The 125,651-nt window shown below is 37.7% G+C and overlaps 1 protein-coding gene across 7 annotated transcripts; it reads left to right on the top strand.

The window, feature by feature from the left end:
• The first annotated feature begins 1,860 nt into the window (after window positions 1-1,860).
• TSNAX (translin associated factor X) lies at window positions 1,861-67,706 on the top strand. Of its 7 annotated transcripts, none has more exons than XM_072647482.1 (12): window positions 1,861-1,944; window positions 23,875-23,919; window positions 27,129-27,275; window positions 30,726-30,794; window positions 32,244-32,330; window positions 32,505-32,573; window positions 33,056-33,927; window positions 34,315-34,419; window positions 41,338-41,452; window positions 43,096-43,226; window positions 56,912-57,039; window positions 65,697-67,706. In XM_072647482.1, exons 7-12 carry the CDS (start codon window positions 33,894-33,896, stop codon window positions 66,072-66,074), a joined length of 891 nt encoding a protein of 296 aa, XP_072503583.1. In that variant the 5' UTR covers window positions 1,861-1,944; window positions 23,875-23,919; window positions 27,129-27,275; window positions 30,726-30,794; window positions 32,244-32,330; window positions 32,505-32,573; window positions 33,056-33,893; the 3' UTR covers window positions 66,075-67,706. The 7 variants fall into 7 exon arrangements, with proteins under 7 accessions (XP_072503583.1, XP_072503582.1, XP_072503588.1 ...); XM_072647481.1 differs by having other exon boundaries at window positions 33,128-33,927; XM_072647487.1 differs by having other exon boundaries at window positions 33,128-33,909.
• Window positions 67,707-125,651: the final 57,945 nt, after the last annotated feature.

Genomic DNA, 125,651 nt, shown 5'->3' on the forward strand with positions numbered 1-125,651 from the left:
CATATGCTTCACCAGACTGCCTAAGGGACCCATGGCACAAAATAGGTTAAGAAGCCCAGGGCTAAAGGATCATGACGATCCAAAAGGTTGTATGCTTTCCCTAAAGGAGCAAGATGGGAGGATTGGATTAGGCCAGGGATTCTTAAATTTGTATTCTAGATCCCTTCAACATCTGATGAAGTCTGACAGAATTATATTTTTAAATGAATGAAATAAAATACGTAAGTTTACAAACCAATTATATTGAAATATATTTATAAAAATAATTTTGAAAATCAAAGCCACAGACTCTAGGTTAAGAACCCCTGGCACTAAACAAAATCTAAGGTCCTTCTTGGTTCTAAAAATATAAAAATATCTGACAGAAGATATAGATTTAGATCTCTTGAAGAAGTTTTTCATGTTCCATGAAGAATAAAGTGGACCTAGGATGCCACCAAGAACTAAGGAGAAGGAATGAGGAAAACTAAAAGTGTCTCTACTGAGCCATCTGAAGGTGTCCGTGTTTTGACCTGATGGGAGCAATCAACACACACATTGTCTTTCCTCAACTTGTTCATTCAGAAGGTGGCATAGGAGGTGATAGAAAGTCTTCTAAGGCTTGTCAGAGCTGAGCATCAGTATCTACTTCTGGTGATTCACATGTAAATAAATGATATTTCTAGAAACAACCTGGAAATAATTGCTAAAGATTATGAGCCACTGGGATGTAAACTGAATAATTTAGGCATGCACTGAAATGATGTATTCATTTTTGCTGCCAACTGAAGAAAAGGGCAATGAAGTGAACAGCTGTCTGAGGCTGTCTAAAGCAATGAGGTCAGAGTATAGGATTTAGAATTCTGGATCTTGGCACAAACTCCAGTAATGATGGGCTGTTGCCAGGGATGGAGTATACCTAAAGAGAACTACGAAAAATGTATTTGCTTGGAGACTAGCCAATATGATTAAGAAGGCATTGAATTTTAAAGAGAAAAGGAAGGAGAAAAGTACTCAAATACAACTACTAACTCAGATGCTACAGAGAACAGCTGGAATGACAGAGAGATAATACCAACAGTGGATTTCAGTAATTCACAGGGGCTGATAATGCAGAAGAGGGGCAGATATGGGTTCACGTGGGTTCAGGTATCAATTTATTGTTGCCTAGAATATAGGTAAAACAAAAATGAGCTGGGGAATTAATATATGGAGGTAACTATGATTTCATAGGAGTGATTAAGACTTGGTGGGATCCAACTCACAACTACTCTGCAAGTCAGCCAATAGGTATTTATTATGCCTTTACTATGTGACTTTGTACAACTCCGCCTCACTTCAATCTAATTCACACAAACATCAAGATATCACTCCAAGATGTTATTGATCCTCTTTGAAAATAAAGGACAAACAACAACAATGTGACATGAACTGTGCTATTCACTGGGGATATAAAGAAAAACAAAAAAATCGTTCCTATCCTCAAGAGGCTCACATTCTAATGAGGAAGATAACATATCAATAACTAGGGATATACAGGATATATACAGAGTAGATGAAGATAGTCTGAAAAGGAAAGGAATTAGCAGGTGTAGGCTTCCTAAAGAAGGTACATCTTAAAAAGAATCCTTAAGTCTTAAAGGAAGTCAGAGAAGATAAGAGGCAGAGATAAGAGGCAAAGCCTTTGAGACTTGGGAGACAGCCAATGTAAAGGCACAGAGACTGAAGACAGAGTGTTCTGTTCAAGGCATAACAAGTAAGCTAGTAGAACTGGATCATTCAGTGCTTGCTGGGCTGAAAATGAAAGAAGAGGCTGGGCCATAAAAAGCTTTCAATACCAAAAAGAGGGCATTATATTTGACCCTGGAGGTAGCAGGGAGTCATTGGAGCTCTTTGAGCAGAGGGATATGTGTAGGGGGAAGGTGAAATGATCTGATCTATACTTTTGGAAAATCACCTTGGAAGGTGAGTAGATGATGGATTGAAGTAGAGGGAGACTCGAGGCAGGGAGATGAATTAGAAGGCTATCATAGTAGTCCAGGTAAGAGGTGACGAGAGCCTTTACCAATGTGACTGTATGAGTGGAGAGAAGGAAACATATGAAAAAGGTTAAGGTAGAAATGATAAGATTTAGCTATGGATTCCATAGGTCAGGTGAGGGAGAGTGAGGAGTCCAATATGATACTGAGGTTTTGAACCTGGGGCACTGGAAGGATGGTGGTGCTCTTGATAATAATAGGGAAATTGGGAAGAAGGGAAAGCTTTAGGGGAAAATTAATGAGTTTTGTTTTAGACATGTGGCATTTGACATGCCTGTGGGATACCAGTTCCAGAAGTCAAGAGGCAGTTGGAAATATATGAATATAACTCAACAGAGAGACTAGGACGGGAAGTCATATAACCTGGGAGTCATTTACTTAGAGATGATAACTGAACCCATGGGAGCTGATGAGATCACAAAGTGAGAGAATATTGAGGAAAAAAAAAGAAGGGGGCTCAGGACAGAGCCTTCAGAGTTACCTTCAGAGTTTGTAAGCATAACATAAATGAAGAAAAAGATTCTAAGAAGTGGTTGAATAGGTAGGAATAGAACCAGGAGACAGCAATGCCCTGAAAACCCAGAAAGAAGAGAGCCCCTACTTTCTAAAGTTGAACTGTTTACATTCCTACATGGAAAGATAATATTTGTAACTCTTGAAACTTTTCTCAGTATTTGGGTAGTTGGAGGGATTACACACACACACAGAGCACAGGGTGAGTTGAATAAGAAGGGATGATACCTAAAAAAATAAAATTAAGAGATGAGAGAGGACTATATTGGGAGGAGAAAGGGATAAATGGAATGGGGCAAATTATCTCTCATAAAAGAGACTAGAAAAAGCTTTTTCAATGGAGGAGGAAAGGGAGGAGGTGAGAAGAAAAAAGTGAAGCTTACTCTCATCGCATTTGGTTTAAGGAAGGAATAACATGCTCACTCAATTTGGTATGAAAATCTGTCTTACAGTACAGGAAAGTAGGGGGAAAGGGGATAAGCAGTGTGGCGGGATGATAGAAGGGAGGGCAAATGGGAGGAGGGAGCAATTAGAAGTAAACACTTTTGGGGAGGGACAAGGTCAAAAGAGAGAACAGATTAAATGGGGGGCAGGATAGGCTGGAGGGAAATAAAGTTAGTTTTACACAACATGACTACTATGGAAGTCTTTTGCAAAACTACACATCTATAGCCTATATTGAATTACTTGCCTTCTCAATAGGGATGGGTGGGGAGGGAGGAAGGAAGAGAAGTTGGAACTCAAAGTTTTAGGAATGAATATTGAGAATTGTTTTTGCATGCAACTGGGAAATAAGAAATACAGGTAATGGGGTATAAAAATCTATCTTGCCCTACAAAAAAAGAGAGAAGATGAAGATAAGGGAAGGGTGGGGTGTGATAGAAGGGAGGGCAAATTGGGGGAAGGGGTAATCAGAATGGACAGAGTTTTGGGGTGGGGGAAGGGAGACATAGGGAGAAAATTTGGAACTCAAAATTTTGTGGAAATGAATGTTGAAAACTAGAAATAAATAAATAAACATTAAGAAAAAGCAGAGAGCCCCTAGAAGAGCAAGGTGGTCAACAGCATCAAATGTTTCAGAAATTTCAAAAAGGGTTGGGATAGAGAAAAGGGGATTAGATTTCATAGTCACAAAATCATTGGTAACTTTGGAGAAAGCAGTTTCAGTTGTAAGATAAGTTTGGAAGTCAGATTGCACAAGGTTTAGAAGAGAGTGAGAGAGGAGTAAGTAGAGGCTCCAAATGTTAGCCAAAAAAAGAAAGATATAAGATTATAACTAGGAAGGCTAATCTGATGAAGTAAGGTTTAAAGGATTGGGGAGACATAAGCATATTTGTAGGCAGCAGGGAAAGAGCCAGTAAGTAGATAGGGTAAGATTGAAGATAGGAGAGAGAATGGTGATAATAATGAGAGAAATTTGTTGGAGAAGCTATTAGGAGATTGTATCAAGAGGACATGTAGAGGGCCTTGCCTTGGCAAGGAGAAAGGCCACCTCTTTATCTGAGATTGGAGTAAAGAAAAAGATAACAGAGAAAGATATTCAAGTAATATGAGATGAGGAAGAGGAAAGAAGTGAGGAGGAACCTGAGAATTGTCTCCAATTTTTCTGTAAAATATGAGGGGCTTTGCTGGGAGGTGAAAGGTGTGAAGTAGGAGGTTGAGAAGAGACAAAAAGATTTAGATCAGCTATTATGGAGAGTGGGAAACATATATGTTTCCCTCTCTCCACTCATACATGTGGAGGAATAGAATGCTTGCTTTGTTGCAACAGGGTCCAGTTAAGTTCAGAAAACAAATTTTTAGTGAGTTCAGTCAGCAGGGTTTCATGTCCTCTAGCTCTGTGCAGCAGCGTATGAACAGGAAGGAAGGTGGCAAGATGGAGGACTATATGCTTATGCTTGGATAAACATGATCAGTGTTAGGACAAGTGGGGGAGGAATGTAGGGTGAAGAGTAATATAGAGTTGAGTTAATTCATGAGGGTTTAAGATAAGGAAGGGAGAAGAGTATATAGACAGTATGAGGTGATGGCCTGGGAAAATAAGAAACAGCTCTCATGGTGAGGATGAAGGTTAGGGGTTGTGAGGAAGAGGGAAATATCAGATAAAAGAATTTCAGATTTCATGAACATGGGTGTGGAACACTTGTGTGTGAGGGCAAGATCAAGGATGTGACCATCTTTGTGTGCAGCTTAGCTATAGCAGAGGAATATGTTATAACAACTGAACAAATTGAACGGCATCAATATATATGAAAGCAAGAAGAGAAGAGAAAAACTATGAATCCAACACTGAATTCATTGAGGGTAAAAGAAGAATGTCCTAGAAATCAACAGAAAATAGCCTCTAGGAGCTGGATTTGATTATACATTTTAATGTCATGATCCTGAAAGGAGAAGAGATTGCTTAGCAAAGGTTACTGAAAGAAGTCTGAAATTGGAGAAGGAAATGGCAAACCACTCCAATATCTCTTCCACGAAAGCCCCAAATAGGGTCATAAAGAGTCTAACATGACAGAAAACCACTGAACTTTGAGTGGCAATGGGAAGTAAGGAGTATTCCGACTGCTATGACCAATGGAATGGCATACAGTCTTCCAAAAGAACAAATGAGATAGAAAGGGTGGCAGGGTAACATACAGCAACAAGATATTCATCTATAGGAAATAAAGGAAAGTGTGGAGCAATAGCGCAGTGGAGAGTATTAGGATGAAATCAAAATGAAACATTAGGTGACCAGTTTCTGCAGCAAAACACAAAACTGGTTTACTAATAGGCTCTGGTTGTCATGTAAGATCTTAGTTATCTGAGGGATACTAGAAGTCTGTCTCTAATAACAGCAGAGTGGCTCATGGAATTCTTGGTTTGTTTGGCTGTTTGCTTCTTCTATTTTCCAAAAGAAGACATTATAAAAGTAACAGCTATTCTAACCTTAATTCTGACCAATATGAATTGACTTAGTGAAGCGGAGAGAAAGGGAAGCAATGACGAATCTGTATTAGAGCTCGTAATAGATAACCATAGGCAGTCTGCAGTTTACCTATAGATTTCAAGGAAAAAGATTTCAGAAAATTCAGGAATAGGCTAGGTGGGGTCCCAAGTCCTAAGACAAAAATCAAAATTGGCTCAAGAAAGGTGTTGAGCTATCAAGAACAATTGATTCTGCTGAGGAAGGAAAGAGGAGGTTATCTAGAGAAAACAATGTAACTATGTGAGAAGAATTTTAGAAACCAAGATTTCAAAAGGATATGCATATACAAGAGATGGAAGTGAGGGTAGGCAATAAAGAATGGATACAAAAGCTGATGTCAAGCAGCTATAGGAGAAAGAGCACTGGACTTGGTTTAAATTCTGTCTCTGATACTTACGTGATCAGGGAAAAGTCACTTAATGCCTTCCCAGCCTCTGCCTTAATGCCTTAATGGCTCAGTTTTCTCAACTAAAATAGAATAGGAAAATGTGTAGAGCTTATGTCTCATAGTAATTGTGAAGTTCAAAATGGGATAATGTGCTCTTAAGGCTTTGCAAACCTTAAATCTCTACATAAATGTCAGCTAACTCCACGGTAAGCATAGCAGCTCTGCTTGTCTTGGAGTGACCAGAAGGTTCTCGAAGGCAAGAGTGCAGGCTCAGACAGATTTCTTCTAGAGAATTTGGAGGAGTGGTTTAATGCGGAGAAGACGAATTCTGTTTTTGATATAACTACCTATGGAGAGAAGGCAGAGGAGCTCAATTTGTATTTTGCTTTTATTTTCTCCAACAAAAAGAATGATCTTTGGACTGGAAAAGACAAAGCAAAAAAGAGATAAAAAAGAATTGACACTCCAAATAAGTAAGAAGATATGTTAAGAGATCCCTCAACTGCCCTTGATGAATTCATGTTTCTAGCCAAAGGTCAACTACAGTCTTAGGTACTGAAAGAACTAGCAAATGTGATTGCTGATTTATTATTAGTGATCTTTGAAAGAATTTGAGAAAAGAAGAATTTCAAAATTGGAGAAGGGTAAATGTCCTGATTTTTTGTTTAAAAAAAGGTGGGGAGGAGATGGCAGGGAGAGAGTCTTATTCAAGGCTAGAAAATAAACTCAGAAACTCTGACTCCAGATCCAGGGTTATTTCCACTGTACCATGATTAAAGGGATGGTTAGTGGATCATGGAAAAGGAAGTAATGATAACAGTCAGCCAGCATGGCTTCACTGAGAACAGGTCAGATTGGTGCAATTTCATCGCTTTTAACAGTGTGACTATACTGATAGATCACAGAAATGCTGTAGATAAAGTTTGCCTGCATTTCAGCAAAGTGTTGACAAAGCCTCTCATACATATCTTGAGGAAAAGATAGAGTTAAATGGGTTAGATGATGCAACAGTTTGGTAGATTCAGAATCGGTAGAATGGCCAGAACCATTAACGATTCTTTGTCAGTCTGGAAAGTCTCCAGTTGGGAGTTATGTTTTGACCCTGTGCTGGTTTAACATTTTTATCAGTGTCTTAGCTAAAAGCATAACTAGCATACTTAGCAAAATTGCAGTTGGCACAGAACTAGGAAGTAACACTGGATGATGTAACCAAGATCCACAAAGCTCTAGACATCACTGCACAGTGGAAAGACAGAAGTATTTGGTGTCAAAAGGCTAGGATTTGAATGTCAGGTCTACAACTTACTGCCTATATGATCTGGGGCAAGTCTCTTAGCTTTTCTAGTCCTCAGGTTCCCTATCTGAAAAAAGGAGGGAACAGATTAGAGACTCTTGAAAGTCCCCTCTAGCTCTAACTTTATGATCACATAGTCAAATGGATGGATGTCTTAATGGTGCTAAGGGCTGGCCAACTGTTAAAAGTTGTCCAGTTGTAAGACAGTCAAACTATACACGTTTACACTTGCTCCTTTGATCCACATCACTGTACTTATGGCCCATTTCCATATCAGCTTTTCTCTATGTTCCAAAGACTGTCTGGTAGTTATGAATATACACATATATGTGCATATATGAAATGAAGAAACTAGGTGGCACAGTGGATAGAGCACTGGACATGGAGTCAGGAAGACTTGAGTCTTCTGCTTCAGACAGCTAGCTATTGGATCCAGGGAAAGTCACTTAATTTAAAGTCATTTAATCTCAGTTTCTTCATTCATGAAAAAAGGATAATGATAGCACTTACTTTCCAGGATTATTGTGAGGACAAAAATGACATAATATTTGTTAAGTGCTTTGTAAACCTTAAAATGCTATATAAATGCTAGCTACCATTATCAGTATCATTACATATTCTGGTATATTACTAAACTAACAGCAAAATCCTTTCTTCTCTCTCATAGCTCTGCTCCCAACTCAGCCAGAGCTGAAGAAAATCTTCTCTCCCTTTTGGGGTTAATTTCTTTTCTCTCAATCTTTTGTACCCACTAACCAACAAAACTGCGGTAAACAGCCAATAGTTTAATAGCAGCCTCAAATACATTGTAATGCTAATGAATAGCAAAGAATAAGGCTTCCCCATGCTGTCAGTGGCTGCAGCTGAGGGAAGAATGATTATCTTTCCTTTCCCCAGCAGTTGGAGGGGAAATGGGAAGTGAGGGGATTGGGCAGGAAAAGCAGTATCAATGGTACTAGCTTCCGTGGGCAATGTTCCAGGTATGGAAGATGGAAAAAGCAAATGCTGGGGAATGGTTCCAGGTGTCTCTGCAAACCATCTGTGCTGTTTTGGCTTGATTTGCTCTCAGTTCTAATCATCAGTCTTAGTCACCTTTGAATGTCTCCTCTGATTAGTATCTGGATTCTGATCCCATTTTATTCCTGTCCATTGTCCCCTACTAATGGCTGGCAGGTGAGCAATGATCACTGGTCATTTCTGTAGTCCTTGCTCAGTTGTCCAACATGGTGCCTGGAACAAGACTCTGGCTCTTCTCTGTCTCTCCTGTGTGGTCACCATGGCTTTTCTTTGTCTTTCTATGTGGTCGTCTTGGCTTTTCTATGTCTCTTTGTGCATTCACCTTGGCTTCTCTGTGAAAGTTTCTCTCAAAGCCAACAGAATCTTGAACTTGAACTACTTGCAGCTTTTGGGGAGACTTGTCCCCATGTAGTCTTTTGGATCCTCCCTTGCCTCGGTGGCTACATCTCTGCATATGGAGTAGAGGGAATGGAGTTTACAATCCTATGCTCTTATGAACTTTGGCCCAAATCTAATCAGATGAAATTTAATAGAGATAAATGAGTTTTTAAAAAGCAGCTTTAAATATAAAATGGAAGAGACATGGCTAGACAATAGTTAAAATGGAAAACTTTGGAGATACCAGTGGATTGCAAACTTAATATGAGTCAGTACTGCAATTTAGCAACCAAGAAAGCTAATGTGATCTTAGGCCACATTATGAAAAGCATGGCTTCCAGGACAAGTTTGGTGATACTTCCACTGTCCTCTATCCTGTTCAGGTCACACTGGAATTATTGTGTTCAAGTCACATTTTTAAAAAGACAATATAAAGCAAAAGAGGATTTAAAGAAGGGCAATCAGAATGGCAAAATGCCTCAAGGCCAAAGGAGGATTGGTTAAAGATGTTTAATCCAAAGAAGAGAGAGCTTAGGAAGGGATGTGATAGCTATCTTCCCATTGGAAAGGCTATCCACATGGGAAAAAATTAGATTTGTTCCCCTCTGCAACAGAAGTCAGAACTAGCAGCAATGGGTGGAAGCTGTGATGAAGCAAATTTAGACTTGACAAAAGGAAAAACTTTAATTTAGAATAATTGAAAAATAGAATGGGCTGACCTCACTAGATGTCTCCAAGTAAAGGCCCCTGGTACAATGTTGCCTACTTGGTAATAAGTTCATCTGAAATTGCTTTTGAATGAATGAACAACTTTACATATTATTTTAATGCAAGCCCTACGAGAGAAGATAGATACACTCAGTCAGAATAGTTATTTCAACTTAGTTTCTGTAGCTAAAAAACGCCTAACTGCATACTGAAATTGACATAGATCTTTTATGTTCTTAATGCTTAGTGGGGACCAAAGTGTTTACAAGCAGGACAAAAATGTTTTTCCTTAGACTTGTGAATGGTCTGGAATAGTCATTTATGCATGATAGATTGTTCCTGCTTTTATGTTTCCCTGGATTCTTTCACCAGGAATTCAATGTCAAAATTGAAGGTTTTCATTTCCCATTCCAATACAAGGAACATTTCTGATATTCTAGACTTAAAACAGCTTCACAGTCCCTTCCATGTCTAAAATTGTTCTATGACTCTCCCTACTCTCACAAAATAAGAGAGCAGGACGACTATCCTATAGGATTTAATTCCCCTGGTTCAAATCTTTCTACTATTCAGGTAATGTCATCCTGGCTGCCACTGAGTGCCAAATCAAAGCAGCAATCTGAACCTCATTCCGAAACGTGTATAAACTTCATCGTGTATGGCTGCACGTACAACTCTGCTCCCTGCAAAAGGTTGGGTGGAGCTCACAAATAGCTGGGCATGTATCATTTTCCCAGGCAAGTTTCATAGGCAATTTCTCTTTGGCTCACGCCAAATATGATTGATTTGTTTCGCTTGCTGAAATTGATTTATTTACAGGTCTCTTCCTTGACCCCAGCCAAACAAATTAAACTTGGCAGCAAGCAAACAGAAGTAGCTTCTACATTCTGTCAGTAATAAGGACAAAACTGTAAATATCAAGTCAGGAAGTTAACTGCTACAGGAATTCACTTATACAATTTCAGTTACTCCCTGCAGATAGAAACTAACTCTTAAAAATTATTGTGAATTTAATCATCAACAAATATAAATATTTAAACAATGCAAGAAACAAGGAAGAGGATTATAAAAATTATGAATATCTGTTACATAATCATTTAAAAACTATCCATTTATAATTTAACAAGGCAGTAACACTACTTTATTTGTGTCTCCCGCACTTCACTTTTGTTTCTATTATGTTATAGCAGAATTTCTCCAATGTGTAATGGCCTAATGGGTTTTTTGTAGACATCACACAAGGGTTAATAAAGATCCAAACCAAATTAAATAGATCTTCAAATATGTAATGGTACCCACCATATGCAAGGAAGGCTTTGACCTAGGTCTCAGGAAGTCTATAAACACAAATAAAGTGATGGCCCTCTTGAATGCTAGTGTTCATAGCAAGCTATTTCACAAAGCTATATTTCAATGAGAAACCAAGAGTGCTGTTCTAAAGTATTTTAAAGTTCACTCTTGTGGGTTAGACTAAGCTTCACAGTTATTATTTTATCTTCAAAGTATCGCTGAATGCAGTCAACAGAGGGGCTATCTGACCCTGACCCTGACCCCATGGTTGAAGCAGGTCTTGTGATGTCTCTGGAAACTCCTGGTTGCTTAACCTGGAGCCTGCTGTTATGACCTGATGTCACCACTCCCCAACTTCCCCCTCCTCCTCTGTGGGCTTTTGGTTTTCATGTAAACCAACTTATGTAACTGCTTTAGGCTGTGCCTTGCATGAGACTCCCTCCCTGTTGCTATTTAAACCCTTCTCCTTCTACCCATCTTAGACACTCCAGGATTTCTGTGCTAAGTGTGATTCCCTTTCTTTGATTAAAGATCCTAGTTTTTGCTACTTTGGTAATCTTTATTTCAGGTAGATAGTATCCAGGTCAAGACGACCGGGGTTTTGATCCAAAACACTAAAATTTAGCAGGCACAAAAATGTGATATATCCCTTCACCATTTAGTACTGCAGTAACTACTTTTCCCCTTCCACCACAACTGACTTTGTCTCAATTACTGATTGCCCTGTTCTCATATCATTAATTGCAAATTTAAGTTAAGAAGAAGTTGTTTTATGCTGTTTGCCCTAGGAACAAAAATGGCTAATTTACATCCCTGACTCAAAGTAATTTTAATCCCAAATAACTCAGTCATAGGCAAATAAGTCTTATCATTCACATGGTGAAATAAAAAAGCTTTAAGGACTTACCCAGAATGAAACTGTTAAGTAATTGCTAAAATCAACACTAGAGCTCAAGACTTCAATGTTAAAATCTCCTTCATTAATTTTATTGCTACACAAAACAACATTTGATGTAAGGTTAATAAGTAGCTGGAAAAAACCCATTGAAAATAATTTTGTGGTTTTATATCAACCTGAATCCTAGCATCAATGACATAGATGAAATATTATGTATTGTAATTTTGTTGAAAATTTACTACCTAACATACTAAAATCACTCTTATTTCCAGAAAATGAAACAAACTTTCAGATGCAGGATTGGATGCATACTTTAAACTTAACTATTTCCTTTGTTTTTAAGACTCTACTTTTGAAGATTATAGCAGAAAGCAAAGTAATCCCATGTCATGACGTTAATGTAAAACTATTGGAAGCTTCCAAAAAAAAATCGTAAGCATGAGAAATAAAAATAAAATCTCTAAGATGAAAAAGGATAAAAAGATAAAGAATGGGGAGTGAGGAGTAGAAGAGAATAGATTTTTTTTCTTCTCTTTTTGAGAACTCTAACAATTGTAGTCAATAAATAACAAGATGATACTCCATTGATGGAATAGACAGGAGAAGTGTTACTCTGAGAAGGAAACTAGTAAGAACCTACAAACCATATATGAGATTAGTGGTCTATTTAAAAAAAAAAATCCAGAAATAACTTGTCCCTAATGCCCATTTAGTGAATAGCTTAAATTACTAATACTTTTGGAATTCATGAGGAAGCAAGCAACCTAAAATGCAATCAATAAAAATAACCTGCAAATTTGTGTATTGGAACACACTATTAAAAATATGTTGACCTTAAGAAGGATTATATAATAATGACAAATGCTCATTAAGCAGAATTTTAATCTGTAATTTTATTTTTGGAGTGCATCTATCATCTATCAACACAGGGTGTGTCCTGTGTAGACAAGTAGATTAATTCTTGAGTCAGTTGTATCTCACATAATAAATATATACATTGTTTTTCTGGTTTATAAATCATGTTCTAATCATTTTGATTGGTAGAAATTGACTGCCTTTCTTATTTTCCCACCAAAGGCTGATCAGTTGATAAATTAAAATAACATTGTAAATGAAAAAGGTAAAGACTAGAAATACCGCAGACCATGGTGCAGTTACCATGTATTGCTGCTAAAGTAGTTAGCTATTGAAACTCAAAACTTAAAAAAAAAAAAAGCCAAATGTTAAAAAATTGTTTTAACATGTAATTGGGGAGGGGGGGCAGGAATAAAATATTATTAAAAAAAATAAATAGCTGACCTTGTCCATTTCCTTGTAATTCTTTACTATTAAGTAAGACCTTATTTTTACTTATCACTTTAACTGGAGGTTTTCAAAATCTTTTGCAAAAATTAGCACGATATTAGCAACTCCGTTTCTTTTATAGATAAAGAAATTGAGATATAGGAAACTTATATGGTCTCAAGGTAGAAAGATTACTTGTGGTAGATTTACTACTACTCTATTACTTTATTATCTATTATTCAGTTAACAAAATTGTAATCTTTCCAAGTGATATCTCTTATCTTCTTTTTTTCCCCTATGTATTTATGTTGATAGGATCTTAGATAGCAGAAAAGGACCTCGGAAGACATCTAGTCAAATGCCACTATTTTATAGCCAAGGAAACGGAATCCCAGGGAGATTGTAAATTATCAAAGATCACTTAGGTAGTAAGAATCAGGGATGGAATTTGAACCCAAATCCTCTGGTTCCAGCACCAGTACTCTGTCCTCTCCTCCAATGAATGAGCAGAAACATGGTGCCCTACTCACCAGCAGGACACTAAAGAGTGAATTGGGACCTACCGAAACAATTTGTAGCCACTCTGGGCAGAAGTAGGTTTTCTGGGACAACCCCACTACAGATTCACTTATTCTAAGATAACCTAAAATGACCAATTCACTCTTCCAGAGAGAAGGATTGAATTCTTCCAAGCAATGGACGTTTTGTATTCTATTCCTGTTGTTTTCACTGAATAAGCCTATGCTGAAATCCAAACAAGGGAAAGACATTCTGGCTTTTGCTGAGCCTGGCTTTCTGCTTGTAGCTCTGATTTTTACAAACCTGACCATTCACCATTACATCTTTCTTTTTCAGTCAGGGATTTCTTCACTCCCCTCCTCCCCACCCTCAAATGTTACAAATTAGGTTAGAGTGGTAAAGCTGAAAGCTGGAATATAAAATAGGAATAAACAAAGAAATATTAAAGTAAAGGTTATCATCGACTTAAACTTGCTTGAAGGTAGTATTCTAATCAGGAAATGGATATTTAAATGTTCATAGCAATGCTAATACACTGTTGGTGGAGCTGCGAACTGATCCAAACATTTTGGAGAGCAATTTGGAACTACACCCAAAGGACTATAAAACTGTGCATACTCTTTGATCCAGTAATACCACTGCTAGCTCCATATCCCAAAGACATGTTTTTTAAAGGAAAAAGGATCTACATAAGCAAAAATATTTATAGCAGCTCTTTTTGTGATGGCTAAAAATTAGAAACCAAAGGGATGCCCATCATTTGGGGAAAGACTAAACAAGCTGTGGGGTATGATTGTAACATATAACATATTATAACGTATTATTATGTTATAAGAAATAACAAGCAGGATGATTTCAGAAAAGCTTGGGAAAACTTAGATAAACTGATGCAAAGTGAAGCGAACAGAACCAGGAAAACGTACACAGTCACAGCAATATTGTTTGATGAAGAATGGTGAATGACTTAGCTATTCTCAGCAATACAACGTTTCAAGACAACTGGAGAGGACTAATGATAAAATATACTATCTGCCTCCAGAGAAAGAATTGATATTATTTGTCTACAGGTTGAAACATGCTATTTTTCACTTTCTTCCTTTCATTCTTTTTCTTTTATTTGAGTCTTCTTATACAAAATGACTAATATGGAAATATTTTACATGATTGCACTTGTATAACCTATATCTGATTGCTTACTGTTTGGGGTTAGGGGAGGGAGTGATGGAGGAAGGGATAGAATTTGGAACTCAAAACTTTAAAAAAAAATGTTAAATATTGTTTTACCAAGTAATTGGGGGAAAATAAAATATATTAAATCTTTTTTAAAAAAAGAAGAAAATGCCCATAGAAAAGTTATTCCTATCCCTTACATCCCTCAAGAAAACAAGCAAACAGAAAAAGTAAGAAAAAGTTTCAGCCCAGAGAGGGTGAAGGAACCACATTGAAATGTTTGAATTTTTCAGGCTGGTGCAGGCTGCAAAATACCATTACTTTTAGCATATTAAATGCATCTCTTCATCTATTAGGATGGGTAGGATTTTATTTAGTTATTTATTGGAAGGTTAGGGGTCTTAGAACAGCTGCTGATAGGAAGAAAAAGAAGAAACTCCTCAAATTAGGGAGTAGTCTGATTAAGAGTGAAGTGTCTCTTTCCAAAGAAAACCCATTTGGAATTAGAGTTCTGTGCTCTCCTAGCTAGAGAATATCCTGAAAAAAAAAGTTGTTATGTAAGAGCATTTAGGGTTTGACTGCTTTTATAGTAAAGCAAATGTTTTACGTTGATAAATTATACGATACTTGTTCTGAAGCATCTTAGGAAGGCTGTACTACTTAGGACATTTTGTAAGTGTTTTTTGCAGGTCAGCAAGGAGCATATATCACAGCATGTTTTATATGGTGTTGATTATGTTGGTATTTAGGGTTTGATCACTCCATAAATAAGCCTGAATTATTACTACTTAAACATGCAAGCTATTATTACTATGTTATAATTAAGAAAAAAACCCATGCAGATTAGAAGTGCATGCTGCTATTTTTGCTAAATGACAGGAAATATTCAATTATGAACTATATAAAGTTTGGAATTTAGCAAATACTATCAATAAGTGAATTTTAAATTTTTCTAGTAATACAACTTCTACAAATCCCTGTAACAGGCAGTATTCCTCCAATATTCTGGAAAATGTAGGAAGTAAACATGTATTAAGTGCTACTAGATGCCTGGCACTATGCTAAGTCCTTTGCAAATAATATCTATTTTAGTCCTCATGATAATCCTGGGAGATAGGTGCTACTATTATTCATATTTTACATTTGAGGAAGCTGATGTTAAATGATTTGCCTAAGGTCACATAGCTAGTATTTCAGGTGGGATGTGGACTCCAGTCTTCTGGGTCCTCTGCTTACCATGTTATCCACAGAGCAATCTACATACCTATTTTACTAGGGTCATCTTGTAGGGTAGGGTATCTTTATTTTTAGAACTAAGGTAATAGCTTGTAGCTAATCACAGAGGTAACTATGATCACAATATAGTTAGTAGCAGGAGAAGGACAGAAGTCATATCTATGTAATAGCTTATTACTAAATGTCTGGCTTTCTGTATTCCTCATTTAATAGGGTTGTTTTTTTTAATATGCTCTGACCAAAACCATATTTAAGCAGGTGTAGCAATAAGACAAGCAGACAAAATCAGTACAGTATTTATACACTGACTCACTACAAAGACTATAATTAATTTCCCAGGAAGGAAGTTGGCATAGCTGAGAAAAGAATGATTGTATGATATGTAAATTAGTACTGAGAAAGGATACTTAAAATTCACCTTGTAGTTCTCTGAAAACATTATTAGAAGTCATTACCTGTTACAAAACTTAGCATTCTCAATGTTACATATATAGGAAGTAGTGAAAACATTTTGGGTCACAACACTGATAAATGTGCTAGAGTAGTGGTGAGAGGAGAAAAAAATGCAATTAAGCAATTGTTCCAGTTATTAGGAAGATGAAACCTTGGGAGCTGCCACATCAACAGATCTCAGGAGAAGTTTTTTTTTTTTCAGGAGCTGGTAAAACAAATTTTATCTTGTCAACTGTTTTAGTTAATTAAATTAGGTTCTATATCTAGGAATTTACTCAGCTTAAATAGATTTACAGCACTGCTGATGCCTATATATTAGAGAGACTTTGTTGCAGTTTCTAATGGTTAAATTTGAGAAGGAAGAACAGAAATTATGTTTCAAAATATATAACTACTCAGGACTAACAATTGATCCTCCTATAATTTCTGAAAACAGCTAAGCAAAACAGTATAATTGACTGACTATTCAACTTTACATTGTAGAAATTTTCTGGTTGTTAAAAGGGATAGGCATACACTGTGAAAGTCAGCAATAATAAAAAACTCTCTGGTTTCTGGGTGTGGAGCCTAGATGGGAGAGTAGAGGAAGCAGTCAGCCAAGTTTTTCCAATATTCCTCTCTAAACAACTTTAAAATTATGCCTCAAATCAAATTCTGTGTCAAAGCTAACAAAAAGTCAGAGTGAGACGTTATTTTAGCTCAAGATAAGTAAGGAAGTTAGAAAGAGAAGTATGTCGTGATGTGGGGGTGGAGGATGGCCTAGAACCCATGTGAATGAAACACTAGCGGTGGGACTAGGTGGTGGCAACAGAAGCAGCAGGAGCTTTAGGAGCTCTCAAACAAGAGATTGTAAGGGGACCTAGCAAACAGTGACAAAGAGATTACAGAGGACTTCTGTGCAGCACTGGATGCAGAACCAGATGCTGTTTGGCAGCTCCTTTACCTATACCCTCTTCTGGGTCAAAGTTCAAGGGCAGAGAAGAGCAGTTTCAGTCAAGAGGGAGCAGAGCTCCCAAGGAGCAGTATTAATTATAATCTCAAGGGATCAGGGACACTTCCTGGGTAAGGACCTGAGTGCAGAACAGGAAAGCAGTGATCACATCTCTCCCCAGATCACAACACCTTGGAGGCACCAAAAAACTTCCAAACCCATAGAACTAGCTCTAAAAAGAACAGTGAGAAAAAAGCTTGAAGCTTGGAACAGTGCTTCCCCCCAACTCTGTGCCAGGAATGGAGATCAACTTAAACATAAAGTTCAAAATCAAGAAAAAGGTATGGAAAGTGAGCAAACAACAAAAAAAGAACCTGACCATAAAAATCTACTATGGTGACAGGGAAGATCAAGACATAAAGTAATAAGAAAACAATGAAATCAAAACAGCTACATACAAAGCCTCAAAGAAAAGATGTAAATTTGATACATTACCAACAAGAATTCCTGGGAGAGCTAAAAAATTATTTCCAAAATCAAAGAAGAGTAGGAGATGAAAAATTAGGCAAAGAAATGAGAGTGAAGGAAGAAAATTATGAAAAGACAATTAACAGTTTGATAAAAGAAGTACAAAAAGTACTAAAGAAAATAACACCTTAAAAAACTGAATTGGCCAAGTGAAAAAAGAGGTACAAAGGCTCACTGAAGAAAATAATTTCTTAAAAATTAGTATTTGGCAAGTGGAAGCTAATGACTCCATGAGACATCAAGAAACAATAAAATAAAGTCCAAGGAATGAAACAATATAAGAAACTGTGAGAGACCTCATTAGAAAAACAATTCACCTGGAAAATAGATTGAGAGATCATTTAAAAATTATTGAAAGTCATGATCAAAGAAAGAGCCTAAACATCATATTTTAAGAAACTATTCCAATATCCTGGAGCCAGAGAATAAAATAAAAATGGAAAGAATCCACCATTTGCTACCTGAAAGAGATCTCAAAATGAAAACTCCCAGGAATATTACAGCCAAATTCCAGAGCTCCAAGATAAAAAAGAAAATACTTCAAGCATCCAGAAAGAAACCATTCAAATATCATGGAGCCACAGTCAGGACCACATAATATTTAGCAGCTACTATGTTAAAGGTGAAGAAGGCTTGGAGTGTGATATTTTGGAAAGCAAAAAAGCTGAGATTACAAAAAAGAATAACCTACCCCCCAAAATTGATTATAATCCTTTAGAGGAAAAATGGATATTTAATGAAATAGAGGATGTTCAAGAATTGCTAATGAAAAGACCAGAGCTGAATAGAAAATTTGACTTTTTTCTTTTTTGAAAAATTAGCTTATACTAAAACAATAAGAAAAGAAAAAGAAACATATAAACTTAAATACAAAATAAGAAAAGAAAAAAAAGCCTTCCTATGTATATAGCAGAATGTAATAGAGGATTGAAAATATACAGCAATAAATTTCCCTTTCAAGAAAGCTCATAAAATAAATACTACACATTGTGGTGTGAGCTGTACAGCTTTTCTTTGTTTCCTTGTAAGTTTTCTTTTGTTCTCTGATGTGCACTTTTTACTTTGTTCTTTTTTACCCCCTTTTTCCCCCTCCCCTTCCTAGAAGGCTACAATTAAACACAGATATATTTTTATTTGTGTGTGTATGTATATGTATATATACACACAAACATATTTACATATATATACATACATACACATATTCTTAGATATCTATAATCATACTCATATATAGACACATACATTTATATTTATATACGTATTCTTAGATATCTATAATCATACTCATATATAGACATATACATTTATATGCATCTATGTAAGACTGTATGATACTTGTTCATCCTCTGTTTCTCTGAGGATGGGTAATGTCTTCTTTCATAGGTTTAAGCCTTTCCACGTTCTTCTAAGTTCCCTAACTCATCATTTCCTATACCATAGCAATATTCCAACCTTATACTGTCTAGTTATTTTAATAGTCTAAAACAATATTGATTAATATGGCTGCCATATGGTGTAGTTTCCATATTTTCTCTTTTGATTAAATCTCTTTTAGCTTTGACTTTGTCTGAGAACATGATTATTACTCCTACTTTTTTCCCTAATAAATTCTACTCCTGATCTTTATTTAATGTTTGTGTTTTTGTTTGTGTTTATGTCTGTGTGTTTCTCTTATTTCCTATCCCTCCTGACTCCTCTACTTTACTTCTACCCACTACCTTGCCTTCCTGTTACTTAAACTATTCCCTACCAAAGATCCCTCCCTTGCCTTCTCCCCCAGACCCTGAAATGCCTTCCATATCCTCTTGTCCTTCCCTATGCTCTCAGTCTTTTCTTTCTTTCTGAATTTGGAAGACTTTTATGCCCTGTCTGTATTGTTCCCTCTTCAACCCATTTCTGATGAGTGTGGGGTTCCAGAACTGCCAGCCCTCCTGCTCCATCTAATGTGTCATTCTTCCTTTAGCATCTCATTTGTATAAGATAATTACTCTTTACTTTTTACATTTTAGTATTGCATCATACTCAGCTCTACCCCAGTCTTTCTTTTGAACTACTCGATTACTAAAAACAATCTTAGACATATGATTTACATTTTCTCACATAAAAAGTAAACAGTCTATCCTTATTGAGTTCCTTCTAATTAGTAAATAGTAATTAGGTGGAATGGGCAGATGAGAATAATTTGTTTCAGAGGCCATGAAGGCAACTGATGCAGGCAATGTGGTGCAATTAGAGCTTGGTTAGACATTGAAGATGCCAAGATCATCCACTGCATCCTGAGCTGTTGCCAGTCGTCTTGACTCTGTCCTGCCACTGGACTATGATGACTCTGGATGAGAGAGTGAGGCTGATGACTTCATGCAACTCTGCCTCACTTAAATCCCATTTAAGCATGAATCAAAAGACCTCACCCATACCATTTTACTATTATACCTATCTCAAAGTCCTGTGGCAACAGACAAGTGATGAAGCAGTAGGTATGGATACACTGGGAGCTGTACTCTTCACAACCCTGCACACAGACGGCCCAGGCCATAGGGTCATTTCTCACTGGAAGCAAAAGCGGGACTTGGCAGACCCCTAGGTGTCTAAGCAGCCCTTTAAGGATCATACTGCTCACCTTCTAGTATGAGGAAGGGGGCTAGAAAACGGGCCCTAAAAATTGTCTGTTTACCCAACCTTGGCCTCATTACCAGGGCAGGAGGGGAATTCTACTCTTTGGTTGAAACACAAAAAACATATATACAAAAACATCTGCAAAGATGACTCCATTCACCATTGGCACACGGAACATGCACAGATTTATAGACAACATAAAATCCAGTAGACCTGAAAGACAAACTGCTCTCCTTGCAAGAGAACTCAACAGGTATCACATCTAAATAGCAGCCCTGAGTGAAACAAGGCTGGCAAATGAAGGCCAGCTTACTGAAGTTGGACCTGGATACACATTTTTTCTGGAGTGGCTGCAGTGAAGGGGAGCACTGTTAAGCTGGTGTAGATTTTGCAATCAGAACTAATATAATCAACAAACTGGTATGCCTGCCAAAAGGAGTGAATGGCAGGCTCCTGTCAAGGTGATTGCCACCTGCAGGAAAACATCATGCCACCATCATCAGTGCCTATGCTCCCACCATGATGAACTCTAATGAGATCAAAGAAAAATTTTATGAAGACTTGGAGACACTTATCATCAATGTGCCAAAAGAAGACTGGTTTATAATTCTGAGTGACTTTAATGCTAGAGCAGGCTCAGACTACCAGACGTGGCAGGAAGTCCTAGGGAGGAAAGGAATTGGAAACAACAACAGCAATGGTCATTTACTGCTAAAGACTTGTGCATTGCATCACCTCATCACCAACACTGCCTTCCATTTACCTAAAAGCAATAAAACTTCATGGATGCACCCTCGCAGCAAACACTGGCATCTAACAGACTATGTGATTATAAAGAGAAGGGACAGACAAGATGTGAGAGTGATGAAGGCAATGTGTGGTGCAGAGTGCTGGACTGATCATAGACTTATCCTTTCCAAGCTAAATATTCTTATTCATTAAAAGTGGCACCTTCCAAGGCACAATGACTACCAGAAGAAGTAATGTTAACAAATTAGAGTTCTTCTCTGAGTATGAACAGTTTGTTGCTAACTTGGAGGGAAAGTTGAGCCAGCACACAGTTGGTAACAGTGGAGAGAAAAGGAGTGGTCAGCTTTCAGAGATTTGGTGCATAGCAGTGCATTTGCTCATCTGGGTCAAAACACCAAGACTGATTAGATGAAAATGATGGGGAAATTCAGAAGCTGCCAAATGAAAAATGAGCATTCCACAGGATTTATCAGCAAGATAGTTCATCCATCTCTAAGAAGGTAGCATTTAATTCCATCAAAAGTAAAGTACAAACAAAGTTTAGAGAGATGCAGGATTTCTGGCTCAGTAAGAAGGCAGATGAAACTCAGTTTTGTGCTGATAGTAACAATCCAAAGCCTTTATGATTCCTTGAAGGCTATTTATGAACCAAAAACCTATAGTGTATCACAACTACTTAGTGCTGATGGAGCCATATTGATTATTAAAAAGGACGTGATTCTAGAGTGATGGGCTGAACTTTCATAGTGTTCTCAACAGACCATCATCAATCAATGACTGTTTACCTCAGGTTGAAGTCAATCCTTTATTAGCTGAACTTTCAACTGAAGAAGAGGTTTTGAGGGCCATTAGGCTCCTTTTATGTGGCAAAGCACCTGGTGCTGATTCTATTCCAGCTGACATTTACAAGGTAGGGTCCACTGCTCATACAAAAGCTGACTGAAAATTTCCAAGTTATATGGCAAGAGGAGGTTATCCCCCAGGAGTTCAAGGATGCCTCCATTGTTCATCTGTAAAAGGTAAAAGAAATAGATTGTCCTACGACAATCACAGCGGGGGGTCTCTCTCCTAGTCATCTCTGTCAAGATTCTTTCCAGAGTTCTTAATAGGTTGATCCTTCACTTGGAAGTTGGTCATCTACCTGAGAGCCAGTGTGACTTCAGAAAGGGCTGAGGAACAGTCAATATGGTGTTTGCTGTCCATCAACTCCAGGAGAAATACCAGGAGCAGAACAGAGGTCTCTACACAACGTTTGTAGATCTGACCAAGGTCTTTGATATTGTCAATTGTAAGGCCTTATGGAAAATTATGTCAAAATTTGGCTACCCAGAGAAGTTTGTCAGTATTGTACGTCAGTTTCATGATAGCATGTTTACCTGGCTTCTGAATAATGGACAATGCTCTTGTGCCTTCCCAGTCACCAATGGAATGAAACAGGGCTGTGTGCTTGCTCCCATACTTTTTAGCATGATGTTTTCAGTCATGTTGTCAAATGCTTTCAATAAGAATGAACACGGCATGAAGGTCAGCTACTATAATGATGGTAAGTTCTCTTATTTGAAAAGGCTATAAGCCAAGACCAAAGTGGAAGGAGTATTGGTGTATGATTTTCTGTTTGCGGATGATTGTGACCTCAATGCAGCCTCTGAAACTGAGGTGCCACGAAGCATGGATCAATTCTCTACTACCTGTGCTAATTTTGGCCTAACAATTAACACTAAGAAAACACAGGTGCTCAATCAGCCACTACCACATCATCCATTCATGGAACCATCAGTTACAACAAATGGAGAAGTTCTGAATGCTGTGGATAAGTTCACTTACCTTGGTAGTGTATTTTCCAGGGATGTACACATTGATGATGAGGTTGATGCACACATGGCCATAGCTAGCTCAGTGTTTGGGAGGCTCAGAAGAAAAGTTTGGGAGAGAAGAGGTATTAGACTGACTACCAAACTGAAGGTCTACAGAGCTGTTGTGCTAACTTCATTGTTGTATGCCTTTGAAACATGGACAGTCTACCAGAGCCATGCCAAGAAACTGAATCACTTCAGTTTGAATTCTTAGAAAGATTCTGAAGATCACCTAGCAGGATAAGTTACCAGACACTGAGGTCCTTGCTCAGATTAAACTGCCAAGCATTCAAACTATGCTTCAGAGAGCTCAACTCTGAGCTGTCCATGTTGTTCAAATGCAGACTGTATGCTTGACAAAAAGACTATTTTATGGAGAACTTGCATGGGACAGATGATCATATGGTGGTCAAAAGAGGCAATATAAGGACACTCTCAACATCTCTCTCAAGAACTTTGGAATTTGATTGTGTGACATGGGAGACACTGGCACAGGACTGCTCAGCATAATGTGCCCACGTCAGAAAAGGTGCTGTGCTCTTTGGGCAAAGCAGAATTGAAACAGCTCAAAGGAAACGTAGGATGTGCAAATTTAGAGTATCCACCCCAAATATTCACATGGACTATCTGTGCCCAACCTGTGGTAGAGCATTCTAAGCTAGTATTGGTCTGATCAGCCACAGTTAGACACATCAAAACTTGACTTTATCCTAGTGATGTCATTTTGGTCCTCTTTGAGAATGAAAGAAAACACCAACTAACCAACTGTAAAAGATAATTATTCTTTACTTTTACTTTTTAGTATTGCATCATACTTAGTTCTACCCCAGTTTTTCTTTTGAACTACCCAATTACTAATAACAATCTTAGACATATAATTTACATTTCCTCATATAAAAAGTAAATGTTCTGTCTTTAATGAGTCCCTTGTAATCAGTCTCTGATGTTTACCTTATATTTCTCTTGCATCTTGTACGTCAAATTTTCTATTGATTTCAGTTCTTTTTGCAACAAATCCTTAAAGTCTGGCAATTCATCGAATGTCTTTTTTTTTTAATTTAGGAAAATTTGACCTTCAAATACAAGACTCAAGAGAAGCATTAAAAGGTAAATGTGAAAGAACAAATGATAGAAATGACCAATCATTTCATTAAAGAGTCACAACAATTAGATAACACATCCAAATTTGTGGGATGCAGCCAAAATAGTATTTAGGGGAAAATTTATATCTCTATACACATATATCAATAAAAGAGAGAAAGAGCAGGTTGACAAATTGAGTATGCAACTAAATAAACTGGAAAAGGAACATGTTAAAAATCCCCACTTAAATATCAAAATAGAAATCCTGAAAATCATAGGAGAGATTAATAAAATTGAAAGTTAAAAAATGAACTAATAAATAAAAATAGGAGCTGGTTTTATGAAAATAATCAATAAAAGAAACCATTGGTTAATTTTATTTTTTTTTAAAACATAAAAAACCAAATTACCAGTATCAAAAAAGGAAAGAGTAAATGAATCACCAATGAAGATGAAATCAGATAGTTATTAGGAATTATCTGCCCAATTATATGCCAGTAAAACTGACAATCTAAGTGAAATACATGAATATTTACAAAAGTATAAATTATCTAGATCAACATAAGAGAAAATAGAATACTTAAATAACCCTATCTTAGAACAAGGCATTGAACAAACCATCAATGAGCTCCCTAAGAAAAAATTCCCAGGATCAGATGGATTTACAAGTGAATTCTGCCAAACATTTAAGAAACAATCTCAGTACTATATAAACTATTTGAAAAAATAGGTGGAGTCCTACAAAATTCTTTTTATGATACAAATATGATTCTGAGACTTAAACCAGGGAGAGCAAAAACAGGCCAATTTATTTAATGAATTTCAGTACAAAAATTTTAAATAAAATACTATCAAGGTGATTACAGCAATATATCACAAAGATCATACACTATGACCAGGTGGGATTTATACCAGGAATGCAGGACTGGTTCAATATTAGGACAATTATCAACTCAATTGGCCACATCAATAACAAAACCAACAGAGATCACAGGACCCTGGTTTCCTTTCTGTTCCTCAATTAAGGTACTCCACATCCTGACTGGGCATTTCATCCACCTGTCCCCCACGTATGGAATGCTCTCCCCTCTCACTTGTGTCTCCTGGCTTCCTTCAAGTCCCACCTAAAATCCCACCTTTTACAGGAAACCTATCCAAATCCTTCCCGCAGTTGATTATTTCTTATTTATCCTGTTCATAGCTCATTCTTTATTTGTTGTTTTCCCCCACCAGTTTGTGAACTCCTCATGGGGAGGGACTTTTACTTTATCTCTCTGTCTATCTATCTATCTATCTATCTGTCTGTCTGTCTGTCTACTAATTTTTGCATCCCTAGCAAGATGCCTGTTTCAGTAGGCTCTTAATATATTTTTATTGGCTGACTGACAAATAAAGAGGCAATATGGGATAGTAGATAGAGGGCCAGCCTTAGAATCAGAAAGGTGTGGGTTTAGCTTTTGCTTATGTTATATACTAGTCCTGTGTCTGTAATGCTAATGAGAGTTAAAGATCTTCCCCACCCATTAATGGGGCTGCCCATTAAGGGAAGTTTGATTAGGAGAGATTTATTTTGTAGGAAGGCCCACACCTTCCGTTAATTTCTAATGAGGTACTGGTTCTCAAGGGTTGTGATGACCTCTGGCCCTGAAAAGTGCATATATGTTCTGAGGTGAGGCTTTGTTTTGGGACTTACACATTGGAAGTGTTTGTTTGGCCAGATGAGACTCTGGGCGGGTGCTAAGGAGCCCCTCTCCCTTTGAAAATCCAGATAGTGGTGTTTCTCTCTCTGGTAACTATGTATACGTTGCTTATGGTCAGAAGTTGGAAGCCCTGTCTGTTGCTTTTATTTCTCTGTTTCTATTTTCTCTGAAGTTCAGGGTCCTGACTTTTCCCCCTGAACTAAGTGAATCATATATATGCTTGATTAAAGTAGATTGTTGACCCCTCAAAAGTTGCTTTCCTTTTAGAGAAGGAGATCTAAGAACCTGTACAGCAAGCTATATCAGCAAGAACCCCATCATACACAGAAGGGGCTGGTGTACAGGTTCTTAGATCTGTTTACAAGCCCTCTTGTGTATGCTGGGGTTACAGAGACCATGGGCAATTGATCAACAAACATTTGTTAAGATCATTCTATGTGCCAGAAAGCATGCTGCACTGGACATACAAAAAAACCAGTGCCACAGTCCTGGCCCTCAGAGAGTCAACATTCTTTTGAGTGAGACATGTATGTACAGAAATATTCACAAAATAAATACAATGTACCATTTTTGGGAAAGGCGATATAGCAGTAGGGATATTGGGAAAGGTTTTGTGGAGAAGGCAGTACTTTAGCTGAGCTTCGAGGGAAACTAAGGATTTTAGAAGACAGAGGTAAAAAGAGTGATTCCATGCATAGAGTAAAGCAAAGGTATGGAGATAAATGAAGTGTCCTATGTAAAGAACACAAAAGTTAGTTTGGGTGGAATATAGTGCATGAAAGAGAGAATTGTGGAATGAGGCTTGAAAAGTAGACTGGAACCAGATTATAAAGTACTTGAAATGCCAAACTGAAGAGTTTGTATATTATCCTAGAGAAAATAGGGGGCCACTAGGGTTATGTGTACTGGGGTGACATCGCTAGACCCATGTTTTGGAAAAATCACTTTGGCAGAGGTATGGAAGATGAATTGGAGAGGGGGGACCCATTAGGAGGCTATTACAGTAGAAGAGATAAGAAGTGATGAGGGCCTGCATCATCAGGCCAGTGGCTAGGAGTAGACTGATTTCAGATATGTTGGCAACTGAATGGATATGTGGAAGTAAGAGAGGGTGAGGAGTCAAGGATGACTCCAAGGTTGTAGACCTGGGTGACTAGAAGGATGATGGTGGACTAAAGGGAAAAAGGGAAATTCAGAGTAGGAGTGGAGTGAGGGAGACATATGACCATGAGCAAGCCATAGCCTCTTAAGGCCCCAGACAACTCTCTTAAGATTATAGCAGGGCTCTTTGAAGTAGGAGAAAGTCCAGAATGTAATCACAAGGGGGTGTTAAAATAGGGAACTGAGCAGACCCTTTCTGAAGTGTGACTATCTTCTTCTGAGTGAAAGGGAATAACACTATTGATTGAGCAAACAGATTACTTACACCCCTGTGGGCTTTAAGTAAGTAAACTCTGGAGAGAGGGAAAAAATCAAGACTTAGGAACAGAAATGGAGAAGGAAAGGATTTCTCTCTCTCCTTCTACTTATCAGCTATGGTGCCTGGCATCAGATTTACTTGTAGAGGATATACTTCATCCAGCAGCTGGAAAATCAGGCAAAACTGCTACTCCTAGGAAGAAGCTGAATGAAGATTCTACAAAGAGAGAAAGGAGTTCCAGGTCTAGCAAGACCAGAATAGTAAGTAACTTTATATTCCCTAGATGTGTGCCATACTCCTATCATACCCTGTCTGTGCCTACTCTTCCCAGGGATGTTGTGTGTGGTGTGAATATGTGGGGGAAAGTTCACCCGAGCAACATAGGTAAAATATTTTGTAGCTACAGTTCTTTATTTTCCCCCTTAAATAGTATTTTACTTTTTCCAATTACATGTAAAGACAATTTTTAGCATTTATTTAAAAAACCAGAGTTCTAAATTTTCTCTTTCATTCCTTCCTCTTCCCCCTCCCTTGAAGGCAAGAATTTTAAATGGATTATACATGTACAATCATGTAAAACATATTTCCATATAAGTCATGTTGTAAAAGAAGAAACAGACCAAAAGGAAAAAAAATGAAAAAGATAAAGTGAAAATAACATGCTTAGATCTGCATTCAGACTCCATCAGTTCTTTCTCTGGATGTGGATAGTATTTTCCACCATGAGTCTTTTCAAATTGTCTTTCATAGTTTCCCAAAGTGGGCAATACCATCCCCTGGTGGGCTCTAGAATGATCCAGGGGAATGGTAGTAGCCTTGGGTGCAATTGGGGGGTGTTGAATAAACATAAAGGGGGCAGTGGAAGCATAAGGAAAGAAAAGGGGATTAGGGGCACTATGCTCCTGGGATCTGGAAAATCTGCATAAAATTTTTTGGCCCTCTCTTCTTAACAGAGAAGTCTAAATTATTATGGTATCAAAAGATAAAATAGGTTTCTAAACTTTTTCTGTGTCATCTGCTGGTCTTTGCATTTCTTCTGTGGCTTCCACAAAACTCCCCTCAAATTCCTCTCAATATATAGAAACCTCAAAAGGGAAAATCAATATGTGGAAGAGATAACTGTATTATCACCACTTTACAGATGAGGAAACTGAAATGCAGAGGGGTTATGATTTGCCTATTGTCACACCGTAATAATGTGATGGGGGTGGGGGGCAACTTGGTGCTAAGAACAGAGAAACCTGGAAACAGAGGACCTAGGCTTAAATCCTACCTCTGACATTATGTGGGTAACTTTGTGTAAGTCACTTAACTTACCTTTCCTTATCTATAAAATGAAGTGACTGGACCAAATGGCCTCTAAGGTCTATTTCAGTTTTAGATCTGTGATCCAAATGTAGTGAAGTGGAATTGGCCTATTGGGAGTGTTTCATAGTTGCTGTTCATCATTCTGGTCAATGTCCCAGAATCTTTGGAGCTTGCTTCCATCCATGTGATCTAGTGCTGAAGGGCAGAATGTGGCAAACCCTAAGAGGTCCCTTGGATTTCCCTCATCCTAGGTATAGAACAGGGCATGTTGTAGCACACTGCCCATCTGGCAGTGGTCCATTAAAGTTAAAGGACAGAATTTTTTTAATCTGTTCTTTTGGAAAGATTTACATCTTGTAAAATTGCTTTTTAAAAGGTAAGTAGGCAATCTCTTTCAGCCTGAAAATTCTCTAGTTTTTAGAATGTATAAATATCAGAAATTTCATGGAAGAAATCGGATTGAGCCAATAATTGATGCCTAGCACTCGGCTAGATTTTTCAAGACACAGTTTAATTATCTACTTAAAGGGATAAATTATATATACATATATATACACACACACATATATATGTATACATACATACATATACATATATATGCATATAAAAATATATACTACATGACTTAACATATAAAAAATAAATATTAAAAAAAAGTCCACACTCTAGTGTAATGGAGGATTGACCCATAGGGACCATGTATGTAGAGCAAGTGCAGTATTCTCTGCTTGTTGGCATCTAACACATGAAACTCCCAAGCATCCATTTCTCCAGGCATGAGTGATGATGTGAAGCGGGACCCCAGTAGCTTGTTTGGCTGATGTAACCTCTCTAGGTGAAGGATGAACTTGTTTCTAGGAGGATCTGGATTGTGGAACACAAGGGGACAATCTATAATTGGCTCACAAAATTATTGGGAAGATCACTTTTCCAACTGGTTGTATAGTTAGAACTGTCATATCCTCAAAAAGACCTGAATCAGCTGTGGCCATCTTTTTAAGTTTCATTTGGTGATTCCTTTGCCCCTGATTTTTGATGAAAGACCATCCAATGGGGAAAAGGCATTATGAATTTCTCTCCTCTGAGGTGATATGGCCCCAAGGAAAAAGCCTCAGTCCTTTTCATTTGTTATTTTTAGTTTTAGGTGAGGAAGGTGGAGGCTCAAGTTGAGTATTGAAAGATTGTCAGAATCACTTCTATGCCAGGATAGGGCATTAGAGGATTTTCATGGGAATCCTGGATAGAAAGTTTTATCTACATAATAAACTATTTTATATTAGGGTTTTTTTGGGGGGGAGGGGGGTGGTTTGGAAGGGAAGCTTATTCCTATGAGTTCATTGATATAGAAAACTCCCAATAAGGAAACTTTCTACCAATAAAGATATGCAATATAGTATGTCTGTAACTTAATGGCAGAGAAAGTTAGATGCCTGGGGTACTGAGAGATTAAGTGATTTGCTCAAGGTGATGTGTTTATGTGTGAGACTGGACTTGAACCCAGTCTCCTTGACTCTGACACCTAATTTCTATCCACTATGACACACTGATTCTGAACTACATTTTATTACCTTGTACAAACAAAATAAAACAATGAAGTCGGTATAAAGTTTCTCTGTAATCAATTAATAATATATCTACATGATTGTGTTTGTCCTTCGTTGCCAGAAGAAGACCATGCCATCAGAGAAATGATGACATGACTTGCACTTGACTGTTTTGAGTGAGGGAGGGCTGTGCAGGTCACCAGTCTCACTTCTTCTCCAGAGCCATCTGGATCCAGTGACCAGATATTCATCAGAATGACTGGAGATGGCCCAGGATGCAATGGGAGACCTTGGGCCCTTTAGGCCAAAGTCTTTGCAGGTATTCACTTAGGGTGAGGCAACGCCCATTCACCAAATAGGCCTGTTTAAGAAGTAGCCTGGGCATGGTCTCTTTAATGGAGTCAAGAAAAAGAAAGACTTCAGGCTGGGTGAGAAACCGCAACAGTTACTATTGATAATCACTGTAAAGCTAGGAGGGTCCAGAGGAGCCCTTAGGCAGGGGCCCATTGGAGTCCCAGTTTCAGAGTGTAGTAGGTTTAAGGTTTTGGGACAAGATGGGACAGGACAGATAGAATTTGACTCAGAGTAATATTCTTAAAATTTTTAAAAACAGGCTCTTCTTTACAAGGCTAGGTGTGATGCCATTTTGTCTGGAGGTAGTAGGATACAATAAATGAAATAACATGTAGAAGTTTTATAAAAGTAAGAAACTATATAAATATCAAGTAGTATGACTGATTCTTCTTAGCTTTAAAAACTGAAGTAAAAGGAAGAAAAGTTGTATTCCTTTGTCCACAGTTTATTTTGTAAATAATTCAATAATTAAAAACTTACAAGTTTTGAATCCAATCTTCCCAGAAGCCAAGCAGATATGCAGAAGATAGAGGACAACTCCCAGGAATTTTTGAGGAGGGGGGCAGAAAGGAGGTAAGATGTTGTATTTGGTCCTTTTTATAACTTATCAGTAAATATCCCTCTGTAAAAATGAATTAATATGAATTGATCATTTTCTATGGGTGAGATGAAACATTGGCTCATGAGTCAGAATTCCTTCGGATTACTCTTAGAATCCTGAGGGCTGTGCTAGCAGTCACCCTCTGGGACTCAACCGGCTAATTTAGTGCAGGTTGAGAGAACGCGCTCAGGAACACTACAGCAGTCATCGCAAGAAAAATGTCCCGCTATCTTCTCGAGTGGTCCAAATCTGATTCTAACACAGGTTACTTTCTGTGCTTTTGCTATAGTTTTCTTAAGTAATTTAAAAGACTATCTTGACATTCCACCTTCTTTACACCTTTGCACTGGCTGCCCTCATACCTAGAATGATGTCTCTTGTGCTTCTTAATTTCCTTGACTTCCTTCAGAACAGTTCAAATCCCATCTTCTTTGGGGCTTTCCTAGTGCTCCAGGTGCAAATTAATGTCATCTACTCTCTATTGTTAGGTTGAAAATTTAGGTAAAATTTAGGTAAAATAGTCCCAGCATGATCAGTTTATTAGTAGTAATCAATAAATTGGGTCAATGACCTCTCTCAATGACCAAATATGGGAGTGAAAGCTGATAGGATCTTTTAAGCCTAAAATGTGTCTTCCTTCTGATTGACCTGACAGTACATCATTTGGACTGGCAAAGGTAAGACAATCCTGATTGGTAAATATTTTAGTGAGGAGATGGGCTAGGAGTCATTGCAGCTCCTCCCCATTTTTGGGAATAATTTTCAGGAGATAGGATTAGTCTGCAGATTTGGGTATAGTCTGCAACAGGGGTGTATGGGGTGTTCAGGGAGGACTAGCACCTCTGGTGTGAGGAAGCCCTTTTCAGAGTTACTTATCCACTTTGGGTATCCACTTGTCTCCCAACTCTCACCTGCAGCTCCACGAAGCTGTATTATGTATAGTGGCCACACCCCTCCTGGTTTGTCCTTCGGTTCTCAAAGAGGATCATAACATCAGGGAGATGATGCCATGACTTGCCAGGGAATTGGATTTAAGTGAGGCAGGACTGTGCTAAGTCAGCAGCCTCATTCTGTCCTCCGGAGCTATTTGGATCCGGTGGACAGATATTCATCAGGATGACTGGACATGGTCCAGGATGCAGTGGGGTATCTTGTCCCTTTTAAGCTAAGATCTTTTTAGGCTCTCCCTTTGAGTGAGGCAACAGGAGAGGAGAGGAGAGGAGAGAAGAGGAGAGGAGAGGAGAGGAGAGGAGAGGAGAGGAGAGGAGAGGAGAGGAGAGGAGAGGAGAGGAGAGGAGAGGAGAGGAAGGGACGGGAGGGGAGGGGAGGGGAGGGGAGAGGAGAGGAGAGGGAGCTGAGTTGCCCAATTGGAACTGGCCAGCTGGGACTACTCACAGGTTGGGGTTTGTCCTTCCTTCTAGAAAAGGACCATGACATCAGGGAGTAAAACCTTCTCAGCAGACAGGCTAAACCAAGCTGTGGGTCACTGACAGACCTCAAACCCATTGGTAAGTCAGGGGATTGTCAATCCCAAGTATGATGACTTCCATCAGATGGAATGGACAGATAAGAACATTTTGTTCCAATATCCATAAAGGTGGCTGAAGCAGGCGTTTAAAGCATGGTGAGACATGAAAGATGATTGAGCCATCACTAGTCATCTTGACTTGTTCTGTCACTAGGTTTTGATGACTCAGGAAGAGAGAGACTAATGACTGTGCAACTCTGCCTCACTTAAATCCAATTCACAGGTAAGTCACAATATCAGTTGATCTTCTTTGAAAAAACAAGTCAGAACAGTAACAGTCTTTGAATGAATTGTCTTTAAGGCAAGTCTGACCATTCATGACCTCCTACGGTTTTCTTGACCAAGGTACTAGAAGAGTTGGCCACTTCTTTTGGATAAGAGACTTGTCCAGGGTCACGCTGCAAGTTAAGTGTCTGTGGTCGAATTTGCCCTTGGGTCTTGTTGACTTTGGCCCAGGGCTTTATCCATTGAGCCATATAGCCAGGAAAGGGTGGAGGTATTTACAAAAGCTTGACCTTTAGGTAAGTTTCTGAATGTAGGAAAAGGGTGAAATTATAAAGGTAAGAACTTCGGACTTAACACTGTGTGGGAGAATGAAAACCTATGCCAGCTTGACTAAGTCTTAAAAATAGAATTAAAATCATTTTTCAATTTTACACTAGATAGTTTGTAAGCATCTATTTATTTATGTTTTTTTCCTTTTAGAATGCGAAATTCTTGAGAACAGCAGCCTTTTTTTAAAAAAAAGTTCTTTTCTTTGCAATCTCATCATTTTAGACCGTGCTGAGCACATTTAAAAGATACTCGTGGAGTGACAGATTATAAAGTCCCAGGACCAAGCACCGAGGGAAGGGAAGGAGCATATTAATCACCTAGGACCATTCCGAACCAGTTTCCACTTCTGGGTCTCGTTCACTGCAGTGACTTGAGCTATAAGCACTATCAGAAGACGGGAGAGGATTTCCCTAGTCGAACTACAACCCCCACAATGCAACGCACGCAGGGGGTGATCCCTGTGAGAGAGCCGTACTAAGGCTTCAAGAGTGCCTGAGGGAAAACCGCCTTCATTGCCGCCCCTCCCTTCTCATTGTAGTTCTTCCCCTTCTTCCCAGTGCATTCGTTTATTTAATGGACTGAAAAGTCGGAAAGGGCAGAAAATAGCCCTACTCTTGCGGACAGAACCGAAAACGGACCGCGACTGCGCAAGAACTCTACAAATCAGGTGTCAGGTCCATGCAGAAGCAAAGGGTAGGGGTGTAAAACCGGAAGTGGGAGGAGAGGAGGGCGCCAGAACCGGAATGGTCCCCCTTGGCGCCTGCGCGCTGTAGGCCGTCCGGGGAAGGAGGCCTGACTTCGGGCCCCTCCTCCACCACGCCTCGTCGGCTCACGTCCCACTCCACCCGGGAACGCGCTGAACTCGCGACCTACGGTGTGGCGCGAGCCAGTAGTGTGCACGTGTAATTCCGCGCGCTCCCCCACTCCGCCTCCCTCGCGGAAGCAGGGCCCCTCCCCCACTCCGTGCAGACCCGCGGCGGGAGGCGACATGAGCAACAAAGAAGGTGGAGGCCACGGCCGAGGCGTGTTGTTTGTATTTGTGTCTGGGTCTGAGGGAGGGCGAGGGCCTCGGCCCACCCCTGGTTTGATGCCCCCCACCCCTCGGCCCCCGCCGGAGCGTGACGCCCCTCCCCTCCATCCCCCTCTCCCTTGGATGCCCCGTCCCTCCATCCCGGGGCTGGGGCGTGGAGGCCGGGAACGAGGTCCAGGGGGCGCCAAGCCTCCCCGCCTCCCGCGGCCCCCCTCGGGGCCCTTCCTGGGTGAGGGGCCGCGGGGGCAGAGGCCCGGCCACCTGCCCAGGTGTTGGGGGCGGCGTGGAATGACGGCGAGAAAGGCTTCCTCCGGTCTCCTGCCCATGCTTGGGGGCGGCAGGGCGGCAGCGTCTCCTAATTTTTACCTTCTCCGCGTAGGGTCAGGAGGGTTCAGGAAACGCAAGCATGACAATTTCCCACATGGGCAGAGGAGGGAAGGGAAAGACGTCAACTCGTCCTCCGCTGTGATGGTGGCCTTCAAACGTAAGTACTCCTCCGTCCGTCCGTGCACGTGGTCCGCCCAGCCGCCCCTCGTGCCGCCCCCCCCCCCAGTGGCCGCCCCCCGTGGCCGCCCCTCGCACCTCACCTCGGTAAAGTAACCAGGCGGAGAAGCGAGGGCCGGGGGCAGGGTGACGTCTAGGGTTTCGAGTTGTGTAACTCACCTTGGAGAGAAGTGGCTGTGTCTCTCTGGTACTTCTAGCTAAGATAACCAGTTGGGGTTTTTGTGTGGGAGATCCACGGTGTTATGTAAAATAAATGCTTGTTGAAGTTGCCTTTCGTTGTTTCCATGTGTTCTTCTCCTTGAGCACCTGAACTGATTGATTTTTGTCTTACAACTCCAAGCCTCATGAGTTGGGGAAAGATAGATTGCCAGGAATTACCTTAAAACATATTAAGTGCTTCGTGATTATGGACCGACTCCTGCTAGAATGTTCTTGCCCTCTGGGAACTGCAATAGTTTCAGCTACTATTAATGTCTGGCTTGCAGTAGAGGGTCAGTAAACGTGTATGGGTTGCCATATCAGTATAAAGAAATAAAGGAGAATTTTTCTCAATAAAGATAACTTGCTCTTACCTTGGAATTAATTCTGGTGAGAACTTAATCACACTGCTCTACCTTTTGTGTGAAAATACTGTTGAAATAAAATATCCATCACCAGGGTTAGATGGTCTGTGGATTTCAGAAAGTAGTACTAAAAAGTTGGAAGGTCATTAACTCTGCTTAAATTACTCCTAGTTTCTTCTTTGAAATCTGTAGCAGTTGCAACAATGATTGAATTTCAGAAACTCACTTTCGAGAGAAAGTAATATTTTTTATAGGATAGATTTTGGCTATCTGTACATCATGGGAGCTCTGCCTTGCTATGAGTACCAGTGCTGGTAAAAATAATAGCTGACATTTCTAACAATTAGAAATGACACATTCCCCTCTTTTAGATGATACATTTTGCTTATCTAATTCTTTAATTTTTACAGAATGCTTTCTGTTTAGAGGAGGAAATTGAGGCATGTATTAATTGACTTTTTTTGGTCATATAGCTAAAGAGATTCAAAAGGAAGATTTAAACACAGGTCTTACTAGCTCCTAGATAAGTACTCTATTCACTATGCCATGCCACATTGCTTAAAGAGGATGAGACAGGCTGGGAATACAAGGCCATTCAGCAGGTAGACAGTAAAGAGCCAGGTCTTACTCCCAAGTGCTGGGTTTTTGTGCCATGCTGCCACTGGTGAACCAATGTGAAGGGACTTGTACTGGATCAGTCGTTTTCAAGTCTCCTTTAATATGAAAATTTCACTATAATTTATAATTCTAATGATTTAAAGTCTTTTACCTCATGAAAACATGCCATTAAAAGAAGTAGTAGGTATTTACATTTGTGTTGCTACTTTTCTCCATCTGACCTCATTGAAAGTTTTCCATATTGCAGTGCTGAGGTCTGTCATTAGGGACTTATGGGAGGGATGAGAGTCAGTTTGAGTGAGACCTCTCTCAGGAGCTCTGGGTAAAGAGGCAAGTAGGATTTCAGATTGTGCAAGTAGAAGACTCTCCCTGCTTCAGTTTACAGCACTGGCTGAAGAGCATCTAGGCCAGATTCCTCTGAAGTATTTGCATTCTACTGAGAAAACTTGGTGCTGCTTTTCCTCCTGTTCTACAGAGTTGCAAGGCTTAAGCCATTCATCTAGAAATATGCTATTATAGGTCACACTTCAGTATTAGAGAAACCAGATCTTGAAGGAAAGAATATAATCTATATTTAGATCAATGCATTTTGCTAAGTTATGAGAATATTGCATAACAAAGACAGACAATCTCTGCCCTCTCCTCAACTAACCTCCATGTCAAGAGCTAGCTCTGGAGGGGATAGCAAGAATTAGAGGGGAGTTCTGAGAAATAGGGTCTCACTTTATGGCTATATAATGGCTGCTCTTTGAGAGTCCCTTGTCTCTCTTTAATAAACATCTCCTTAATCCTAGGTTCCTCAGTGATTGCATGGATGAATGTTGTCAGTTCTGCCTCTACAGCAGAGGTGTTAACATGTAGCCCATGACACTTGAGTGCTGCCCAAACCAGATTACAATGTAATTTGCAAATATTTAACAAAATAAAGATGCGATAAAACCTAGATAAAATTACATTTTAAAACTAATTTAGTATGTAGAACAAAGGCATCTTTATGTACAGATTTGTGGTTGTTCAGTCATTGGACTTTTCTTGGCAAAGAGGCTAGAGTGGTTTACTATTTCCTTCTCCAGTGGATTAAGGCAAACAGAAGTTAAGTGACTTGTCCAGGGTCACACAGCTAGCAAGTGTCTGAGGCTGCATTTGAACACAGGTCTTGACTCCAGGCTCAGTGGATATAGCACTGAGCTATTTAGTTGCCTCTTATGTATGGATTAGCGACCCGCATTTCTGTTTGAGTTTGATACCACTGCTCTGTGAGATAGCATATAGCATCATCACTGTTGAGATGTTAGAGAGCTACTTCAAGAAGCAGTTTTTATGGAACTTGTTCAGAATAGTATTAGTAAGCGAGCTCAAACACTGCGTAGTGTCATTCCCATTCCACGGTATCTTTGCTTCCTTCTGAGGTTCAGGGGACTGGTCTGCTGACTTTCCTTGGTTTAGACGTACTCTTCATAATCCTTAGAGAGTGTTTCAGCATAAAGTTCATCACTTATCTTGCCAATTTCCAAACAGATTTATTGGCAGCAGTCCCAGTTTCTCGAATGTAGATGTGTTTAATCTTCAATTTTCTCTCCTCCCCTGCCCCCAAACCTTCTTTCTCATAAGACAAAGAGAAAAATTCAGGTCCTAGGAATATTCTTAGGTATTAGATAGTTCTGTAAAATAGACATGTAACCCAGAGTCATTATTAAAATTTAGGTTGTGTTGGGAGGGTAGTAGTGGGTCTCCTCCAGCTATCTTCTCTTGAAGGAGTATAATCTAGATTGCCTTGTCTTAATGCTTTTAAAAAGTATACTTATTTTGAAGTCTTCTAATTTCTGGAGGGTGTGATTTTGTTGTATGACAGATTTAGATGGATGACACTTCCTGTTTGACTGATGTAAAAGTTTCACTTTTCATTTAAAATGCATTTTTAATGCATTTTGTTGGGAATCGAAGGTGCAGTCCTGTAGTAAAGGTGTATATTTAAACTTTCATTTATTCTAATTTCTGCTACTTAATACCTATATGTCCATAGATGAGTCATTTAACCTCTGTTGGTCTCAGTTTTCTCTGTGAAATGGAAAGAGATTGATCTCTTAGGTCTCTTCCAGCTCTCCATCTTTGATTCAGTCTTAGACTACTCAGTTTGTTTATTAAGATTCTACTGTATGCAGGTTACTGTACTATGTGCCAGGGATATAAACATGAAATAAGATATAGACCTTGCCTTCAGGGAGGTTAGATTCTGGTGGGCAGGAAGCAAAAAATAATAATACAAGCAAAGTATGTTAAGTACAAAGAATTGGTTTAGCCAAAGTGCTGTGAGAAATTTGACTAGAGAGAATCACAGAATTTAAGACTTGGTATGGATTGTAGTGACTGTTCAGTTCAACCCAAGGAGAGGGAACCCACTTTTACCCATTGCTTCTGCTTCTGTCCTTGGTGCCCAAATAGAACAAATCTAAGTTCTCTTCTATATCTTAAGTCTTTCATATACTTGAACTAGTCCTTAGTCCCTCTGAGTTATCATCTTGGAAGAATGACATCAGTGAGTACGTAGAAACTGCAGGTTACTTATGTGCCTATGTGTTATATATTAGCAGAGATGGCGAGCAGTTCATTTGAGAGTAGTGGGGAGTGGGACAAACTCAGGAAGATGGGAGAAGGCAGAAAGAGAACAGAGGAAAGCAAGTAATTCAGTCTGGCTGAAACATAAGTCTATATAATAGGCTGAGAAATCAGTATTCAAATCATAAAAAGCTTTGAAAACCAGAACAGGAAGCACTTTATTTGGTAGGCAGTAGGAAGTTACTGAAGGTAATTAAACAAAGAAGATGATGTTGTCAGACTTGTAATTTAGAAAGATGACTGGCAGCTTTTATATGATGCATTGGACAGAGTATAGCTGGGAGGCAGGAATGCTGGTTATATTTGCCTGTATGTTAAGGAATAGAGAAGAGCAGACAGATGGAAGAGATGCTGTGAAGATATATGGCAGTAACTGTTAACTAATTGGATAGAGGGGTGAGGGAAAAATGAGTCATCATAAGATAAATAAGTGTTCTCCACGTGTTCTTCACTTCAGAAGTTCAAAAGAGACAAAATCCAAGAAAGGGGCCAGTGGGAAAAATCTCTGGCTTCAAACATCTATACACAAATGACCCAAATTTAGGTAACAGATGAGAACAATTAGAGGCCTTAACATAAGGAAACAAATTTGACCTTGTAGGTATCACTGAAACTTTGGGGGATGAAACCCAAAGTGTTGAAGAATTTCCTCACTTTTAAAAAATGTTTTATTGACAGTTTTTGATGTTCTTTTCTCTTTCTAATCCAGTTCTGACACGTATTTAAGTGCCTGTTATGTGCAAGGTCCTAGGGATGCAGAGATAAAGTAGAAAATAGGCCATGCCCAGAAAGAACTTACATTCTATGAGGGCAGAAGGGAGGGTACATAATATGTAAAAGAATACATATATGATAATTTGAGGAGGGAAGAGAGAATATAATAGTTTGGGCATAGCTTCCCATAGGAGGTGGCATAAGGCCTGAGCTTTAAGGACTGCATTCCAGGCCTGTGCAAGGACATGGAGGCCGTTGGTGGAATGTGGAGTTCAAGTAATAGCAAGTAATCTAATTTATATAAAGGTACCTAATAAATGTTTGTCAGACTGAATATCCCTTTAAAAAAAACCATAATACGGCTTGGTATGGTGGGAAAGAGTACTAGATCTTGAATTAAAAGTCCTAAGTTCAAATTCCACTTCTGTACTTATGAGCTATGTGATCTTTATCAGGTCATCAGTTAATAAACATTTTTTAAGTTTATTATGTTCCAAATACTACGTTAAGCACTGTGCATTCAAAAAGAGACAAAAGACAATCCCTGCTTTCAAGGAGCTCATAATCTAATGGGGGAGTCAACAAGAAAATATGTACAAACAAATTATATACAGGGTAAATAGGAAATCATTAAGAGATGGATGGTATTGAAATTCAGAGGGATTGGGAAAGGCTTCCTGTAGAAGGTAGGATTTTAATTAGACTTAAAGGAAGCCAGGGAAAGCTAGTAGGTGGACATAAAGAGGGAAAGCAGTCCAGCCAGAAAACAAAATTCCTGGAGTCTAGAGAGAGATGTCTTGCTTATGAAAAAGCAAGGAGGCCGATGTCACTGGATTGAAGTATAAATGGTGGGGAGAAAGATGTAGGAATCCTGGAAAGAGAGGAAGGGGCTAGGGTTTGAAGGTCTTCAATTGCTAAACAAAGGATTTTATAATTGATTTTGAAAGTGATAGGGAATTTATTTGAGGGGGGAGGTAATGTAGACAGACTTGTGCTTTAGGAAAATAACTTTTGGTGGCTGAAGGATGGATTGATTGAGACAACAGACTCACCAGCAGAGTATTGCAATGGTCCAGTTGTGAGATGATGAGGACCTGCACTAGAGTTGTGGCAGGGTCAGAGGAGAGGAAGGAGCTTATGCAAGAGGTGTTGCAAAAGTGAAGTTAGCAGGCCTTGGCAACAAGTTGGATATGGTGGGGAGAAAAACATCAAGGAGTTGACGGTGGCTCCTAAATTTTGAGCCTGAGGAGGTGAGAAAATTGTGTTTCCCTCTGGTAATAGGAAAGGTTGCAAGGAGAAGAATTTAGGGGGAAAGATAATGAGTTCTGTTTTGGACATGTTGAATTTAAGGTGCCTACTGAACATCCAGTTTCCAGATATCTGAAGGGTAGTTGAAGATGTGAGACTGGAGATCAGGAGAGAGATAGGGATAGGATAGGCACATTTGAAAATTATCTTTATAGAAATGGTAATTAAATTCACGGGAGCTGAGATCCAGATGAAGTAGTGATTTAAATTCTCTGATCCTCAGTTTCTTCATCTGTAAAATGCTGTTTATGTTCCCTGCTTATAGCATTTTGAGGACTAAATGTAGTATTCTATATAAAACACTTTGCAAAACAGTAAAATGCTGTTTTATGAACTTACTACTGGAATTCTTTTTATGTGGGGAAAAGAAAGGCAGGGTCAGTCATTTGTACAGTTTTGTGCAACAAATCGATAGGTTCACAAGACATTGTAAACCTTGATTTTCAGTTTAGGGTAACCTTGAACTTGCCCAGGAAATTGAATCCTTATTATAACCTCTTATTGTGATCCATTAGGTCTAGTTAGTATCAGGTCAAGGTTTTGGTGTTATTGGCTTTAGATATTCCTGCAGCCAGATATTTTATACACAGTAGGTACTCAATATATATTAATTGATTTGCGAATAAAGGTGTGCTCACTAATGCCACCCCTCAATAATGATTGCTGCTTTTGTGTAAAAGTAAGTGTAAAGAGCACTAGATTTGTCTTCAGATGGCTTGACTTTCCAAATGAGACAGTACTTTTAATCACTTATCTTATAGGGTTGTTAGAGGATCAAATGAGATAAAGTATAGAAAAACAGATATGTATAAGTTCCTATTATTTTGCCTCTTGCTACTTTGCCCAAATGTTTTATATTACTAGTATCAAGTTTGCCAAATTCTTACAGTATTGAGTGTTTAAATATTTTATAATTTGTAATTACTTAGTTTAATTCCTATTTATTACTAAGACTAGTAACTGTAGTTACCCTTAAAGGCACTGTCTACTAATTTGTATTTCTGAAACATTTTTATAATTTGAAAGCTGATATGTTTAGAATATACCTTCTTGTGGCCCATAATAATATGTATTATCAGTGTTTCAACAGGAACTTGATACTAGACATGACAAGTATGAAAGACTTGTGAAACTCAGTCGTGATATAACTGTTGAAAGTAAAAGGACAATTTTTCTTCTCCATAGGATTACTAGGTGAGTCAATCTTTGATTTCTCTGCTGACATGAATTGTAATTTTTCTTTAGTGTTTTGTATATTGATGAATTAGAACTTGCTTTATGATACATGATGTAGATTTTAAGAAATCCTCATGAAACACATTTTTGTAAGGAATTTTGCTACGTATCACCAGGAAAAATATTTTAAAGATGAACTAAATTTTCATTTTTTGTGCTCTAATAAGCTCTTTCGTAGAGAGAAAATGATCTTATGAAGAAGGACAATATAGTTATAATGAAATGTCTAGGGTCTATTGTATAGGTTCACTGAGTTGAATAAATGTTTATCTTTTAAACATCAAAAATAACAAACACTTTGAGGTTTACAAGGGACTTTCCTAACATTTCTGAGAAGGAATTAGCAGGTATCAACATATTTTACAGATAACTGAAAAAAAAAAAAAGCTAGTAGATTTTGGAACTGGGCTTAAAACCTAAGTTGCCTGACTCCATTGCATTGTATCACACTGAGTATCTTTGTAATCTCAAACTTAGGATTCTTTCACAAAGATTTTTTTGGTATTAATGTGGTTCTCTAATTAACATTTATAAATAAATAAAACATTTAAAATTTTTGTCCTTTAGATGTATTTAAAGCGTATTTTATTGATTTCTCTTTCTGCTCTAAAATATATTGTTGCTTATATTGAGGGATAAGTTTGTCTCTGGAATATTTGCTCTCTAGTTTTGTATAGATAATATTGTGATGATTCTACAGACTTAACTCTATTCAGAGTTTGATATTGACCATATTTGCTGAATGAGTAAGTTCATTCTCCTATGCTTGAATTTCCTGGTCTATCTAAGAATAGAAGTTTCTGCCTGTTTACCTCATGCATTAAGGAAATATTTAAAGTACGGACAATGTAGAATATGTCATCCTTGTTCAAGGACTGTGCCGATCTTTTCCATATTGTCTTGATTGTAGTATAGGTGCTTCTAGAACAAGGAAGGAAAATACTTCAACTTTCTTCATGTTTCCTTTTCTCATTCTTGACTTGACCTGAGAGACAGAAATTAGTGTAGTTATTCATGAATAGATGGGAGTTGATCTGATTTTATTCTCAGCTGCCACTTGAAAATGTTACCCCCAAATGCCCTGTGTGGTACTCTCATTCATTGTGTTTCACAGTAGAACTTGCATTTCCAAAAACATTGCCCCCAAAAGCAGGCTTTGAAACAACAAAAAGTGATGAAAAGAAGGTTCAGGACAGCTAGTTTTTCCTTCAGAGCCAACTCTCCTGCATTCTCTTATAGCTGAATTATTTCAAATGTATCTCTTTTAAACAGATAATTTTATATTACTGAACTTTGGACCTAGGGTTATAAGACCTAGGGTCGTGCCTTGGCTCTGACTATGGTTCAGTCACTTATCTTCTGTCACCGGAATCACAGTTTCCAATAAAATAGCAGTTATCATACCTGAAGTAACTGCCTCACTGCGTTTTGGGGAAAATACTAACTATAAATCTAATATTCATATCTTTGCAAATAACTACATAATGTGTGAATTGTTATCATTATTATTAGACATACTAATGTACATTAGGATAAGGGACACGCAATAAAAACTGGTTGAGCTGTCTAATTGTCTGAAAGCTCCATTTTCACAATTACAGTGCTCCTGATGTGGAAGAAATAATGAATGAATCAGAAAGTAAACTGGAAGCTGTCAGACAGAAGATTAAGCAGGTAGCCCAAGAGCTCTGGGGAGAAGATATGTATCAGTATCACCGAGCTATTACTCCAGGTAAGACTAAATAGGCATTATAGCTCATCAACCAACTACAAACTCTTGATATATAGAAACAAGAACATGTATGGATGTATATATGTATAGGTACATATGCATGCACCCACATATGTGTATATATGTACACATGTGAAGTAAAATGAAAGGAAACTAGAAATGAGTACGTGAGCTAATAGACCAAAAGAAAAAAGAGAGGATAAGAGAAGAAAGGACATTTCATACATGATGTGAAGGGACATGTTTTGAACTAGGGTAAAAGCATTGTTCCATTGAAATGTTTAAAAATCATGTTAGTGAAATTGACACCATCTTTTTATTTTTATTTTAAAGTTGAATTAAAATCTGCCTTTAGCATTTTTCTTGATTTTCATCTTTTTTTCAGATGAAAGGAATTGAGGGTCTCTTCTTCTCTCCTAGAATTTGACTTTAAGAAAATTTTTAGTACTTTTCATTTACTCATAATATGAATGAGTTTATGATAAGCCAATTAAAAATTTCTGTTAATATTTTTGCTGACAAGTTTTTGCATGTTATAATGTTAAATCTAAAATTAGAACAATGCTGACAGTATGATGCTTATGAATAGTTTGCTGCTTGTAATTGTTGAGTGCTTGTTTTGGTGTTACTCCAAATAGTTGTTCTTTTGACTTGAAGATAAAACAATTCTGGCATTGAACTAAAGGACTTCTGTGCTTTTCCTCATTAAGAATAGTGCTAATGGCACGCAGAGCATTTCCCCAAGGGATGCTTGTTTGAGCTCAAACATTGAGTATAGCACTAATAATTGAACAACAACAAAAAGTTAGTCCTGTTTTCTATAATACACATTTCTTATCAGTGCAGATTACAGATTGTCCCAGGGGATTGTTAAATAAACAAACTAATAATTAGATACTTGAAATAAGTCTTTTTTTTCCAACATTTTTTGTGCTTTGTCATGGTTCTTCCTTTTTCTAAAGGCCAAGAATTCAGAGGAAGTAACGTTTGTCTTAGGACTCTCCTAACATCTACCCACCTCAGGAAGAGAAAAATGTATTTTCTTTTCCGTCTTCATAATGATAATAGTCCACATTTGTGTAGTACTTTTAAGGTATACAATAATAATCATAGCAAAAGTTGTTATGTAATCAGCAGTCAGATGTTTCAGCCCATAAATTCAAGCTCAAGTTCTAAGTAAGGTGAAAGTTCTTACTATTGTGTGACTGAGAAGGTTAATCATGGGGATAAGAGGAGATATAACACTAGAAGTTGTAGCACAATTGCTTCTGTGAAGGCTTTGAGGGCCAGGGGGACCATGTGCTACTCTTTGTACCTCGAAGAAATTTAATACTTCTAGACATTTTAAAGCATTGTAATGCATTTAATGAGCTTGAGGACAAAAACATTTTTATGGTATTCTTAACTTCTATATAATTGCATTCTTTAATAGAGTAGTTTACTTATCCTGAAGGTCACATCCACATCCCCCTTTACATATTTTTATTAAAAGAAAACATGCTCCAATTTCAGGAAATGGGCACTGCTCAGAAATACTAATAAAACAAAAAAGAGGAATAAAATTACTGTTAACAGTAAAATAAGTCATACAACTTATAGTTTCATAAGTATACAAAGAAGAATCTGAAGATTAAGCATATTAGTAAAGGCCTAATACAGAAAACAGCCAAGGACAAAGACCCTTAGCACTCTCCATGAGAGATCTCCCTTCAAGTTGAAATCATTAATATACCTTATGATTATATAGTACTTTGTTTTTTTCACAACAGTTCTATGGAATAGGTAATACCAGTATGGTCTCTACAGTTACAAGATTAGTCAGTGTTGGACCTGGTTCTTTAATGTTGATCTTCAGTCCATTAACCAACACTCTTTGGAGCTAGTCAGTCAAATACTTTCAGGTCCATTTAACTGTTATCTTTTAGTTTTTATCTTTCTATGTAAAAAAAGCACAGGAAGAGTACATAAGAGAAAATGAGGAGAAAGAAGAAAACTACTTATTTCTGTTATGGAAGTTAATACAGTGAATAGCAATGTCATTCTAAGAAAAATAGTAGAAGCACTCACATATTCTCCGAAGTCAAAATCCAAGAGCCAACTATAAAACCAATGGCTTTAGAGTTATATGTACAAAGTTTAGATAATAAATATGATGAACTAGTAATTCTAATGCAGGGAGTACCTAGCACATAGTAGTCCCTAAATAAATACATATTGATTGATTGGGATGTTAATTTGACCTTATACTTTTCAATGTGACTTGGTGGGATGGTGTCCATAACAAGAGTATGGCTCTGCAAGGTTATACCTTATTCAAAAGGAAAAGGATTAAAGTACTTCAGGTGGGTGAAGCATGATAAAAGGCATTAGAGTAAGTATAAAAGGGTCAGAAAGAGAAGCAAATAGTCTCCTGGCAGTAGAATAGAAAGTCCAGGGATGGGAAACCTGTGACCTTGAGGCCACATGTGGCCCTCTGGGTCCTCAAGTGCAGCCCTTTGACTGAATCTTAACTTAACAAAACAAATCCCCACCCCTGATAAAGACTCTCCAGTCAGGATATTGGTGAAAATTTTGTCACCAACACACACACACACCCCTATACACATATATGTGCATATATGTATGTGTGTATACACATACATACACACACATATTACAGGGTTCAATCTATACTTCCACATCTATATATCTAGCCCTAATCTCTTCTGAGTTTGTCAGATGTTAACAACTGCCTATTAGCTAATCTAAACAGGTCTAAAACAACTCATTATCTTTCCCTCCAACCAATTCCTTCAAAATTTTTTCTCTTGAAAGTATCACTCTTCTTCCACTTGCCCCAATTCACAACTTTGACATCTTTGATTCTATCCTCTCTCTCACCTCCGTCATTGCCAAGTCTTATTGATAACTTATCCTGAAAATCATTCTTTCTATTCATACTCATTTGGCTACCATCCTACTTCACCTCTCACTTAGACTATTGCACTTAGCAAGTCAGTCAGTATTTATTAAGGTCTTATTATATGCCAAGAACTCTTAAGTGGTGGGGATACTAAGAAAGGCAAAGTGAACTTCCTCTGTGTCAGTTGCATGGAGGATGGATTGGAGTGTGAAGAGATGTAGGTTAGGGAAACCAACTAGAAGGAGATAACAGTAATCCAGGTGTAAGGCTGCTCTGAGTGAGCAGAGTGAAAACTGTGAGTAGAGAGAAGGGGGCATAAAATCCAAAAGATTTTGTGAAGATAGAAATGATAAGACTTGGCAACAGATTGGATCTGTGGAGTCAGTGTGAGTGAGGAGTTGAGGATGAAATTGAGGTTGTGACCAGGAGAATATTGATGCCCTAGGGCAAAACTAATAGGGATGTTTGGAAGAGAAAAGGGCTTGGGGGAAAAGATAAATAAGTTCTGTTTTGGCTTTACTGAATTTGATATGTCCACTTTAAGATGTCAGGTGGGAGATATAGACTATATGATAGATGTTAGGACTGGATAAATAGATCTAAGAATCAGCTCCATAGAGATGATAATTGAACCCTTGAGAGCTGATGAGATGAATGAGAAAGTTCAGAGAGGGAAGACAAGAGAACCCTGGACATAGCTTTTCAGTTCGGTTAGTGGGTATGATCTGAGGCAATATCCAGGAAAGTCAACTAAGGAGCAGTCAGATAGGATCAGGACAGAGCAGTGTTACAACAATCTTTAGAGAAGAGAATGTCAAGAAGAAAAGGGCTCTCAATTGGGCCCTCACTGCTTTAAGATGGTCCTTTCCCATTCTAATTAACTAATTCAACACAATGGCTCTTCCAGACCTTTTCATTCCTTCTCAAGCCTTTGACCTTTGACACTATAAATCACCTTCTACTCCTTGATACTAGCTTCTTTTTTTGCTTTTAATGATACTTGTCTCTATGGGTTCCCTTCTTGTAGTAACACACACTAACTGTAGAAATCCCACAGGGTTCTGTTCTAGGCACTCTTCTCTCTTTATACTATTTCACTTTGTGATCTCATCAGCTCTTACAGATTAAGTTGTCATCTCTGTACTGATGACTCTCAGATATGCTTATTCAGCCCTAGCCTTTTTCCTGACTTAGTCTAGAATCTCCAAGTTAACTTTTACAAATTTTGAACTGGATGTCTTATAGTTATTTTAAACTTAACATGTCCCAAACTGAACTTACTCTCTTTTTCCCCAAATTTTCCCCTCTTCCTAACTTCCCTATTATTGTCAAGGGTATCACTGTTCTTTGTCACCAGACTCAAAACCTAGGTGTCATCCTCAATTTCTCACTTTCTCAGCTCCCACATCCAGTCTTCTGGACATACCTGTTGATTTTACCTTATTAACACCACTCATACCTTCTTTTCTCCTCTGACACTGCCATCATCTTGGTGCAGGTCCTTATCACCTATGCCAGGACTATTGCAGTAGCTGGCTGTTTGGTCTCCCTGCAAGGAATTCCCACAAGTCTCTTTCCTATTCTAATTTATCCTCCACTCAGCTATGAAATTGATGTTCCTAAAGTGCAGGTCTTATCATGTTACCTCCCTACTCAGTCAACTCCAGTGGCCTTCTCTTTCCTCAGGGATCAAGTATAAAGTCCTCTGTTTGGCATTCAAAGCCCTTCATAACCTAACCTCCTACCTTTCTAGTCTTCATACACCTCACTCTTTCAATTCAGTGATACTGACCTCCATGCTGTTCCTTGATCAAGAAACTCCATCTCCTGATTCTTATAATTCACTGTGTCTCCCATCCTAGTACTTTTCACTCTTCATCTTCTAGCTTCCCTTATAGTTATAGCTATATATATAGCTTCCAGCTAGTCCCTGCTAAAATCCCACTTTTTACAGGAAGCTTTTCCTTATCCCTTCTAATTGTAATGCCTTCCCTCTGTTGTTTATGTCCTGTTTATCCTGTATGTAGCTTTTTTGTACATTTATTTATTTGTATGTTATCTCCTCCATTAGACTGAGTTCCTTGAAAGCAAAGACTATTTTTTTTGCTTCATATCCCCAGAGTTTAGCACATTGCTGAGCACATATTAGGTGCTTAATAAATGTTTAGTGACTGACCTCTCTCCTACCTTTAACACCATGGGGACATCAAGATTGAGAGAAGGCCGCTGGATTTGGCACTCAAGGTTTTATTGGTAACTTTGCAGGTAGCACTTTTGGTGGAATGATGAAGTTAGGATTATATGAGGTTAAGAAGAGAAAAAGTGGAAGCATTGGTCATAGACTGTTTCATTAAGAAATTTAGCTATGAAGGAGGAGAAATACAGGATGATAGAATTGAGTAGAAACAACATCCTATTTATTTTCCATACAGCTGCCATAATAATCTTCCTAAAGCACACTTAGAACCATGTCACTCCACTGCTCAAGAATCTTCAGTGGCTGCTTTTACTGTGTCTAGTAGAAAAGACAAAAGCTACTCACCTTGGTATTTAAAGCCCTTCATGATCTGGGTCCAGTCCACCTTTGCAGTCTTACTCAACCTGCATTCTAATCAAATGGCATATTTGCTGTTGTTGGTTCTTGGAACTTTATCTCACATAGTGTGTCTTTTTACAGACCATCTTCTATGTTAACAATGTACCCCTTTAATAAGGATCAGCCATTTCTTCCATGAAGCATCTCTTAATACTTGTAGTTTTTAGTTTGTAAAAACTTTAGATTTTAGTTTTTCCCTTCTTCAGATTATCTTTTATTTATTTATCCATTTTCATGTTGTATTCCCCAGTAGAATGTAAGCCTTTCAAGGATGGATACTCTCACTTTTTTGCCTAGCACAAAGAACACAGGTACTTAATATGTATGTTTGTTGAATTAATTTGAATATGCAGTTTCTGAAAGAACTTAGGGAGGTAAGATAGTTGCCTTTAAGAATTTGAAGGATTGTGATGTAGAAGAGGGATTTGAATTGTTTTGCTTGGCTCCCAGGGACTCCCTGTGTTAAAGTTGTGAAATGGGAGCTTTACGCTCCTTATAAGGAAATACTTCATAACAATTAGAACTATCCAAAAATACTGTGTTGTTTCAGAAGGCAATGTTTTATCCTTAATAGTTGTGTTAAGGCCAAGATGGAACACAGTAGGACTATAAACTTTGTTAGGTTTTTTAATCACGCTGTTGATTAATAGAGTTTATAATCTATAGAGACCCCTGTGCTTATTTTCACCATAACTGTCTAGTTCTGACTCCCTCATCTTACATATGAAAAGTTTACTTTTTTTTAAACCATTATTGAATTAACACTTAATCTTACTTAAATTTCATCTTACTAGATGCAGTTTAATCATTTTAACCTATCAGTTTTTTGAATTCCTTGTCATCTGACATGCTAGTAAACTACTCAATTTTGTTTTTAACCTTTAAATTTGAAAAGCAGATCTCATCAAATTTACTGTTAAAGTTTCCTGAGTCATTGTACTTAGATACCTGCCTCTGTGCTGTGATTGGCACCTTAATGATTAGTTCAGGTCATTAATCTTATTCCAAATGCACCTAATTGCATCTAGCCCATATCTCTTCATCTTTTCCAGAAGGATTATGTGAAAGACATTTTGTCAGATGCTTTGCTCAGTTCTAGGTATGTTGCATGTCTACAGAATTTCCTTAATCTACCAATTTATCTACTCAGTCAAAAATGGAAATGAGGTTAGTCTAATACAATCTATCCTTGTGAAGCCATGCCTGTTTTTAGTGGTTGTTGCTTCCCTTTGTTTTATTTTGTTCTTCAGTCTTTTCCTGTCATGTCTGACTCTTTGTTACCTTGTTTGGGGTTTTCTTGGCAAAGATACTGGAGTGGTTTGCCATTTCCTTTTCTGGCTCATTTTTTTACAGATGAGGAAGCTGAGGCAAATCAGGTTAAGTGATTACTGAGTATCTGAGGCTAGATTTGAAATCTTGAAGATGGGTCTTTTTGATTGCAAACCCAGTGCTCTATCTCTTGAGCCACCTCACTGCCCCCACCTTTAGTTTAATGGAATGTAAGTTGCCTGCTTGCAGATAGTGAGGTAGATGTGTCTGATTCCTTTCCAACTACTAGAAGATTTCAGTTGTGTTTAGAATGACTTGGCACTTTGGAGACTGATCACTAATAAACATTATTATTAGTTGTAATGCAAACATGATCTGACAAAAGTTGTTCTTGAGCTGATTTCTTTATTCCTAGCTTTTCATGTAATTTGTTGTGTTAGTAGGCCACGAAAACAGAAGTGTCTACTTTTTTGCCAGTAAAATCAAAATTTGCCCATAAATTTCTATAGAAATCTGATAAAAAGTTCACATAAAGAAGAAATAGAGCTTGTTAAATTTGTTTTGGCTTTCTCCCCATCTCTTTTAGGCTCCAGAATATGGGTGTGTGCTGACTTATGTGGCTGGGTTTTAATTTTAGTATTTGGTATTAGACAGTATTAATTTTAAAAGTATGGGAAGGAAACATACCCTGTATTAATGTCAGAGAGGTGGGAGTCTACTAGGGCAGATCGTTGTATACGTTTTCAGAAATAATCACTAGAGTGGATATTTTTGCTTAATTGCTTTTTTTTTAAATTTGGGACATTGTTTAGCATTTTATTTTATTTTTTAATATATTTTACTTTTTTTCCCTGTTACATGTCAAGACAATTTTTGGCACTCATTTTTACAAGATTTTGAGTTCCAAACTTTTCTCCTTCCCTCCCTTCTCTTCCTAAAATAGTGGGCAGTTTGATGTGGGTTATACATGTGCTATCATGTAAAACATATGTCCACGTTAGTTACAGTTGTGAAAGAAGAAACAAATCAGAAGGAAAAAAACCACGAGAAAGAATAAAGTAAGTGAAAAAAGTATGCTTCAATCTGCATTCAGAGTCCATTAGTTCTTCATCTGGATATAGATACATTTTCCTTCATGAGAATTTTATACTTGTCTTGGGTCATTATGTTTGTTGATGAGAAGACCTAAGTCATTCCTAGTTGCTGATTCTGGATGGATGATGTTTTCCTGGTTCTGCTCATTTCACTTTGCATCTGTTCTTATAAGTCTTTCCAGGTTTTTCTGAAATTTGCCTGTTTATCATTTTTTATTGTGCAATAGTATTCCATCACATTCCATCACATTCATATACCACAGCCTGTTCAGTCTTCCCCAAATTGATGGGTATCCCCTCAATTTCCAATATTTTGCCACCACAAAAAGGGCTACTATAAATATCTTTGCAAATGTAGGTAGATCCTTTTACCTTTTTGATACCTCTTTGGGCTACAGATCTAGTAGTCATATTGCTGGGTCAAAGGGTGTGCACATTTTGATTGTACTTTGGGCATAGTTCCACATTACTCTTCAGAATGGTCGGGTCAGTTCACAACTCTCCTAACAATTCATTAGTGTCCCAGTTTTCTCACATTCTCTCCAACATTTATAATTTTTCCTTTTTGTCACATTAGCCAATCTGGTAGGTGTGAGGTGGTACCTCAGAATTGTTTTAATTTGCATTTTTCTAGTTAAAAGTCTCTTAGAGCACTTCTTCATATGCCTATAGATAGCTTGGATTTCTTCATTTGAAAACTATTTTTCTTTCTTAAAAAAATATTTACAAGAAGGTATTCACTTACTTGAGGGAGAAATTCTTTTTTTCCAGAAATGATTATGAAGTAAAAAGAAATAGGAAAAGGAGTTAGGGACTGGACCTGTGTTTTTATTGGTATAGCAAACTTCCAGATAAGAAAACTTCTACTTTTGGAAGTTGACACCTTCTTTGCAACCTCTAAGCTTATTTGGATAGAGAAGTGAGGTAAAGCAATCCCTGGAGGTGTCAGAGGCTGGCTAAACTCAGCCTTTGCTGATTCTCTCTCCATTGATTATGCCATGACGCCTCTTATGTCATAACAAAAAGACCTCAATAAAGCATATTTTAAAGTATAGAAAGATATATGTGAAAAGTAGAACTATTATACTATACTTCTAATTGCAGAGTGTATCATTTTGTTTAGTGAATAGTCTGAATCATAATCTGCTTTTTGTAAAGCTCCAGTTAAATTATTTTCAAATATTTACAATAACAGTCTTTTGATTCTATAAGAGCCTGCTTTTATATGGGATATTGTAATTTGTAGCATTTATTTACTTACACTTATGAAATCACAGGTCTAGATCAAGTGAAACAGGGTTTTAATGACCTTAATTTATGAGGAAATCTTTTGTATACCATCCTTTGCCTAAGGAAACCCTTCTCACTACTACAAAGGAAAAATGTCAGTCCAGTCTCGCTCAGACTGACAAAATGTGAATTAGTGCTATATGAATGAATGATGGGAAAAGCTCTTATTAAATACCATGTGCTAAGAAATACAAAGAGAAAAGTGAGATATAGTCTCAGCTCTTCAGAAGGCTCACATTCTAATTGGAGGAGACAATACACATATGAGTGTTCAGCTGTAGGGCAGATGGTAATGCCCAAGACCTGGTTATCTGCCATCTTACTGGGAAGACTATAGTTAGTATGTTCCTCTTCACTGAAGCAATGAGAGCTATTATGTTTGCCTTGAAACTAGCAATTTGGAGGGAATAGATTCATGACTCTTGGAAAGTAGGGAGTGCGTCTAAGACTCAGTGATGGGGAATCTGTGGCTTCAAGGCCATCTGTGGCCTTCTAGGTCCTCACGTGCAGCCCTTTGACTTTTTTACCTAAGTTTGGATTCAGTCAAAGGACCACACTTGAGGACTTATAGGGCTACAATGCAGGCTCCCACCCCTGGTGTTAGATTAGAATAGTTGCTTCAGGTTCTTTCCTTCAGTAGTGATAATGGGGAGTAGTAGTGGGTGTGGACACCAGAAGAGGAAGACTGGGGTAAAAGGGAGATGTCAGTGGGATCTGGATAGGGTTAACATTACATGCAGAAGATTGAAAAATAAAAGCTTATGAATACAAAGATTAGGTAAAATCTCACTCATTTACATTCTAGCAGGTCATTTGGTTCATAGTTATTTTGTTTTAATATTTGAGTAATATAGGAGAGACAGCAACATAGTTGAGATATTTAAGTAGACAAAAGCAGAAATAAAAATACTAAAATGTGGAAAGGATAGAAATTTAGAGAGCTAAGATTTTTATATTTTAGTCCTGATTTATTACTAATTTAAAACTATTAGCAATTCATTTTACATCATGATCTTTGCTAGCCTTAGTCTGTAGTTAAAGTACCCAAGTTCCATAAAGAAAAATAAGGAAAAAAATGAGAAAAACTTAATTGATTCTTCCTGTACACTCATACATATAGGAGAAAGGGAAAACAACAAATTACATAAATTGCCTATAAACTGCTCTCTTACTGGCAGCTTATTCTGTAAATAATCCTATTTGGATTAAATCCAAAGTAAAAGCAGAAGGGGAAAAGTATTGTTTGATGGAATATGGCAGTAGATTGGAACTTTTCACCTTGGGAATTATTCATTGAAAATAACGGATGTCCTTTTCATCAAGTTGTAATATAACTTGTTTAAACATCCTTTTACCTGCATGTGACTGAACATGCTTTTTAGGGTTTTCAGTCACATGCTGTCCTTGAACTCTCTATATTGTAAAAGATTACTCTGAACCAGAAACAAAATGGTGATTCAAAAAAATAAAAACTAACAAAACTAGGCCAAATGGTCAGTTGCTGGACCTGACTTTATGTTTATAAAAGAGTTAGGAGGGAGAACGTAGGCTTAGTTCTCCTGGGGAAAATAATGATATATGCCAATAATGCTTAATTTAGAGAAGATACATGTTGAAAGTTTTAATTTACTTAGTGTCATTTTTATGTCTAAAGAAAATAGAATTGTTTCATAGGTCAAATAACCATAAGACTTTATTCCAATTATATTTGCTTAAATTTTAGGCTTTTACTTTTAGGCTTTTACTGCTTGAGAAGGTAGTAGAGGTATAGTGACTGAAGAACTGGCCTTTGAGTCAGGATGACCTGGATTCAAGATCTTGACACATTACTGCCAACCCATGCCCTAGGTCAACTATCTTAATTATAAGTTGAAGACTAGTTGAAGATCTCTATTGATAGGAGGGAGTTTCTTTTCCTCATTGGGAGCTTCCTATGCAGTGACATCACATATCCTCTGGGCTTAATTGTTTAAAACAGATGACTTAAATGAGAAGATATCATGTAGGTTGAGATTATTAAATAGCTTGCTGTTTTGCAACATCATTCTAAGCATTTTCCTATTAGTATTATTCTGTACTGCTGTGCAGAAGAGGAATGACTATTAAAAGAGAAAGTTAAAACAGGGCAAGGAAGATGAGAAAGAACCACCAGCAATGGAAAATAGCAATTCCAAGGAAAAAATATGATAAATGAAGTAAAGAAAGAGAAACTGTGGCCAAGAAGGGGAAAGTAGAAGAAACCTTGGGAATGAAGGATAAAATAGTACAAGAAGTTTATTCTTGCTATATGGTTTCTCATTTCTCATAGAAAAGGCTAATAAATTGTCACTGAAACTTTTATTAAGGAAAAAATTGAACGAATGAATGAAAAACATTTACTACTGCTTCTCTGTGCCAGGCACTGTCCTCAGTGCTGAGAATACAGATACAAAAATGAGACAGTCTTCATCAGGGAAGCCTGGGCTTCCCCAGCATACCCAACTCTGTCACTATTGTCACAGGAGTTTTGGCCTACTTTGTTTCTGACCTGTGAAGGTCCTCCCTTCTAGGGCAGCCTGGTGGCTCTCTGATCCCAGGGGCTCATTGTGTAGGTGCCAGACTTAATGTGGACTTTAGTCCTTTCTAATGTACTGCAGCTCAGAACTCCTGAGTTCAAACAACCTACCAGACCTAGCCTTCCCAGTAGAAGGGATTATAGGGGTATGCCACTCACCTTAGATATGTAGTGCTTTAGAATTTTGTAAATTGCTTTTACGTGTGCATTCTCATTTGACCCTTTTAGGAACACTAGAAAGTCGTTAATACAAAAAAAAAAAATCATCCCCATTTTATAGAGAAGGAAACAGACTCCAAGGTGTTAATGTGGTTTTCATTTGCTCAAGTTCACTCTGAGCTAGGATTCAAACCAAGACTTGAAGACTTGAAGATCAGTATTTATCTTTATGCCATAATACAGAGTGAATCCATTTCTAGAATATCCATTTGCCCACCACATAATTTCTTCCTCTCTTAATGCAATGTCTGAAGGAAATTTCTTTGGAGCATTGTTCACTAATTGAGTTACCATCATATGGGAGATTAGAGACTATGAGAAGCATATAACATAAGCTTTTACTTTTATAATGCCATGACTGAATCTAGATCTATTTATAGATATGAGGAAATTCATATATTTTTCATGTCTAAATATAGAATGATCTTAATATATTTTGTCAGCAAATTATCTTGCAAATGTTTTGGTTCTCAATAGGTCACTGTAGTTTACTGAACAAAATGTCCAGTTCTGTCATTCTTCCATTATCTATTATTGTCATTTACAGATCAGAATGAATCGGTATTTTAGTCTTGATAAGTATCTTCTTGTCAGTATCACAACTACATCATCCATTTTTTTTGTACCCTGATTCTTGCATAATGTTTGTAAATTTACATTTACATAAGCTGCCAACTTCTCTAACGCTGCTGCTTCCAGTGTTGCTCTTTAGGGACACCTAATGAGAAATAGAATTTGGTCATAAAAAGTGTTTTAGAAAATCAACATGGATGCTAATAATTCTAGGTAACTAGCTAGATACTTACCTAAAAAAAGATTCTTTTGTTTTCTTTCTAGTTTTATAATGATGTCCCAGAAAAAGGTTGAGACATTTTTATAATCTGACACTATGATGGTTCATGTCATGAGACAAGCTAATAATTCTAAAATAAAAGGAATATATGATGGAAATTCTAATATAATTCAAACTCAAAATTGTGAAAATTTATGATTGTAAGAGTTTTTGTAAAAGTCTTCGTACTTTAGTATACATATATACACATTTGAATGATTTTGGTGAATTTGGATGTTTTTTCCCAAATATAATTTTATTTCATTTTATTCTTTCCTCTCAAATTACAGTAGTTGTTAATATTTACTATTACTGATTTAAGAAACTCAATTACTACCATTGTAACTTATAGTAGCAACTGATACTGTAAAAAGGAATTATTGTGAAATAGATAATTTGTTTTGCAAGTTTGATTTTGTTCATGGGATTTTGAGAATATATATATATGTGTGTATGTATAACATACATACACACATATATATGTTATACATATATGAATGAGATTTGATTATGTCTTCATATGCATTATTTGATTATTCTTTTCCCAGTAAATTTTAAGAAAATCCTAAATTATGTTTTGACTACATTAGAATTCTCTTCAATGACTTATCAATCAACATGCTTTAAATGGGTGGAATAAAAACTTTTAAAAAGAATGGTTCCTTTGCATTGTGAAATTACTGCATCTTTGCAATTTTATGAATCAACTTTTCCTCATGGGTTTCTCCAGTGGATATTTCTGTGAATCTAGTGGGGTTTTCAAGAACAATCCTTTACTAGAGTAGAAAGAAAAAAGATACATTTCAATAGTAGCTCTTGATTAGACTGTCTTTTGCTAATGTTAGAGTTTTTTCCTTTAGATCATTGTCAGTCTAAATCTTTTTTAGGACAATTGTTTCATTTATTTATTTTCATTGCTATCTTTTCAGGGCTTCAAGAATATGTGGAAGCTGTGTCTTTTCAACACTTCATTAAAACACGTTCACTAATCAGTGTGGATGAGATCAACAAACAATTGGTATTTATATCAGAGGACACTAGAGAAGAAAATAATGCTGTAAGATTTTTTTTCTTTTAACTTATGCTATTTTGTTTACCTTTCTTGATTATGGTATTTATTGCAAAAAAAAATAAGATTTGTGGAGTCAGAGGATTTAATTAGGATCCATTGTTGTTTATCTGTAATGGTAATAATTACGGACCTCTATGTAGTATTTTACAGTTTTCAAAGTACTTTTCCTGCAGTATCTCATATGAATCATCATAACCCTGTGAGCTACTGCAAGAATTGTTATTTCTGTTTTATAGATTAAGAAAAACGGCTCAGAGAGAGGCACAGTAACTCCTCTAGTTATATAGTTAGCATGTACTGGAGGTAGGATTGATGTATAGAATTTGTGGAAAAAATGATGACTGTGGGGCATATGGAAAAATATTACCTGCTGACTAAAGGTAAAGTAGGCTTAGAAAAAGGAAAACTTTATTATAATTAGAGCTGTCTAGGAATACTTGTTCGGTTCCTACAAAGAACACTTAATGATAAAATTCAGGGATTTTTCCATAGTATCATATGAAATGGAAAATTAGTGAACAACGAGAAAAGAAAGAAAAGTAATATCCACTCAGGGTAATCAGTTAGAAATTTTTACTGTTAAGAAGACAGACTATGGTTGGTTTTGCTATAACTGATAGAACTCAATTTCTAGCTGTTCTTTCTTTTTGCAAAATTTTTTAATTCTGTATAGGAGATTGTTAAAAAAGAAATGATTAAGTCAAGTCCACGATATGAAGGCATTCATTCGATTTTGCTGATGCTTTGCAGTTATTTTTGGCCTCATTATCTAAAGTGGCCTGACTGATGGAACGAAGCAGAGCAAGTGGAGTCTGTTTAAACTTGTTTGTTAAGTACACTTGTTGTCTCCCACAGCAGAATGTAAGCTCTTTCAGGGCAGAGACTGTTTATATCCCTAGTTATATCACAGTATTATTGAATTTAGTCACAAGCAATAATCATACGATTCCTCAATTTGAAATGAGAATATCCTGGGTTAATGGAGAAAAATTTTTTCCTTGGTGAAATCTCCAGCAAGTATCCAGATAATTGAAATTTCCTATCCCTATTATGTTATGCAGGGTTATGATGTTTCCTGAATTCATTTCTTTTCCTCCCTTATAGTATAAGTGAAGTATATGCTTATACTATAAGTATAGTATAAGTATACTTCACTTAATGATTTTGTTTCTGTCTTCTGTAATCTGTACTCAAATGCTCTCCACTATGCTTCCCACCTCTGGTCTTTGTATTTATCATTATTATAATAATAGCAATAGAAGCCTATATATTGTACCTACTGTGTGCCAGACACTGTATTAAATGCTTTACAACTGTTATCTCATTAGATACTCACAAAATCTTGGGAAGAAGGTGCTGTAATTATCCCCATTTTACAGTTAAGCAAACTGAGGAAAACAGGTTAAATGACTTGCCCATAGTCACTCAGCCATTATTATCTAAGGCTGAATTCAAATTTAGGTCTTCCAGACTGCAGGCCCAGCACCCTACACTGTGCTGCTCAGCTGCCTTTCAGTATCATTTTTTTTTTAAATTTTTAACATTCTTTTCTTTTTAAATTTTGAGTTCCAAATACACACACACACACACACACACACACACACACACACACACACACACACGAGAAGGCAAGTAAAATGATATCAATTATACACGTGAAATAATGCAAAACGTTTCCATTTTAGCTATATCATACAAAAAAGCAACAACACAAAACAAAGTGAGAAAGTTATACTTCGGTTTGCACTGAATTCATCAGTTCTCTCTCTGGAAGTGCAGAGTTTTTTTTCCTTCTTGAGTCCTTTGGAATTGTCTTGGATCATTGTATTATCATAGTAGCCAGGTCTGGTCTCTCAGTTGATTTTCATTACAACATTACTTATTACTCTGTACAATGATCTGGTTTATCTCACTTCACATTGCATCAATTCATATAGGTTTTCCGATGTTTTTTCAAAAACTATCTCTTTCACCATTTCTATAGCTCAGTAGTACTCCATTGCAATCATATGCCACAGCTTGTTCAGCCATTCCCCAATGATGAATATCCTCTAAATTTCTAATTCTTTGCTACCAAAAATAAAGAGTTGACTATAAATATTTTTATACATATGAGTCTTCTTCCTTTCTTTAATCTCTTTGGGACATAGACCCTACTAGTGGTGCTACTGGGTCAAAGAGTATACAGTTTTATAGCCTTTTGGGCATAGTTGCAAGTTGTTCTCTAGAGTAATTGAACTGTGGCTAGTGTACCTTTTTTCCCTCAGTCCCTCCAACATTTGTAATTTCTGTTGGGTGTAAGGTGCCACAGAGTTGTTTTAATTTGCATTTCTTCAATCAATAGTAATTCAGAACATTTTTTATATAAGTATAGATTTCTTTTGAAAACTTCCTGTTCATATCTTTTGACCATCTATCAGTTGGGGAATGGCTCTTATTTTTATAAATTTGATTTGGTTCCATATATATTTGAGTTCCATTTATTTATCAGAGAAAATTGCTGTAAAAAATTTTTGATATTACTTCATTGTCCATGGTACCTTTTACAAAATGTAATTTCCTTGATTATTTCTTTTAATTATATCTATTTTTGCTTTTGTTTGGTCTGATAACAAACCTTCTTTACTTCAGCTGAAACAGATTCAGCCCCTTGTTTTAACTCTTTCTTTTCAAGTGTGTCTCTTGTAGATAGCATATTGTTTTCGGTTTTCTAGTCCATTCTTCTATCTCCTTGAGTTTTATGGGTGAGCTCATCCCATTCACATTCACAATTATGATTACTGTGTGTTTCTCTCCATCCCATCTTTTTATATTTTTCTTTCTCTCTTTAACCTGTCCTTCCTCAAAAGTCATGTTTTGCTTCTGACCATTTCCTTCCTTAATCTACCCTCCCTTTTATCATTCTCGCCCCCTCCCCCCCCCATATCTCTTATCCTCTTCTCCTCCTATTTCCCTGTTGAGTCAGCTAGATTCCTATCTTCAAGTAACATATCTTCTTAACATCCTTCCTTGCCCCTTGGCATGCTGCCTTAATTCTCTTTTTACTTTTCCTACTTCTTTGGAATAAGACATATCCTTCTTGAACTGTATTCTAGTCATGGGTCTCATCCACCCAAATCTTAATTATAGCTGTGAGATCAAATGTAGTCTCCTCTTGTTTTTTCTGCTTCTTATCTGTATTTTATGTGTTTGAGTATAAACATTTGAAGTCTAGGATTTTCATTACTTAGTTCTTTCTTGAATTTTGTCTTTTGATCTGTAAAATAAGGGGTTTGGCCTAGTTGAGCATCTAAAATCTATTACAACTCTAAATCCGTAATCCTAGGTGGTTTTATGTGTAGTTTCCTCCTCTTTCCAACAAGCCTATATTTGCTTAACTCCCAAGTTTCCAGTGTTCCTTCTTCCTTTTCTCCTATGTCATTCTTCTAGCTCTAGTCTTACACAGATTATGATTCCTCTCTTACTCTTCAGATCATTTTTCTTCTTTATGTTGGATCCTTGTCTCAATTAAAAAAAGGAATACTTTATTCTTCCTGATAGCCTGGAAAGTGGACAAACATTCCTCAAACCCCTTTTACCTTCTCTTCTAAGGAGAAGACAAATATGCACTTTGAGTATAAATAATGGTTACTTGACTGTGGCAACACACATTGAATTTAGGATATTTTAAATTTCTCCTTACTTAGTCCTTATTGTCTTTTTTGGTAGTAGATTTCTTAGAGAACTGCTTTGGCAGAGTACCTACAGGGGCTTCCCTTAGTAGCTGTCATTCTCCTTACTTTCTTTATTACCCTCTCAACTCCTAAATAACTGATTTCCTGTCCCTTCTCTCACTAATCTCACCTTGCCAGTTTTGCCTTCCTTTCTCATACCAGTTACCTCCTTTTTAAGGCCTTCTATTTCTTTTCCTTTTTTTTTATCTTTTTTTTCTTCCAACACAGTTTATAACAGATAAAGCAATTCCAACTTTTGGTCAGGTGATACTTCTTTTTAAAGCATTTACAATATGGACCACAAGAGAATTTTTTTTTTAAACATTAACCAAATGAGACACAAATAATATTTGTGTTGCTAACTTCTCAAGTTCTTGACTTAATTGTCTCCACAGTATTACTAAGAATTAAAGGACCCTAACTTTTGTTGTTGGTTTAAAGTCCTATGCCTAATAGCTTAATTTTAGACAACCTCGGATGTTCCCCTACCCATAATCTATAATTGAATAGATTTAGGATTAAGCTTACAAACCTTTTGACTGTAGGAAATTGCCACCAGTAGTAAGGACATTGCAGGGATACATTATCTCCCCAACTTCATGTCAGTTCCAGGCAGGATTGGATTATCCACTTGCATTCAGTCAGGTTTAAAGTCTGCCAGGTGTCAGTGGGGAAATTGAGTCAGGAAAATCCCACCTCAGCCCATGCTAAACAGCCGCTCTCCCACCCTTCCCTTGAGATCACCTATGCAGTTCATACCAGCATCTCATCACCTTGCTGGCATCATGTATTGGAGGCTCAGATCACCTTTCTTGCTTCCCATACTTGGAGTTAGACTCAGAAGAACAGTCACTTAATAGTCCCATAGCATCTAAAAATGGCAAGTTCCAATAACCAGGTTTCAAATATGATTGTGGTTTCACTTTGGCTAAGAAACATCTTTTGAGGCAAGTCTTAAGTGGCTTACGTCTTTCTATACATGTTCTACTTCCTGATTAAATGGCAATCATAAAATCAACTTTACCATTAAAATCTTGACTTTTCCATCAATGCCAAATTTTACCCAAGGTTACCTTCCTCTAGGAAATTTAGACTGAAATTCTTTTCTCCAAAGTAAAGATGTCATTGATTTATTCTCAGTAATTAATTCAGTAACTGATTGCTTTTACCTCACTTTGTAACATGTCCAATTTTTCTCCCTATCACTCCCCTCCCCCCGCTTCCTAATACCTTGCATTCTGATTACTCCTTCTCTCAATGTACCCTCCCCTTGATCCCACCCCACCCCTCTCCTGTCCCCATTTTCTCTCTTTTCTTGCAGGGCAAGATAAATTTCCATACCCCTAGCCCTGTAGTTCTTATTTCCCGATTATATGCAATAAAAATTCTCAACATTCGTTTCTAATACTTTGAATTCCAACTTCTCCTCCCCCCCCAACCCCACTGAGAAGGGAAGCAATTCAACAGACTAAATGTGTTGTTTTGCAAAAGACTTCCATAGTAATCATGTTGTACTAATTATATTGCCCTCTGACCCACCCTGTCCCCCTTATTTTTTCTCCCCTTCAGTTGACCTTGTCCCTTCTTGAAAGTGTTTATTTCTAGTGACTCCCTTCTCCCATTTGCCCTTCCTTCTAACATTCCCCTCATTCCACTTGTCACCTCCTCTCCTACTTTCCTGTGGTGTATATAAATTTTCATATCAAATTTAGTGAGCATGTTATTCCCTCCTTCAGCCACATGTGGAGAGAGTAGCTTTATTTTTCCCCTCTCTCCCCTTCTCCCTTATCTCCTCCATTGAATAAGATTTTTCTTATCTCTTTTATGATAGCCTGCCCCATTCCATTACTCCCTTTCTCTTCTTGGAATTTCCCTCCTTCACTCCTTAATATTTTATTTTATTTTTGTGTGTGTGAATATCATCTCTTGTGATATAACACACCCTGTACTCTCTATCTGTGTGTGTGTGTGCATATGTACAATCTCTCCAATTACCCAAATACTGAGAAAAGATTCAAGAGTTAAAAATGTTTTCTTTCCATGTAGTAATGTAAACAGTTTAGCTTTAGAGTCTTTTATGATTTTTCTTTTCTGTTTACCTTTTCATGCTTCTCTTGATTCTAGTCTTGGGAAGTCAAATTTTTAAATATAGATCTGGTCTTTTCCTCAACATGAAGTCTTGAAAGTCGTCTATGTCACTGAATGACTGTTTTTTCCCTTGAAGTATTATATTTAGATTTGCTGGGTAGGTGATTCTTGGCTTCAATCCCAGTTCCTTTGACTTCTGAAATATCCCACTCCAAGCCCTTCAATCCCTTAGTGTTGAAGCTGCCAGATCCTGTGTTATCCTGATTGTATTTCCACAGTACTCAAATTGTTTCTTTCTAGCTGCTTGCAGTATTTTCTTCTTGATCTGGGAACTCTGAAATTTGGCCACAATATTCCTAGGAGTTTCTCTGTTCGGGTTTCTTTCAGGAGGTGATCGATGAATTCTTTCAATATCCATTTTGCCCTCTGATTCTATAACATCAGGGCAGTTTTCCTTGATAATTTCATGGAAGATAATGTCTAGGCTCTTTTTTTGATCATGGCTTTCAGGTAGTCCAGTAATTTTTAAATTATTTCTCCTGGTTCTGTTTTCCAGGTCAGTTGTTTTTCCAATGAGTTGTTTCACCTTATCTTCTATTTTTTCAAATTTTTGGTTTTGTTTACTAACTTCTTGGTTTAACTCATAGTCATTCATTTCTCTGAACTCAATTCTGTCTTTCAATGAATTATTTTGTTTAGTGAGCTTTTGAACCTTCTCCTCCATTTTGGCTAATTCTGCTTTTTAAAACCTCCTTCTCCTCGTTGGCTTTTCGGACCTCTTTTTCCAATTGAGTTAGCCTCTTTTTAAAGCTCTTATTTTCCTCAGCATTTTTTTGGTTCTCCTTTAGTAAGCTGCTAACTTGTTTTTTAAGGTCTTCTATTGCCTGAGCCCATTTTAAGTTCCCTTTGGAGGCTGAGGCCTTGACTTCCTCTGACAGTATACCTTGTTCTTCCTCCTCTGAAAGGACAGGGGGAGACACCTGTTCCCCAAGAAAGTAACCTTCTATGGTCTTATTTTTTTTCTCTTTTTTGGGCATTTTCCCAGCCAGTTACTTGACTTCTTAGTTTCTTCTCCTCACCCTCCTCACCTCCAGTTCTGCCAAGCCAGCACTTAAGGGTTGAGATTCAAAAGAGCTTCTCCTAAGCCTCTGGGGCTTTCAGTGGGGGCGGGGCTGCTATTCAGTGTGAGATTAAGTTCAGCTGCTCAGGTAGGGGGCAGGGCTGCCACACCAGGTTCATTTCCCTCAGGATTTATGATGAGACCTTTAACAATGGATGCGAGCCATTGCCTGCTTTTGGAGCCCCCGTCCACTGCTGCCTCTGCTGCTGTCTCCTGAGGGGGTGTGAGTTATGGGGACCCCCTCCCTCTCGGCCAGCCGAAAAGACCCTCTCACTGACCTTTGGTGCCTGTGGGTTGAGGGATCTGTGCTGCTGCTGGAGATTCCGTCCCTGAAGCCTGCTCGAATCTGCTCCTCTCAGTGCTGCATGGCCAAGGCAGGGCTGGGCTCTGTTCCACATCCAGTGCGTGACAGACCTTTCCCATAGGCTTTTCAGGTCTCTCAGGAACAGAAATCTCCTCCACTCCGTTGTTCTGTGGCTTCTGCTGCTCTAGAATTTGTTGAGAGTTCTTCTTTACAGGTATTTTATGGGCTGTGGGGTAAGAGCTAAGCGTATGTGTATCTTTCTACTCCACTATCTTGGCTCTTTCCCCTCCTTTTTTTTTTTTTTTCCATTTTTAGGGCCTTCTGCTTAAGTCCTTTCCTGTTCTTAGAAGGACATGTATGCCTGGAAAAGGAGCTTGGTTAATTATATAGCAAGAATGAAAGTCAACAGATGAGTAATATGAATACAACACTGGTCCCCCTGAGATATAAAAAATGTCAGAGGAAGGCCTCAGGCATGTTGGAGTGGAATTCTCAGTGCCTGAAACAGTGTCTGGCATATAGTCGGTATTTAATAAATGCTTGTTGATAGATCCTTTATGAAGATTTATAGACATGAACCAAGAATTGGGCAGGATAAGAAGTGGTTTATGTGTACGAGGGGTATTGTGGTCAGTATTAGTGGGGAAGGACCAGTGACTCAAGCCACTGGTCACAGATCTAGATATAAAATGTACTAAGAAAGAACTTGTTAAGTGATTAAGTCTTATTGTTTTAGAGTACTGTTATTGTTTTCTTTTGCGTGGCAAATTTAGTTAATTTATTAGGTTTAATCATTCATAAAAAATGAAAGTGGTATAATGGATAAAGAGTCAGTTTTAGAAGCAGGGCTTCTGACATTCTCTGGGCAAGAACTGTGGCCAAATCATTTAAATTCTAAGTGACTCGGGCAATTATTTTTAAGATTTTTAAATTATAGAACAAGTGCTGATATTCATTGGTAGAGGGATTTTCCCTGTTGGGGGTTCCCAATACCTATGAAATCACAGTTCTGATCTAAAATTGTCAAAAGTAGATTAATTATTTTGAGGGTAAGTAGCATGGTCCATCTGCCCGTCGGTATTGCAATATGTATTTTAGTGCATGTTATATATGCAATTTTGGAGATACCTAAGTAGCATCAAGAATAGAGCACTAGACTTAGAGTTAGGAAGATAGAAGTTCATGTCCTGTCTCATACATTTACTGGCTGTTGGGGAAGCCACTTAAATTCATTCACCTCATTTTCTTCATCTAAAAAATGGGACTTAGGAGAGCACCTGTCTCCCAAGGTTGTTATGAGGATAAAGTGAGATGACATATGTAAAGTGTTTGGAAATAGCATATACATGCTGTATTAATTTATTACTTTTCACTATTTTCACAATTTCCTTTCTCTATGTACTTTTTAAAAAATCAGATCTCCTCAGATTTAGATGATAAACCACTCTGCACTTGGAGCCTGAAGGTGACACCTGTTGATTATCTTCTGGGTGTGGCAGATTTAACTGGAGAATTGATGAGGATGTGCATCAACAGTGTGGGAAATGGGGACATTGACACCCCTTTTGAAGTGAGCCAATTTTTGCGTCAGATTTATGATGGCTTTTCATTTATTGGTAATACAGGACCTTATGAAGTGTCTAAGAAATTATACACACTGAAACAGAGCCTAGCCAAGGTAGAGAATGCATGCTATGCCTTAAAAGTTAGAGGTTCAGAAATTCCAAAGCACATGTTAGCAGATGTGTTTTCAGCCAAAGCAGAAATGATTGATCGTGAGGAGGGTATTTCATAAAAGAGCAATACTCAACTCTTGCAGTTTCCGTAAGGGAGATCAGTTTGAAAAGACTGTTATTTAGTATTTCATTTTACTTTTTGTGGCTTTTACTTAGTAATATTTTCAGTTTTATCTGACAAAATTATTTGCACTGTTTTAAACTCTGTACATAAAATTTATGAAATGATTTACTCCATATATCTCCTGTTTTAAAATTTTTGTCATATTTGGCTGTCTGAGCCTCCCAGTGACCAACTACTATCTGTCACATGTCCCTGTGAGGTACTTATTTCATAGAGCACTCACTGCCACTCCCATTATAGTTAACTGTTGAATTATGGATTGTATAATATTTTGTTCAGTCATTAATGATTTGGTGATTGTCTTACATCTAAAATTCTGTTACATGTGTTACATCACATTTTGTCTTGAACATCTTATTTAAATATATTGCATCAAAACCACTAGAATGGATTTGGTGTCTAAACATGGTACCAAAGGCTTGGAAAAGCCGTGACCTACAAAGAGAGAACAGTTAAATAGAAAGGAAAATTCACTGAATTCATGTGAAATGGTAGCAGAGACAATTGGCATTGTGTTCTGATTCATTAGTCCATATGGATTCCTGTGTTTCAGTAACACATCTTTCAGAACAACACACTTGTGCCAGCTGTCCAGTTTTGAATTGAAATCTATCCACTGCCCTTCATCACAGAGGAGCAGAAATCGAATTGATGCTACAGGGAATGTGTATTGTAAGTTTGGGAAGAAATGGATATTTTCACATGGAAATGAAATATGTTTGTCAACAGTTGATAAAGTAAGAGAGCTGGTTAGATACTATTTATTAAATATTGCAGCTAAGCTGTCATTTTGACCGTCATGCATTTTGCTTTGATTTACCTTGATGCCTGCCTGTTCTGGCATCTCTTAGGAATCAGTTTTAAAAATAGCAATGAAATATTGTTGTAGGTTAAAAGATTTAATTCATCCATAACTTCATAGTTGTCCAACTATGTTAATTGAAATATAGGAGATTACCAAAGAAAAATTATCATGTATAATTCAGCAATAAGACATTGCAGTTCCAAGTGCTTTTAGCAATAGTATTAGTCACAGAGCCAAATCCTGTAACTAATCCCCTGGGAACTAGAATGGTGGTCCCTTTTATGCCAGTACTATTTAGAATTGGAATTTACACACTAAAATTAAGAATAGCTAATTCCCAGTGATGTTGACATAGGCATTATACGATTGATGTTGAAATTTTCATTTGAGCCTGTTTTGAGAACTTTGGTAAAGAATGAATTTTGGGGAGACTGGCCCTGACTTTAAGGGCTGCTTTCTTTATATCAACCTTTGAAAGGAATGTGGAAATATGATTATGTGCCTAATGTCAGGTCTTTTGTGTATGTTTGTTTTTTTTCAAATTTAATCTCTGTTACTATGCTGTAAGGTACTCTGCCTACATATTCCCCTATTACTATGTTGTGTTCTTTTCCCTTAAACCACTTTGCATTACATTTATAACATTGTTTACCCTTTTCTTTCATCATTTCCATGTAAAAGATATTGAATTGATAAAGGATTGTTTTGTGAATGTTTAAAATGAAATATTTTGAATAAAATCATTTTAAAATATAGAAAAAAGCATCTTTCAATCATAAAAATAACCTCTTTCTACAGAATTTATCAGAACTAAAAGCATGTTAGGGGCTGGACCAAGGTGGCAATTGAGGGAAACAGTCACTTACCTCATTGGAATATTCTAAATATCTGAAAGCTCTCTACAGTCTTCATTTAAAAATGTTTTGCTTTGGCAAATGAGTTGATGGGAGAAAGAGGTTGGTGTAACTGTTCATGTTTTACATAAGGGAAACAAATCTAAGGTGAAGAAGAGATGATGGACTTGTTTAAGGTCTTGCAGCTAGTAGGTAGAATAGAAGCTGAATCATCTTGTTCCCTAATTTATTTTTTTGTATTCCTAGATCATAAGATGGCATGGGCCGCAGCAGTAAAGCGTGCAGCACCCCATTGTGCCTGAACCAGATTAGAATGCAATTGGGAAATATTCAACAAAATAAATAAAGATGCAGTAGAACATAGACAGTAGTTAACATGTGGTTTTCTAAGTCATTATATGACCGACAGAGATCCTTGTGTGTGGGTTAGTGGTCCTGCTTCTGTTTGAGTTTGCTGCCGTTGCAGTAGACCAATACTGCCCTACTGCTGGTATATTTTTTTATAAGAAAAGAAAAAGTCAAAGAGATACATTTTGATTAAATGAATAATCATAATAAAGTTGGAATAAACTGCTTAATAATTCCAATTACAGACCCATGAGGCCATTTCTTAGAAAATGCATTATCTTTCTAACTAGAAAGCAACAACATATATAAGTATGCACAAAATAAATACAAAGATGATAAATACAAAGTTGTTAAATATAAAATAATTGGAAAGGGAAGGCACTGGTAGTTGTGATCAGGACAGAATTCTACTAGAATGTAGTGATTGAGCTGAGTCTTGAAGGGACAGACCCAGTAATACCACTATGATGTTCTTGCCACAAAAAGATCAAAGAAAGGAAAAGGACCCATAAATATAAAGGACCCTTAAAAATAAATAAATAAATGAAAATTGCCAGTATCTATTAGAAGCAGGGTGCAAAGTGAAAATATAAATAATCAATAGATCACCTCCTAAGAGAAAGCTAAGAATGGACAAGTCCTAGCAGCACTTCAGACAAAATTCAGAGCATTTCCATGAAAGAAAACTGCAAACAGCTGAGTTTAGGCACCTGGGGCCCACAGTTGAGATCGTACAAGACCTAAAAACGAGATCTTGGAATACGGTATTAAAACCAAAAGATACAACTGAGAATAACTTATCCTGCATGACTGAGTATAATCCTACAGGGGGAAAAAATGGACATTTATTATAATTAACCTCCATTATTCTTGATGAAAAGGTCAGAGTTGAGTCAGAACTTTGAAATAAGAATTCAAGACTTGAGAAAGACTTAGAAAGATAAACTTAATTTGAGCAATTGGAAGAGGCTATATGATGATGCTAACATTATCATAGGAGAAGAAATACCTGCACCCCTTCAGAATTTAATATTTTCAAGTGTATTGAGAGAGTTAAATAAGAAAAACAAGGTCCAGGGATGCAGTGATTCTGTTCTGAGGATTTTAAGAGGGGAAGAAAGGGAAAAGAAAAGGAATATATTAGTGTAGGAAAAAAAGAAGAAATGGGATTTACTATTTCTCATAATACAGGTATTGGGGAAGAAGAGTTTGCAAATATGGAGAGAAGGGGTGAGGGGAGCAGGTATCAACTGATTTAATTCTTATCTAAGCTGGACAAAAGATATATTAACATTCCATATCCATCCCCAATAGAGTTTGGTGTAGGAAATCCATAAAAAAAATCAACAGAAAAATAGGTTGGAATGTGTAGGGACGGAGGAGGTAGAAAAGAATATAGGTGCAAGCAAACAAACATTCTGATTTCAGAGGGGGAAATCTTAAAAAATTGAAAATTAAGGTTGACTTTCAATTAGAAAGGGGCGGAACACATTTTACATGGATGTATTGGAATATTGTTTAGTAAGGAATGATGAAAGACCATTTCAGATAATCCTAGGAAATGGAAACTGATATAGTGAAGTAAGCAAAACCAAGAGAACAATTTTTGTAAGGACAGCATTGGTAAAAAGAAAAAAAAAACCTTTGAAAGACTGAAGTACTCTGATCTGATGGAGCAACAACCAATTGAGGACCTATTTTGATAAAGCACATTATGCAACTTCTGACAAACAGATCACCTCTGTTATCCTGAGACTGACTCAGGATGTGACAGAAGATACACTTTTTTGGACATTGGCAATGTGGGAATTTGTTTTGCTTGTCTATATTTTTTTTGTTATTGAAAAGATTTTTTTTTCTTTCATTTTTAACATGTGGAGTGTTGGGATTAATGAAATAGTAATGGTAGTTTTCCCCTCCCCCATAAAAATGTTATTAAAGCATTTTTTTTTAGTGTACCGAAAGAGGAATGCAGAGGGAATTCAGAAAGAAGCCTGGCCAGTTAGGACAGTTCTCAAAGTTATAAAGTAAATCTGTGCTATATACTTTTTAAAAAAACAAGCAATAAGCAAGTGATAGAGATAAGCAGTTTTACATACAATCCTCTTTTGGTGCTGTGTATATAGAAATGCTGTTTTTTGTTGAAGTTCTGCATTAAAAAAATACAAAAAGGGGGTTGGATTTGGGGGTTTTAGATAATGAATTCTGTTTTGGATATATTGATTTTGAGATGTTCTCTAAGAACATTCAGTTTGACTGTCCAATAGGCACATGGTAAAGGGAAATGCTGCTTTGGAGAGAGACAGGAGATAAACAATGAATATTTGAGTTGTCTGCTTGGTGACAAAACCCAGGGTAGCTGATAAATTTAGAGAATTTAGCAAAAGAAGAAAATTTGGACTTAGATGCTGAAATGAGGAGCCAGCAAAGGAGACTGAGGGGCTCTCAAAGCTTGTTTGTTCTGAGGGTTTTTTGTGTTAATTTTTTTGGGGGGTGCCCTGAGGGGATGGTTAGAACTGTGATTTCATCATTTAGGGAGCTCTTAGTGAGGAGGCCTTCTCAACCATTACCCAAAGATAAGTAACTACTCCAATTTATAGACTGAGAACTATCTGAGGTTCTGAGAGTTTAAGTGACTTGCATTGGAATTTTTTACTAAGTATATGTCACAGGCAGGATTCTCCTGACACTGAGGACTCTTTATCCACTACTTCACAAAGCTGTCTTGGTAATGTTGTTCTCCAGTAGTAGGAATGTTCTAGCTGTAACAATTTGGAAATCCAAATAGGCTGTCTGTATTGGTAATAATTTAGCAGCAAAAATCTCTGAATGTGACTGCTGCACTTGGCAACAAGACGTATCTTTTGCAGTTCAAGAACCTGCTAGCAATTCTTTTTCCTCCAAAACTCTTCAAGATACTGATGCCTTTAATTCTCCAAATAAAGGTGACAACAAATCCCTTCTGAAAGCTGATAGAATAACATGGTCCTCCAGCAAAAGAGATCAATTAGTCAAGATGTTACGAATGATAAATGACACTGAATTGAAAAAAGGTATAAGGAGCACAAATCGAACAGTTTCTAAAGAGTTTGTTAAAATAGACGATAAGAAATAATGTTCCTGAAAAAGTTTTTTTGTTCAGAATATTTTTCTCCCAAGCAGTTACATCACAGTGGGTTCCCGAAATGGCAAATGTCAGCAAAACAAATTTGCTCAACAAGCAACAGCTTTTGTTTTTATTTTTTTCTACTCAGCAAAATTCCACTTTCTTTCCCTCCAACTCAATTGAAAAAGAGAGAAACAAAACTCTTGCTACAAAAATCTAGTTAAGCTATGTTAAAAAAAAAGTCTCATGCTGCACTCTACATCACATCACCTCTCTATCAGGAACTGGGTAGTGCATTTCATCGTTAATCCTCTGGAATCATGATTGATTATTATGTAGTAAAAGTTACTAAGTGTTTACAATATTGTACACACTAACAATGTTGTATTGACCAATAAATTGTTCTGGCTTTGCTTTATCACCCTATAGTTCTTACAAGTCTTCCCAGGTTTCTCTGAAATCATCCCCTTCATCATTTCTTATAGCACAGATAGTAATATTCTATCATATTTATATACCATAGCTTATTCTTAGCCACTCCCCAACTGATGGGCACTCATTTAGATTCCCATTATTTGTCACTAGAAAAGGAGCTGCTTACTTGCCTTTAGTCCACCCTTAGTTTATGACCTTGAACTGAGTAGCTGCCAACAGGCACCAGTTCCCATACCCTACAAAGGCCAGAGCCCTTTGTACTGGATCTGGAACCTCTTTTGGTCTTGGTGCACAGCCTCTCTCCGCATTAATGTTCCATGTAGCCCATTCTTGGCTGGTCCCTGTCCCCAGTGTTTACAGACTTTTCTATTTCGTTTTGCTGACTTGGGCTGGAAAAGTGACTCACTATGATTTTTTTTCTTGTATTTCCTCATTAGGATTCAGCTTGATATGTTTTCTAAATCAGTTTGGAGGACTTTTGGGGTGTGGGAAGGAGCTTGCTGTACTTCTTCCTGCTATTTTGCTATCTTGGCTCTACTCATTAAGCAACATCAGTTTTCCCATTTTTCTGTGGAACTGCTGATGTGCCTGGGACTGATCCAGAATAGATGATATCATCACAGATGTGTTCTATGGATGCTGAAACCATCTGCCTTTTGCATTTTTAAATCTATATTTATTTGCTCATAAAAACGATTTTTTCTTTTTAGGGTTCTTTTCCAATCTAATCTGCGTCATGGGGGGAAATTTCATAATTCTTGGTACAAAGAATATTCGTTTGAAATTGCAGTATTTTAAAAGGGGGAAGCAGAAGAACCAGACATATTCAGGAGACCTAAGTTTTAGTTCTGTCATTGCTACTAACTGCGCAAACTTGAAAAAGATTATTATAACTCCCATGGGCTTCAATTTTCTCATCTACCAAATGATAATTGGATTGAGATCTCATGTTCCTCTTATTCAATACTTTTCACTATACAATGATATTAATATACCACAGTCTGTTTAGCCATTTCCCAATAGATGAGCATTCTCTTTCTCTCTAAATCTTTGCTTCTACATAAGATCCATCTACGAGTATGTCGGTGTATATTAGATCTTTATTTCTGTCTTTTATCTCTTTGGGAAATATGCCCAGTAGTTACATCTCTGACTGGGTCGAACTATATGAGCATTTTTGTAACTTTTCTTGCATAATAATTCCAAATTGTTGTAGGTAATGAACTAGTTCATAGCTTTACCAGTAGTGCATTAGTGGATTCCCACACCCCCTCCAACATTAGCTGTTACTGTTTTTGTCATTTTGCATGGTATGAAGTAATACTTCATTTGTTTTAATTTGCATTTCTCTTATTAGTGATTTGGAACAAGTTTTTATAAAACATTTATGCAATTTTCAATGTCTTTATTAAGGAGATTCTTTATTTTTCTTTGTTAGTGAAAAGGTTTATATTCTGAGATGTACACGATGCTTTCCTCATAATAGCCTTATCAGGTAAATAGTATAAATATTATTCTCATTTTACAGAAGAAGAGACAAACTCAAAGAAGTAACGTGCTGTGGTCACAAAGCTAGTAAATGACAGAGCTTCAATTTGGATTCACTTTCACTGTGTCTTCTGATTGGATGACTCTTTCCAACTTAACAACAACTCTCAGACCATCCATCACTTCATTTCTCCCAAACTGGTTTCCTTCAAGTGCCTTGTCTTTGTCTAATATCTTCTCTCTCTTCCTTTTCAGTTTCCTTTAAATGTTGTCTTTTTCCATTAGAATGTCACCTCGGAAGGCAGGGACTGTCTTCTTTTTTGCATTTGTTTTCTTAGCCTAATTGTGCTGTAGAAATGGTAATCCTCTTTGTGTAGTTTAAATGGGAGTGATGGAGGTTCTCTGAATGTAATGGCTTCTGTCTTTGAAGGGATCCTGTTGACTTGCAACCGTCATGTATTCGTTTTAAAAGAATGTACAGGATTGTCTTCATCCCAAGTCTGTGATTACTTTGTAATGGAATAAATCTAAAAACTTATTTTGCCTAATCATTAATATAATTTACACATTGAATTCAAGAAATGTGCTTGCCGTCTGCAGGGTTTTATTCTTGGCATCAGGAGTCACCCCGTGAAGAGTAGAGTGCTGCCTCAACTATGCAGTGCTATGTGGTCCCTGGTAGGAAAAATCATTTGCATCTAGGGGAATCAGGGAAGGCTACATGGAGTTAGTGGCAAATGAAGTGGAGCTTGAAGTATGGATAGTATTTTCACAGGCAGAATGGTAAAGGCATAAACCAAAGGCCCTGAGGTGGACTAGCAAGGTCTCTGTGAAGGGGGACAGCCAGGACTGCGAGGCTTGAACAGAGAAGTGACATGCTCAGCTCTGCCCTTAAGAAAGATGCGTCATGTTGTAGAGATCCTTCAGTGGACCCATGAGCTCATCCATGGGAGCATCTCCTCACAAGGGTGTGTCACAGCCCAGCCACTCTTGAGAAGTGATTTTTATGCTCTCCTTCCACAAGCCCTCCATGGACAGACCACAGAAGGGATACATTTAAGCAGGGCATGAAGAAGGCCTTGGATTGTTCCTGTTCATGTGCTACTGAATGAAGCCAGAGAAAAATCAGGAAATCCTGCTGATTGGGTCCTCACTATGTCAGGGCTGTCCTTTTATACATCCCATGGCACTCCCTCCCAAAACCCTCTCAGCTGAGAACAAATTCAGACCTTTCACCAAGAATTCCCTCTTCTCCCTGTCATCTCTTTCACCCCATCTTGCATGAAGAGGTAGCCCTTCTGTGTGCATAGATGATTGAACCATCTTTCATCTCTCTTCTCCACTCACTTATCTTTAGTCTCCTCATCCCTTGAGTAACTACTTAAAGAGGTCTATTCATTGAATGGGTGTATCTAACTCAAAGTGAGAATATGATAAGACCTTAGCCTAAAATGGCCAAGGTCCCACATTGCATCCTGGGCCATCCCCAGTCATTCTGATGAATATCAGGCCATTACAAATCAAAGTCAACTGCAAGTCATATTATCATCTTGATGTCATGATCCTCTTCTAGAGCAAAGGACAAGCACAACAACAACAGTGCCTGGTAAAGTAAACATTTAATAAATGTTTGTTTTGTTTTTGTATATCACTACTTCTTCTTTATCAGTTTAAGGGGCTCTGACTATGTAAACTATAAATTTATTTCCTGGTTTTTTCCCAATCTGGCTCAGCTTTTGATATTCTAGATTTCTTCTCTGCTGCCATCTGAGGGGTTTTCTTATACTGGCAACTCCAGTATTACTATAGCCTCCTCCTCTGACTGGTGAATTCATCCCTGAAACCTCCATTTAAGAAAGGACCTACTCAGCTCAGTTGCTGACTCCTCTACCCCAAGCCCATTATGTGTTGCCTTCCTGCATTATAAGATTGAGAACAGGGCTCATTCCTTTTGCTTATATTTGGATTCTGAGAACTTAACACAGTACCTGTCTCAATTCTGCTTTGCTTATAGAGCACAGCACCCTTTCTGATGTGGGCACACCATGCTGAGTGGTCCTGTGCCAGTGTCTCCCGTGTTGCACAGCCAAATCCAAAGTTCTTGGGAGAGACCTTGAGATTGTCCTTGTATCACTTCTTCTGACCACCATGTGATTGCCTGCCCCATGCAAGTTCTCCATAAAATGGTCTTTTTGGCAAGTATACATTTTGCATTCAAACAACTTGGCCAGGCCATCAGAGTTGTGCTTTCTGAAACATAGTTTGAATACTTGGCAGTTCAGCTCAAGCAAGGACTTAAGTGTCTGGTACCTTATCCTGCCAGGTGATCCTCAGAAACTTCCTAAGACAGTTCAAATGGAAGCAGTCAGAAGTGATCACATCAGAAAGGGTACTGTGCTCTTTGAGCAAAGCAGAATTGAGACAGCACAAAGTAAATGTAGGATGCTCAAATTTGGGATATCTACCCCAAATATTCACACAGACTATCTGTGCCCAACCTGTGGTAGAGCATTCCGAGCTTGTATTGGTCTGATCAGCCACAGTCGGACACACTAAAATTTCACTTTATCATGGTGATGTCATTTTGGTCCTCTTCGAAGACAAAGGACAACAACCAGCCAACCAACCAACCAAAAAACAGTGCCTATCATGAATCTCCCATCAGCCGAATGGATGGATCCTTGAGCATTTAACATGTCCAGGTTCAGCCTGTGTATTATTACTTGCTCCTTAATGAAGAGGAAAGAACTTGCATGAATATTTTTCTTTACATACTCACACCTTTTTATGTTGTCATTTTTCAATCGTGATCCCATCTGTGGTTTTCTTGGCATGGATACAGTAGTGGTTTGCCATTTCCTTCTCCAGCTCATTTTACAGATGAGGAACTGAGGCAAACAGGGTTATGTGACTTTCCCAGGGTCACACAGCTAGTAATTATCTGAAGGCTGGATTTAAACTCAGGAAGAGGAGTCTTCCACTGTGCCACTTGGCTGCCCATGACCTTTTTGTACCATTTGCAGTTATGTTAACTGCAGTTTCAAGAGGGTCATTTGAGAACATATTATGGCATTCCTTTCTCCTGTGGCAAAAAAAAAAAAATGACTTGTTCCACATTATACCTACAAATTCACTCTTTGTAGATCTAGTAAGCTTTTTGTATTATTCATAGGCTAATTATGAGGAGATTCAAATGGACTGGTCTATGAGAAGCTCATTATCTTAAGCCACTTACTTACTTAAACCCACTTTGGGGGATGATAAGATTCCAGTAGGCTAGTCAAAAAAATGCTGTAACTAGGGCTGCTCCACTCCTCCCCCAGCCCTGGGCTGAACAATGGAATAATGATTTGCCTAGATAATGCTTCAAACTCTGAATTACCTGCCATTGTGGTTACTTCTTCCCTTCCTCCCCCCTCCGGCAGGTTTTCCTTTATAAGAATCCCTAGCTTCTCCTGGCTAGTGGGCATCTCCCTTTAGTGGGTGTCCCCCTTAAGCAGGTATCTCCCTTGAGGAAGCCCCCTTCTTTGGGGGGGGCTGCCTTTTTTAGGGGGCTGCTACCCCTCTTTAAGCTGGTGTCTCCCTTAAGCTGAATCTCCCTTAAGGGGCAAAGAAACCTGATCGATATGTTGTGTTGTGCCTTTACTTGATTTGGAGACAGGCTGAACAAATTCATTTGAGATGATTCCACCACACATACACCTTGTGTCTCAATATTTCATTTTGGGGTTCCCTTGAACCTCAACAATTATACAATTTGGAGCTAACCCATTCTTCCAGTAAGGTACTGTTCTGGACACTGGGAATACAATGACAATAAAGAAACAATTCCTGATCTCAAATTTTTTTTTTAATATTAGTATTTTATTTTTTTCAGTTATATGTAAAGAAAATTTTCAACATTCATTTTTGTAAACTTTTGAGTTCCAAATTTTTCTCCCTTCCTCCCTTCCCTCCTCCACCCCAAGACAGCAAGCAGTTTGATATGTTATATGTGTACAAGCATGTTAATCATATTTCCACATTAGTCATGTTGTGAAAGAAGAATCAGAGCAAAAGGGAAAAACCAAGAAAAGCAAAAAACAAAAAAGAAAGTGAAAATACTATGCATCAATATGCATTCTGAGTCCATAGTTCTTTCTCTGAATGTGGTTAGTATGAAAGATTACATACTTAACAACTTGTCAGTTATATCTAACATTTTCCTCCTTCTACCACTAACCTCTTACCTTGTCTTATTTTTTTTTAACTTACCTTGTCTGGTAAGTAAAGTGTCAACCTGACCTTTTAATGATTTTTATTTTTTACTTAACTATATTTAGTGAAAGTGAGCAAAACCTGAGAGAAAAGAGAAAATAAATTAATTCATTTTGCTATTTCTTGGAAGATATGGTAGATAGAATGTGTAAAATGCTGAAATAATTGACTATGGGCTATGATGTACATATTTTCTGTGAGACAGGAATGCTGTCTTTACTCTATAGGAATTAGTATTAATTATAAAGTAATGATTGCAGCAAGCTAGATAAATTCAAAAATTTGGTGGATTTTTATTTTAAAGATGTCTGTATATCTTAAACAGATGAACAAAACAAACAAATTATCCAGCATTTTTCTACAGCCACTTATGACACATGGTTTTGTGATTTTTTGTAATATCTTGACTTTGCCAGAGTGCTTTTGGCTCTTTGCATTCTTTATCTGGCTCAGATTTATTTACCATGCAAAGTAGATGTAGGTTGATTAGCTCCTACAGAAGCCTTTGTAGGCTTGGGGAAATCAATCTGTGTAAGCCAATCTGTGTAGCAGAAGGAGGGTGGTGAAAGAAAGACTTGAGCTGAAGATGAGAAAATTGTGAAGGGATTTGGAGAATGATAGAATTGTGAAGAAGGCCAGAAATTGAATGGGGAATAAAAATTTGGGAGAATATTTAAAAAAGAGTTCAATGAAATGTGAAGGAAGAGGAAAAACTGAGGAAGAAAGACTGAGGAAGAGAATTCAGAGAGGGAGAGGTAGTTGGTAAGACAAGGTAAATAAAAAAATAGGTAAGAAGGTAAGAGAATTGTGAGAGAAGGGAAAGGATATAAGGTATGACTGACAATATGATAGTGGTGGTTGTCCTTCATTCTTGAAGAGGACTAGAATGACATCACTAAGATAGAGTCAAGCTTCAGTGTGTCCAATTGTGGCTCATCAGACCAATATGAGCTCTGAATTCTCTACCACAGGTTGGGCACAAATAGTTCATGTGAACATTTGGGCTGGATTCTCTAAATTTGTACATCCTGTGTTTCCTTTGAGCCGTTTCAATTCTGCTTTGCTCATGGAGCACAGTACCTTCTCTGATGTGGGCATGCCATGCTGAGGGGTCCTGTGCCAGTGTCTCCCATGTCACACTATCAATTCCAAAGTTCTTGAGAGACCTTGAGAGTGTCCATGTATGGCTTCTTCTGACCGCCATGTAAACACTTGCCCTGTATGAGTTCTCCATAAAATAATCTTTATGGCAAGCGTACATTTTGCATTCGAACACCGTGGCCAGCCCATTGGAGTTGAGCTTTCTGAAGCATAGTTTTAATGCTTGGCATTTTAGTTCAAACAAGGACTTCAGTGTCTGATACCTTACCCTGCCAGGTGATCCTCGGAATCTTCCTAAGACAGTTCAAATGGAAACGATTCAGTTTCCTGACATGGCTCTGGTAGACTGTCCAGGTTTCAACAGGCATGTAACAATAGCGTCAGCAAAATGGCTCTGTAGACCTTCCTTTTAGCAGTCAGTCTAATACCTCTTATTTCTCATACTTTGCTTCAGAACCTCCCAAACACTGAGCTAGCTCTGGCAATGCGTGCGTCAACCTGACTATCAAGTGGAAAGTACACTACCAAGGCCAAAGACCTATGGTACATCTCAACTTTCAGTACTGATGGAACTGCATTGATTACTGATAAGGATATGATCCTAGAGAGACGGACCAAACACTTCCATAGTGTTCTCAATAGAACATTATCAGTCATTGCTGAGGCCATTGAACATTTACCTCAGGTAGAAGTCAGTCCCTTCCTAGTTGAAGTTCTAACAGAAGGAGAGGTTTTGAATACCATTAGGCTCCTTTCCTAGGACAAAGCACCTGGTGTTGATTTTACTACAGCTGAGATTTACAAGGTAGGGGGACCATTGCTCATACAAAAGCTGACTGAAATTTCCAGGTTTTATGGCAAGAGGAGGTTATCCCCCAGGAGTTCAAGGATGCCTTCATTGTCCATCTCTATAAAGGTAAAGGGAATATAAAGGGAATAGATTGTCCTGTGACAATCACAGGGGATCTCTCTCTTAGTCATTGCTGGCAAAATTTTTGCTAGAGTCCTTGCTTAACAGCCTTCACCTGGAAGATGGTCATCTACCTGAGAGCCAGTGTGGGTTGAGAAAGGGCCGAGGAACAGTCAATATGGTGTTTGCTGTCTGACAATTCCAGGAGAAATGTCAGGAGCAGAACAGAGGGCTCTATACAATGTTTGTAGATCTGACCAAGGACTTTGACACTGTTAGTCATGAGGGTTTATGGAAAATTGTGTCAAAAATTGGTTGCCCAAAGAAGTTCATCAGTATAGTACATTTATTTCATGATGGCATGCTTGTCCAGGTTCTGAATGATGGACAATGTTCTTGTGCTTTCCCAATCACCAGTGGAGTGAAACAAAGCTGTGTGCTTGCTCCCATGCTTTTTAGCATGATGTTTTCAGCCATTTTCTGCTCTCTTTCAGAAAATGGCTGAAAATATCATGCTAAAAAGCATGGTTGCATTTTAATGCAACCTTTCTAATCTTGGTTGCATTAGATTTTATTTGTGCAAGAACTTTTAAATTTAATGTAATCAAAATTATCCATTTTACATCCTGTAATGCTCTCTGTCTTTTCTTTGTCATAAATTCTTCCCTCATCCATATATCTGACACATAATCTGTTCTGTGTTTCCCCAGTTTGCCTATGGCATCATCCTTTATATCTAAATCATATACCCATTTTGACCATATCTTGGTATATGATGTGAAATGTTGGTCTGTACCTGGTTTCTGCCCAGCTGCTTTCCAGTTTTTCTCAGTAATTTTTGTTGTGTTGAGTTCTTACCCCTAAAGCCTGGATCTTTGGGTTTATCAAATACTAGATTTCCATGGTCATTTACTACTTTGTATTGTGTACCTAATCTCTTCCACTGATGACTGATTCTATTTTTTAGCCAGTACCAGATGTTTTGATGATTACTGCTTTGTAATACAATTTGAGATCTGATTTGGCTAAGTCAACTGCCTTCACATATTTTTTTTCATTGATTGCCTTGATAGTCTTGACCTTTTGTTCTTTCAGATGAATTTTGTTATTCTTTCTAGCTCTATAAAATGATTTTTTGGTAGTTTTATTGATGTGGCACTAAATAAGTAAATTAATTTAGATAGGATTGTCATTTTTATTATATTGGCTCAACCTACCCGTGAGCAATTAATATTTTTTCTAATTGTTTAGATCTGACCTCTTTTGTATAAAAATGCTTTGTAATTGTGTTCATATTATTTTCTTGGTAGGTGGACTTCCCAGTATTTTATATTGTCTGCAGTTATTTTAAATGGAATTTCTTTTTCTATCTCTTCCTGCTGGACTTTGTTGGTAATATATATAGAAATGCTAATGACATATGTGGATTTATTTTATATCATGTAACTTTGCTAAAGTTGTTAATTATTTTTACTGGTTTTTTGGTTGATTATCTAGGATTCTCCAAGTATATCATCATGTCATCTACAAAGAGTAATAATTTTGTTTCCTCATTGCCTATTCTAATTCCTTCACTTTCTTTTTCTTCTTTTATTGCTATAGTTAGCATTTCTATTACAATGTTGAATAATAGTGGTGATAATAGATATACTTGCTTCACCCTTGATCTTATTGGGAAGGCTTCTAGTTTATCTCTGTTACATATAATGCTTGCTGATGGTTGTATTATTAATGTATTTTTAATGGAATGAATATATTTTTAATGGAATGGGAAGATTTTTCCCATCCATTAATAGACCTATGTGACGTTCTTAAATCACATGGAAGCCTAAGTCACATGAGTTTGAGTCACATGAAGCCTGTGGTGGGAGAAACTTGCTGACTGGGTGGAACAGAAAGGGGTGGAGCGGGAATAGAGCTGAGAGGAAGCTGGTCAGACTTATAGAGCTGGGAAGGACAGAGAAAGCAGGCAGCTGACTGTGAGTAAGAGAAGGGCATTTTGTTTAGGGGAGCCTGTTTGTGGGATAGCATGTATAGACTTCTTGGTTACTATGATGGATTTCCTTATTGCTGTGATGTATTTGGTTTTCTGGTGTTGGAATTTGACTTTCTGGTGTTTGAATAAATGTTTTGGTTATGTCTTCCACATGGAGAGTCTGTTATGTTTTGCAGTTCAGAACTGTGCTGACATATTCATAGCTGCTGTAGGTGCTGTGAATGTCACATCGGTGCTACAATGGTTTTAGATAGATACTACTTATCATTTTAAGGGAAGCTCCATTTATTCCTATGCTTTCTAGTGCTGCTTTTAATAGGGATAAGTGTTGTATTTTGTCAAAAACCTTTTCTGCATTTGTTGAGATAATCATGCTATTTCTGTTAGTTTTGTTATTGATATGATCAATTATGCTGATAGTTTTCCTAATATTGACCCAACTTTGCATCCCTGGTCATAGTGTATGATCTTTGCTGTAATCTCCTTGATAGTATTTATTTAAATTTTTTGTATCAATATTCATTAGGGAAATTAGTTTATTGTTTTCTTTCTTTGGTTTGACTCTTGTTGGTTTAGATATCAGCACCATATTTGGGTCATGAAAGGAATTTGGTAAGATTCTTTGCCTGTTTTCCCAAATAGTTTATGTAGTATTGGGATTGTTTTTAAACTGTTTAGTGAAATTCACTTGTGAATCATTTTGGTCCTGGGGATTTTTCCTTAGGGAACTCACTGATAGCTTGTTCAATGTCTTTTTCTAAGATAGAGTTAAATATTTTTTCTTCTGTTAATCTGGGAAATTTATGTCTTTGTAAATATTCATCCATTTCACTTCTATTATTAGATCATATAGATAGCATGTAATTGAACAAAATATTCCTAATTATTGCTTACATTTCCTCCTCATTGGTGAATTCACCCTTTTCATTTTTGATACTGATAATTTGGTTTTCTTCTTTTTTTAAAAAAAATCAAATTAACCAAGAATTTATCTATTTGTTTTTTGTTTCATAATCACTTTCAAACAAAAGTTTGAAAAGCCACTGAAGATTTTGAGCTACAAATCAAATGAAAATTTTTTTCTGAAGAATAGGGTGCTGAGGATGAAACAGCTGCTTGTCCAAGGAATGATAAACTTAACCTAAAGGTGCTGTCAGATAAGAATTATTACATAAGAGTCAGAGGAAGAAGAGAAGGGGATTGGTTGCTAGTGGTTGTGGAATGATTCTAAGATAGCTTTTGTTGACCTGACAACAATAACAAGGACTGTTGTCTTCTCAGAACATGGAGACAAAATATGACAGAATCTCTTTAAGACTAGTCAAAACAAACAACCATTACCCATTGCTGGTAATTCACTGGGCCAAATGATACTCCCAGAAGAAACTAGAAAATGTTGCCAAAATCTATGAAATCTTGCGCAAGAAACAGAAGTTTCTAAGAGTAATAGGTGGTATTTTCATCACCTGTCCATCAAAACCAAGGTATGCAAAAAAGAAAAGCATATTCAAGAAGAGAACCACTAGTTTTAAAGGACTATGAATAAGAGTGGAATTTGGCTTTCTCTTAGAGCATGGCTTAGAATATTGAAATAGCAGGCTTCTTGCCATGGATGGAATGCATTGCACAAGGAATTAAAAGATACTTGCCTTTAGTCTTGCAAATCTAATAAAAAGAACTTTAATTGAAATAGAGGGGATTAAGGAAAAGATTACTTAAGCATATCTATATTAGATACCATATAGAGTAACTATAATGAAGGAAGAATACTAGTTGAGATACCTACAAGTTTATAGAAATAAAATCTAAGAAAGAAACTAGTAAAAAAAAAACCCATGTCCTCAAATATCTATATATAAATGCACAAAGTTCAGGAATCAGTCAAATGATCCAGAGGTCCCCTTATAAGGAGATAAGTGTTACTTCATACTATAGGTATCACCGAGGCTTGGTGGAATAAGGCCCATGATTGGAATATGGCTCTGGATATACCTTATACCTTGTTCACTCCCTATTCCTCTCACCACTTTCGGGACTTTATTACCTCATCACTAGCATTTTTTTCCCACTCTGGAGATGTCTCCATATTGTGGCCCTCTCTTCTGATTCACACCATTTCATGTGGTATCCAAGCCCATATTTATTTCACTCTTAGCTCTACTTCTCACTTTCCAGGCTTTCTCCCAGTAAGCTTGTCCCCGCATGTGTACCATTTTCTCTTCTCCCTACCCACTTTTACTTCCTCCATTAGAATGTGAGCTCCTTGAAGCTAGGATCTGTCTTTTTTGCTCATATTTTTATCTTCAGCTCTTAGCACAGTGCCTAATGCATAGTAAGTGTTTAATAAATGCTTTAGCAAAAGAAACAGAGTGAGGGAAAAAAATAGGCAGCATTATTTACTAATATCTACTTATGTAAGAAAACCCAGGAATCAGAGGGGAGGAGCATTGTAGAGAATATTTAGGTGAAAATCAAGGGAAACGAACATGAATGATTTTGCCAGTGCGAACAACCTGGAAGGAGGTGAGATATTTGAGCAATTAAGGAAAGAGATTGCAAGCCTAGTACAAGGGCACTGTAGAGTAGTGATGAGACTAATTTTCTAGACATGGTAGAGCCCTCTCCCTGTCAAAAACAGAGCAACTGATATTTAATTTAATGATTAATTAATTAATTATGGTTAATATAGTAATAAATATTTTATTTTATTATATAATTAATATATAATTTATTATATTTTATAAATATAAAAATAATAAAACAATAATCATTAATAAACCCTTCAAAAGTTGGAGAAAGCAAGAAGGGGAAATTATTTTCTGTATCAGATTCCCACCAACAAGGAGGAACTGGTTGGTAGGGTGGAAATAGTGAATACTCTGGGATAGCATAAGCACACATATTTAGAGTAGGATAGAGGATAAGAAAGCCAGCTAGATTTGGAGAAAGCATATTTTTAAATGGTTCTGAGGAAGGAACTGATAGACTTCTATGGGCTAAAAAATTCTACAAAGGAAATCAGCCTAGGAGGGAAGGGAACTTCTTAAAGAATGAAATTCTGAAGACACAGAGAGAAGCTATTCCAATGAGGAGGATAAAAAGGAATTGAATAAAGAGATCATTGTGGATTTACAGGGAGTTTAGAAACCTTACAGATTAAGAAGAGATGATCAGAAAAGGAAGATGGGCAGGTAACAGATGATGGATGCAAAATGCAGCATAGTGCTATAAGCATGGTGCCAGAATGAGCTGAGGCTGACAAGGAGGACTAAGAACAGTGAAAAGGCTGGGTATTTTTGGGTTTTATTTTAGCTTTATGGAGAAATGAGGAAAATCGAAAAAGGGATAAGAGCGCTGCTTAGGCTAGATGGGATGTACAGATGGCAGAAAAGGCAAAGCTTCTCAATTCTTATCTTCTGGTTTTCGCTGCCAAGGAAAATGATCTTTGCCTTGGAAAGGACAGAACAGAGATGCCTGAAAGTGAGCTGATACCCAAGATAAATAAGAAGATAGTAAGAAAACACCCAACTGTTCTTGTCTGGATCAAGTCATGTGGTCCACATGATCTACGTGACCTCCTTCCACAAGGCCTTTCTTAAATTCCCCCAATTGCTAATGCCTCTCTCTTCCCCCCCATTCAAACCACCTTGTATCCATGTTGTATGTATTCCATTTATACTTACATGCATGTGTGTTCTTTCCTCAGTAAAATATAAGCTCCTTGAGGGCAGGGACTATTTTGTTTTTATTTATGTATCCTCATTGCCTAGAACATAGGTATTTACATGCTTCTTGAATGATTAATTTGATTGAAATAACTGTCAGATGTAATTGCTAAGCTGATTTAACTAATATTAGAAAGAATGTGGAGAACAGGAGAACTGTAACAGGGCTTGAGTAAAGAAAATGTTCCATTTTTTTTTTTTCAAAAAGGGAAGAGAATAGAGCCTGTGAACTATAGGTCAGTAAGCTCAACTTTGATTCCTGGTAAAATTCCAGAAGGTATTAATAAAGTGATGGTTAGTGAACAATGAGAAAAGGAAATTGTGATTACAAGGAGCCAGCATTGCTTCATCCAGAATAAATCATGCCAGATTAATCTTATTTCCCTTTTTGACAGAGTAACTGACCTGATAAATCAGGGAAATAGTTTGCTTAGAGTTTAGCAAAGAATTTGATTAAATGGCTTAGGCTAATCTTATGGAAAATATGGAAAGACTTAGGCAACATATTTGTAGAGTTAGAGGGATATAGAGTTGGTTGAAAGGCTGTACTAAAAAAGGAGTCGTAATAATTCAATGTCAACTCGAAAGGAGATCTCCAGTAGCATGTCCCAAGGACCTGTGTTTGGCCCTGTACTATTTAACATTTTTATCAATTACTTGGATAAAGGCATTTATGGAATTCTTTTTAAACCTTCCTAGATGGGAGTAATAACTTAAGCAATAACTTAACTGGATCTTTTCACTTGGAAAGTCATCATCCTTTCAGGTTATATCAGCATTGATAGTCAGACCCCATCAATTCCCTTGGTCCCCCCTGCCCTGCTAATTGGAGGCCTGGTAGGCAGAACAAAGACTTCTCCCAAAGCCCCTGTTTTCGGCTGTACTGCTTTGAAGTGAACCATATCATGCCCCAAGCTAGGTAATTTCTATCTCATCTTCCTTTTATATGCTGTCTTCCCCCAGTAGATTGCAAACTCTTTAAGAGCAAAGACTGCCTTTCTTTTTTGTATTTATATCCTTAAACACTCAGGACAGTGCCTGGCACATGATAGACACTTAAAAAATGTGCACTAACTAATAGAATCAGTATCCAAAAAAATACATGATAGCCTAGCCGTAGAACATCAGGCTAAATTAAATTTAGTATGGATAGAAATTTTAAAAGGGATAAATGTAAACCCTTACACTACTGAAATTAGTTTACTGAACCAAGATACAATATGTCAGAAGCATAGTTAGCACTTTGTCCAAAAGAGCTATAGAGGTTTTGTTGGACTCCAAACTCAATATGAATCAATAGTTTTTGGCAGCCTTAGCATAACTTCCAGGGTTAAGGAGATGGTACTACCATTTTATACTGCCCTAGTCAGACTATATTTAGATGATTGTGTTCAATTCTACCTAGCATGTTTTAAAGGATAATAATAAGCTAGAGAATATTTAGAAAACAACCATGATAGTTAAGGGCCTTAAGTCTATGCCCTCTGAAAATCCATTGGAGAAATTGAAGAAATATCACCAGCAGAATAGAAGACTTGAGGAGTAATGAAAGTTGTTTTTAAGTATTTGTAGGCCTGGTGCAGTGTATTGAGCAATGGCCCTGGAGTTAGGAGGACCCAAGTTCAAATATGAGGCTCCCTTATATATATTTTGTTTACCCCTGAATCTGGGGCCATCTCCCATCATCCTGATCTATCTCTTGCCACTGGACCCAAATGGCTCTGAAGGAGAACTTTGTGACTTTGCACAGGTCTCCCTCACTCTAATCCAATTCGCTTGTAAGTCATGGGCTCACCTCCTGAAGTCATAGTCCTCTTTGACAGTGAAGGACAAACAATTGTCTGAACAAACAGTTGTCTTAGATGCTTACTAGCTGTGTAATCCTGGGCAAGTCACTTAACCCTGATTACCTACAGAATTTTTTTTGCAGGACTGTCATGTGGAAGAGAAATTAAACTCTTCTGCTTAGCCCCAGAGGGCAATACCAGGAACAATGCGTGATAGTTACAGTGACTCAAATGTCTAACAATTACAACTATTGAAACTGGAAATATTGAAAACAGGTAGGGGTCTCCCTGTCTCATGTTTCTTTCCACCTCAAACCATCTTCCAAACAGCTACTATAGTGGTTTTACTAAAGCACAGATCTATTTCTCTATTCAGTTAACTCCAGTGATTCTGTTGCCCTTGGGATCACATATAAACTCCTCTTTTTGGCTTTTAAAGACATTCACAACAGCCCCAACACATCTTTCCAGCTCATTTCCTGAACTATGGAGTTAGACCATGTTCCTTGTTATTCTTCATACTACACCCTTTCCTCTCTCCTTGGCTTTGCGTTAGGTGTCCCATGTGTCTCGAGTGCATTTCTTCCTCAGCTATACCTCTTAGATCCCCTTGTTTCCTTCAGAATTGAGCTCAGTTACTTTCTAAGTAAACTCCATAACAAAACTAAATTAGGTGTTTATTTCAAAGGTAGAAAATTTTGAAAGTAACTGTAATTACATTCCTTAATCATTATTATTTTACAAAATTTCACAAATCTTTTGTGAAAAAGATTTTCACAAATTTCACAATTTTCACAAATTTTTTTTAAATTTTAAAACTTAGGAAGACTTTTCCTGATCTCGCCCACTTCAGCTCCCCCTCCTCCTCCCTAATTACTTTGTGCTTATGTTATATATACTTCTATATATACATATTGTTTTCCTCCTGCATCTGGGGCCATCTCCCATGGTCCTGATCTATATCTGGCCACTGGAACCAGATAGCCCTGGAGGAGAAAATGAGAATGGTGACTTTGCACAGCCCTCCCTCACTCAAATCCAGTTCACTTGCAAGTCACGGCCTCACCTACTGAGGTCATGGTCCCTCTTTAAGAGTGAAGGATAAACCACAATTGTTTTCCCCCCATAGAATGTAAGATCCTCAAGGTCAGGACTGTTTCACTTTTGTCTTTGTGTGCTCAGAACCTGACACAATGTCTGGTATATAACAGTTACTTAATAAGTGCTTGCTTGCTTGACTGTTAATTCTCCCTCACTGAAGGTCTTTTCAAACAGAGGTTGGATTACTACTTATGAGGAACGTTATAGATAGGATTCTTTGGGGATCTGGATTAGAGTACATTACTCATCACACTCAAATTTTGTGATCACCTTGGCAATTCCTTAATGTCCTCTTTAGATTTTTCATGCACTTGGTTGGTTGAAATGTGGGGAAGCATCTCTTTTAATATTCTGGGGCATCTAGCAACATTCTAGAGTTATATGAAATCCCTGTCTAGCTTTATGAACTTAATTAAGTAATAGGGATCTAGATAAATCATATCATTATATTTCCATGCAGGATTAATATTGGATATCTGATCACCTGAGGAGACAGACATACTAAATAAATCAACTTTTGATTTTTCAGCAGTTGGTGTACTATATTGTTGATAGATTATCTGGGCCACTGTCTTCTCTTCCTTCTTGCTATCAATCTTTTGGTTGGCCATGTTTTGTTAATACTTCAGAGGTGACATAGGAGAAGAGACAGACAATGAAACTTAGGTATGTTCTATTTTAATAACTGTTAGCAGGTTGGTTAAAGTTTGGATGAGAAAGAGATTGAAATTAATAACTAAAATCAGATTTGGAGATAATCTGGATTTTAACTAAGGTTCCAGACCCTTTTATATTGCAGATATTTGAGAGTTAGCTTTTAAGTACAAAAGCATATTCTAGACACTGGGTTTTATATGTGTGTGTGTGTGTGTGTGTGTGTGTGTGTGTATTATAGAGTTTCTTAATCCAATACAAATCTTTTAACATTTATTTTTTTAGAAGATAAGGAAAGCAAGTAATTGAATGGAAGAGCCACTTACCTCAGCATTACCTTAGATGAAGCCAGGGTTAGAGCCAGGCACTAGAGAATGGAGTGGAATGACCTGGGCCCTGAGCAATGTCAGTATATCACGTAGGCTTTTCCAATTAGCATCATTTCTATGCAGGATAGGGGTAGAAACCTGATCAGACTGGGTTTGGCCTCTCCGTTCTGCAGTGGAAAATACTTGGCAATGTGTGCGTCAGAGATACCTCCCTCCCACCAAGTGATGCCTGTGCCTGTATTCTGAGGCCCAGGAAAAAGCAGCTGATAAGGCGGGAATTTTGCTGTGGCAATGCTTTCCAACACATACCTGTCAGTTTTCTGGAAAGGAAATGAAGCTGATATGCTATATCCTAAACAGGGTCAGGTCAGTGTTTCCACCCTTCCTCTCTGTCCCAATGTCACCCAATCTCCTGTTTGGACCCCCTCCCCCCTCTTCTCCACTTATCTTTGTTCTCTCCACTCTGAGCCTACTTAGCTCTCATTTACTTATACTTATATTTTTCTTAACTTCTGAGCCCCCCACTCCCAATTCTTCATGTTCCTATTTTGTCAAAGGTTCATTAGTTTATTACAACTCAAGACTTTTAAAGGCAAACCTAGAGATGGTCCAAAGATGGTAATATTGTTTTGGTCTTGAATAAAGAAATAGAATCTCATAGGATCTAATATCTGGTATTACTTATTTTGGGGAGGTATTACTTATATTTGGAGGAGGGAACTCTGCTTTTGATATAGATTCCTTTGGAAGAGGGAGACAGTCTTTTCTACTACATTCAAAAGAGGTCATGGTTTTGAGAACAGTATATAAAGCAAAAGAAATTATTATAGGCAATTATTAATCACCTGCCATGTTCTAGGAACTGTGCTGGGCAATAGGGATACAAATACAAAGGATAAAACAAGCTCTGCTCATAAGAAATTTACATTTTAATAGAGAAAACAAATACATATAGAATAAATAAAGAGAAAAAAACAATGTAGGTAGGGAAGAGGGCAGCTAGGTGACACAGTAGATAGAGCCCTGGCCTAGAGTCAGGAAGACATGAGTTCAAATCTAGCCTCAGACACTTACTTGCTATGTGATCCCAGACAAGTCACTTAATCCCATTTGAATCAGTTCCTCATCTATAAAAAGAGCTAGAGAAGGAAATGGCAAACTACTCCAGTATCTTTGCCAAGAAAACCCCAAATGAAGTCATGAAGACTTAGACACAACTGAAAACAACTAAACAAAAACAAAAAAGATAGGAAGGACCTGCAGTTGAAGAGACAGTAAGGGATTTACATAGAAGGAAGAGAGGGTTTCTATAAGGCAGAGGTCAGGTCGGAGTTCATTCTAGCTGTCCTTACCCATATCTGTTTTCTGCCTCCAGGTGCTAGAGTTTCAAGTCAGAAAAGTACTCAGATTTCTGGAAGGATCTCAGGCTGCTGTAGCAGGAAGGTTTATTGCCAGTATAGTATTTTGATTCCTCCTACTTCTGCTAATAGCCCCAAATAGGTTGTGAACACAGTTGTATTTTACCATTTGAATCTTGATTATAAAGTTTTATCTGAAAACTGTTATCAAGTGGGAGCCAGATGGGGAGAAGCTATGTAGGGGAAGGATAGGATATAAAGAATATTATGCATCTGAAGTCCTGCATTTTGTAAGTGATTCTGAAGGCTGAAATGATAACTAGGGTGACGAGAAATGACAGAAAGGGCATACTGTAGTTTTTTTCTTTGGCAGTGAGAAAATGTTGAGAGTATAGACAAGATGGCACAGTAGCAAGAAGTGCAGCTGAGCACCCTTCCCCTTCCCCCCCAGCTTCTTCAAATAGACCAAAAAATGCACCAAAGCAAATCCTGGTGGAGAAATTTAAAAAAAAAGTCACAATGAATCATTTCTCCAGCTCAGATCAGCCTAAGGAGACAGAAAATCTTTGGAAACTGAGGATGAGAACTGGCCAGGAGCTTGACTGCTAGAGCATTCCAGTTCCCAGAGAGAGAAGCTATGTACCAGGATGAGAAGAGATCTCAGACTCGTATTGGGGCATCTTGGGGGGAATGGCTGCCAACTGCCATTTTCATCACCTCCAGGTTCCAGGTCACAGATCCAAGGTTAACTTAGGGAAGGACCCGTGCTCAAGGATAGTATTCTGGGGTAATGACTGGTACTGGAATAGAAGAACAACTTCAGCAGCAACAGTGGTGTGTGTTGGACTCCAGGAGCAGAGCAGGATCTCAGCTCTAGCTCCTAGCCCAGTCTAAAGACTGCAGAAGAATAATTAGGGCAGGAATCCTAGACCAAAGGGAAACTTGCATTTCTGCCACTGGGAAGCAGTCGGCTGATGGAGACTAAGTCTAGCAGCAGCTCAGACATAAAACCAGGTCAGGAACTCGGGTAACAATCAGACTTTTTCTTGGATGAGACCACTTTGGGATCACTGGAAATCTGCAGTATCGACCCTGAGCTTTCCCACAACACACAATACTTGAAGAAAGCAGCGACAAAACCAACCCAGATATTCCCTTCAGAAGTATGCAGAGCCCAGCTCTAATGTCAAGTAAAGTCAGGAAATAGCCAAGAGGCATGAGCAAACAAAAAAAGAATTCCAACATAAAGTGCTATTAAGATAACAGGGATAATCAAGGTCCTCAAGACTCAATCCAAGAAGAGAATGACCCCCCAAACATCTCTAAGCAAAGCCTCAAACGCACAAATTCCACTGGAATTCTGGGAAGAGATGAGGGAAGAGTTTAAAAAAATATAAATAAAGTGAGAGTACTAGAAGAAAAGATGGAAAAGAAATGAAAGCTATGGAAGAAAGAATTAGAAACTGAATTAATATATAAACAAAACCTTGCCTAAGGAAAACCTTCCTGAAAACGAGAATGGAAGCCAATGACTTCAAGAGACAAATAATTATTAAAATAAAGTAAAAGATCGAAAAAGTAAAGAAAATGTAAGATATCTAATAGAAAAAAAAAAAAACAACTGGCCTGAATAACAGAGTGAAGAGAAAAAAAAATTAAGAATCATTGAGATATCTAAAAGCCATCACCAGAAAAAGAGCCTAGGCATCATATTTCAAGGAATCATCAAATGAAACTGTCCAAAAGGCAAAGTGGAAATAGAATCCACCAGTCACTTCCTGAAACCTCAATATGGAAACTCCCAGGAACATTATAGCCAAAATAAAGAGCTTCCAGGTCAAATTAAAAACGCCACAAGCAACCAGAAAGGAAGAATTCAAGTAATGACGCTCCACAGTCAGGATCATACTAGATTTAGAAGCCACCATTTTAAAGGAGGGGAGAACTTGGAATAGGATATTTTAAAAGACAAAAGATTTAGGTTTATAGCCAAGAGTATCACAAGTATAACACCACAGTGGAGGGGGGAAATGGATCTTTAATGAAGTAGAAGACTTCCAAGCATTCCTGATTGGGGGTGGGGGAAGAGCTGTGTGGAAACTTTGAAGTTCAAATACAGGAGTCAAGAGAAACTTAAAGGGGTAAACATGAATGGACACTCACAAGGGACTAAACAGTGATAAACTACTTACATTCTAATATTGGGAGAGGTTATATACCCCTTCCCCATCTATCAGAATTCATAAAAAGAGTCCAAGTTTGACTCCCTGGGAGGCCTGGGAATGGTTCTTTTATGTCTTGGTGAATGCTATTTTAAAAGGAATTGGTAAGAGAAGGAAAGAGAAACACGTGGGAGGTGGGGAGGGAAAGGAAAGTTAGGGAGAATGATCTCATAAAATAGAAGTGTGAAAGTAGAAGCCTATACAATTAAGAAGGAAGGGTTGGAGGAAGCAGCTGACACTAGAATCTCACTCATCTGAATTGATCAAAGGAAGGAAAATATAGACATAGTTGCATACAGAAATACATCTCACTCAGCAAGAATATAGGAGGAAGAGAGGAGAAGGAAAAAGTGGCCACCATAGGGAGAGATTAGTTCTAAACAAAATAAATGCTAACTAAAAATGTACAAAAATATATGTAGCTCTTTTTGAGTGGGTAAAAATGGGAATCTGAGGGGGGAGGTAATCATTAGTTGGGGAATTGCTGAATGGGTTGAAGTCTATTGTGCTGTAAGAAATGAAGAGGAAAGAGTTTCCAAGAAACCTGGAAAGACTTGTGTGAAGTGATGCAAAGCGAAAGTAACAGAATCAGGAGAACAATGTATACAATGATAACAGTATTGTAAAGACAAGTGACTTTGAAAGACTTAGAAACCTTGATCAGTATGATGACTGACCATGATTCTAGGAGACTAATGAAGAAACATACTTCCTACCTCCTGAGAGATGAAAGCCTCAGAGGGCAGAATGAGACATTATATATGTATGGGTGTGCATATATGTGTGTGTGTATGCATACACATATATGTATATGTGTAAATTTTTTTCTTTTGTTGTTTAGTCATTTCAGCCATGACTCTTCATGACCCCATTTGAGGTTTTTTTGGCAAAGATCTTGGAGTGGTTTGCTGTTTCCTTCTCCAGCTCATTTGACAGATGGAGAAACTGAAGCAAACAGGGTGACATGGTTTACCCAAGGTGACACAGTAAGTGACAGAGGCTGGATTTGAACTCAGGAAGAGGAGTCTTTATGACTTTAGACCCAGCACTCAATCCACTGCACCACCTAGCTGCCCATGGCTTTTATAAGGAGACATATATTCAAGTGTAATTGGTTACCTATTTCTGACATCCCAGGAAGCAAAGTGTAAGGACCCTACTGTACTGTGGAGCACCTTGTACTATGAAGCATTTAGCAGGAAAGACTCCAGGCGTAGAAGATTCCAAATCCTGGCAAATTAGTCCAGATCTAAAAGGTTTCAGAAAAGAGGAAGAGAGACAGGTAGCAAGAGGAGTATGCCTAAAGTAGAGCCTATGGTATTAATTCAGGAAATTTATGTAAAAGAGGCCAAGGGAGGGAAGGTGGGGGAACAAAACCTACCATAAAGCCCTAAGCAATAACATTTACAATTTCTTAGAGGCAACACCATTCCACCCCTCCCCCCCAATTTACAATTATATTTAAAAGCAGAATATCAGTCTAGGAAATTACATGACTGGCTAGAGAATAGTCTTAAAATGAAACAGCTTCAGTTTCTTTAGCCATAAAATAAGTTTGGTGCTAGCCTAATCCACCTCAAAGGGCATATGACCTCAGTATCCTCTCATCCTCACTTTAAAAAAAAAGATCCAAAGAAGCTCAAATTACCTGAGTCATCTTGTCAAAATAAGACAAAGTGAAGGGCTGAAAGACCCTTTCCACCAATGGACAGTTAATATCTAGCCCAGAAGTGAGGAACCAGTGGTGGCCTCAAGGCTTCATGTGGCCCTCTAGGTCCTCAAGTGCAGCTGTTTGACGGAGTCTGAACTTCACAGAACAAATCCCCTTAATGAAAGGATTTGTTCTGTAAAACTTGAACTCAGTCAAAAGGTCGCATCCTAGGACTTGGAGGGCCACGGTTTCCCCACCCCTGATCTAGCCAATAATTCTCATTCCCGATAGTATCATCACCATCACCACCACTACTACCACCAAAGCATCATAGGTAGCATTTACTTAGCACTTTGACATTTGCAGAACATTATACATATATCTCATTTAATCCTCACAGCAACCCTGGGAGGTGGATGCTATCATTATACTCATTTAACAGATGAGGAAACTGAGGTTAAGTGATGCAGGGTCACATTGCTAGGTTGAATTTGAATTTAAACTCATAATTCCTGATTCCAGGTCCAGTGCTCAAGCCGTTGCCCCACCTGGCTTTCTCTTGGATGCCTCAAACTTGAATCAACATTAGTCTGTAGGTCCAGACTCCTTGCTCTCCCCTCAGTGTCTCACAGATAAGAACCCATCAGGCTTTACTGGGTTTGGGTCTTTGATTCTACTGAGATCTTACATGTTTTCATTCACCCTGACTACTCTTCTTTATTGTTCCCTCAATAAATCTGGCTTTCTTTACTATCTTATTATGTTTTCTGTTTCCTTGACCTGAACTACTGATATCCTGGACCTGACAGTTACTAATTCTGTATTGAGATACAAGGTTATGAAGAAAATAGTCTTTAAAGCTGAAAGTGGTACAAAAATATTAGTTATGTTTATTACCTGATAGCACTTGTGAAGATTATCAGTATAACATCTGTGAATCATATTACCCTCCTGGAAACCAGAGCCAGGCAGGGTATATGTATATATATATAAAGGTGAAGAATGATCCACTGCCTCTCATGCTGAAAAGTAATCATAGTGGACTGTCTGTCCTCTTATGCACGTACTGGTTACTTCAGACCAAGTACCAACAGATGCAATTCAGATTAGCAGGGGCTAGAGAAAGTAGAGAGGGTCACGAAGGGCCACAACTTCGGTGCAAAATCAGTCTGATGCTTGCAACTCTAAGGAAGCCACACGTCTCAATTTCTAAGAAATTTGGGGTCTTACCTTTATGGGGGATGAAAGCAGAAAAAAAATTGTGGTTTACAAAAGAAGCATTTTGGGTTTACCAAAGAAGCAATCAGCAAGTTGAGTAGTCTGTTTTCCTGCGTGTTTTGTCAGACAGCACTCAGCATAATGCCTACTACATAATAAACATAAAGGCTTATGGGTCGACTGAAATGTGCCCAGACTATGATACCTCATGTTCTCATCCTGTTGTTTCAGAGCATAAAGTTTCTCTCTTCTCTAGCCCTCTTCCCTCAAACCTCAACTCAGATCTGCTTTAGGAGAAATATGGCAATGCCAACAACATTGCTACTTAGAGAGGCACCAGGGGGGTAGCCGTTGGAACCTATGGGGTTCAGATCTTGCCTTCAATATTTAATAACTGTGGCTTCTGATAAATCACTCAACCTCTCAGCCTGGGTTTCCTCCTAAGACTGTATTATATGAGGATAACAAATGGATTAAATTGTGATAACAAAGAATAGCATCTTCCTCAAAGGCTTGTTGTGAGGCTCAAATGAAATATCTGTAAAATATTTTAGCATTATAAAAAAACAGCAATTATTATACATTTTTTCTGCATTTTTAATACAAAAAATACCCCAATTATTTGTCATACATTTGTCTGGAAGCCCCTTCATCCACAGAGTCTACCAATATACGCTTTATTTTTAGGCTTTCCTACTCCCCTACAATTTACATTTCGAGGAAAGCCATTTATAGTGCAAAGGGACTGAGAACAAAATATAGGAAATTTCAATCTGATTTGAAACGCCAAATGTGTTAGTGACAGTTGCCAAAACCACCACCAACTAATTCCAAGGGAAACTTTCTTCTTCAGTGTCCTTTGAATTTCCTAAGAGTATTAAGTCTTTATCTGCTAAGGAGGTTCCACAAGCAAAAATTTATGTTTTAAAGTCAACAAGAATTTATTAGGTACTTATGTGGCAGAAATTGTTCTGGGTGCTAGCAATAAAAATAGCAGCATAAAAGCAGAAAGAAAGACAGTCTCTGCCCTAAATGAGTTTACATGATAATGAAAGAAGATAACAAATAAAAAGAAGTGAAAAAGGAAAGTTGGGGAGTTAGAGAAAGTCCTGGGAGTGCAGTCTAAACTAGAGAGGAGTGAAGATAAGGCTGCCCTAGGCATTCTCCTTAAGATGGAAGCAGTGGGAGGAATCTGTCAATTAGGGGGAGAATTCAACAGGGTTGAATTACTAGTAATGGTCTCAGTTTACTGCAAAATAAATAGCTTTCCAGGAATTGGGGGATAGGTTTGACATTTGGGGAGAGAACAATTCTTTCCCCTGCAAAATAAAATCATGTGAATCAAACTATCCATATGAGTAATTGTACCTCTGATAAATTTTTAGCTTTGTTGAGTTTCTGTGGATTTATCTAAAGTATCTTCCTAGCTGAAGTACTTTGTGGAACTTTTAAGTTAATCAATCAAGAAGCATTTATTCAGCCCCTACTATGTGCCAGACAAGGAGTATACTGAGACTAAGTTAAGTCTTTGATGAATAGTATGCAAACAGTCCCTCCTGAGACAGTACAGCAAGCTGAGGATCTTTACAGCCATTAGCACAATAGAGTGCTTGGGTTTTGTATTCCTTAGGGGTCTTCCACACTGAGATTTGAAGGGGCTTCCAGACAAGTGTATGACAAATAATTGTTTTTCTTTTTGTGATGAAATACAGAAAAAATGTATAATAATGCTATCATGCTGTAAGATTTATAAAATATTTTTCAGATAGTATCTCATTTGATCCTCATAACAACCCTTTGAGGCAGATTTTAGTATTTGTTATCATTATTTAATTCATTTATTGTCTTCATATAACACAGTCTTGTGAGGAAACCCAGGCTGTGAGGTTGAGTGATTTACCAGGAGCCACATAGTTATTCAATATCGAAGGTAGGATTTGAACCCCAGGTTTTTCTGATTCTAGCACCATTCATATTCAGAACACACAGAATAAAGTATATATTTCAAATTGCTCTCTTTCTCTCTCTTCCTCTCTCTCTCTCTCTCACACTCACACACACACACACACATACACACACACATTTTCAGCACCTCACTTTGAAGTGTGGATATTTTCTCATGTTAGTTAATTTTTTTTAAATCAGCAAAAATCTGTCTTCTCTCCCTCTCATTTTCCTTCACCTGAGAATGAAAGGAAAAGAGAACACTTATTATAAGCATATATAGTGAAACAAAACAATTCTGAATTGGCCATGACTATATCTATATATCTATATATTAGCTAGATGGATAGAATGTTGGGCCTGGAGGGGGAAGACTTGAAATTCAAATCCAGCCTCAGACATTTAATAGACACAAATGACTGAACAACAAAAAATAAAAGCCATAGCCCTCTCCATATCGGTGAGCTACTCTGGTGTGTGAGATGAAGATGGACCCAGAAGAATCAGGATTGGTGTGATATTTGAATTTTAAAGAGCAACCTCTTGCAGGACGCTATAGGCTCCCTGCTGTGAAACCTGAGAGTCATCCTGTAAGAGGTTCTGATGAGATGATCTCTCTGCTTCTATCTTTGATTGCCCCTGCTTCCCTGTTCCCGCTAACTCTTGAGTGCCTGTCTATCCCCTTCTCCCCTCATTCTGGGCTTCTTACCTTTTATTATTTGGGTTGAAACACACTGATAATAAATTCTGTTGCTCATAGCATCAGGGTCTGCCTCTTTAGTGAAAGCCCCTCACGCCCCAAAGCAGCCGTAACTGATTGGAATAGTCATTAAAAAGAGCTATTTTGGATCCTGTTGAATCTTCTAGGACAAATAGATGCTACAAGAAAACTGCTTTAAAATGGAAAAGCTACAAATACATTAAACCTTTAGGAGTGTATTGGCTCCTAGATGACATCTAGTGGTGCATCAACTCTGTCTGCTCCATGCAAAGATGGGCCCAGTTTTCAATAAATTCAGAATCTTAGAATTGGGACTAGGATTATTTGACTGTTTAGCAGCTGACTGATGACTTGAGTTGAATGAAGCATTTCACTTGAATGAGTCGGCATCTCTCTTTACCTATCTCAGGGCACAGAGCCCTTAGTTGTGAACAATTAATCTCTCCTCTTGGGGAGGACTGTGAGGGAAATAGATGTGGAAGCAGTGGACCACATATAAGGACCACTCAGAAGGAGAAACTAATTTTGTCTTGATGTGGTGATAAAGTGATAGATCTGGACAAGGCTAGTATTCTAGGTCCTGGCAAATTAGTCTTTCTACTGTATTACTTTTTATCAGTAAATTTTGTTTATTAATTTTAAATAAATAATAACGTAGTAAATAATTGAACCAATGAATGCTGCTAAGGTCACTGAGAAAGAGGCTATAGAGAAGAGGGCTCAGCATAGAGCCTTTTATTAATAGGATCTATGTAAGATTCTTTGTAAGAGTGTTGAGGCAAAACATTCCTGTCACAGTATAATTAGCTGATTTAGGGGATTCAGCTATTTTATTTAGTGCTACAGTTTAATATACACATGTACATTCTTTTAAATTTTAATTAACAATCATTAAAGCTATTTGGTACTGGTTAAAAATAGTAGATAAGTAGAAGAGATTGAAGAATCAAAAATCAGAAACATTGCAACTCAATAACCAATTATTATATAAACCCCTAAACATAATTTGCTAGGGGAAGAACTTCCTGTCTGACAAGAACTGCTGAGTAAATTGGAAAGGAGTATAATAGAAATTAAATTTAGACCAGTATCTAACAGTGCATACTACAATAAGCTCAACTGGGTTGCTCAACCTGAATATTAAAGGTTATACTATTAAAAAAAATCAGATGATAATCAGATCAGGCACCTTAACAGAAGCAATCATAAAAAATAAAAGATAATTTTGAGTATATGAAATAGAAAAGACTTAGCTCTGATGAAATTAGTGCAACTAGGATAAGAGAAACTGTCTCTTAGCGAGGGAAAAAAACAACAGTAGCTTTGCAACAAGTATTTTTCTTAAGGGTCTATTATCCAAGCTATATAGGAAACTAACATGAACAAAAGACTAAGAGCCATTCCCCAATGAATAAAAGATCACCTCCTGGCCATTTCCATCATTACACCTATAAAAAAAAAGCTTCTATCTGCTTTTAGAATCCATCAGTTCTTTCTCCTAATATGAATGCCATTTTCCATAATGAGTCCTTTGGATTTGTGTTGGATCATTGTATTGCTGAGAGTAGCTGTCATCATACCACACTGCTATTACTATGTACAGTGTCCTTCTGGTTCTGCTCATTTCACTTTATATCAGTTAATATATCTTTGCAGGTTTTTCTGAAAGCATCCTACTTGTCATTTCTTACAGCACAATAGTATTCCATGACATATACAATAGCTTATTCAGCCATTCTCCAACTGATAGGCATCCCTCAATTTCCAATTCTTTGCCACCACAAAAAGAGCCTGCTATAAATATTTTTGTACATGTAGGTCCTTTTCATTTTCCTTTGATCTCTTTAGGGTACAGATCTAATAGTGATATTGCTGGGTCAAAGAGTAACTGTAGTTTTATATAGTTCCAAATTGCTCTTCAGAATAGTTGGATCAGTTTATAACTTGAAGCATTTATTTTCATGTTGGTATCAATAGTTTGCAGCTCCTTTTTTTTTTTTGAAAATCATTCATGTATTTTGAAATTGTATATTCTTATTTATTCTCCTTATCTCCTTAAAATGTAAGCTCTTTGTGAGTAGAGACTGTTTGACTCTTTCTGTTTGTATCTATAGCATATAGCACAGTGCCTGGAACATATTAAGTGTTTAATAAAGACTTATTTGACCAAAGATCAAAGACAGAAAGAAATGTTCTCTATACCCCAAAATATTTACAATAGCCCTTTTTATTATAGCAGAAAACTGAATGTGGATACTCATTGATTGGAGAGTGGCTGAACAAATCATTGTATGTGAACATAGTTGAATATTACTGTGCCATAAGAATTGATGAATATGAAGAATTCAGAAAAACCTGGAAAGACATATGAACTGATTCAGAGTGAAGTAAGCAGAACCATGAAGACAGTATGCACAATAACTACAACAGTGGAAATGGAAATTTAAAGTGACACCAAATGATACACTATTTTCATGACTAAGCTTGGCCCCTAAGAGGAATTAAGAAAATGCATCCCTTTCTTTCTTTTGCAGATATGGAGGACAAGTGTGGAACACTGGATTATCCCACATACTATCAGTTAATATGTTGATTGTTTTTGCTGAACTGCTTTATTCCCCTTTTCTTTTTTATTTGTTACAAGGATGACCGAGTGGGTAAGGGAGAAGAATACATTTGGGAATCAAGGTGATAGAAAAATAAAATATATCATTAAAAACTTAAAACTAAATAGATTTTATTTAAATTCTATTCATAAGTACTAGTGTTCAAGCCAGACTCATTGCTCTAGTTACCATAGATGGTTAGGCTAGGAGTGGCCAACTGCCCTGTGCCAACTTAAAGTAGATGAATAGGATGTATATGCAACTTCACTGTGATGGGAAATCTTCCTCAAGTTCATTTCTCTACTATTCCTATCATAGCATTGTAGAGGTTTGTAGTTTGAAAGGGTCTTAGAAATAATTTTATCCAATTCCACCTCCTAAAATAGAATTGAGGAATCGGGCCTCACTGACACTATTTTCTTTGGTATTCTCAGGTGTGCCAGCAAACTTCTATTGTTTTACATTACTGCAAAGAACTCCTTCTACTGCAGGTGGTTTGGGGTTTTTTGTTTGTTTTACCTCTTTTGTGTGTCCTGGACGTTTTTGGCAATCTGGTGAAACCTATGGACACCTTTTCAGAATAATAATTTTAAACGTATAAAATGAAATAATAAGATTACAAATTAAATTCCAAAGTGTTGAAATAAAGATGTAATTTGTTTCCGCTCAAGTTCAAAGACCCCCTGATATCTGTCCATGGCGTCCTGACTGTCTATGAGGCTAAGAACCCAGTGCTAGAATCTGATGGTTGTATTTGATGGCTCCTTCTGCTTTTCATTATACAAATATAAGATTTGTTATGGAGTATATGACATTTTCCCACATTTGCATAATCATAGCATGTTAGAGCAGGAAAGGAGCTTGGTGATCATCTTATTCAATATCCTTATTATGACCTAGGGCGTCCAATTCAATAAACATTTATTGAACACCTACTATACGTCAAGAACTTAAAACTGTTCCAGGAAGTCCTGAAAATCAAAGGCGAAGGCTTTTAATGGTATCTTAGCATTAATGAGGTTCATCTCCTTTACTGTTAATACATGAGGCAGCTAGATGTCTCAAGTGGATGATGCTGGGTCTGGAGTCAGGAAGACCTGTGTTCAGATCCTGCCTCAGACACTTACTAGCTGTGTGACTGGGCAGCTTAATTAACCTCTATCTGCTAGTTTTCTCATCTGTAAAATTGTGTTAATAATAGCACCTGTTGCCTAGGGTTGTTGTAAGGACCCAAGGAGGTAATATGTATAAAACACTTAGAAGAGTTCCTGGCAATAGTGCCAAGTGTTATTGCATGCTTAGTATTATTGTGGATGTTGTTCCATGTCATCAAAGATTCAGTTATGTCAATGATGCACAAATACCTATTGATCATATTCTGTAGCCTGTTTCACTCCTCATGGGTCTTTTCATTACCCTTGGGATCGCCTGATATTGGGGTTCTTCTGAAATTGCACTTTTCTATGATTCACAACTGGTTGACTTCCTTGAATACAGTATTGTATGTTTAATATGTTTAAAAATTGAATTGGATAAGTAATTTTAAAAATCCTATTTGTGACCATGAGGTAATACTTTGGCAGAAGGACAACCTGCCAGTTTTGTATGCCATTAGATTAAACCGTTGTGTTTGCAACTCATTAAAAGTTTTTCCAGCCTTGGATATTATTGAGAATGATCTGCTGATGGAGAAGGGATTTCCTAGGTGCTTCTGCCATCTAGTGCCCAGCACTAGAGATGTGATCACTGCATTCACCTCCTAACAGCCCTTTCTCCTAAAAACAAAAACAAAACCAGCATCAGCAATCAAAGATTTAGAGCTAGAAGGGATCTGAGACACCATTTCTTCCAATCCTATTACATAAGGTCAGCACAACGGCTTTGTAGACCTTCAGTTTGGTAGTCAGTCTAATACCTCTTCTCTCCAAACTTTTCTTCTGAGCCTCCCAAACACTGAGCTAGCTCTGGCAATCATGCATCAACCTCATTGTCAATGTGTACATCCCTGGAAAGTACACTAGCAAGATAAGTGAACTTATCCACAGCATTCAAAACTTCTCCATTTGTTGTAACTGATGGTTCCATATGTGGGTGGTGTGGTGGTGGCTGATGGAGCACCTGTGTTTTCTTGGTGTTAATTATTAGGCCAAAATTAGCACAGGCAGCAGAGAATTGATCCGTACTTTGTTGCATCTCAGCTTCAGAGGCTTCATTGAGTGCACAATCATCTGCAAACAGAATATCATGCACCAACACTCCCTTCACTTTGGTCTTGGCTTGTAGCCTTTTCAAATTGAAGAATTTACCATCAGTACAATAGCTGACCTTGATGATTTCATCCTCATTGAAAGCATTTGACAACATAGTCGAAAACATCTAAAAAACAAGGGAGTAAGTACACAGCCCTGTTTCACTCCAATTGGTGACTGGGAAGGCACGAGAGCATTGTCCACTATCCAAAACCTGGGCAAACATGCCATCATGAAAGTGACGTACAATACTGATGAACTTCTCCCGCCAGCCCAATTTTGACATAACTTCCCATAAGCCTTCATAACTAACAGTGTCAAAGGCCTTGGTCAGATCTACAAACATTGTGTCCAGACCTCTGTTCTGCTCCTGGCATTTCTCCTGGAATTGTCAGGCAGCAAACACTATATTGATTGTTCCTCAGCCCTTTCTGAAGCCATGCTGGCTCTCAGGTAGACGACCATCTTCCAGGTGAAGGATCAGTCTATTAAGGAAGACTCTAGCAAGAATTTTGCCAGCAATGAGTAAGAGAGAGATCCCCCTGTGATTGTTGCAGGACAATCTATTCCCTTTACCTTTACAGAGATGGACAATGAAGGCATCCTTGCACTCCTAGAGGATAACTTCCTCTTGCCATACAACCTAGAAAACTTCAATCAGTTTTTGTATGAGCAACGGTCCCCCCTACCTTGTAAATCTCAGCTGGAATAGAATCAGCACGAGGTACTTTGCCACGTGAAAGGAATCTAATGGCCCTCAAAACCTCTTCTTCTTCAGTTGAAAGTTTAGCTAAGGAGGGCTTGACTTCAACCTGAGGTAAAAGGTCAGTGGCCTCAGCATTGATTGAAGATGGTCTGTTGAGAATACTATGGAAGTGTTCTGCCCATCTCTCTAGGATCATGTCCTTGTCACTAATCAATGTGGCTCCATCAGCACTGATTAGTTGTGATGCACCATAGGTTTTTGGTCTGTAGTTTTCAGGGAATCATTAAAGCTCTTTGGGTTGTTACTATCATCATAAAACTGAATTTCATGTGCCTTCTTACTGAGCCAGGAATCCTGCATCTCTCTAAGCTTTGCTTGTACTTTGCTTTTGATGGAATTAAAGGCTGCCTCCTGTGGAGTTCTTGTTTTTCATTTAGCAGCTTCTGAATTTCCCCATTATTTTTAATCAAACCAGTCTTGATGTTAGCGAGTGTTCTGACCCAGATGAACAAATGCAGTGCTGTATACCAAATCTCTGAAAGCTGCCCACTCTTTTTCTGCTCCACTGTTGCCAACTATGTGTTGGCTCAACTTTCCCTCCAAGTTATCAACAAACTGTTCACCATCAGAGAAGAGTTCTAATTTGTTGACATCAATTCTTCTGGTAATCACTTTGCCTTGAGGACAGAATTTTTGATGAATGTGAATATTTAACTTGGAAAGTTAGTCTTGGAAAGTTAGTCTAGCTGATCAGTCCAGCACTCTGCACCACACATTGTCTTTATCACTCTCACATTTTGTCTCTCTTTTCTCCTTACAATAACATAGTCTATTACATGCTAATGTTTGCTGTGAAGGTGCATCCATGAAGTTTTATTGTGTTTAGGCAAACGGAAGACTGTTGATGGTAAGAAGGTCATGCCATTCACAAGTCTTCAGCAGTAAATGACCATTGCTGTTGCTGTTTCCAACTCCATTCCTCCCTAGGACTCCCTGCTAAGTCTGGTAGTCTGAGCCTACTCTAGCATTAAAGTCACTCAGAATTATAAGCTTGTCCTCTTTAGGCACATTGATGATAAGGGGCTCTATGTCTTCATAAAATTTTTCTTTGACCTCATCAGGGTTCATCATGGTAGGAGCATATGCATTGATGATGGTGGCATAGCATTTTCCTGTGAGTGGCAATCGCATTGTCATGAGCCTGTCATTCGCTCCTTTTGGCAGGCATACCAGCTTGATGACAAGATTAGTTTTTGTTGCAAGACCCACGCCAGCTTCATGGCATTCCCCTTCACTGTGCCCACTCCAGGAAAATATGTATCTAGGTCCAGCTTCACTAAGCTGGCCTTTATTTGCCAACCTTGTTTCACTCAGGGTGTTAAATAACACGGGGTCAAACATGGAACCCTGAGGAACTCCATTGGAGAGCTTTGCAATTATTATTGAATCATTAATATCTACTCTTTAAACCTGGATGTTCAGCCAGTTTACATCTGGTTGTACTGCCATTTAGCCTATATTTCTGCATTTTTCCTCTACCAATAGCAAGAAGATACTTTATCAAATACTTGGTTAAAATCCAGGTAAGCTATATCCGCAGCATTCCCCCTTAATTAACCCTACTAAAAAGGGAAATGAGTTTAGTCTTGTATTATATATTCTTGAAGAAGCCATGCTGACTCTTTTTGATTATAGCTTCCTTTTCTAGATGTCCTCTTACTATTTCTTTAATAATTCATTCTAGAATTTTGTCAGAAATTGACCACAAGCTCACTTACCTATAGTTTACAGGTTTATTCTCTTTTCTTATTTTGAAAATTAGGACATTTACCCTTTTCTGTTCCTTATTTACTTTTCCTGTTCTCCACAAACTTTCAGAAATGTCACTGACAGTGATTTAACAATACTGTCCTCCAAGTCCTTTTGCTTCTAGGGATATAGTTCAAATGAATCAGGTTATTTTAATTCATCAAGAGTAGATAGGTGATCTCTTACTATCTCCCTGTTTATATTAGGATACTAATTCCCTATTAGCCATTTTTGTTCTTTCCTTTCTAGTTCAAAGATTATTCTCCCAGGCAGCAAAGACAGAAGCAAAAAGCCAAATCGAGCCTTTGAGTCAACGATTATTGTCCCATCCACCCTGAGTATTGATTCCTTCTTTAAAGCTCTCTTTCTCTCAGTACAATTAAATCCCTTCACTCATTCTGAGTTTTAACAGTCTTGACACTATTCTTAAAACACTATCATGCTTTTATATTTATTCTGTTACCTGCCTCTCCCCAACCTCCATAACTTATCTTTTAAAAATTAATATCGATTGGTAAGCGCTCTGCAAAGCTATCCTTTGAACAACTTTAAATTTTCCTGCTCACTTTAGTTATTTCCCTTTGTCTTCAGAATTCAGTTCTTGAGAGTTTTCCATCTCTCCTGTGCTTATTTCTTTCATAGAATGTTAGTCCATGGGATTCTACCTCTCTTTCCTTTGTACTTTTTGAAGTCTGCCTTCTCAGAAATCTGGGATGCTTATCTAACTATGCTTGGTTTACACAGAATCTCAAAGTTGGGATGAAAAGAGCTCCCCTTCCCAGTGCTTGCCCTCAGACATTGTCTAGTCCAACCTACATAACCAACAATTCACTCTAAATCATTCTCAATAAATATTTTGGATAATGAAAACCTCTAAGGAAGAGGAACCTAGCAACTCTCAAAGCCCCCCACTCTATTTTTGGATCGTTCCAATTGTCAGATTTTTCCTCATGTCAAGAAAAAAACTTCTCCCTTTCTACAACCTATGACTTCTAATTCAACTCTCTAGTGTCAAATAGAACTCATCCAACCTGTCTTCTATTGAACAGCCCTTCAAATACTGGAGTGATTATGCTCTACTAAGTTTTGGCTTCCTTAGGCTATCCTGAATTTTGTCCGTGGATTCTCATGCATATCCTATATGGTATGATATTCAGTTTCCTCATTGTGCTGATTACTCTCCTTTATACTCTCTTCAGCTGAATGATGTCCTTTCTATTATCACTGCCTTGCCCCTGGTATTGACATATGTAGTCTGTAGTCACTGGCCCATTTTATCACTCCCACTCATTCACTCAATTTCTTGTAATGTGCATCTACCTCCACCCTTTAAATGGTTCTCTAGAAGTGAGAAAGGGAGAACTAGGTACACAGTGGAGTCAGGAAGACCTAAGTTCAAATCTGGCCTCAGACATTTACCAACTATGTGACCCTCAGCAAGTCACTTAACCTTCTCTGTCCATGAGGGATGATACCATAAGCAAATTAGGAGAGCAGGGAATAGTTTACCTCTCAGATCTATAGAAAAGGGAAGGATTTATGACCAAACAAGAGACAGAGAGCATTATAGGATGTAAAACGAATAATTTTGATGGCATTAAATTTAAAAGTTTTTGCACAAATAAAACTAATGCAGCCAAGAGCAGAAAAGTGGAGGGGGGGGTGTCCCTAAGGAATGATTTCTACAGCAAGTTTCTCTGATAAAGGTCTCATTTCTCAAATATAGCAAGAACTAAATAAAATTTACATGAATGCAAGTCATTCCCTAATTGACAAATGGTGAAAGAATATGAATAGGCAGTTTTCAGACGAAAAAAATCAAGCTAGCTGTAGTAATATTCTAAATCACTATTGATTAGAGAAATGCAAATTAAAACAACTGTGAGGTACAACCTCACATCTATCAGTTTGGCTACTATGACAGAAAAGGAAAACAATAATGTGGGAGAAAATGTGGGAAAGTTGGAACACTAATGCAATGTTGGTGGAGTTGTGAACTGATTCAGCCATTTTGGAGATTAGTTTAGTATTATGCACAAAGGGCAACCAAACTGTGCATACCCTTTGATCTAGCAATCTGTATCCCAAAGAGATCCTACAAAAGGAAAAAAAGACCCACATGTACCAAAATATTTATAGCAATTCTTTTTTGTGGTGACCAAGAATTGGAAACTGAGAGAATGTCCATCAATTGGGGAATGACTGAGCAAGTTTTGGTATGTGAATGAAATGGAATACTATTGTCCTATAAGAAATGATGAACAGGCAGATTTCAGAAAAACCTGGAAAGACTTACATGAACTGATGCTGAGTGAAGTGAGCAGAACCAGGAGAACATTCTACACAGCAACAGAAACATTGTGGGATCATTAACCATTGCTCTTCTCAGCATTACAATGATCATATAGACAATTCCAGAAGAAGTGATGGAAAATGCTATCCATATCTGCATAAAAACTATGGAGTTTGAATGCAAATCGAAGCATACTATTTTCATTTTTTGTGTTTTTTTCTTTCTTGTGTTTTTTCCCTTTTTTCTTGATTCTTTCACAATAGGATTAATGAGGAAATATGTCTAACATGATTGTACATGTATAACCTATATCAAATTGCTTGTTGTTGTGGGGAGCAGAGAGGGAAAGGAGAAAAATTTGGAACTCAGACTTTTACAAAAATGAATGTTGAAAACTATCTTTACCTATATATTTGGAAAAAAATAAAATACCTTGAAGGAAAAAAATTTTAAAAAATGAAACTGAAAAAGAAATGAGAAAAAAAACAACTGTTTGCCTCAGTTTCCTCAACTGCAAAATGAGCTGGAGAAAGAAATGGCGAACCACTCCAGTATCTTTGCCAACAAAACCCCAGAAGGGGTCATGAAGAGTTGGATATGACTGAAAAATGACTCAACAACAACAGCTAGAAGTTTACCAAGGAACAACAATACATAACAACTGATTGATGTATGATTATAATGACCAATTTTAACCTCAGAAAAGAGTTATGAAAAGGTGCCTGCCTCTCTTCTTTGCCAGGGGGTGGAGGTGGGTTGGGGGGATGGAGATGGGGAGACTGCTGTTTTACTTGATTGATATTGGTTAGTTTTCCTGAACTTTTTCTTCCCTTTGTCTTCTTTATTATGTAAGGGATGGCTCTCTGGGTGGAGCAGGGTGGAAGGGTCTATCAGGAAATGAAGGTAATGGAAAAACAAAAGATATTAATAATGAATTCTTAAAAAGAGGTTTGCAAATTTCCAGTTGCAGTAGTTTTCCTCAGTGCCTTTCCTGATCCCTGTAACATCTGACTTTTAGACTACTCCCTTCCTTGGCTTCTGTAATATTGTGCTATCCTAGTTCTTCCCTGACCCCTCCCTGTCCTTCCTACCTCTCATTCCTCTTATATTCTGTCCTTAAAATGTGAATCTCAAGTTCATTATCCCAGTGAATTTGAAGTTTATTATCCCAAATTTCTCTTAGACTTAACCTCTGCCTCATGCTTTGGTCTCAAATGTCCCACATACCTGTCAAATTCTGGCTTTCCTATCCTTCTCTATCCCAATCTTTAAGAGGTAGTTGTTACCTCCTTCCCAGAGTTTCCATCATTTCCATCCTAGAAACCAATCCCTGTGTATTAGTGAGAGTTATGTACAGAATAGAATTTTCCTTTGTTGTTTCCACCACCTTATGAAGGATGAATTTGTCATTAAGGCAGGTCATGATGTTTTTAGCTACTCTCTTTTGAACACCCACCCCCTGATTCAACAGATGTCTGGAAAATTGAAATTCTTCATCACTGTTATGTTATATCTCTTTGCAGGCTTGTGCTCTGTTTTTGAAACAACTTATCTATTTCCTTTTTGTTTCCAGATGGTCTATAGCATACTCTGAAGACAATCTTGCTTTTGTTTTTCCCCTGTTAATCTTCCCCTAAACGCTTTTCCCTTTGCCTCTCCCCTCTGGTTCCTGGATTATTTCACATGAGTATTCAGAATATATTCCTAGTCTGTCCCACTTATCAAATACCTTTGCTGTACCAATCATTCAGATACTAAAAAATCTGACTTTTCCCTTCTCTATGATCTTGGTGAAATTCTACAATTCAATTCAAATAACATTTATTCCGTGTCCTATTATGTATAATGTATACTTTAGCCTTGTGGTGAACACTGTAACTGAAAATAACACAATAGACACACAATAACTAATTAATATCTTAACAAGTAGAGGTTGGATTGTATAACCTTGGAGATCCCTTGTAACAGAATTATAATTACAACTATTGATAAATTGAGTAAGTAGGTTAAGAGATTTTGGGATAAGAGAAACCCCAGAATGATTGAAGAGGGTATCAGGAAAAAAAAATAGAGAGTCATTAAAAAAAAATCTAAGTCTATTTAAGGATCATACCCATACACTGCCTTCTCTTTGGTTCCAGAAAGCTACTCTAAATGCTTCTCCTTTGTTTAACCTTTTGGTCTTTCCTTCCTTCCTCTAGAACATTTCTTTAATGACACCACACATACCCTGCCAGTTAACTCAACTTTAAACTTACTGTAGGCTACTTGGAGATTTAAATGTTAAGGATTGGACTGGGATGACCGGACATCTCTGGGTTGGGTGACCGCTGTGGGACTGCTACTCCTGCCAAAGGCTATGATAGATGCTTGTCTAGAATAGCAGCTGCTCAGGCAGGCTAAGCTGCTACGTGCAGTACCCAACAGCCCAGCTTCATCTGCTAGACTGCTCAGACTTCATCTGGTATTCCTGTAAGGACCAGGCAAATTTTAACGTAACAAATAACCTGAGAACAACATCACATGGAAGCCAGGGCAGTGGTGTGTAGCTTAAGGCATTTTAAGTGAATATATATATATATATATTTCTGAATAAACAAGAAAGGGAGCAAGAATAATGAGTCAATGTACAACATTTGGTTGAACGTAGAACACAGAACACTGGCTTTCGAGAAAGAGAACCTGGGTCAGTAGGGTTCAGAGATGGGACCTGACCCTAGATGGTTTTGACTTCAAAGTTAGCTCTTTAGATTTTATGCCACTTTGCCTGTCAGAAATGAACAGAGAAGATAAGTCACTAGTGAATATGGAAGGTAATTATGTAGTGGTGGTGAACTAATTGTCTTCATCTCCACTTTCCATTAGATGTTCTGCTTGGTTTAAACTTCAGGAACATCATGCCTCTCCCTTTTCTCCTTGCTTTCGCATATTGTCTTCCTCTGTTCAATTGTAAGCTCCTTGAAGGCAGGTTCTATCTCTCTTATTTTTATCCCCAGTGCTTAGCATAGCCTGACACATAATGGGGTCTTAATAAATATCTATTGACTGATTGACTCAGGCAGAATAAGTTTTGTTAGTTATAGGGTAGAGCAACATCTACCCCATAATAGGTCGTTACATTTTTCCCCCTAAAAGGCACTGAAATAATTCTTGACATTGAGACTTGATTATTACAGGGGATTCAAGTTCAGACCCTTGATGGAATTTTCTGGTTATAATAAAAGCTGGCACCAGAATTCTTCAGGTCTGACATCGCCTTCTGCACTATGCCACCTATGGTAAATGTGGAGGTAATAGGAGCTACACCTAACTGAATCAACTTTATATCCTTGTGGAATATTCTTTCCTTGCTATTCTTTCTCTCTCAATGGAAGATAGTCTAAAAGTATGTCATTTTGTTCCATTCCTTAGCCTGAATCACCAGGCTCGACTTAGTCAAGCCTGGCCCAGAATAGGAGGTGTGTTTAAAGTCCTGGTGAGTAAGTTTCTGCTATCTGAAGCTCAGCCTTGCTAAATCCAGAGAGGTTCATGGTCAGGTTGGCTGATGGATGGTGAACTTTTGACATACAACACTGATGAACTTCTCTGGGCAACCAAATTTGACATAATTTTCCATAAGCCATCACGACTAACAATATCAAAGGTCTTGGTCAGATCTACAGGTTGAGGGTAACCAAGGGGTCTCAAAACCACTGGAAAGTTAGAGGGGTGTCTACCCCAAGCATGAGAAAACTTTCCCTGGTGGAATGGAATGATGAGAACAATTTGTTCCAAAGACCATAAAGGTGGCAGAAGCAAGTGCTGTGGAGCACTTAGAGCTTGGTTAGACATTGAACATGCTAAAGGTCTTCCACTGCATCTTGAGCCATCACCAGTCATCTTGATTCTGTCCTACCACTGGACTGTGATGACTTTGGAGAAAAGAGTGAGGCTGAAGGCTTCGTGCAGCCTTGCCTCATTTAAATCCAATTTAAGCATGAATCAAAAGACTTCACCTGTACCATTTTGCCATTATACCTATGTCAAAGTACTGTAGCGACAGACAAGTGACAAAGCAGCAGGTAAATATACACTGGGAGCTGTAGTCACAATCCTGCACATAAGTCATACAGTCGTTTTTCACTGGAAGCAACAGTGGGATTCAGCAGCCTCCTGGGTGTCTGAGCAACCTGTTAAGGATTACACGGCTCACCTCCTGGTATGAGGAAGGGGCTAGAAAAGGTGCCCTAAAAATTGTCTGCTTACCCAACTCTGGCCTGATTACTAGGGCAGGTGGGAAATCCCACTGTGTGGTTGAAACACAACAAATATACAAAAACATCTGCAGAGATGACTCCACTCACAACTGGCACGTAGAATGTGCACACACTTATACACAACACAAAATCCAGTAGACCTGAAAGACAAACTGCTCTTGTGGCAAGAGAACTCAGCAGATATCGCATCCAAATAGCAGCCCTAAGTTAAACAAGGCTGGCAAATGAAGGCCAGCTTACTGACATTGAAGCTGGATATACATTTTTTCTGGATTGGCCGCAGTGAAGGGGCGCACTGTGAAGCTGGTGTAGGTTTTGCAATCAAAACTAATATAGTTAACAAGCTTGTATGCCTCCATAAGGGAGTGAATGACAGGCTCATGACAATGCTATTGTCACTTGTAGGAAAACATCGTGCCACCATCATCAGTGTCTGTGCTCCCACCATGATGAATCCTGAAGAGGTCAAAGAAAAATTTTATGAAGACCTGGAGACCCTTATCATCAATGTGCCAAAAGAAGACTAGTTTATAATTCTGGGTGATTTTAATGCTAAAGTAGGCTCAGACTTGAGCAGGGAGTCCTATGATGGAATGGAATGGGAAACAGCAACAGCAATGGTCACTTACTCCTGAAGATTTGTGCATCTCATGATCCATGACCTTCTCATCACCAACACTATCTTCCATTTACCTAAATACAATAAAACTTCATGGATGTACCATTGCACCAAACATTGGCATCTAATAGACTATGTGATTGTAAGGAGAAGGGACTGACAGGATGTGAGAGTGACAAAGGCAATGTGTGGTGCAGAGTGCTGGACTGATCATAGACTTATCCTTATCCAATATTTGCAGTGCACAAGTACAGGATGGGGAAGATGTCCATATGAAAAAGTCTTTGAAGTGACATGGTATTTAATGGTCTACAAACTCAAAATAAGTCAACAGTATGGCATGGCAGCCAAAGATCCAAAAAGAATGTGCTGGTAGTCTCATTATATTGTGCCCTAGTCTGACTACATCTGGGATATTGACCTCAGTTCTGGGTACCACATTTTAAGAAGGGCATTGACAAACTGGAACAGTCCAGAGAATGGTGACTAGCATGATGAGGAGACGGGAAATTATGCCATGGAAGATTCACTGAGAAGGAAATAAGAACTTTTTGGCCTAGAGAAAAAGAAACCCCAGGTGGGACATAGAGCATGCTAGCTATTTGAAGGACTTTTATTAAACATGTACTATGTGCTAGGCACTGTGCTAATACACACTGCATATACAAAGAAAGGCAAAAACACAGTCTGACCTCAAGAAACTCACATTTTAATGGAGGAGACAATACGCAAAAAACCTAAGACATATATTGTATAAAGAGAAAGTAAACTCAGAAGGAGAGGGTGGGTGGGGCAGAGGAGAGAAGGTAAGACTTTTTTTACTTGGTTCTAGAAGACAGAACTAGGAGCGACTAGTGAAAGTTTCACAGAGGCACATTTAGCTCAGGGTAAGAATAATGGCCTGCCTCAGTAGGAGGGATTCCTCATACTGGAGGTGTTTAAGTAGAACCTGAGTAACCACTTTTTGGATTCCTATGTCATGATCTCTGAGGTCTCTTGATCCCCAAGACCCTTAATGTTCTGTTAACATAGTAAAAGGAGCTAGGAACATCTAGTCCAGACCAAATCCTGCTCACTACCTGCTTTTTGTATGGTCAGATAGCTAAGAATTATTTTTACATTTAAAAATAACATTTTAATATATTAATTTTGTATTTTTAAATAAAGTTTTGTGATATTTAAAAATATGAAAAAATCATTGGGCTAGATTTGGCCCTCAGGTAGTAGTTTGCTGGCCTCTGATGTAGCCCAACCTCCTCATTTCAGAGATGAAGATACTGGCGAAGAGACTGACATCTGATGCATGTGGTTCATAAACTGGTCAGTGGCCTGTCACTGGTGTCTCTGAGTTTCTTGTTCTTTTTAAACTCTGAAGCAGCATGGTGTAGTGAGATGAAAGCAAGAGAGGAAAGGATGACAATGGTAAACCTGAGTGGGCCTAATGCCATTTTTTAAACCTAATCCATAGCCTCAAGGGATTTTTGCAAACCTTGGAATTTTAGGAGGTCTTTTGCAAGTATGCATTGAAGTACATTCTAGATGTGTCTAAGGTTCTTATAATGATGAACTTCTACTAAGATGATACCAAATTAAATTTCACACCAGTGGAAATTCTAGTCATATTTAGAAGATGAACAAAAAGTAAAATTTAACCTAGAATACTATTGGAGACTTTGTCTTCAAAAATTACCCCTCCCTCCCATTCACAAAATCCTTTCACCTGATTTATTAGGACTTTTGCCAAGCCAACCCCGTGTTTAACAGGGATGTAAAAATATATAAAATCCACACCCATATGTGCAGTAAGCTCCAACATCTGTTTTTTATCTCAAGTATGTCCCTTTGTCTTGTCACTGTGGAAAAAGAAAACCCAGGAAAAGTCTTGAAAACTAATCAGCTCCGAATTTACTTTAAGAAACGAGCCAAAAAAACTTGATGATTTTTTTCTTTGTTTTCACTGCCAAGTCAGCCTTTGACCATAATATTAGTATGGAGTAATTATTTATTTTCATATAGGTCCTTTGTCTTTTCAATACAAATGCAAGCACTATCTCAGGACAAACACCTAGCTTCTAATTTGTTTTGCAAAGAAAATGTCACCTCAAGAAGGTAATGAGTACTCGACCTTCATATCCTTATAAAAAGCCTGATGAATTATTATCTATTAAAAAAGTTTTAATCCCTCTGATTCAGCAGTTGTTCACGCAATACTTGGTATTAAATCATTTGTTCATGACCTTTTTCTGGATTGGCTCTTCTTCTATAGCAGAACAGTGATTGATGATGATGATGATGATGATGATGATGATGATGATGATGATAACTAGGATTTCTATAGCTCCTTAAGGTTTGCAAAGTGCTTTACAAGTATTATCTCATTTTTAACCTCACAACACCCCCGGGAGGTGGGTGCCATTATTCTCCCAATCATACAGATGAGGAGACTAAGACAAACAGTGGTTAAATGACTTGTCCATGGTCACACAACCAGTAAGTGTCTGAGGCTTGATTTGCTCTGATCTATTTCAATCAGCCCTTGACTGAAAAGAGGGGAAGCGTGTTCCTATTCCATCTACATGAGTAGATAAAGAGCCAGCCTTAGATCTAAAAAGAGCTGGATGTAAGTACTACCACTAATTGACTGGAATTATGGGCACTGGGTCATCTCTCAACGGCCTCAATAATGCTCTAAGAGCGCTAATGAGTTACCTCTGTAAGGTAACACAGAAGAGAGAAGAAAGAATTTCAGAAAGGGGACATTGACAAGCAAGGTTGTTTTCTTATGATATATATAATATATATATGTATTATATATTATGTATATTTAAAAGCTACATAACAGAAATTCATAGTTTCATATGTAATGCTATTTTCTATTTCTTTTTGTATTAAAATGTTTTTATTTATTGATGTTTATTAATTTATAATTTTTAAAAAGAGTTGCAGAAAAGTTGCTACTTTGCATTGGTAGAAAGTGTTTCCACACTGGGAATTCCCCACATTGATGAAATTACAGTTTAGGGAATGCTTCTGAGTGTGGTGATATGGACCAATAATAACACTTGTTAATTATTGAGTTTTATCTTTTCCCCCAAAGCACAATGTTCTTATCTTTTAGGTTGCTCAACATTCTTTATGTGCTATAACCCAGTGATCTCTACAGTAACCCAGCTGGCAAGGTCCTGTAACCGTAATCAGACATGGACTGTGTACCTTTTCTTTGCTTTAAAAATTAATTTTAAACTAAGCACATCAACTTCTACAAAATTTAATGGTTTAGAGGTCATTCTGTGTTCTTGAAGGTGAGGACAGTGGTATACAAGTGAGTCCTACGAATTCAATTCAATGAGCATTTATTAAATGCCTGCTCTGTGCTGGGCCCCGGGTATAAGAAGACAGAAAGGATGTAGTCTCCACCCTCATGAAGCTTGTATGCTGTTGTATGTGTGTGTGTGTGTGTGTGTGTGTGTGTGTGTGTGTGTGTGTGTAGGATGTAAGGAACATACACGTAGTTAAATACAAGGTTTATGCAAAATAGAGTAATTTCTGGTAGGGCACCATCAGAAAATGTCTCATGTATGAAGAGACATTTGAAGTCAGCCTTGAAGGGAGTGAGAGTTTCCAAGAATCAGGAGTAAATAGGGAAAGCATAATAGACATAGGGGACATGGCCTGTGAGAAGGTATGGGCAGGGCAGGGTGCTAAGCAGTGTGGGAGAAGTAGGGCTTTATTCCAGGTTGTGCCCGGTTTACAGGGGACCAAATCGGCCCCACGGGCAAGGAGGGTAAGGGAGGGATTATAGGCATATACACTGGAGGGTGAAGGTAGGAGGGTTAAGACCACCAGAACTTCCACTCTTCCAACAAATCCAGGCCAGCAAAACCAGCCTACATATGATGATGGGAGTCTGGAATCAGATCCAGGCATCATCTCTTTTCCACTTTAATTCCTTGGACATCTTCTGAACAAGGGAAGGAAAGAAGCATTTTTAAAGCCCCTACTATGCTATAGGCACTGTGGTAAGTGTTTATCAATATTATCTCATTTGATCCTCACAACAACCCTGGGAGGTAGGTGTTATTATTTTAGATGGGGAAACTGAGGCAAACAGAGGTTACTTTAGTAACTTGCTCAGGGTCTCATAGCTAGTGAGTGTTTCAGGCTGAATTTTGAGTTCAAGTCTTTCTTAGTCTAGGTCCTGTACTCTATCCACTGAGCTACCTAGCTGCCAAAGCAACTGGGATGATAAGTAGAGAGGCCCTCTGATCTTTAAAACTCTGGTCGGGGAGCCAGGTACCTGGGTGGATGAGAGAGGGTAGTTGTCTAGAGAGAGTCAGTTTTTGTCCAATCACCATGTTCCTGGTTCTAGTGAACCTCAGTCATCTTTCAAACACCAGGATTCCTTTGAGGCAGTCAGGAGTTGGGTTGGAATGGTAAATGAACAAATATTTATTAATAAATAAATAAATTTAAGGAATAAATATTTATTTTCTACATATATAAATATTTATATAGTATCTACTACATGCCAGGTACTGCTAGGCACCTTTTACAAATCTCATTTCATCCCCACAAGAACCCTAGGCAGTAAGTGCTATTATTATCCCTGTTTTATAATTGAGGAAACTGAGGCAGACAGGTGTTAAGTAACTTGTTCAGTCTCATACAATTAGAAAATTGTCTGAGGTCAAATCTGAACTTAGGTCTTCCTGACTCTAGGCTCAGTGTTCTATCCACTGTGCTATCAGCTTGCCTGGGATCGTTCTGGAAATGCTGTTAAGAATGATGCCCCCCATCCTTCCTTGCTCCTTGAGGTCTTGACTCTCCTTCATCAGCCCAGCCTTTCCAAAGATGCGGTGGAGCATATAGTTGACAAGTATTATGGCTGCTAAGGGAGAGGGGAATAACACACTATGGGGTCAATGCAATCTCACCAGTCAATTTCTCCCACTCTATCTACTTAGTTGGAGTAAGACCACTCCCATACATGTCTGTTTGGGCACTGTCAGAGCCTTTTACCACCACATTCCTGGGGCTTCTGATTGATGAATACTTTTTTTTTCCCTATTCAATCATTAATACCCCTTTAAAAATAGAGAAACTCAAATAAGACAATTGCTATCCCAGGAGACAATCTCCTTTATAATGTTAGGAGAAAAGGACATGGAAATTAAAAGGGGAGATTGAAATGCTCCCTCACAATCAAGGTGTCAAGAGCTCATTCTAGCAGTGTGAACATCACTTCAGTTCTCTGGGCTCCTAGGGAAGAGGGAAAGAGAACATTTCTTCCTTCGTCTGCCTATTCATTCAAATGAACAAATCAAAACAACACCTTGTCCTTCCCTCCCCCAGCTAGTGAAGGCTGTCTCTTGCAGATAGATGCCTTTGTGGGACTGAGGAGGAGGTATTTAGTTACTGAGGACAGGCACAGGCAATGTCAGGAAACAGAGCTGTTCTTGGTATCCTCAATCAACCCCTGCTGCCTCTTGGTTTGCGTGGAGGTCCTGGGATTTCACTTTTTGGATTCATACCAAGGAAGCTCAGTTTTCCTGCCAAAAATCTCTGTGAATGAAAATAAGGAAGGGGTTCCTTCTCTTTTAGCAAAATGTCTCAGAATTTGGGCTATGGCTAATGTTCCCATGCTGTCATTTCCATAGATAGCTTCTCTAGCTCCATGCCTTTATATTCCCCACATCTGCCTTTACTGCACCATAGATTTAAAGCTGAAAAGGACCATGAGCCCACCAGTCTCCCCTCTTCGTTTACACTTGAGAAAACTGAGGCACAGAATTGTTATGACTTGCCCTCGGCCGCACAACCAGGAACTTACAAGGCTAGGTTCCAAATTCTAAGTCTTGTGACTAAGTCCACTGCACCATGCTGTTTGTTTCATTAAACCTCATGGTGGCCTTGATTTTTTTTAGATGACTGCTGATTTTTTGGAAAATCATTAAGGTTTCTCACCCCTTGACAAAGAGGTGATAGACTCAAGATGAAGAACAAGACATAATATTTTTGGACACAACCAATGTAGAAATTTGTTTTGTTTGATTATCCACATTACAAGGATTTTCTTCTTTTTTTTTCTTTTTTTCCAGTGGGGAGAAATCTAGAGGGTGAAGGGGGATAGGGAAAGGATATCAAGAAAAGAAGGAAGAAAAGAAGAAAGAAAGAAATGAAAGGAGGGAAGGAAGAAAAAGGAAGGAAAGAAGGAAAAAAGGAAGGAAAGAAGGAAAAAAGGAAGGAAGGAAGGGTCATTGAGACATTTAACAAAAATCTAGGGAAAAGAACAAAGAGAAGACCAGAAGTAAGACCAAATAAGTATAACTTTAAAAGCTACAGTTGAATCTTATCGTACACTTAAAAAGAAAAGCAAGTTCAAACAAAAGCCTGTAGTTTCATGGACAATCTTTTTCTTTTCTGCTTTCTTTTTTAAGTTCAGAATAAAAATAAAAAGCATTAAAAAGAATGTAATCTCCTTGAGGCAAAAATTATCTTTTTCACTTGTGCTTTGGCACCTATCACAGTGCTTAGATAAGTCTTTAATGAATGTGTTTTTAATTAAAAAAAGCAAATTACTAATATTCAAAATCTCTGGAATTATCATTTTTACAATGAACCTCTCAGTAAGTAACAGGTACTCTACCTAGTACAGTGGTTCTCTAAATATGGTCTGATGACCACTGATGATATTTGAAAATCCCAGTGGTCTATAGCTTGGTTCTATACACACCTCCCTCTGCCCTGCCCCCTGCTATATTATTTATGGCATCTCCTTTTGACAGAGTGCTGTCAAAAGTGACACTATTCTCATTTATTAATGAGTATTTTGTTTTCTTTGTTGATGAATTTCTTTGTAGATGAATTATGTTGAATTCAATGGGAGTAGATGGAGAGAGTGGATTACACTCCACAGAGGACCAGTGCTGTGCTGTACTCATTGACAGTCACCTAAGTCATCTACTTCGTCTAGCTACGCTTTACTTTACTCCCTGATCATCTCCCCAGCAGACAGCATGATGAATACTCCTTGTCAATCACTTCTACATCCCCATCTTTCCAGTTTTGGAAACAAAACAATCCTATCATGGATCCTGGAAAAGATATGTCAGAATAGCCTCCATCCCTATAGCTTTTCAAACCACTCTCCAAAGTGTCTCCTCTTCCCCATTAGAATATAAGCTCCTTAAGGGAAGGAATTGTCTTGTTTTTATATATGTTTCCCTAGTTCTTTAGCCTGGTGCTTGGCCCATCGTTAACTTAATAAATATTTTCATTAATTTATTCTTTCATCAAAAAAATTTGAGAATCACTGCTCTTGTGAAAAAAAAGTTACTCAATTCTGGGCAATATAATTTTGATACTAAATCAAATAAGCAGCTATTTATTGAGTACTTATTTTTTTGCAAAGTCCTGAACCAAAGACCAGCTTGAAAAAGATATTTTCTCAAATTTGGACTGGAGTCAGGGAGGGTAATGAATTGTCCAAAAGGGCAAACAATTTGTTCTCTACTTATCAACACAACCAAAACCATTGTTCAGGTTGTTTTTCTCCTTTCCTCAGACCATTGGTAGGCTAGGATTGCATCATCATTTGCATGGGATATTGTCCCAATAACTCATTCACACTGAGTGGGGCTACTATATCTTATTCAGGCCACCTATGGGGAGACCAAATCATCTTACACCTTAAAAAAAAAGAATTAGCCATGCATTCGTCCATTCACTTCTGAGGATTTGAAATTGTGTCCTTGTCTGAGCTACAAGTTAGTTCATTAGGTATATCCCTCTAGCTCTTGATTCTGTAGTTTGGTACAATTTGGTACAAGTAGGAATCTGGAGTTGGAGCAACTAAAACAGTACAGTATATTGGATATATCAACAGAGGATACTGGGGGAACTCATCTTTTCCCATGATGTACTTCTGAAAGGAGAAAAAAAAATGTGACTTTCCAAATTCACCAATGTTCTATTGGAGACGTTGTCAGAGTCTTCCACCTAGCGGCCAATTCTGGGTAGGTTCACAGTTCCTTTATTGTATGATCTTAAAATATTGAGATTCTTTTCTTTGTCAATCCCTGTTTTCTACTCCCCAGCTAATAGTGTAATTTTAAAAAGACCCTCATAATTTCTTTGTTTTGGGGGGCGAGGATAATACTAGTGTTATAATCAGAAAGATATATCACTCCAAGTAAGGAAGACATGATTTTTAATTTTTTTTTTTGTAACTTACTTTCCCATCACCAGAAGGTTAAACATCAGATTATGCCTCTTTTTTTTTTTTTTAAACCACAGCTACCCTTGAAATAGTCTAGTATAGTAAGGTATATTGTGATCATTGTGAGCTCTAGTGTAAGGTACTACTCCTTTAATATGTGAGTAATTTAATTGTTTGGAAAGGACTAGCATATGACTGTGGGAACAGAAATTAAAATGGTATTTAAAGAAAAATAATTAAATCAACTTGTAAAATATGCAAGTTACTGCCTCTTTTGAATATGAATGTAGGTTGTGAAAGGGGGAAGAAAAATAATTTTGTTTATGAAAAACTGATAAAATTAAAGTTTCTAGAAAAGAAGTTTTTCCATTAAAATATGGGCAGATTATGAAGGAGACCTCATTTCACATCACTCAGAGATCTTTCTCCATTATCTCCTCCATCCCTTCTGACTCCAGTGAAAGTACAGCTTTTCTTGTCTGCGTGCACCCTTGATCTCATTCTCTCCTGTCTTCTTCAGCAGATTTTTCCCCCTTTTGCCCCCAGTATTTTATCTTCATCTCTCCTATCTTAAGGTGCTTTTGTTGTTGCTTGCAAGCACGTCCATGTCACCCTATCCTCTAAAATCCTTCACTTGATCTTACATAGTAGCTACTTCCATTATCTCTCCTCCTCTGTATGGTTAACCTCTTTAAGGAAACTGTCTGCACTTGGTGTTTTCCTTCTCCTACTTCCCCCACTTCCTGAACCTTCTAAATCTGAAATTTGTCTCCTGACTTACTTAGACTCCTCCGAAGTTGCCAATGATCTTATAGCAGTCAAATCTCATGACTTTTTCTCAGTCCTCATCATTTTTTTTTAACTTCTGTCATATTTGGTACTGTTGATTATTTTCTCCTTCTGGATTCTATCCCCTCTCTAGGTTTCCATGACACTGCTCTCTCCTGCTTTTCTTCCTACCTGTCTTATTGCTCCTTCTCAGTTTCCTCTGCTGATTCTTTATGTTATGCCCTCTAAATGTTGATGCCCCTCAAAGCTCTGTCCTGGACCCTTATCTCTTTTAGCTTTATGCCATCTCACCTGATGAGCTCATGAACTTCTTTGGGTTAAATTGTGATCTTCATGCAGATGATTCCTACTTCTGTATATCAAGTCCTAGTCTCTCTCTAAAGCCAGTCATACATCACCACCTGTATTTTGGACATCTTGAACTGGATTTCCTGTAGGACATCAATATATCCAAAATAGAACTCATCATTTTTGTCCCCTTCCCCAACTCTTCTGTCCAACTTTCCTATTATTGTATTTTAAAGGATCATTTATAATTTTATTTTTAATTTATGGAATAAAATAAGCATTTCCATAACATAGTATAATAAAAAGATGATTGCACACAAGACTGTATTCTATTATGTACAGTTTGCTATTCCTTTTAAATATGTAATAAAGTTATCATGTAAATTTCATTTTTTCCCTTATTTTTCTTCCCCTGGATTAGAGATACCTACAGTTAGACACAAATATATGTATATATGTATACACACACACATATAGACATATATATGTATACACACATAAATATATATACTATATATAATCATTCTATATTATACTTCTATTTATTAGTTTTTATCCAGAGGCAGATAGTATCTTTCTTCATGTGTCCTTTGTTGTTAATTTGGGTATTTATAAGAATCAAAATGATTTATTTGTTCAAAATTGTTCTTAAAACAGTATTGCTGTTACTGTATACAATGTTTTCTGGGTTCTGCTCATTTTATTCTTCGTTATTTCTTGCAAGTCTATACATGTTTTTTCTAAAATCACTGAGCTCGTCATTTCTTATAGCATAGTAGTATTCCATCACAATCATATACCACAACTTTTTCAACCATTCCCCAATTGATGGGCATCTCTGCACTTTCCAGTTCTTTGCCAAAACAAAAAGAGCTGCTATAAATATTTTAGAACATACAGATTATTTTCTTTTTTCCCTAACCATCTTTGGAAATAGTCCTAGAAGTGGTATTCCTGGACAAAGGGTATAGGTAATTTAAAAACTCTTTGGTCATAATTCCAGATTGTCCTCCAAAATAGTTAAATCAGTTCACAATTCCACCAATAATGTATTAGTGTCCCAAATTTTTCACATTCCTTTAAACGTTTTTCACTTTCCCCTTCAATCATTTTAGCCAATCTGATAGGTGTAAAATGATATCTCAAGGTTGTTTTAATTTGCATTTTTCTAATAATAATGACAGAGCATTTTTCCATGTGACTATAAATTGTTTTAATTTCTTTATCTAAAACTTCCTGCTTATGTCCTTTGATCATTTATCAATTGGGAAATGATTTGTATTCTTATAGATTTCATGAAGTTCCTTATATATTTCAGATATGAGACCTTTATCTGAGAAATTCTCTGTAAAAAAATGTCCCTCAATTTTCTGCTTTCCTTCTGATCTTGGGTATATTTGTTTTATTTGTACAAATTCTTTTTAATTTAATATAATCAAAATGATCCATTTTATACCTCACTCTACTCTCTATCTCTTGTCTGTTCCTAAATTGTTCACTCACCATAAGTCTGATAAGTAATATGTTCCATGTTCTTCAAATTTTATTGTAACATCTGTCTTTATACCTAGGTGATGTATCCATTTTGACCTTATCTTGGTAAATTGTGTAAGATACTGATCTATGCCCAATTTCTGTCATACTGCTTTCCAGCTTTCCCAACAATTATTTTTTCTTAACAAATAATGAATTTTTATCCCCAAATCTTAAACCTTTCTGCTCCTGAAAATATCATAATCCTCCTAGTAGCCCAGGCTCATAGCTTCAGAGTCATGATCCTCAATTCCTTATTTTTTTTTATCACTCCAGATATCCAATCCATTGTCAAATCTTGTCATTTCTGCCTTCACAATATCTCTTGTATACATCTCCCTTCTCTCTACTCATACAGTCACAACTTTAGTTCCAACCTTTACTACCTCCTATTGGAACTATTGTCTTCTAATTGATCTGTCTGCATCAAGTCTCTTACTTTTCAAATTCGACCATGCTTATTTTTCCAATGTTTAGGTCTGACCATGTCACGTCCCAGCTCAAAGAACTCCACTATTACCTCTGGCATTTAAACCTCTTCATAACCTGCCCTCTTCCTGCCTTTTCAGTCTTCTATCATTTTACTCTCCTCCACACTCTCCGCAATACAGCTATACTGACGTGCCTCAAACATAACACTCCATTTCCAGTCTCTGTGCCTTTGCATTATTAGCCGTGCCACATGTCTTCAATACTCATAAAAAAAAAATCTCATCTTCTATGGGGGGGCGGGGCTTTCTAATAAGATGAAAATCATTATAGAATATTAAGTTTTATACTTGAGTTAAAAAAATCAACTTCATAAGCACAAAATGATGCTAGTAAAATTAGGCAACAGTTTCTCTGAAAAAAAGATTTCAAGTATTTTGAGATTTCAAGTAACAAGTTCAATATGAGTCAACAGTGTAATGTGGCAGCCAAAAAAAAAAACCCAATACGTTATTATCTTAGTCTGAATTATGAGAGACATCATATTCTGGACCAGGGAGGTGATAAACTTGCCACACTTTGCTCTGATCAGATCATATGTGAATTATTGTGTTAAGTTTTGAGTTCAATAAGTTATATTAAGAGGAGAGTGACCAGGATGGTAAAAAGCTATCTGTGTGCTATTGGAGGTTTACTTAAGGAATTTAGTATGTCTAGCCTGCAGAAGAGAAGAATGGGGAACTAAAGGTCAAAAGGGCCATGAAAATTGCTTCCAAGTATTGCCAGAGTTGTTGTGAAGTTCAAATGAGATATTTGTAAACAACTTTGTGAGCCTTAAAGTGTTATATAAATGATAGCTATCATCACCATTGTCATCATTGTCATTGTCATCATTGTCGTCGTCATCATCATCATCATCATCATCATCATCATCATCATCATCATCATCAAGCATTACACTTGTGTTTGGCCCCAAAAGAGCAATAAAGATTTAAGTTTAAAGGAATCTTTCCAACAGTTAGAGTTATCCCAAAATGTAATGGGTTGCCTTGGGAAATGGTGGATTTGTCCTCAGTGTAAGCCTTCAAACTGGTTGGATGACCACGTAAAAGATATATTTTAGAGGGGTCCCTTGAACAGGTGGTAGCTGGATCAGATGTCCTCCAAGACCCCTTCTAACTATCAGATTCTCTATGATTCTATGACATATCACAGAAACCATTGCATAGGTATCAAGTGGAATTAAGTGTGTAATTCATCTGTGAAAACAAGCATGGTACAGGCACTTAGATGGGTGCTAATTGATGGTAGTAGACCCTTCCCTTCTTCCTTTCATGCATTACCTTCACATCTTATCTAGCTATCCACCTAACCAGGGGTTCTTAACCTGAAGTCCATGAACTTGTTTTGGAAAAAAAAGAGATAACTCTATTTTAGTATAATTTATTTCCTTTGTAATTCTATGTATTTTATTTTGTGCACTTAAAATCATTCTTCTGAGGTGAGTATAGGCTTCATCAGACTCCAAAATCTGGTGACAGATGACCATAACAGAAGAAGGTGAAGAACTGTGACTCTGAATAAATTACAGAGAAGGAGATGACCTGCTTTGGCAGAGGACATTTCTTTTTCTGGGGGGTTCCCCCATCAGTAAAATCATAGGTCTAATCCCTGTCCCTTTCATTTATCCTTGGCATGCTTGGCGCA

The sequence above is a fragment of the Notamacropus eugenii genome, chromosome 2, assembly GCF_028372415.1.
Source record: "Notamacropus eugenii isolate mMacEug1 chromosome 2, mMacEug1.pri_v2, whole genome shotgun sequence".
In the NCBI taxonomy this organism is placed as follows: Eukaryota; Metazoa; Chordata; class Mammalia; order Diprotodontia; family Macropodidae; genus Notamacropus; species Notamacropus eugenii.

Excerpts from the sequence above, each read along its gene's own strand:
- TSNAX (XM_072647482.1), top strand. The coding sequence starts at position 33,894 with ATGAGCAACAAAGAAGGTGGAGGCCACGGCCGAG. Across the intron at positions 41,453-43,095 it reads CTTCTCCATAGGATTACTAG|TGCTCCTGATGTGGAAGAAA; the intron begins GTGAGTCAATCT and ends TCACAATTACAG. Across the intron at positions 43,227-56,911 it reads TCACCGAGCTATTACTCCAG|GGCTTCAAGAATATGTGGAA; the intron begins GTAAGACTAAAT and ends CTATCTTTTCAG.